This window comes from Mobula hypostoma, chromosome 2, assembly GCF_963921235.1.
Source record: "Mobula hypostoma chromosome 2, sMobHyp1.1, whole genome shotgun sequence".
Lineage (NCBI taxonomy): Eukaryota > Metazoa > Chordata > Chondrichthyes > Myliobatiformes > Myliobatidae > Mobula > Mobula hypostoma.
Window position 1 is genome coordinate 122,189,834 of NC_086098.1, and position 139,471 is coordinate 122,329,304.

Sequence of the window (139,471 nt, forward strand, 5' to 3'; positions counted from 1 at the left end):
TCATTTTTAGGAATGATTGAAACAGTTTTTCCCACAAACTCTGGTCCATTGTCACTGACTAAGTATTCTGAAACACCAGTCCTTGCAAGGACATCCACAGTGTGTGAGGCTGTAGTGGAGGCTATTGGGAACACTTCTGGCCACTTTGTAGCTGCTCCACAATTACCAAAAAATTTGTGCCCATAAATGGTCCAGCAAAATCTATATAAATCGTCTGCCAGGACAAAGCAGGCTGTCCCCAGGGACGAAGAGGTGCTGCATCTTCTGGACATATCAACATCCCGTATAGTGCATGGCAAACAGTTCAATCTGTTGATCTTTCCCAGACCACCAGATAAAACTTTGAGCCAATGCTTTCATTTTAACTACACTTAGATGACTGGTGTAAAGCTCCTCTAATGTTTTAGCTCTCAGCTTAGATGGTACAAGAAGTCTCAATTCCCACATAAGGCAACCTTTCTCAAGGGCAGGTTCATCTCAGCGCTGGAAAAAATGGGGAAACTGGAGCTTCTGTTGCACATTACAGCCATTTTGGATGGTCACGTGGACCTGAGACAGTGTGGAGTCTTTTCTAGTTTCCCTTTGGATCCCCTCTCATGTAACAGGGAGACTTTTGATTTGCGTTAGGGAGAATACATCAAGAAGAATATCTTTTTTGGTAAATTTTCCCAGTATTTCCTTTTCCAAAGGTAAACTGGACAATCCATCAGCATTGCTATGATTAGTCACCCTCTTGAATTCAATCTTGTAATTGTGTCCTCCAAGATACAGAGCCCATCTCCGCATTCATACTGCTGCTGTTGGTGGAACACCCTTCTGTAGATTGAAAATAGGCACCAGTGGATGATGAACAGTGCAAAGGTAAACTCTCTCCCATGCAAGTACTGGTTAAAACGTTTTACACCCCAAACCAAACTCAAAGCTTCTCTATCAATCTATGCATAATTTTTCACTGCAGCAGTAAGGGAACATGATACAAAGGCGATGAGGTGTTCATTTCCATGTGACGTGACTGCACCTATTCCATAAATCGAGGCACTACAGGCAAGCTTCACTGGACCACGTGGATCAGTACAGTCTCTGACGTCACCATTTCCTTTACCTTTTGGAAAGCCACCTCACACTGCTTTGTCCATTGCCATTTCTTCCCGATCTGTAGCAATGAGTTCAAGGGGTGGAGCTCAGTAGCCAGGTTATAACTACTGTTATAGTAGTTGACAATCCTAAAAAGACCACAACTGTGACACGTCCTTTGGCCTTGGGGCATCCACTCAGCATACTTATGTAATTATCGTGCGTCAATTATGTGACCACAGTAAATGATGCTTGTTTTAAAGCATTCACACTAATTGCATCATGCTCTGAGCCCATAATCTGCTAATCTTTTGGACACAATCTTGAGATGTTTGAGATGTTCCTAGTCATCCTCATTGGTAGCAATGATGTTATCCAGGTAACATTGAGTGCCTGGGCAGCCTTGCAACACCTGGTCTATAGCTTTCTGCCAAAGTGCAGGTGCAGATGACACCTAAGGCTATTATAGTGATAAAGCCCTTTGTGAGTGTTTATGTTGAGAAACACATCACACTCTTCTTCCATCTCCATCTGTAAGTAGGCCTCAGCTAAGTCCACTTTGCTGATGTTTTCCTCCGGAAAGGTTTGCAAAGATATCCTCTATCCTGCGCAGAGGGTATTGATCTACATTAAGTACTGGGTTGATGGTGACCTCAAATTCACCACAAATCCTGACAGACCCATCCTTCTTGGCTACTAGGACCACTTGCATTCCCCATCAGCTCCACTCAACCTTGGAAAGAATTCCTTCAGTTTCCATGCGATCTAGCTCACTAGCTACTTTATCGGAAATGGTATAAGGAACTGCACAGGCTTTGCAAAACTTGGGTGCAGCATTTTCATTTAACTCTATTTTGCTCTTGGTATGTTTGAATTTTCCAATGCTGAATTCTTCAACACTGATGTGGCATCTTTTTGCTTTCAAATGGCTTCATTGCAGGGATGTGGTGTGCAAATTGTGGATGGATCTCCAATCAAGTTGTAGTTGTAGCCAGTCACGCCCCACAATACTAGTCCTTATGTTATGATTGTATACATATCCATTGTGGCTTGTTGATCGTTGTATTTCACAGTTATGAATGTCAAGAGTTATCTTTGCTCCAGTATAATTCTTAGTTGGATATCTGCAGGCTTCAGTCCAGTATCTTTAAAATACCTCTAAAACTTTTTTTTAGGAAATGACTGAATCAGGTAACCAGTGTCCAATTCCATTTTAATAAATTTGCCATTCACTTCTGGTGTTAGCCATAGTGCTTGTGAATTGTTAATTTTCACAGTTTAAATCTTAAGGCTACACAGTCCTGTGTCACTTGCATCATTATCAGATTTTTCATTAACAGCTTGCAGACGAGTGCTCATTTTGAAATTGCAACTTTTAAATTTTTTCTGCTCTGTTCAGTCCATCTATTTCTGACTGCCTGATATGATTTTTGTATGTGACCTCACTTGCCCATTCATCAAAATGTTCCCACAACCAATGATCTCACTTTAAGGATTACTTGTTATTTCATGTTCTCATTATTTATTGCTATTTATTTACATTTGTATTTACACAGTTTGTTGTCTTCTGCACTCTGATCGATCTTTCTTTGATCCTCTTATGGTTACTATTCTACAGATCTGCTGAGTATGCCCGCAGGAAATTGAATCTCAGGCTTGTGTGTGGTGACATATATGTACTCTGAAACAAAATTTACATTGAACTTTGTTGCGTTTTCTGCAAGTTTTGCCTTTTTAGAGCAGCTCATGGTTAAGCCCACTAGGGGATCAGCTATTCTGGACTCGGTGTTGTGCAATGAACCTGAATTTAGAGAGCTTAAAATAAAGTGGTCAAAAACAGCCTGAAATTTGAGGAGAAGCTAAAGTCAGATGTATCAGTGTTACAGTGAAGTAAAGTACAGAGGCCAGAGTTGATTGGAAAAGAACACTGGCAGGGATGATGGCAGAGCAGCAATGGCTGCAATTTCTGGAAGCAATTTGGAAGGCGTAGGATATATAAATCCCAAAGAGGAAGAAGTATTCTAAAGGCAAGATGACAGAACTGTGGCTACAAGGGTAGTCAAAGCCAACATGAAAGCCAAAGAGAGGGCATATAATAGAGCAAAAATTCGTCGGAAGTTAGAGTATTGGGAAGCTTTCAAATATCAACAAAAGGCAACAAAAAAAGTCATTAGGAAGGTAAAGATGGAATACAAAAGTAAACTAGTCAATAGTATTAAAGAGGATACTAAAGTTTCTTCAGATACATTAATGTAAAAGAGAGGCAAGAGTGGTGTAGGACTGCTGGAAAACAATGCTGAAAAGGTGGTAATGGGGGACAAGGAAATGGCAGATGAACTGAATAAGTATTTTGCATCATGGAAGACACTACCGGTATGATGGAAGTTCCCAGTGTCAGGGGTCATGAAGTGTGTGATGCTACCATAACTAGAGAGAAAGTTCTTGGGAAACTGAAAGACCTGAAGGTAGATAAGTCACCTGGACCAGATGGTATACACCCCAGAGTTCTGAAAGAGGTGACTGAAGAGATTGTGGAGATATTAGTAATGATCTTTCAAGAATTGCTAGATTCTGAAATGGTTCTGGAAGACTGTCACTCCACTCTTCAAGAAGGGAGAGAGGCAGAAAAAAGGAAATGATAGTCTAACCTCAGTGATTGGGAAGATGTTGGAGTCAATTGTTAAGGATGTGTTTTCAGGGTACTTGGAGGCACTTAATAAAATAGGCTGTGGTCAGCATGGTTTCCTCAAGGGAAATTCTTGCCTGATAAATCTGCTGGAATTCTTTGAAGAAATAACAAACAGGATAGACAAAGGAGAATCGGTTGTGTACTTGGCTTTTCAAACGGCCTGTGACAAGGTGCCACACATGAGGCCTCTTAACAAGCTACAAGCCCATGGTATTACAGGAAGGATTCTACCATGGATATAACAGGGGCTGATTGGTGGGAGGCAAAGAGTGGGAATAAAGGGAACCTTTTCCGGTTGGCTGCCAGTGACTAGTGGTGTTCCACAGGGGTCTGTATTGGGACCAATTCTTTTTACATTATGTGTCAATGATTTGGATGATGGAATTGATGGCTTTGATGCAAAGTTTGCAGATAGTATAAATACAGGTGGCAGGGCATGGAGTTTTCAGGAAGTAGAGAGGCTATGGAAGAGCTTAGACAGATTAGGAGAATGGGCAAAGAAATATCAGATGGAATACAGTCTCGGGAAGTGTATGGTCATGCACTTTGGTAGAAGAAATGAAAGGGTGGGCTATTTTCTAACTGGAGAGAAAATACAAAAATATGAGGCACAAAGGGACTTGGGAATCCTTGTGCAGGATTCCCAGAAGGTTAATTTGCAGGTTGAGTCTATGGTAAGCAAGGTAAATGCGCTGTTGCATTCATTTCAAGAGGACTAGAATATAAAAGCAAGGATGTAATGTTGAGACTTTATAAAGCACTGGTGAGGCCTCACTTGGAGTATTGTGAGCAGTTTTGGGTCCCTTATCTTAGAAAGGATGTGCTGAAACCGGAGAGTGTTCAAAGGAGATTCATGAAAAAGATTCCAGGATTGAATGGCTTGTCATGTGAAGAGTGGTTGATGGCTCTGGGCCTGAATTCACCGGAATTCACAAGATTGAGGGATGACCTCATTAAAACCTATCAAATGGGGAAAGGCCTTGATAGAATGGATGTGGAGAAGATGTTTCTTGTGGTGAGAGAGCCTAAGACCTGAGGACACAGCTTCAGAATAGAGGGACATCCTTTTAGAATGGAGATGAGGAAAAAATTCTTTAACCAGAGAGTGGCGAATCTGTGGAATTCTTTGGCACAGGCAGCTGTGGAGGCCAAGTCTTTATGTACATTTAAGGTAGAGATTGATAGATTCTTGATCAGTCAGAGCATGAAGGGATATGGGGAGAAAGCAGGAGACTTGGGCTGAGAGGACAGTAGGATCAGTCATGATTGCAAACACGAGGAATTCTGCAGATGCTGGAATTTCAAGCAACACACATCAAAGTTGCTGGTGAACGCAGCAGGCCAGGCAGCATCCCTAGGAAGAGGTACAGTCAATGTTTCGGGCCGAGACCCTTCGTCAGGACTAACTGAAAGAAGAGCTAGTAAAAGATTTGAAAGTGGGAGGGGGAGGGGGAGATCCAAAATGATAGGAGACAGGAGGGGGAGGGATGGAGCCAAGAGCTGGACAGTTGATTGGCAAAAGGGATATGAGAGGATCATGGGACAGGAGGCCCAGGGAGAAAGAAAAGGGGGAAGGGGGAAGCCCAGAGGATGGGCAAGGGGTATAGTGAGAGGGACAGAGGGAGAAAAAGGAGAGAGAGAAAAAGAATGTGTGTATAAAAATAAATAACCGATGGGGTATGAGAGGGAGGAGGGGGATTACCGGAAGTTTGAGAAGTCAATGTTCATGCCATCAGATTGGAGGCTACCTAGACGGAATATAAGGTGTTGTTCCCCCAACCTGAGTGTGGCTTCATCTTTACAGTAGAGGAGGCAGTGGATAGACATGTCAGAATGGGAATGGGACGTGGAATTAAAATGTGTGACCACTGGGATGATTCAATCAGTCATGATTGAATGGCGGAGCAGACTCAATGGGCCAAATGGCGTGATTCTGCTCCTATATCTTATGGTCTTCTCTATACACACGAGTACTCAAAAATTTTTAAAATATTAAATACACAACAGTTACCACCTTTGATGGTAAACTTCATCAGCAAACTTGAATATGACATTGGAGCAGTGCTTACCCACACAGTCATAAGTGTAAGGTGAGTGGAGTAGGTGGCTAGGCAGACAGCCGTGTGGTGCACTTGTACTGATGGATATTGTGGAGGAGATGTTTGTTGCCAATCCAAACTGACTGGGGTCTGCAAGTGAAGAAATCAAGGATCTAATTGCACAGGAAGGATTTGAACCCAAGGTCTTGCAGCTTATTGATTAGCTTTGAGGGGCTGATAGTATTGAATGCCAGGCAGTAGTCTATCAAGAGCATCCTGATTTATGCACCTTTGCTGTCTAGATGTTCCAGGATTGAGCGAAGAGCCAATCAGATGGCATCCGCTGTGGACTTGTTTCTCCAGTGGGTAAACTGGAGTGGATCCAAGTGGCTTCTCAGGCAGGAGTTGATGTGTTCCATCACCAACCTCTCTAAAGACTTCATCACTGTGGGTGTAAGTACTACTGGATGATAATCATTGAGACAAGTTACCATGTTCTCCTTAGGAACCAGTGTAATTGAATCAGCTGGGTACCTCAGACTGCCAAACTGGGAGGTTGAAGATCTCAGTGAATGTTCCAGCCAGTTGATCAGCACAGGTCTTTAGATAGCTACCTCATCTGGACCAGATGCTTTTCGTGGTTCACCCTCCTGAAGGCTGTTCATACGTTGGCCTCAAAGCCTGAAATCACAGGATCATCGGGGGCTGTGGGGATTTGTGATAGTTCCTCCATGTTTTGACGGTCAAAATGAGCATAGAAGCCATTGAGCTCATCTGGAAGTGAAGTCCTGTTGTCACTGATGTCTCCTGATTTTACTTGATTTTAATCCGGAATTGCCACCACCCGTGAGAACATTCAGCCTGATTTTCAGTCTTTCTTCTACACACTGATTCATCTCCACCTCTGATTCAGCCAACAACAGCGGTGTCATCAGCAAACTTAAATGTGGTATTGGCGCTGTACTTCATCTCACAGTCATGAGAATGAAGCATTTGGCCCATTTCCCTGTAATTGTACCTACATCTACCACTTCCTCTAACAGCTTGTTCCATATACTGACCACGCTCTGGATGAAGAAATTGCCCCTCAGGTTCACTTCAAATCTTTCCCCTCTGACCTTAAACCCTATGCTCTCTAGTCCTTGATATCCCATCCCGATGAAAAAGACTGTGCATTCACCCCATCTCTGCCCTTCATAATTTTAAGCACCTTTATAAGGAATAAAATCCCAATCTGTCTGATCTCACCCTACAACACAGGCTCTCCAGTCCGGGTAGCGTTCTGTCATTACATGGTATGATTTTGGGTAGCCATACGTGGCGTACTGTAGAGTTCTGCTCACCACACTACAGGAAGGATGGGACCACACTAGAGAGTATCTGCAGGATGTTCACTAGAGCAATTGCTGCAGTCGAACAGTGGTCCCAGGTAAAGGCAGGGGGTGGCACTTCCAGGTTTGGTGCTTCAAGAAGAGTGTGATGCCACATCTCCTCGAGCTAGCTGAGAGCTTCAGTCTGCCAACAGCACCAGGAGCTGCTCCACCACTGAGGCATCGTATGCAACAGTGGGGCAATATTCAAGGTACCGAGGATATGACCTGTTAAAGAAATCTCCTTCCCCTGCCCCCTCCCAACCCTTGTACAAGCCGAGTCCAATTAGGGCTTGTGGTGTTGGGAAGGCCCTTTGGTCTCTACAGTCCTCTGATTCCATAGATTTACTACGCTCCGGCTGATGGAACCCCCCCTCCCCCAGCTCAGTATTAGAGGCTGTGAGGCTCTGCTGTGCCCTCTGGGAGGCATGGTGAGTAGAGAGGGGAAGCTGGTTAAGGAAGGGCACATATGCAGCTTGAGTCAATGAATTGTGAAGGGTGAGGAGAGAGTTCAGGGCCTTCTCCAGGACATTGATGCTGCTGGTGATTGTAATTGACCTTCCTCATTTGTCACCCTACACATTCACTCCCTTCACCACCGGCCCACAGCGACTGCAGGGTGAACCATCTACAAGATGCACAGCAGCCACTCTGGGGGCAGATCCCAAACCACCACCCCACCACCAAACACACATGCAGGAAATGCAGGGGAAGACCACCACCCACAGGTTCCCCTCCAAGTCACACACCATTCTGACTTGGAAATAAATCACCATTCCTTCATTATCACTGGGTCCAAATCCAGAAACTCCCTTCCCAAAAGTACCGTGGAAACACCTTCACCGGGAATGCAGTGGTTTGAGAGGGAAGTTTACCCCCAGTAAACGCTGGACTTACCAGTGAGGCCCTGACTCTTAAGTATAGATAAATACAGTAAAACTTGAGGGTTTGGTTCATCATAGATAAATGTCAGGGTGCACCTTTTGGTGTTGATTTTGGGGTTCCCCCTGTTAGCTTGTAATGGAGCATGAAGCAGTTATAACTCATGTTAGAGATTACCAGTAGCAGGAGAAAAGCGGCTGATCAGCCAAGTTTATTTCTGGATACTGTGAGCTGTTATCCTATGGTGTGTCTATTCTGAAGCAGTAAAGCTACCAATATTCACAGCAATCATGTGTGACACTTGGTCTGTTGTGTGTAGTTCTGCTCTCCAAAGATGTGATTAAGCTAGAGAGGGTGCAGAAAGGATGTGTTTGGGACTGGAGAGTTTTGAAAGGCTGGGATTAGAGAGGCTGAGAAACCCGAAAGCAGATAAAATATCAAGGAAATAGTTAGGGAAGATAGAGTTAGTTTCCCACGATAGAATGCTTAAAACTATCCTGCATAACTTTAAGGTGAGAGGGAAGAGACTTAAGAAGACATGGCTTCACCTATTACTTCCCGCTTGTGTTCCTTCCCCTAGCCCACTTTCTTATTCTGGCCTCTTCCAGTCGGGATGAAGAGTCACGGCCTGAAACGTCGACTTTTTATTCCTTTCCATAGAAGCTGCCTGATCTGCAGAGTTCCTCCAGCATGTTGTGTGTGTTACTCTGGACTTCCAGCATCTGCAAAATCTCCCGGCTGTGAGGTGTAAATCTTTCACACAGAGTTGTTGATCTCTGGAAGGGCTTCCAGAGGAGGTAGTGGAGGTAGGAACAGTAAAAATATTTAAGAGATACCTGATTGAAGAGAGCACAGAGGAATATGGAAGTAATGCAGGTCAGTGAGATTAGTATAGATAGGCGCAAACAGTGAGCCAAAGGGCCCGTTGTTATGCTGTGAACACAGCTCGGTTTTCCTTTGAAAAGTTTATTTAAAAACAAGTAACAAAACAAGGAGCATAAAGCACTGCAAACAGCAATACAGTACAAGAAACCACAGGGGAATGATGCCATAGTATAATTTAAATTTCTGATAAATCACTGGTCAGGTTTTGGTCTCTGCATCTTTCTCTCCTCTACCTTCTAACTTTACTTTCTCTGTGGTTTCATACTTTTACCTGAAGCTTTACATCCTAATCCTAATCCAAAAGGTTTATTTTACATTTATCCAGCAGCTGTCTACGTTGTCCCTATTTTGCCTTTAAAGTGTCTGCTGCTCCCTGCCCCTTTGTATCCCTCTGATCTTAAACGCTGAGCTTTCTGCAGGTCGACACACTCAATCCCTGCTGTTATCCCACACTGGTTGTTCCCTCTGCTCTTTCTGCCTTTTTGACAGAATCAGATGTAGCCATCCACAACAGGAATTCATTCCTCCTTCTAGCAAAAGCAAACTATTTCCATTCCAACTATTGTAGGCAGGAATTAAACTGCTGGAGAAACTCAGCAGGTCAAGCAGCATCTGTGGGGGATAAGGAACTGACATCAATTCCTCTCCCCTCCATAACTACCCTCTGACCCTCCAGCAATCTCAGGTAAACAATGACTTGTATCTGTCTGCAGAAGATAAAACAGGACAAAGAATAAGTGAGGAAATATTAATAAGCAAATAAAGCCCACTAGCTGAAATCCCTAAGGACCTGATGTTCTACATCCCAGTAGCAGGTGGCTGTTGATACTGAGGACACAGGCGACATCCGAAAGTTCTACACATTCTGGAAATATTCCTGTAGATTAGAGGGTGGAAATGTAACCCCAACATTCCTGTAGGGAGGGAGAAAACAGGGAATTCATGTCTGTTCGCCGGACATCAGTAGTTGGGAAAATGTTGGAATCAGATATAAATATTAAAATGTCTTGAAAACAATAATTGAGCAAAGTCAGTGTGAACTTCTAAAGGGGATATCGAGTGTGACTGCGCTGTTGAGGGTTTGAGGATCTGACTAGTAACATGGTGTTTTGGGGCTGTTAAAAAGGTCTGCACTGGGTTGGTGATCAGGGAGTTGTGGAGGATGAACTGGTATTTACTGGGAATTGGTTCACAGAAAGTAAATGTGGATGGGAATAAATGGATCCTTGGGTGGCAGGTGGTGTCTGCTGGGAAACCCCAGAGATCAGTGTTGGGGTCCAACTGCTCACTAAGTGTGTCAGTGATTTGTCAGTGTGTTGATGTAATGAGTCTGGGTGGGACAGTGAATGGGCTGACCATCTGTCTCCATTTCCTGCTCTTTCCCTCTGTAACCCACCTTCCATTTACTCTTCATCTCCAATGTTATCTCCCTCTTCCTCCTTCCCCTCCCCATTTCTATCACACAATCTGACTCAGTGACTTTTGTCTCTCTGCTCCCCAGGATCCAGCAAGGACACGAGTTAGCATACCAGTCAGCCAGAGATGGTGACCACCCTCTGCAACCTGATCCCTCCCGTTTCCTTCCTCCAGGGGAGGAGACCCAGAAATGTTTTCCTCCTGGCTCTGACCGTTCTCTGCTTGGGGTCCTGACGGATCTTGTCAGCCAGCCTCTGCAGGAGCCAGTATTGGTCGCAGGGCTTGGCTGGCCAGCGCAGGTACCCTCTGCTCTGCAGATAGGACCGTAGGGGCTTGTACTTCCGGAGCTGGTAGTCCCTCAGGGAACCCACCACTAACAGGACCACAACGTCCTTCAACTCGTGGTAGAGGCGGCTCTGGGCAATGTTGAATGCCTCCAGGCACCAGCCATCCTTCAAGAAGCGCCTGGTGACCACACACACTGTCTTCCTGCTGCCCCATATGGCCTCCTGTATGTTGGTAATATGGTCTTCCCCGGGAGTGAAGTCCCGCTCCTCGACGCACAGTTGTAACTGGTTCTCCTCTAGATTTACGAGCAGACTGTCTTTCACCCATTCCAGGTCCTGGCTGCTGAAGCAAAGGTAGGCATCAAACCTGTAGCCCAACCTGCCCGTCTCTGCCTTGCCTCCTTCCAGGACAGTCCTGGCCAGTGCCCTGTAGCGCAGGAGGATCGAGGACCAACAGTGAGTGTAGAGGAGAACAGAGGTGACGAAAGTCACCAGCAATGTGGTCATGGTGACCAACAGGGCAAACTGCATCTCCTCCATCCCACAGCCTGGCGAGAGAGAGTGAAGGGGAACGTCCTTGAGCCCTCTTGGGAAGGCGCAAACCATTTGGGTCAGGGGTTCCACCAAGTCCACCTCAGTCCGTTTCAGCCAGAGGATGAAGCGGTTGAGGCTGCAATCACAAATGTACTGGTTGTTCCTCAGGTCCAGATGCCTGACAAAGCTAAAGGTGGCTGGGTCGGGTGAAATGAGGCGATTACTGGACAGGTCCAAGATCTCGAGGTTGCTGGGGAAGAGGTCATGGCTGAGCTGGGTCAGTGAGTTCAGGGACAGGTTAAGCCTCTTCAAGGAGACTAAGCCACTGAACACACCCTGGGGAAGCTTGGCAAGATAGTTCCCCTGGAGAAGTAACTCAGTCAGGTTGGAGAGGTTGTGGAACACATTCCAGCACTCGCCAGCTGCCCACATTAGTTGGAGGAAGTTACCAGAAAGGTCCAGGTGATGGAGGTGGTTGCTTTTGGGGATGGTGTTGGTAGGTGCGATGGTGCACCTGGATATGCGGTTGTTCCTCAGCAGAAGGTGAGTCACTGTGGTGCGCTCCATAATCTCGTAAAACACCTGCAAGTTCACAAACGCATTGTTGGAAAGATCGAGGAAGGTGCTGCTGTCCACGTTCCCCAGCCCATACACTGTTTCTAGTCGGTTATATCCTAAGAGGAGGTATTGCAAGCCAGGCAATGGGTGGGAGGCAGGGAGAGAGGAAAGAGAGTTCTCCCGAAGGTCTAAAGTGACCAGCTGAGTGAGCCCATTGAAGGAACCAAACTGGATGGCCCCAATGTGGTTGTGCCGTAGGTCAATGTAGGAAACATTCCGCAGACCCTCGAATGTCCATGAGTAGATCTCACTCAACAAGTTGTAGGAAAGGTTCAGCCTCAGTAGTTCTTCCAGGCCGAAGAAGGCATTTTTCTGTATGGGGCTGATGCGGTTGTGAGTTAAGGAGAGGATCTTTAGGATAGGGAAGTGTGAGAAGACATGGGGCTGCAAGGAGAAGAGGAATGTGTGGTGGAGATCCAAGACCATGACAGAACTCTCGGCGAGCCCTGCAAATGTTTGGTTGTTGGGATCGGGGAAGTTGTTGTAACCGAATGATGCCCCGATGGGCAAATTTCCCATCCTCAGCTCGATGATGAGGGTTCCCCTCATTGCCAGAAACATCTTCTCCAGCTGTTGAATGCTCAGAGTAATGCCAGATATGTCCAGAGTGTATAGGAAGATGTTGGAGAAGGGGTTACCACACCTCTCCCAGCTGAAGGATTTACTTGCGTACAAAGGGCGATTCCAGGAGATGTTAAACGTCCTGAATAACCTGTGTTGAACATTAGCCAGGTCTCCCTTGCAAATCTGCTGGATCTGATTGAAACTGAAGTCAACATTCTGCAGTGCCGGGAGGTTGGAGAAGGTTGGATCTGGTCTGATGTGTTGTAACTGGTTGCCTTCCAGAACCAAAGTGTGCAATGAAGTTAAGTGTCTGAAGTAGCCGTTTTGTAAGACCGAGTCCGTCAGGCCATTATAGTCCAGCTGCAAAGTCTGCAGTTGTCCCAAGCCAACAAACGCCTCCAGGTCCAAATGCAGTTGAATGTTGCCCCCTAAATCCAGGGATGTCAGATTAGGCAGATTCCCAAAGGCACTGGGCCCCACGTACATCCACCTACTGTCCTGTATCCCGATTGCCAGGATGCGAAGCTCGTCCGTCCAGGAGAAGGAGCTCCTCTCGATGTGGCTGATGTTGTTCCAGTTGAGGTTGAGGTACTCCACACCTGCTGGCACCACTGGTGGCCGGCTCAGGTTCTGTTTCTCGCAGGACAGGTAAATTCCATACCGGGAACAGAGGGACTGGGCACACCTGAAGGCTGTCACCAGCAGACAGAAAGTGGAGAGTAGCATGGTCCTAGCCTGGCAGGGGGACAGAAGGCAAGAGGACTGTATTATTAGTGGATTCTCTCTCCGCCAGCCAGGATTCACCCAGCATCCACCCAACCCGCAGAGAAACAGAGCAACTAGGACACAACCTCCCCACCCTCACCACCTACTGCCCCAGGGGCTGCCTCACCTGACCCTCAGGGCAGGTGATTTCCTGCCAGCCCTGTATTACCAAGGTCCCCGAGACCCTGCACCCTTTCCCTTGGCCATTGCCCCCTTTAGATTAGATCAGCCTAGTTTGTTAGTCATAGGTCCATACAGCACAGAAACAGACCCTTTGGCCCTTCTTGTCCATGCTGCCCAAGGTGCCCAACCAAGCTAGTTCTATTTGCATGCATTTGGCCCAAACCTCTCTAAATTATTCCTCACCATATACTATCCAAACAACTTTTAAATGTTGTTATTGAACCTGCTTCAACTACTTCTTCTGGCTGTCGGTTCCAAATACTGACCACAGTCTGGGTGAATCTGTCCCTCAGGTTATTATTAAATCTTTTTCCTCTCACCTTAAACCTATTCTCTTTAATCCTTGATTTCTCAACCTTGAAAAATGGCTCTGGGCATTTCCCTGTCTATGACCCTCATGATGTTATAACGGGGGCGCTGATGGTGGACCCAAATGCAAGACACAGACACTGAAGTACTAGGAACAGGACTTGACTAGAGAGCTGGGACAAGAACACAAACTTGGGCTAGGACAATAGACAATAGACGCAGGAGTAGGCCATTCAGCCCTTCGAGCCAGCACCGCCATTCACTGTGATCATGGCTGATCATCCACTATCAGTATACAGTTCCTGCCTTATCCCCATAATCTTCGATTCCGCTATCTTTAAGAGCTCTATCCATCTCTTTTTTGAAAGCATCCAGAGACTTGGCCTCCACAGCCTTCTGGGGCAGAGCATTCCACATATCCACCACTCTCTGGGTGAAAAAGTTTTTCCTCAACTCCATTCTAAATGGCCTACCCCTAATTCTTAAACTGTGGCTTCTGGTTCTGGACTCACCCATCAGCGGGAACATGCTTCCTGCCTGCAGTGTGTCCAATCCCTTAATAATCTTATATGTTTCAATAAGATCCCCTCTCAGCCTTCTAAATTCCAGAGTATATAAGCCCAGTCGCTCCAATCTTTCGACATATGACAGTCCCGCCTTCCCTGGAATTAACCTTGTGAACCTACGCTGCACTCCCTCAATAGCAAGAATGTCCTTCCTCAAATTTGGAGACCAAAACTGCACACAGTACTCCAGGTGTGGTCTCACCAGGGCCCTGTACAGCTGCAGAAGGACCTCTTTGCTCTTATACTCAATTCCCCTTGTTATGAAGACCAGCATGCCATTAGCTTTCTTCACTGCCTGCTGTACTTGCATGCTTGCTTTCAATGACTGATGTACAAGAACACCCAGATCTCATTGTGCTTCCCCTTTTCCTAACTTGACTCCATTTAGATAATAATCTGCCTTCCCGTTCTTACCACCAAAATGGATAACCTCACATTTATCCACATTGAACTGCATCTGCCATGCATCTGCCCACACACCCAGCCTGTCCAAGTCACCCTGCATTTTCATAACATCCTCCTCACATTTCACACTGCCACCCAGCTTTGTGTCATCGGCAAATTTGCTAATGTTACTTTTAATTCCCTCACCTAAATCATTAATATATATTGTAAACAGCTGCGGTCCTAGCACTGGTCACCGCTGCTATTCCGAAAAGGACCCGTTAATCGCTACGCTTTGTTTTCTGTCAGCCAGCCAATTTTCAATCCATGTCAGTACTCTGCCCCCAATACCATGTGCCCTAATTTTGCCCACTAATCTCCCATGTGGGACTTTATCAAAGGCTTTCTGAAAGTCCAGGTACACTACATCCACTGGTTCTCCCTTGTCCATTTTCATAGTTACATCCTCAAAAAATTCCAGAAGATTAGTCAAGCATGATTTCCCCTTCGTAAATCCATGCTGACTCGGACCAATCCTGTTACTACTTTATTTCTTTTTCAATCTTTTTATTAGTTTCATAAAATATAAACATAACATAGCAATAATACAAAATTGTTGGAAATACATTGTTATACTTAAAATGAGTAATTATAAAACCAAATAGTATAAATTGACAGAACTCCCAAACAATGAATAATACAGGACAAAAAAAAACTGGAGAAAAATCATGAAAAAGAAAAAAAAATAGAAAAAAAAAACAAACCCCACCCCAAAAAAAAAACTAAACTAAACAGAATTAGTCAACTAAACTAAAAGACTTGGGCAATTCTAACAACGTAAAAATGGAAAAGAAGAAAACCTTAGTGTCGACAACTCCATTCCTCTCAACCAACAGTAGAGAGAAATAAAATAAGTTTGGAAATGGTCAAATTACATCATATGAAAATGCTGAATAAATGGCCTCCAAGTTTTTTCAAATTTAATGGAAGGATCATAAACCACACTTCTAATTTTTTCCAAATTCAAACACAACATAGTTTGTGAAAACCAGTGAAGTACAGTAGGAGGGTTAATCTCTTTCCAATTCAGCAAAATGGATCTTCTAGCCATTAAAGTAAGAAATGCAATCATCCGGCGTGCTGAAGGGGTTAAATGATTTGGGTCAATCATTGGTAATCCAAAAATAGCAGTAATTGGGTGAGGTTGTAAGTCTGTATTCAAAACCATTGAAATAATATCAAAAATATCTTTCCAATATTTTTCCAACAAAGGACATGACCAAAACATGTGAGTTAAAGAGGCTATCTCGAAATGACATCTATCACATATAGGATTGATATAAGAATAATAACGAGATAGTTTATCTTTGAACATATGAGTCCTGTGCACTACTTTAAACTGTATCAACACATGTTTAGCACACACAGAGGATGAATTAACTAATTGAAGGATTTTTTTTCCCATTTTTCAATCGGTATAATAATCTTAAGTTCTCTTTCCCAATCAGCTTTAATTTTATGGGAAACATTAGGACATAAATTCATAATTATGTTATAAATAATTGCTACAATATTTTTCTGAGAGACATTTAGATCTAAATTTTTTCCAAAGTATCCATTGGATATGAGTGTGGAAAATTAGGAGAAACAGTAATTAAAAAGTTTCTAATCTGTAGGTATCTAAAAAAGTGAGATCTGGGTAAATTATATTTATTAGATCAAAAGACATGAAACAATTATCCAAAAATAAATCACGAAAACGTACTATACCTTTGGTTTTCCAATCAAAGTAAACTTGATCCATAATGGAAGGTTGAAAAAGGAAATTAGATATAATAGAACTTGCTAAAATAAATTGATTGAACCCAAAAAATCTTCGGAATTGAAACCATATACATAAAGTATGCTTAACTATTGGATTATTCATTTGTTTATACAATATAGAAGAAGTAAAAGGAAGCGAAGTTCCTAAAACCGAACCCAAAGAAGACCTTTGTAATGAATTACATTCAAGATTTACCCAATGTGGATTTAAAAATACATCCAAATCTCGTGACCAAAATTTTAAGTATGGAATATTAATTGCCCAATAATAAAATCTAAAATTCGGGAGGGCAGTTACTACTATCCAGATGTGTCGTAATTTCATCTTTTATAATTGATTCCAGCATCTTTTCCACCACCGACGTTAGGCTAACTGGTCTATAATTCCCTGTTTTCTCTCTTCCTCCCTTCTTGGAGAGGGACAACATTAGCCACCCTCCAATCCACAGGAACTGATCCTGAATCTATAGAACATTGGAAAATTATTACCAATGCGTCCACGATTTCTAAAGCCATCTCCTTAAGTACCCTGGGATGCAGACCATCAGGTCCCGGGGACTTATCAGCCTTCAGACCCAACAGCCTATCCAACACCATTTCCTGCCTAATATAAATTTCCTTCAATTCATCCATTACCCTAGGCCCTTTGGCCACTATTACATCTGGGAGATTGTTTGTGTCTTCCCTGGTGAAGACAGATCCAAAGTACCTGTTCAACTCGTCTGCCATTTCCTTGTCCCCCATAATAAATTCACCCACTTCTGTCTTCAAGGGCCCAATTTTGGTCTTAACTATTTTTTTCCTTTTCACATACCTAAAGAAGCTTTCACTATCCTCCTTTATATTCTTGGCTAGTTTACCTTCGTACCTCATTTCATTGGCTAGGCAAGTGGGACCAGGACAAGGAACTGGGAACTAGGATCCTGGGCTTGGACTCCAAGCCGGAGACTGGACAAGGACCCAGAACCTGGGTCTTGACTCGGGCTCGGACCCCGGAACGTGGACATGACGTGGCTACAGGACTGGACATGGCTTGGGTTCTTCGAGGTGAGGACATGATGAGGCTTGGGTTCTTCGAGGCAAGGACATGATGAGGCTTGGGTTCTTCGAGGCGAGGACATGACGAGGCTTGGGTTCTTCGAGGCGAGGACATGACGAGGCTTGGGTTCTTTGAGGCGAGGACATGACGAGGCTTGAGTTCTTCGAGGCGAGGACATGATGAGGCTTGGGTTTGGACTCCAAGCCAGAGACTGGACAAGGACCCAAAACCTGGGTCTTGACTTGGGCTCGGACTCCAGAACTAGGCGAAGGCATGATGTGGTCTTGGGAGACAGGAATCTCGGAGACTTGGACTTGAGAGACAGGAAGATGGAACACAGAGCTGGGTCCCCTCCTTGGGAACAGGACGTAGGGCCGGGACTCATACACAGATTGCTGAACACGACGAGATGGTTCCCAGCACTAGGTAGCGGCAAATGGCCAGACCTACCTAGCAAAGGCATGGACACAGAGACAGTTCCAACTCAACGATAGACAGTTCCTTATCTTGACGCAGCAAGGCTCCAGTCTCACTCTGGTCATTGAACTTGACAAGGTTGCGGGCAAGGCTCCAGACACGGGTTGCAGGCAGGGCTTCAGAAGGAAGGGGAAGGGAAGGGAACAGTCCAGCCTCAGGGTAACGGCAAAGACAGCCTGGCTTACCCAACGGAGGCAAGGGCAGGAGGGGACAGATCCAACCACAGGGTAACAGCAAAGAAGGCCTGATTTAGCCCACGGAGGCAAGGACAGGATACTGACAAGACAAACCAGCCACCACACTCGAACCCAGGGCCACTTATATTCCCAGCCCCAAGACAAGCATCAGGTGCCTATGATTAAGCCCAAATGAAACAAGGGACAGCCGGAAGACCCGGAGTTCGGAGTCCACGGACTTTATGGACCGGACCATGACACATGATTCTGAACATATATCAGATCACCCTTCATTCTCCTATGCTGCACAATCTCTGTCCGTAATTCAGTTCCTCAAATCTCCACAACATTGTTGTAAGTCTCCTTTGCACTCTTTCTGTAGCTGGATGACCAAAGCCAAACACAATATTCCCAAAGTGGCCTCACCAATGTCCTGTACAAATGCAATATAATTTTTGTCATATTTTCTTTTTTGTCATGTACACCAGAGTGCAATGTAATTTCTTACTTGCAGAGATTAGCAGCTTAATGAGATTTGGCATGCCACCAACTACTGGAGCTTCCACAAATGCTCCACAGAAAGTATCCTGGCCAGTCATGTTGTGACCTAGTACAGCAATGGAAATGCACAGGAATGCATAAGGCTGCAGAGTCCATCATGGGCACTGTCCTCCCCAACATTGACAACATCTGCAAAAGGCTCTGCCCCAGAAAGATGACATCTATTATCAAGGATCCATGCCCTTTTCTCACTGTTATTGCAGGCAGGAGGTACAGAAGCCTGAAGTCCCAAACCACCAAGTTCAGGAACAGTTGTTTCCCTCCAACCATCAGGTTCCTGAGTCAACCTACATAACCTTAATCCTACCACTGCAATGGACACTACAGACTACCTCTTGCACTACCATGAACTTGTCTCTGACTGTGTTTTCTGCACGAATGTCTTGATTTGCAATCTTTGCTGTCTCTTCCAGTCCGTATAACATGTTCTGTGTGTTTCCAGTAGCTACGAGCTTGTGACGATGCTACAATCAAGTTCTTCATTGTTCCTGTATCTCATCATACTAGAGCACATGCCAATAAACTCAACCTGACTTGAATAACCAGTAACACGATGATAATAAATACAGCAGCAGGATACTGTAGTGATTGCTGTGCAAACTAAACTTGTGGAAAAGGAAATGCTGAAGTAACAATAGTGGGAAGCTAGAATTAAGGATTCAAGGATGTGACTGCACCAGCAGGAAATGGGTGCGAAAAACGTAGTTCAGGAGTTGAAGTTTTGTGTTCAGTTTTGGTCACCCTCCTACAGGAAAGATGTTATTAAACTCTCCAGCGTACAGAAGAGATTTGCAAAGATGTTGCGGGACTGAGTTATAGGGAGAAGTCAGGCATGTTAGAACTTTATTTCTTGGAGTTTAGGAGACTGAGAGGTGATCTTTTATAAAATCATGAGCTGCATAGATGTATGAGTGCACACAGTGTCTTTCCCTGAGTTGGGGAATCAAGAACTAAAAGGTATAAGTTTAAGGTGAGGAGAAAGATTTAATAGGAACAAAGGGCAGCTTTTTTTTACACAAAGGATTATCTATGTGGAATCAACTGCCAGAGAAAGTGGTTGAGACAGATATAATAACAACTTTTAAAAGACAGTTAGACAAGTACAGCACATGGATTGGGAAGATTTAGAACATATGGGAAATGGAACTAAATTGGATAGGGCATCATGGTGTACACGGATCAGTAGGGCTGAAGGGGCTGATTCTGTGCTGCCAGACTCTATGACTGATAGCAATGGTGAAGAAGCTGTTAATGTGTCTGGTGCTCCCGGCTTTCAGGCTCCTCTGTCTTCTGCCAGAAGGCAGAGGAGAGGTAAGGAAATGGCCAGGGTGACAGGCATTCTCACTGACAATGCTGTGCTGATCACAGACCAGCCATTCACCCCCAAAGGAATAAAGGGAGAAATATGTTCCTGAAGTCAGAGGAGGTAGGAAGGTCTTTAATGAATACCTTGCTTTGGTGTTCAGCTCTAAGAGGGACCTTGATGAATGTGAGGTCAGCATAAGTGGCAGATGAAGTTCAATCTGGAAAAGTGTAAACGGATACAGTTTGGAAGGTCAAATTCTTAGCAGTGTGGAAAAACAAAGGGATCTTGAGGTCCAAGTACATACATTCCTGAAAGTTGTCACCAGGTTGAATCCAAATCAGAATTAAGTTTAATATCACTGGCATATATTGTGGAATTTAGTAACTTTGCAGCAGCAGTACAATGCATTACATAATAATGGAGAAAAAACTGGGAATTACAGTAAGTGGTTAAATTAAGTAGTACACAAAAAATAAGAAAGTAGTGAGGTAGTGTTCAAGGGTTCAATGTCCATTCAGAAATCGGATGGCAGAGGGGAAGAAGCTGTTCCTGAAACACTGAGAGTGTGCCTTCAGGCTCCTGTACCTCCTGCCTGATGGTAGCAATGAGAAGAGGGCATGTCCTGGGGGATGGGGGTCCTTACCGATGAATGCCACCTTTTTTGAGGCATCGCTCCTTGAATATATCCTGGATATTATGGAGGCTAGTGCCCCAGAAGGAGCTGACTAAGTTTACAACTCTCGGCAGCTTACTTTGGTCCTGTGCAGTAGCACCCCACCCCACCCCGTACCAGTGGGTGATACAACCAGTTGGAATGCTCTCCACAAAACAGATAAGGAGGCATCTGGTGTGATGGTGTGTCAGCCTTCAGCAGTCACGAGCTACAAGGAAATTTTGCAGTACTATAAAACTGTGGTTAGACTATTCCTGAAACACTACGTTCATTTCTGGTCGCCTCGTGATTAGAGAATGAGCGAGGACTTTTTTCTTTGGAGTGAAGGAGGATGAGAAGCATCTTGATAACTTAGCTTATAAGAGGCATAGAGTGGAGGGCCAGGGCCAGGGCCTTTTCCCCAGGGTGGCCATGCCTCATACCAGAGGCAGCATCCTTTTATGGGGAATGGAGGAAAGTGTAAAGGAGATATTTCAGGTAGGTTTTACACAGAGAGTGACTGGAATGTACTGTTGGGGGTGTTACACCAGGGATATCAAAGAGACTCTTAGATAGACACATGGATGAAAGAAAAATGGGTGGTTATGGGCTGTTTAAGACATGGGGGTTAGACTGATGGTGGAGAAGGTTTACATAGGACATGACAACTTCATAGGCTGAAGGGTCTATACTGCACTGTGCTGTTAAAGGGAGGCAGCTGTGCCTCCTCTTCTGTGCCTTCACAAAAAGAGCCAAAGTTCCAAACTAGTTCACAACCACAACATTGCTATCACTGTGACTTTGAGAGATTTAAATAGTGGTCACACTGACTGCAGAGCCCAAGATTGCCAAATATCAATCAAGCAACAAAGTCACCCTCCCCCCCACCATCCCCCAAATCCCCGTGGCCAACCATTCATGGGGAGAGGTTGAACAGTTTGGGACTTCATTCACTGGATTATGGAAAACTGAGAGTGATCTCATATCTCAAGAATAATCCACACTCAGTGCAATCCAGATCTGGGCTACACCACCGCTGGAACAAACCCCAACAGACGCAGGAAGGCGGGGTGATGAAGAAGGGTTTGGGCACATTGGTTTTATTAGTCAGGGTGTTCAGTATTGAAGGTTAGATTTTATGTTGCAGTTGTACAGGTCGTTAGTGAGGCCTCATTTGAAATATTGTGTTCAGTTTTGGTTACCCTGCTGCGGAATGGATGCCATTATAGTTGAAAGTGTGCAAGGAGATTTTACAGGTAAATCTCTGGAATGTGGAAGGAAAGCCATGCAGTAATTAGTAGAATGTACAAACTCCCTACAGAGTGGCAGGAATTGAAACCCCCTCCCCCACCCCCAATCGCTGATCATTGGTGTGTGGACCTCCCACATTCCAAAGATGTACAGGTTAGTAATTTAATTGGTCACATGTAACCGGGAGACGCAGGCTTGTTGGGCCAGAAGGACCTGAAATTGTGAAGCATCTCTAAATAAGTCAATAAGAACTATACTCCTGTGCTATCTATGCCATGGGGTACCTAGGCAGGTCACAAATGGGGATTTGGATTACAGTAGAATGGGACAGAGAGAAGGGGGCAATTTGCAAAGAGAAACAGAACAACTTGAGTCGTCGCTGTGATGAGTTTTGTGTAAGTTCACCTCATGATAAAAGATAAATAACATTCAGAGATACAAGTGCAGGGAAGGGTCACCACTTGTCCGTGTGGTTTTGTATGTGTGTTTTATACATACATCACAGAGGTTTCTGGGAGCTAGAATGTAGGTGGCTTGAGTAATTTTACTAATTTGAAACATGATATGTCACTGTATTATATTACCTTTTGAGGTGGTTCTTTAAAATATTGACCAACATTTAGAGTGTTCTTGGGGGAGCTGCTCTGAAAGTCCTGACTGCTTTCTCCACCAGATGGTTTCAGGCTGTTCTGAGACAGCAGCCCATATAAAATTAAAACTTCCTCCACAAAATAGGTCAACAACAGCCTGGCCCAGCTCCTGATACAGCCAGTGAGACCAGGCCCTAGAACAGCCTACCCCCACACCAGGGGAGAACAGGACCTGGAACAAAACCCAGCTGCACCAGGTTCTACAACAACCCAAAATATCCCCCAACAGCCTTTTTTAAAAAAAAACTGCAGTGAGATTCCTCTACAGAGGAGAATAAAGTTGCTTCTGCTAGATTTTGCTACAAATTTCACAGACCAGCCTCCTAAAAGGTACTGTGCATAGGTGTTTAATAAAGGTTGAGGTCTGGGAGCCCACACACATGTAGAAATAATCTGTCCCCATTTCAGCCCTCAGTAGCATGCAGTCAGACTGTCCGCACAGCCCAAGGCCATGGACAAACAGGCTCTGTCACCCACAGCTCTGTCCTGGGAAGAGATACAACCTGCTAGAGGAACTCAGGGGTGTCCAGCAGCACCTTTTGTGATAATGTGTGGTTATTGAAATATGTAACTGTGTGGACGATGGGTAACTAAACAGGCCTTTGTACTTGTAGTCACATAGAGATATAGCAAGGGAAACAGGCCCTTTAAGGCATCCAGTCTGTGCTGACATTGCTGCAAGGGACGGCTGGAGGAAGCGGACCCAAGTGCAGGACACAGGCACGGAGACGGACTTGGACTTGACCGGGACACAAAGAGACAGAATTCCCAACTCGGAGTAGCGGTAAACAGCCGGATCTACTCAGTTGGAAAGGAGACGACCTTTAAGGCTGATTTATACTTCTGCGTCAACACAACGCCGTAAAGTCTGCGTCGCCGCAAACCATATGCAAAGCCGACGCGGAACCCTACGCGAGAGCCTGCGTTGCTGCGACGCTCACTTCTCCCAACATATAACCGCACGTCGTGGCCACGCAGAACGAACAACTGTGATTGTTCCGCTCACGTCTTGTTTACCCCGAGAAAGACTACCGTGACCATGAAGCCTTGCGCGGGCAGGTGTGTGCGCATGCGTGACGTGCGCAAATTGCAGAGCGACACAGACATACCAACGCACAAGTATAAATGCTCACACAGCGCGTAGGCCACTTGCATAGATTACGGCATCTAGTTAACGCAGAAGTATAAACCAGGCTTAAGCCAAACAATAATAGACAATATGTATCTTGACACGGAGAAGCTCATAAAGCGGCAAACGGCCGGCAGTCACTTGACTGGACTGGAAGCCTTCAAAACAAAACAATGACAGACCACTCGTATCCCGGTTTGGAGCGGCGGTAAAACAGCCAGCAACACTCAGCTGGATATGAGACAACAAAAACAAGCAACAACAGACAATATGAATCTTGAGATGGAGAAGCTCAAGAAGACGGCTCTTTATTCTTGGCGGCTCGGAACATTCACCCCCGCCCTGGCTACGGTGACGGACCAGCCCCGAGTAGCTGTAAGCCGGGGTTTTTATCCTGCCGGTTCGGATGAAGATCAGGTGCCCGAATCAAGGAGCCCGGTGGAACACATGGAAAAGGAAATTAACTGAAATGAGTAGTTAAGGACCGGACCGTGACAGACACTGCACCCTGATGTACATGACAAGGATAAGGCTGAGATCATGGCCAAGTCATTTGTACAGATACACAGTTCAGAAAATTTGTCTGAAGAAGAAAGAAGGAGAAGGGAAAGAACAATGAGTCAACACCCAGGTGTGTTAAACAGGAGGGAAGGAACAGATGAGATAATTGATGATCCATTTACATTAGCAGAAATGGTGAGAGCAATAAAGGGATGGAGACCAACCTCCCCAGGGAAAGATCTGATGTGCTCTGTGATGCTAAAACAAATTCTAGGAGAAGGAGCACTCTTGAAGTTGCTGCATTTTTATAACAAGAGTGTGGGAGGAGGGAAGATTACCAAGTGCATGGAAAGAAGCAGTAGTAATTCCAATAAGGAAACCTGACAAGAATCCGTCAAAACCCACTAGCTACAGACCAATAGCATTAACGTCAAATATATGTAAGATAATGGAAAGGATGATAACAGAAAGGTTGTCCTATGAGCTTGAGAAGAGAGGAATGCTGGCAAGTTATCAGAGTGGTTTTAGAAAGGGAAGGAATTCCAGGGCTCATTGCTGAGGTTAGAGACTGAAATAAGGAAGGCCCAGGCAAATAAAGAATCGGTAGTTGCAGTGTTTTTTGACATTGAAAAAGCCTATGATATGATGTGGAAGGAAGGATTATTAATTAAGATGCACAAGATGGGGGTTGGTGGGAGAGTTTTTAATTGGATTAAAGATTTTTTGTTTGGTAGAAAAATTCAAGTTCGGATTGGATCAGAATTATCAAAACAGTACATAGTGGGAAATGGCACACCTCAAGGTAGTGAGATTAGCCAGTTATTTTCCATCATTATGATCAATAATGTCTTCACAAAGGTACCAGTGGATATAGGTAGGTCACTGTTTGCGGATGATAGGGCCTTGTGGAAAAGAGGCAGAACATGGACCATATAATCAGGAAACTACAAGAAGCAATTGATGAAGTGGTGGAGTAGGGTTAAGATTGGGGATGTATATTTTCAGTAGAAAAAACTCAACTGTATTTTTTACCAGGAAAGGAATTGAGGTAGGGAAGAAGTTAAGGATGTATGGGATTGAATTAGAAAGGGTTGGATCATTTAAATATCTGGGAGTTATATTTGATTCACGATTAACATGGGCAGAACAAATCAGGAAAGTTGAGGAGAAATGTAAAAAAGTAATAAATGTGATGAGATGTTTGACTGGTAGGGAATGGGGAGCAAGTTGTTCAGTGTTGAAGAGAATGTATGTGGCTTTAATGAGATCTGTGTTGGACTGTGGAAATATAGCATATGGATCAGCAGCTAGGTCTCTCATAAGGAAACTGGATGTGATTCAGGCTCAGGCTTTGAGAGTGCGCAGTGGGGCTTTTAAAACATCACCAGTGTCAGCACTACAGGTAGAAATGGGAGTAATGCCTTTGGAACTAAGAAGGATGCAACTGATGGCAAACTACTGGGCTAACTTGCAGGGGCACAATGATTCTCACCCTGCTAAAGGAGTGTTACAGGAGTGCTGGGAAAATGGGAGGTTTCAGAGGGGTAACTTTAGTCGGGTAGGGAGTGATATTGCTAAAGAATGTGGAGTGTTTGATCTGAGGATAAGTCCTTCAGTAGTTTATCCGGTTGTAGCTCCATGGAAGCTTGTATGGCCTGACATAGACTGGCATTTGTTAGAGGTGAAAAGGAAAGAAAGATATAAGACTGATTTGGTAAATGCATTTAACTGTCATATGATGGAAAAATATCGTGATTAGACTCAGTTTTATACAGATGGTGCTAAGGAACCTGAAACAGGAGTGACAGAGTTTGGGGTGGTTATACCAGCAAAAGAAATTGGAATCAGCAGAAGAACATCTAAGTTAGGGGTGTTTACAGTGGAGATGCTGGCAGTGTTGGTTGCGTTGCGATGGGTGGAGAAAGCTAGACAAATCAAAGTGTTGATATGCTCAAATTCATCCTCAGTTCTAGCAAGTTTACGGTCTTTTCACACAAACAGTCGGCAAGATGTACTTTATGAAGTCCTTCAGTTAGTTGCAAGAATTGCAAATCAGGGAGGTCAGGTAAAATTTCTATGGGTTCCAGCACATGTAGGGGTGAAGGGGAATGAGAGGGTGGATGAGTTGGCAAAGAGGGTGTTTAGGAAAGGAAACATAGAAATGCACATTAGTATCAGTAAAGCAGAGGTTGTCTGTGTAATCTGGGAAAAGATCAACCAAATGTGGTGAGAAAGATGGGACAGGGAGGGGAAAGGGAGGCATTTATATCAAATATAGAAGTGTTGCAGGTACTAGGGTAGGTAGTGGATACAGAAGAGAGGAGACTGTGTGGACCAGGTTAAGGCTGGGACACTGTGCATTAAACAAAACATTGAAAATGATAGGGAAACACCAGACAGGATTGTGTGAGGAATGTCAGGAAGAGGTGTCAGAAGAACATGTAGTTCTGAGTTGCAGGAAGTATGGGATACAGAGAGAGATGATGAGAATTAATCCAAGGGAGTTGGGGGTGCAGCAATTCACATTAAAAGGGTTGCTGGGCATGGGTGAGAGAGCACAGGTTAGGGTATTCTTGGCTTTCTTAAGGAGTACAGGGGTTTTATATAGGATATGACGGATAAACAGGAATAGGGTACTAGGATGGCCAAAGATGGGAGGATAAAGTATAGGTTAGGAGCAGAAGGTGGCGGTAATGCACCATAAAGCTGGGTGCCAACCGCCGCAAAACAGGACACAGACAGACAGATGTATATGACAATCTGTCTATCCGCCCCCACCCTCACCCATTTTATTCAACACATTCCCATCAACACTCTCCTGTTGCAATTGGCCTCTTATTCAATCCTTGCAGTTTAACTGTCTTGAAATCCAAGCAGTTTATCTGTTTGAACCTAAGCCATCTTTTTCCTGAACCAATTTAAATACATTGAAAGTTTTAAAGTATTATATAAGGTTTTTGAGTTCCACCAGAGAGAGGGAGTGACATGGAAAGAGGAAAAAAAACAGAATGAGAGGGAGACTGAGAAAATGAAAAGAAATCGGAGGTGTTTGTTAAATCTGTTAGGAGGAAATTAATATTTGTCAATTGTTCTGTAGGACTATACATGATCCTCATGCACATTAATCTTGTATCTCAGAATATGTCGAATAATTTCCCTGGATATTACTATTCCTCTGAAAGGGGCAGATTCACCCCAAGCTCTTAAATTAAACCACAATGGATTCTGTCCCTTTCTAAACAGCTGGAGGTAAATGTTGGAAGATGAGGTCCAGCGGTTCCCAATTACTTTAATCATTGTTCACTTGCCCGCAGACAGTTCTGTGGCGACTTAGCCAGCCAGAAGTTCGAATTTAGTAGCGTCTGAATACTATTTTCTGTGACAAAATGTACGTTCAGTCCGGCTTCTAAGAGGACTGTAACAGAAGGAACCCGGCGGGACTAACAATGCGCTGATAGATTTAGAATGAGATGCTGAAGAAAGGAACCACAAAGGTCGATTTTATGGTAAGATCTTACTTGTTCTAGTTATTCCATGGACATTCCAGTGATAACGAGACACACAAATACTATTAATTCCGCTGCCAATAACTATTCTCGGGCGTGAAAACTCGTAGGTAGGTGACAGCTCATGAAAAAGGAACCCCGTCCTCAAACCCGATCCTCACTCCACACTCCAGACCCCAATACTGTACTGTCCATACCCTGAATTCCGGTCCTGCCCCGGACCCCGGTTCCGCCAACATTCCCGACACTGATCTACACACTGGACCCCGTTCTGTCCTTACCACTGACCCCGGACTACGGTTCTGTCCGCACTCCGGATACCGACCCACATCTTGTATCCCGGTTCTGTCCGGATATTGCTCCACGCTAAGGCAGGCTACCCGGACTCTTGGAGAGGGTCTGGGATTTGTGATCGATTTCAGTTGGTGCGACGCTCGTGGACATAGACGGCGAGACGATGTGTCAGAGTGCAGTTATTTGACAACTGCAGGTTATGAAAGAGGTCACATTACTGGGCTGGGGGCGGGGGAGGGAGAGAGAGATTCTGTGGAGAGGAACTGTCAGCTTTTCATGCTGGAGACGGTCTTGACGAAGGGTCTTACACCTTAAATATTAATTGTTTCTCTCACCGTAGATAGAAGCGGTCTAACACACTGGGTGTTCCTAATGGTCTTTTTAATACATATTTCTGATCTCCACCATCGACATATTTTCATATATTTGAAAAGAAATGGGGGTTTAGAATTGGGATGACCGACGGAGGAGAGTTTCCACCTGCTACAGATCAGCTTGGGGTTGGAAATTTTTCTAAATTTCAAAATATACTTTATTCAAAAATAAATTATATACAATAAATCAATCAATAACTTTCCAGCTCCCAGTTGCGAAAGAGGTCCCCGTGACCTCTTCCGCGCTTGAAATCTTCAGGAAATAACAGTTTGATTCTGCATTGACCAAATCCCCGTCGGGAAACTGTAAATAATTACCACTGGTTCTAATGAAGAAGTATGTGACAATGGGGATCGGATGAGCTTTGCACAGTCAAGCACAAAGACCCAAAATAGGGAAAAGGAAATTGCAGGGACTAAAGCTACAGAATACTAGCGCAGAGATAAAGTTTGGATTTTATCCCTGGATTGGAATAATTACGTCCGGATTGGTTGCAGCACTGAGTCACAACCAAAGAGAATGACAGTGCAAAGTTTAAGGGTAAACATAGTTGGTGGATAGAGAGAGGTTGACGTAAAAGTTCACCGCCCTCGCGCGAGAGATTGACGAGAGTTTAACCAAATAATTAAACGAGAGGGGTGGAAGACGAGAAGGAGAAAGGAAAGGGAAGAGAGTACGAAGGAGGAAGAGTAGGGATGGGGAGAGTGGGAAGAGAGGTGAGGGAGAGAGCAGAAGTCAGAGACATAGTGGGGGGATAGACTAGTGGAGAGAGAAGAGCGTGAGGAGGGGTAGACAAAGGAAGGTCTTATCACGTTAATATGTCACAGGCAATCACAGTTCTCCCAACCACACGTGATTGTTAAGATATAAACATTTTGCATAATCATGCAAATACACTGATTGGTAGGTTTGCAGATGACTCAAAGATTAGTGACGTAGGTTGTTAAAGGATACAATAGGATATAAATCTGCTGCAGTTGTGGGTAGAGAAATGGAAGAGCAGTTTAATCTGGGCAAGTATAACGTGTCGCACTTGGGGAGGTCAAATATAAGGGAAAGTAACCAGTTAATGGCAGAATCTTCAAAAGCACCAAGGTACAGGGAGATCTTGGCATACAAGTCCATAGTTCACTAAAGTGACCACGGGGGTGAAAAGTAGGTTTACAGCTCACTTGCCTTAACAGGTTAGGGCACTGGGTATATAAATTTCTTTGGATTTTTCCTTACTCTTACTTGCTCGTGATATTTTGTATCCCTGGTAATTTTTTAAGTACTCCCATAATATAGATAGGGATGGGCCTGGTCTGTTTTGCCCATGTGTATAATATACTGTTCCTCCCTTCATCAGATCTACAATATCCCTTGAGATTCAGCATCTTTGGAATTGCTATCCATAGCCTTCATCCTCATGGGAAGATATTGGCCTTGAACTCCGCTATGTCACATTTAAAAGACTTCCATTCCCTTAGGAGAGGCCCAGCAGTGCCCCATCTCCATTCTGACACAAAAAGTTCTCTTGGACGCATTTTCATTTGACCCCAAGTAATGCTCTCACAGTAAAGTAATCCCAGTCTATACTGGGGAAATTAGAATTCCTTTCTATCACAACCCTATTTTTCTTGTACCTTTTTCTTTGCTGCAGTGATGGTCTCCTTGTTCAATATTCCAAAGCCCCCTCCTCGATCACATCACGCCCAAAACTTTTATGCCTTGTCTTGCTGAGTTGCCGGTCCTGTTCTTTCTCAATCAGCTCTAAATTAATTGCAAGAATATAATAGTCTCCATGTATTGATCAGATTCCCACAGCTACCTGGACTGTACCTCTTCCCACCCAGTCACTTGTAAAAGTACCATCACTTTCTCTCAGTTCCTCTGTCTCAGCCACATCTGCTCTTAGGATGAGGTTTTTCATTCCAGAACTAATGAGATGTCCTCTTCCTTCAAAGAAAGCTTTCCTTCCTCCACCATCAGCCTTCACCTGCATCTTTTTCACTTCACGCACGTCTACCCTCACCCCATCCTCCCACCAGGTATGGGGTTCCTCTTGTCCTCACCTACCACCCCACTAGCCTCTACATCCAGCACATAATTCACTGTAACTTCTGCCATCTCCAACGGGATCCCACCAAGTACATCTTTCCCTCCCCCACCCCCCCCCAACTTTCCACTTCCCTCAGGGAGCATTCTCTTGTCCATTCGTCCCTCCCCACTGATCTCCCTCCTGGTACTTATCTTTGCAAGCGGAATAAGTACCACATCTGCCCCTACACCTCTTCCCTTACTACTACTCAGGGCCCCGAACAGTCCTTCTAGGTGAGGCGACACTTCACCTGTGAGTCTGTTGGGGTCATCTACTGTTCCTGGTGCTCCCAGTCTAGCCTTCTGCATATCAGTGAGACCTGATGTAGATTAGGAGACTGCTTTGCCAAGCAGCTACGCTCCATCTGCCGGAAAAAGCGAGATCTCCTGGCAGCCACCCATTCATTCTGACATGTCAGTCCACGGCCTCCTCTACTGTAAAGATGAGCCCACACTCAGGTTGGAGGAGCAACACTTTATATTCCGTCTGGGTAGCCTCCAGCCTGATGGCATGAACATCGATTCCTCGAACTTCCGGTATTTGCCCCCCTTCACCATTCCCATTTCCCTCTCTCGCCATATCTGCCCATCATGACATAGAAACATAGAAAATAGGTGCAGGAGTAGGCCATTCGGCCCTTCCAGCCTGCACCGCCATTTATTATGATCATGGCTGATCCTCCAACTCAGAACCCCGCCCCAGCCTTCCCTCCATACCCCCTGACCCCCGTAGCCACAAGGGCCATATCTAACTCCCTCTTAAATATAGCCAATGAACTGGCCTCAACTGTTTCCTGTGGCAGAGAATTCCATAGATTCACCACTCTCTGTGTGAAGAAGGTTTTCCTAATCTCGGTCCTAAAAGGCTTCCCCTCTATCCTCAAACTGTGACCCCTCGTTCTGGACTTCCCCAACATCGGGAACAATCTTCCTGCATCTAGCCTGTCCAATCTCTTTAGGATCTTATACGTTTCAATCAGATCCCCCCTCAGTCTTCTAAATTCCAACGAGTACAAGCCTAGTTCATCCAGTCTTTCTTCATATGAAAGTCCTGCCATCCCAGGAATCAATCTGGTGAACTTTCTTTGTACTCCCTCTGTGGCAAAGATGTCTTTCCTCAGATTAGGGGACCAAAACTGCACACAATACTCCAGGTGTGGTCTCACCAAGGCCTTGTACAACTGCAGTAGTACCTCCCTGCTCCTGTACTCGAATCCTCTCGCTATAAATGCCAGCATACCATTCGCCTTTTTCACCGCCTGCTGTACCTGCATGCCCACTTTCAATGACTGGTGTATAATGACACCCAGGTCTCGTTGCACCTCCCCTTTTCCTAATCGGCCACCATTCAGATAATAATCTGTCTTCCTATTTTTGCCACCAAAGTGGATAACTTCACATTTATCCACATTAAATTGCATCTGCCATGAATTTGCCCACTCACCCAACCTATCCAAGTCACCCTGCATCCTCTTAGCATCCTCCTCACAGCTAACACTGCCACCCAGCTTCGTGTCATCCGCAGACTTGGAGATGCTGCATTTAATTCCCTCATCCAAGTCATTAATATATATTGTAAACAACTGGGGTCCCAGCACTGAGCCTTGCGGTACCCCACTAGTCACTGCCTGCCATTCTGAAAAGGTCCCGTTTATTCCCACTCTTTGCTTCCTGTCTGCTAACCAATTCTCTATCCATATCAATACCATACCCCCAATACCGTGTGCTTTAAGTTTGCACACTAATCTCCTGTGTGGGACCTTGTCAAAAGCCTTTTGAAAATCCAAATATACCACAGCCACTGGTTCTCCCCTATCCACTCTACTAGTTACATCCTCAAAAAATTCTATGAGATTCGTCAGACATGATTTTCCTTTCACAAATCCATGCTGACTTTGTCCGATCATTTTACCTGCCCATCGACTCCCTCTGGTGCTCCTCCCCTTTCCCTTTCCTCTGTGATCTTCAGTCCTCTACTATCAAATTCTCCCTTCTCCAGCCCTTTATCTCTTTCACCTTAACTTCCCAGCTCTTTACTACACCCCTCCCCCCTTGAACTCTTCCTTTTCTTTCCCGCACCTTCTTGCTCTGACTTCTTATTTTTCTCAGTCCTGATGAAGGGTCTCAGCCCAAAATGTCGACTGTACTCTTTTCCATAGATGCTGCCCAGCCTGCTGAGTTCCTGCAGTATTTTGCAGTCTGTGTGTTGCTTTGGATTTCCAGCATCTGCAGATTTTCTTGTGTTAACGTTCCAGATACTTGTGTCACCTCAGTCAGGCTGTTTGCGTTAAACCATTTCAGTCCTGCTATGGGCCCATCCATCAGCTTCATTTTATTTCTATACCTCACCCCCACACGTACACCTGCTCATTAGTTTCAGAAACAGCTTCTCCTCTTCCTCCATCAAATTTCTGAATGAACGATACATCTATTGTACACTCCCTCTCTTTTTTTGCTTCCTTTTTGCACTAATTTAATTTTATATATTGTTACGTACCCCATAACTGGGTTGCCAAACCAGCAGAAATGGATCACTCAGTTGGAGTCTGGAGTACTAGAACTAAGAAAGTTTTATTAAAGAAATAAGCAACACAGTAATCGAAAGGATAATAAATGCAACAGTTCAGCAATGATAACCACTCATGTGCACAGAATTAAGATAACAGCATCAATCAAGCTCTATCGTTGTCTAGGGGTAAATGACCAAATTTCAAAGTGACTGAAAGTTCAGTTCGCAGTAATCATTGCCATGGCGATGGACAACGTGGGGGAAGAGAGAGATAGAACAGGAACAACTGATCATTCAGACACGGCTTCACTCACTGTCCGGCGAGATGGCTCACAAGCAGCTTTTGGGCGGGTCCTTGGTGATGTCACCTGAGGTCACCGACTGTGACCCCTCCTCCAGATGCGGTCGATCCTCTGCAGTGAACCCGGCACCCAGGCAAGGGCGGACACACACCGGGTTCCCGCTGATCGTACCTTTCCACCCTGGTCGTTGTCTGATACTTCTCACCGACTCGTGAGAGGCGTACCGCTTCTAGGGTCTCGTTACCTCGGGTGGCGTGTGTGTCCTGCCCTAGCGAACCCGTCCCTTCCCATCCCCCCGCTGGGGCATCGCCCGTCCACACCCCAAACAGTCCAAGGTTCAAAGGGGGGAGCCGCTCCAGACAGCTCCCTCTCCCACGCCCCCCCACCACACATCTCCAGACGCTGCTCCACTGCCCCCCACCTCCCCTTCCCCCGAGGGCAGGCGGCAGACCACCCGCCGACGCCACCGACGCCAACCCAGGCCAGCAAACATCCCAACTCCATGTGCACTCTCGTCACAATATCTATATATTTTCTCACCCCTTATGGGTATGAGTATGCGTATGTGTATTTTTCCCTCATTCTTGGGTCCTCTACCAGAGGCCTGGGAGCCTCAGAGTTTGGCGCAGTATCCTTGCTGATCCTCGTAGTGTGCTCTTCTGGGCTGAGATCTCAGACGTTGTTCCCGGGGTTTGTTGGAGGCACTCTCCCAGTCCAGGTGTCACAGCCCCAAGTGCTCCTATCACCACCAGGATTACTCTGGCTTTAACCTTGCTGCTTTCTTCTGTTCCTTGTGCAGTATTACTATGGCTGGTTGATCTGTGTTTGGAAGGCCCACAGGATCTTAGCTCTGTTATTCTCCACTACCTTCTAGGGTGATTACTGTTTGGACTTGGGAGTGTCCAATCCATACTCAGCGCAGATCTACCTGGACACAATTCCTGCAACTTGGTTGTGCCATTCAGTGTGTGCTGTCCCTCCCTGCATCTTCCATCCTGCTAATACGTGCTGGATGCTTTCAGCAGATACCTTGTGCAGTCTGCAGCTTGGGTCTTGTCTGGTGTGATACATCCCTACTTCTATTGTTCTTTGTAATTTGTAGTTTTTAAATTGTGTATTGCAATGTACAGCTGCCGCAAAACAACAGATTTAATGACATATGCTAGCAATATTAAACCTGATTCTAATTCCCTCCCTTTCCAGTGAGGACATTGGAGCAGTTTCAGTTCATCCTGCTCGTACAGATTCCACCTACCCTGGAAACTATTGAATGGACCTCTCTCACACATTCAAAACTGAACTCTTAACATGACATTCTACTTCCTCATAGCCCTCGCACATTTCTGTCTGCTTGCACCGTGCTTTCTCTGTAACTATAACATGATCTTCTGTATTCTGTCTTCTCTTAACTACAGTACCTTGAAATGTATCAAATTATCTGAATGAATGGTATGCAGACTACAGCTTTTCACTCTATCTTGGGACATTTGACAATTATACACTAATGCAGATACAGCAGCTACTTGTCTACTTATAGGTCAGTTATCTCCATCCTTGGATAGGGAATCCTGACACTATTCCAGGCACAGTCTCATCAGAACCCTGTACAATCCTTGATCGCGAGGAACCGCTTACAAAGAAGTACGTATCTGGAGCCAACAGGCTTTTGTGCTGCACTCAATTCCTCTTGCAACAAAGACAAGTAAAATACCCAACTACAGCTGTAGCTGGAGATGAATTTCCATGTTCCCCTCTGGACACTAACACCTTCCCATCTCTCAATAGCCACCCCCCCTTCCTCTCTCCTCTATCTCCACCTGCTTTCTCATTGTGTGGGAGGCCAGCATTCAGGATTCAGCACTGGCTGTATCTCCTCTCCTAGTGCCGCTGGAACAATGGATGTCGTCAATAACCCCTCAATTGTCAAGTCTCTTCCACCAGCACCAAACTGTAGTCAGTACAAGCAGGTGACTGTCTCTCTGGGTGACCACACCATGAAGGGATGATCTACTAGTCACTTAGCCAACAGAACAGTGACATAGCAGAGTAGTTGCTAGTGTAACACTTTACAGAACCAGCAACCGGAATTTGATTCCTGACATGTCTGTAAGGAGTTTGTGCTGTGCATTCTCCCCGTGATTGTAGGGATTTCTTCCGGGGGTTCTGGTTTCCTCCCACATTCCAAAGACATGGTTAATAAGTTGTGAGCTGCTGTGTTGGTACTGGAAGTGTAGCGACACTTGTCGACTGTCCCCAGCAAACTCTTTCAGTGTTGGTCGCTGATACAGCACAAATGACACATGTCACTGTTCTTTGATATTTCGATGTATATGTGACAAATAAAGCTAATGTTTATCTTTAGATAGAGGAACCTCAAGATAGGAGTGTTGAGTAATTCAGAGGAACAGATTGTCTCGTTGCTGGTGTTGGACAACAGTTCCTTCTGCAAGCACAGGTTGACACATTTCGTCTTCCTGTCACTTTCAGATAGAGTAATCCCTGTAGAGTATAGGGGCTGCAGAGAGTGAGACACTCAGACGCAGGGGACCGTGTCAGGAACCCTTCCATCTCTCCTGGCTTTGGAGTCACTGCACCAGGAGCTGGGGTATGAGGTGATCACATCCCCCTAACCATCCTCCCTCACACTGTTCTGTGTAGAGTCACACAGTACAGGCGCAAGTCCTTTCTCCCACTGTATCCACTTTGACTCAATGTGCTGAACAGCCTAACTCTGCTCCTATATCTGATGACCATAATACCCATTTATACTCATCCCATTTACCAGCACTTGTTCTGTGTCAATGAGTGTATTGTACAGACTATGGTGGAAAATGTTTTAAGTGGTCATATCATGACCTAATACAGGAACTGCAATGCACAGAAACGCATGAGACTGCAGAGAGCGGTGGGTCCAGCCACTACCATCCTGGGTCCAGCTCTTCACATTATCACGGACATCTAAAGGAAGCAATGCCCATGATCAGGGTCTCTCACCATACAGTCTACACCCTCCTCTCAATGATGCCATTAAGCAGAAGATCTAGGAACAAAATTCAGCAAGTTTCTTCCCCACAGCCATCAAGTTGATACAAGAACCTGAACCCCCCCCCCACCGTCCACCCAACACTACCTCAGACAACATTACTTCTCTCTCTCAATCTCACACCGGTCTTGTTATTCTTATTTCAGCATTTATGTAAATTATGCATAAGTTTGTTAATTTTAGTATATATGTTAACCTGCTTGTCTTTGTCTTGTAATATATCGTGCTGCTGCTAAAAGCAAATTTTCATGGCTGGTGGGGAAGGGGTGAAAGAGGGATGTGTCCCCCCTCAGAGGAACTGGCCCAAATTATCCAGGAGATAGTGAAGAGAAAGAAACGAACAGCAGAGGGAGAATGACTGTGATCTTTTTGCTCAGGTTGACAACCACACGCAAGCTGTTCACAGTGGGTCCCTTCTCTGAACTCCAGGCGTTCTTCTCTTCCCCAAGGTCTTCTCTGCTGCCTTGTGAGGTGTCTGGTGTTTGGAAGAGGCTGCTGAGCAGGAACAGTGGGAAATTTGGAGTGGGTGAATGGTAGTGTTGTAGATTGTCTAGGCTATCTCAACCTACTCTCCAACTCAACAGCTGGAAACCTCAACATTCGGAAGAGAAAGAAGGTTAGCTTATGGAAGAGAGAAAATAATGACAAAATGGAAAATTAAGGAAATATTGAAGTGATTTATGATCTAACCTGCGAATGACAAATAATCTGCTGGAGAATCTCAATGAGTTGAGCAGCATGTGGGGTGGGGTGGAGAGGGGAGGGGAGAAGGAATTATCAATGTGTCAGATCAAAATCTGGCATTAGAGGGACTTCTTTTCACAGACGCTGCTCAACCCCTCAAGTTCCTCCCACCAGATTGTTTGCTGCTTGAAATGTTTGTTCCCTGGGCTGGAGAGAGAAAATAAGGGAACAGTTGTCACTCTACTCTCAGTTCTTACACTGTTAACTACCAGTCTTCACTGTTTGTGGTGAGATTAATTATTGACCAACTATTGGCCAATTGGTAATTAATTTATGATTAATCATTAACTAATCGGTGATTTACACAGGGATGTGAGATCTCAGCAGGATCAGGGAGGGGTGTGAAGGTGGCATGTCCTATTGAGGTGGACAGCTTGTTTCACCTCTCATTATTACACAGGTAGTAAGTTCTGGGCCGCACCATTACCTGTACACACCTTCCCTTGGAACTCACTTCAGATACAGCAGGGAAAGTGAAATAATGGAAGATGCTAATGGAGGAGAGACTCAGTCGGTCAGCCGCTGCTGTGGAGATAGGATTAATGACACTCGATCAGGAGGAAGGGGGCAGTTCCGTCACCGTTGTACCAGTGAGCACGGACCACCAGGAACAGTTCTGATGGGTGATTTAAATTGTTCCCTTCCCTGACTGAGGTTTATATAAATCATAAGGGGAACAGGTTGCATAGATAGTCTGAATCTTTTTCTAAGCAGGGGAGTCGAACCTGATGTTGAAACTTAAAGAAGATCTGAAAGGCACATTTTTCACACATAGGATGATGGATATCTGAAACAAGCTGAGTGGGGAAGTGGAGGAGATGGATACAACTATGCTTAAAAGGTTTTGAACAGGTACTTGGATAGGAAAAGTGAAGAGCGATAGGGGTACTTTGTAGGCAAATAGGACTAATGTAGAAGGACAAGATGGGTTGAAGTAGCCTGTTTCTGTGCTGTAGATTTTCCCAGATGTTGTGTCTGAGCACCCTCTCCTGCTCTCTGGCACCTTGCCACTTTGGGGAGGCATGGTGGCTCAGCTGGTAGAACTACTGCTTCACATTGAGTTCAATTCTGAACTGTTGTTTCACCTTCACCACCAAATGCCCCTACCCTGCCGTGGAACCAAGGTGGGTCATTGAGCTTAGCACACGGGGGGGGGGGAGCGCCACGGCTCACTCCTCCAGCTAAGGCAGTGAGATGAAGGATCTTCACTAAACATCTGGAAGGCAAAGGTCATTCATCAACCTGCCCTCCCCCTGCACAACACTACCCATCACTGAGACCCATGACAACAGACATGAGACTGCAGACAGTGAATTGGGAGCCACACACAAACTACTGGAGGACCTCAGCAGGTCAGGCAGCATCTATGGGAATGGAAGAAAACAGATGACATTTCAGGCCAAGATTTTTTATCAGGACAACAAGAATCACTTCTATGCCAGGAGACTCCTCTCACTGAAGGCAGACATCATCCATCCACAGGACAACCTTCCAGTGACTGGCGGGAAGAGTGTCTGAAGATCAGGGTCTCAGCAGATGATCCTCAGGGCGCAGTGTTCCTTACCCCGTCTGCATTGAGAAATTTACAGAGGGGACTGCTAAACATCAACTATTACCAACACTGCTTCTGTCAGATTCTTCAAACTAGTGACAGGATTAGACTGGAACTAGATTATTATTGTTATATCTACTGTACATTCTGCTCTCCAATGGACATTAAATTGGACTACATCCGACTCCAACGAAATACTCGGCGGGAGTACAGCTGTTTATTTATGTAACAGTTTTTCCCTCAAGCCATCGGACTACCACCCTACTGCCCTGCACTGTGCCTATTGTCTTGTTTATCATTTATTGTAATGCCTGCACTATTCTGTGTACTTTATGCAGTCCTGCGTAGGTCTGTAGTCTAATGTAGTTTTGTGTTGTTTTACATAGTTCAGTGTAGTTTTTGTATTGTTCATGTAGCACCATGGCCCTGAAAAACATCTCATTTTTACTGTGTACTGTACCAGCAGTTATGGTCGAAATGACAATAAAAAGTGATGACTTGATATAATGGAAAAACTTGTTTACATACCATCATTCCATACATAAGTACACCAAGGTGATACAAGTGAAAAGCAATAACAGAACGCAGAATAAAGTGTTGCAGAAAAAGTGCAGTGCAGGTAGATGATAAGGGTGCTAGGGCCACCATGAGGTAGACAGATATCAAAAATTCAACAGTTCAAGAGTCATGATAGCAGTGAGATGGAAACTATCCTTGAACGTGGTGGTATGTACACTCAAACATGCCAAATTTCCTTAGCCTTCTGTGGATGTGGAGACATTGGTGGTCACATGAATGGATCAGGACACTTTGAAACTTGAAGCTGAAGCTGGGACATTTCCTCCTTCTCGAGTAGATCAACTCAATTACAAGGCAGGCACGAGAGTGCTGAGGTGAGTATTGCTACTAGTTCCCTCGGATGATGTGTTACAGAAGGACAAAGGAAGTAATTCTAAAGCTTCCTTGAGCAGTGTCATATCCTCAACGACCTGTGACAATTCCTGGCCTGGGACTGCTCAACACAAAGCAGCAGTATTGAGGACCTCAGCCTCTGGGACAGAAGAACACAGTGGCCAAAATTAAATAGCAGAGAGAATGGGCAATAACTCAACATTACACTGGTCTCTGTTTCCTCCTCCACTTTCAGGCTCCATCTGCCAATCAACCCACTCCTCATCTGATTCCACATGTCAGCTACCAGCCCCTGCCCCACCCCTCGCTGTCAATGGTTTATACCGTTTATCTCTTTCTCCACCCCTCCACTCTGTCCTGACAGTCTCTGCCGGAAATATCCTTCCACAGATATTGCATGAACCACTGACTTCCCCCAGCAGTTTGTTTCTTGCTCCAGATTGCAACAGCTGTCCTCTGTTGTGTCTCAAACTACCTGTCAGCCACTTGCCTTCTCACCTGTAGTCCACACTTACCACATCAGTCATTTCAGGACCCACGCGGGTGGAGCAGAAGGCAGCTACTCTCAGTAAGAGTCACAAGCGATCAGTTCAGGATTAAACCAACTCTGGGGTTTCACTTCTCTGCCAACATTGCTGGAGGCGTAATCCAGCAAACTGGAGAGTGCAGTTGTCGAAAAAAAATGAATGTCTGTGAGCTGTGAGTCAGTGGGAGGAGCAGAGCTTCCAGGGGAGGATTCAGACAGAGAGAAACAGGACAGAGACTCCAGTCTGGTTTATTGCCAACTGCAAAGGTTCAGTGAGGTACAGGTACAATAAAAAACTTGCTTGCAGCAGCATCACAGCACACAGATAATGCACAGAATATAAATTATATAAGACAATAAAGAAAAAAAGACTATAAACAACAACATTGCAAAAGAAAGAAATACGGAGACCAGTCCTTGCTAGTGCAAGAAGAGGTCTGTAGTTTTCCATTACTGAGGTAGGGTTAGTGTTGTTCAGGGCAGTTCAAATATCTGATGGTTATAGGAAAGTCACTGCCCCAGAACCTGATGGGTGGTGTGGGACTTCAGGTTTCTGTATTTCCTGCCTGACGGTAGCAGTGAGAAGAGGGCAGGACCCAGATGGTAAGGATCCTTATTGATAAATGTTGCCTTACGGAGGCAGTGCCTCTTGAAGATGCTGTAAGGGCTGCACCTGTGATGAACTCGGACTTTTTCTGGACTTGGGTTTGCCATACAGTGGTTGGAGGGATGGGGTTGGACCAGTATGGTACAAGAGTTGGCAAGACTGGGGATCCCAGTGGGGTTCCAGTGATGTTCTAAATTCCAACATAACCCATCTCACTTCAGGAGTGAGGATGTAGATCTAGGGTGAGGCGTGAGAGATTTCAAGCAGATCTGATGTGGACCTCTCTACCTATGGGTGGGGTGCCTCGAGCACCCTGCTGGAATGAAAGGTGTCTGGATGAGCATTTGAATCACCTGGACATGGACAGCTGTGGGTCAAGTGCGAGACCATAGGATTAATACAGATGGGTGCCCACTGGTCAGCATGTATATATGGGGCTGAATGGCCTGTTTCCCTTTTGTATGCCTCTGTAGCTGGGTATTTTTCCAGGAGAGCTGAGGATCGGCACAGGTAGCTCTTGACCAACACAAGGGCAGGAAATGTACTTGCATCAACTTCCTGCAGATAACTGGTGGCCGTTGTCCTTACACCACCCAAGTAAGGCTTTCAACATCCCTCCCTCAGTCAGTGGCTGAGGTTACATGTCTGGGCTGGGCCTCTGCTGGTGTGTTCAAGGGAGGGGACCATCTTTGTCTGTCCTCCACCCCAGGGACAACAGGGATGGCTGGTGTACAGGTGTGACCCCACTTCGGCCACAACTGGGGGTAGGGAGTCAGCTGGCTGTTCATCTCAAAGAGGCTTCACCTCCAAGCCAGCCACTCCATACCTAGCTGGAAGAGATAGAGATGACAGGGAGCCCAGTGATTCCATGACCAGCGCCTGGGTCACTGGGAGAGGAATGGGCCCTCCAGACTTTACAGTGCATTAAATGGTTGCTGATTTGCACCTTGTCTGTCAATGTTGAACAATCATTTCACCCAGAGGATGGTTGGAAACTAAAAAGTCTAAGAGAGTGGTGGAGGCAGGTACTCTCACAGCATGCAAGTAGTGTCTGGATGGAAAATTCTACCCTGCTGTTACCAGCCACGTGAACTCATAAAACTAAAAGATGAACTCCCGATCTCCATTCTAATCTACCTTGCTATGGCTCTTGCATCTTGTCCGTCTGCCCGCACTGCACTTTCCTCACATATACAACACCGTATTGTGCACTATAGTGTCAATGTACTTATTTATAGAACACAAGTTAAAAGCTTTTCACCCTACAATAATATATGCTACAATAATAAACCTACTTACCAAAACGTGGGGTCATGTTCCCCCCACCACCCTAAGTAACAGAGAGGGAGGGGCCTCTCCAAGTATTTCTTCTGTTACGTACCCCGTAACTGGGTTGCCAAACCAGCAGAAATGGATCACTCAGTTGGAGTCTGGATTACTGGAACTAAGAAGGTTTTATTAAAGAAATAAGCAACACAGTACTCTAATCAAAAGGATAATGAATACAACAGTTCAGCAATGATAAACACACATATACACTAGGATAATAGGATCAATCGAGCTCTATCGTCATCTAGGGGTAAATGACCAGTGTCAAAGTGACGCAAAGTTCAGTTCAATTGAGTTCAATTCAGTTCACAGTAATCACTGCCATGGGAGAGAGAGAGAGAGAAAGCGAATGAATATTCAAAAAACGGCTTCCACACAGACCTTCGATATTCCTCGCAGTCAGCTTTCGGGTGAGCCCTTTGTAATGTCTTCTGAGGTCACCGACTGTGACCCCTCCGTTTCCAGATACGATCGTTTCTCTGCGGTGAACCTGGCACCCAGGCAAGGGCAGACACACACCAGGTTCCTGCCGATCGTACCTTTCCACCCTGTGCGCCTATGGCTTGGTCCCGCGATCAGCCCTCCAAAATTCCCACCGACTTGTGGGAGGCGCACCGCTTCCAGGGTCTCGTTACCTCGTGGTGTCGTGTGTGTCTTGCCTTAGTGAACCTGTCCCTTTTTATCCCCCTGCTGGGGTATCACCTGTCCATCACTTCAAACAGTTCAGGGTTCAAAGAGGAGCCGGTCTTGACAGCTCTCAAACCGTTGTCTCCTTCCGTTAAGCTCTCCCGTCTCTTCATTAACATCTCCAAATGCTGCTCCATTGTTTTCCTTATCTCTCTTTCTCCTGAAGACAGGTGGTAGACCAACTGCTGATCCCACTGGTGCCAGCACAGGACAGTTAACACCTTAGTCTATGTGTACTTTCGTCACACTTCCCATTGACCCTTAGACAGACCCAATGGTGGTGTCGGTCTCCTCGCCTCACCCACTTTGTGGGCTGACCACTACCATCACTGATCCTTGACCCTTAACCCTCAATGACTGTGACTTCCACTGACTGAAAACCTTCACTGACTACTGATTCTCCAGGAGAGGGCTTCCTGTGTGCCAGTCCAGAGCTAATATGAAATGGCTGGGATGGTGTCCCCACTGTCTGCACCATGCTGACTGCCCACCCCTTGTGTGAGGGCAGCTCGCATTAGTTACACATTAACACCAATCCCATTTTAGTCTCCCAACATTCCCAAGTACTCCCCCCAAATACTACTCCTCACCCATACACTAGGGCCAATTTAGAGTGGCCAATTAACTTACTGACTGGCACATCTTCCGGATGTGAGAGGGAACCAGAGCACCTGGGGAAATCCTCAGTGTTACAGGAGAACATACAAACTCCATATGGGCAGATAGGAGTGAACCTATTATTGTGTAGCTGTCAACTTGCTAGCTGTGCCACAAAGACAATCGATGTAATGCAATAGTTGTGTCAAGCAATGGTGAAGTAGCTGAGGGCTGAATGAGAGGGGAGAAAAGAGATTTTCCTTGACTCATTGTCACTGTCTACTACTTACTTTTATTGAGGGACTTGGAAACATTGGTTAATGATTGTGGAGAGAGACTTTGACAGTGAATGGTAGGGCCTGGGGGAGTGTTGTAGAGCAGTACAGGTGCTGTGTTCCATGAAGGTGGCATTTCAGGGTGAAGGAGAGGCTCTTAGCACTGGCCTTCATCAGTCAGGGTATTGAATATAGAAGCCATGGGGGGGGGGGGGCGTGTTATGTTGGATTTGTACTAATTGTTGGTGAGGACACATTTGGAACATGTGTTCCGGTTTGGTCACTCTGGTCATTCTGTAATAGGAAAGATGCCATTAAGCTGGAGAGTGCATTACTCACCAACTGCACCTCAGTGTGGTATGGCAATTGTCCCGTATCAGACCGCAAAGCACTCCAGTGTGTGGTGAAAACTGCCCAGCAGATTATCAGCACCCAATTGCCCACCATTGAGAACATCTACCATAAACGCTGCCTGGGCAGGGCGAAAAGCATTATCAAGGATGCATCTCACCCTAACAATGGACTTTTTAACTCTTCTCCCATCTGGTAGGCACTACAGGAGCCTCCGCTCCCACACCAGCAGGCACAGGAAGAGTTTCTTCCCTGAGGCTCTGACCCTGCTGAACCTCACATCACAGTGCTAAGCAGCATTGCATCCGTATTGTACTGTCTCAGTACTTTTATATTTGTGTGCTGTAGCACTTTTTATATGCAGTTATTTTGTAAATAACACTATTCTTTGCATTTCTGGTCAGATGCTAACTGCATTTCATTGGCTTTGTATCTGTACTCGGCACAATGACAATAAAGTTGAATCTAATCTAATCTAATGTAAAAGTTTAATGAGGATTTTGCTGGTACTGGAGAGACATTAAGCAGACTGGGATTTAATTCCATGCAGGATAGAAGAATGAGCAGTGGCCTTATTGAGGTGTGTAAAATCACAAGCAAGAGACATAGATGGGGTGAATGCACAGTTTGTTTTCCCCCCAGGGCTGGGGATTCAAGTACTCGAGGGCATATATTTAAGGTGAGAGAGGAGATTTAATAGGAACCTTAGGGACATTTTCCACCTATATGGTAACCAATGTATGGAATGAGCTGTCAGAGGAAGTAGTTGAGATAGGTACAATAGCAACATTTAAAAGAAAACTTGGCCAGCTACGCAGGTAGGAAAGGTTTAGAAGAATATAGGCCAAATGCAAGCAAATAGGACTAGTTGAGATGGGCATCTTCGTTAGTAAAGATAAGTTAGCCTGAAGGACCCATTTCCATGCTCTGACTTTGTGACATCCTATGGTGTCTCCTCCAGGATCGGCCCCATTATGCAGTATGTTCTAGAAATAACCTTGCCATATCCAGGGAAGACATTCACCCACACGAGTGGTGACCAAGGAAGCCCATCTGTGCCACCAGGAAATCAGAGGGGCAAGGTGGGTGAACACCATTCACACTGAGAACTACCCTGGTGCTGTGGTACGAAAATGGAAAGAAAATCCCTCAGATACAGCTCAGGCTGCATGAAGAAACCAGAGGTAGGAAGACTACAGAGGGCACAGGGGTTGCAGGAGCCTGAGATCAGGGAAACTGAGCAATGACACTGGTTCAGTCTCCCTCAGCAGTAATTCTCACACTGGTGATAGGAATGTGAGCTGTAAAGAGAGACCATAAGACAAAAGAGCAGAAATAGGCCATTTGGTCCATTGAGAATGCTCTGCCATTCAATCATGACTGATTTATTATCCCTGACATCCACATTCTCCTGCCTTTTCCCTATAACATTTGACAGCCTTCCTAATCAAGAATCTGTCCAACCTTGCCTTAAATATATCCAACGACTTGGCCACCACAACCATCCGTGGCAATGAATTTCATGGACTACCACCCTCTGGCTAAAGAATTCCCTCTTTATCTGTTCTAAAGGACATCCTTCTATTCTGAAGTTATACACACTGGTCCCAGATTCCCTCCCTATGTCTACTCTATCCAGGCCTATCAACATTTGATAGGTTTCAATGAGATTCCCCCACTGCATTCTTCTAATTTTGAGTGAGTACAGGTCCAGATCCATCAAACATTCCTCATACATACACCCTTCCATTTGAGGGATAATTCTTGTGAACCTCATCTGGACCCTGTCCAAAGCCAGAAAATCCTTTCATAGATAAGGGGCCCAAAATTGTTCACAATACTCCAAGTGTGGTCTGACCAATGCCTTATAAAGACTCAGCATCACATCCTTGCTTTTATATTCTAGGCCTCTCAAAATGAATGCTAACATTGCATTTGCCTTCCTTACCAACAACTGAACCTTTAGGTAATCCTGTACTAGGACTCCCAAGTCCTTTGCACCTCTGATTTCTGAATTTTCACCCCATGTAGAAAATAAGCAACTACCAAAGTGCATGACCATACATTTCCCTGCCATCTCCCACTTCTTTACCCTTTCTCCTAATCTGTCTAAGACCTTCTGCAGATTCCCTGTTTCCTCAAAACTACCTGCCCTCCACATATCTTTGTATTGTCAGCAAACTTGTCCACAAAGCCATCAATTCCATCAACATTTAACATGTGAAGAAGCAGCCCCAACACCCACCCGAGTGGAACACCACTAGTCACTGCCAGCCAACCAGAACAGGCCCCCTTTATTCCCACTCATCACCTACCAGTCAGCCAATCTTCTATCCATGATAGTATCTTTACTATAACACCATTGCCTGTTATCTAGTTTAGCAGCTTCACATGTGGCACCTTGTCAAAGGCCTTCTGAAAATCCAAGTAGATAATATCCACTGACTCTCATTTGTCTATTCAGTCTGTTATTTCCACAAAGAATTCCAACAGGCAAGATTTCCCCTATTTTATTATGTACCACCAAGTACATTGAAACCTCATCCTTAATAATGGACTCCAGCATCTTCTCAACCACTGAAGACAGGCTAACTGGCGTGTATTTTCCTGTCTTCTGCCTCCCTGCCTTCTTAAAGAATAGAGTGACATTTGCAGTTTCCCAGTCCTACAGAAACATTCCAGAATCTAGTGATTCTTGGGAGATCATTACTAATGCCTCCACAATCTCTTCAGCCACCTCTTTCAGAACCCTGGGGTGCAATCCATCTGGTCCAGGAGACTTATCTACTTTCAGACCTTAAAGCTTCCCAAACAACTTCTCCTTTGTAATAGTAACTGCACGTACTTCTGACGTTCTTGAAATTCTAGCATATTGCTGGTGTCTTCTATAATAAAGACTGATGCAAAATATTGATTTCACTTGCCATTTCTTTGTCCCTAATTACTTGCTCTCCAGTGTCATTTTCCAACGATCCAAAATCCAGTCTTGCTTCCTTCTTACTCTTTATATATCCGAAAAACTTTTGCTATCCTCTTTTATATTATTGGCAAGTTTACCTTCATATTTCATCTTTTCTCTCCTTATTGCTGTTTTGGTTGCCTCTCTTATTTTTTTTAAAACTTTATTTTTTTGTTTTGCCAATAACAGAACAAACAGGATAAAAACAAACAGACAGACAGGGTCATCATAGGTGAAGTAAAATCTGTATCTTATAATAGAAAAAATGAATAGCGAAATAGGTTACATTGCTGTATCAAGGTTAACCAAATGCTTATGTCCATAATTGTCCTTCAAAGTCTCAGGGGATCTTAAGATCCATAACTCTAAAGTCCATTCTGCAGGTTCCCTCATAAGAAGAAATAAAACAAAGTTCTTCAAATGAAATAAATGTACAGTGAAGAAGCCATTTCAGGCTCAAATAAAATGCCCAAATTTTCCCAGTATCTTTCAAGTTTTTTAGTGGCATGTCTCGGAGAGAAAGTCAATCATTCCATAACGTAAATTTCTTGAACTATTTCTATCCATTCTAGGTCTGTAGGAGACTCTTTGCTTAGCCATTTCCTGGTAATCGCTTTCTTACTGGCTGCTAGTAGTATTTGTAACAACTATCTTTCATGTTTTTTTGAGCCCATGTGGTACATTACCCAAATAAATAACGTTAAAGTCAAAATTAATCTCTGGTTTGATTATTGGCCTTATCTCTGTTACCACATCTAACCAATAAGACAAAATCTTTGGACACTCCCAGAAAATATAAAAATGATCAGCTAACATTGACCTTGTTCAGGTCTGTTACTTTGTAACTTTATTTTTGGCGTTATGAAAAATCTTAAGGTATTCTTCCAGGTGAATTCCCTCCACGGACCTGAGCTTGAAGTAGTTGAATGTGTTCTGCATATGTTTAACGAATCATCTTCTGTCAATTGTATGTTGGCTTCTTTCTCCCATTTTGATTTAACATACATTGTGGAGAGACCCCTGTTAGATTGTAAAATCAAGTGAATCCTGGTTATCAGTTTCTTTTTAATATTACCTCTTATACACATCAATGAATATATTAATCAGACTTAACCCTTTCTCTCCAATAGTTTTAATATTATTATTAAAATATTGTCTTAGTTGAAGATATCTAAAGAGGTCTTGTTTCTCTAAGTGATACGTTTCTGTGAGTTGTTGAAAGGACTCTAAACCCTTAATGGAGGATATTGTACAGTATGAGGTGATTCCCTTACTTGTCCAATGTGTAAATCTACCATCCAATTGTGCTGGAAGGAATTCTGTGTCATGTGCCACCCAACGTAATATTCTTATATTTCTTTCAAATTTTGGGTCTTCAAATTCTTTACACCTGATGTGTAGAGGGATTATTGTCCACTTAGTCAGTTTACGTAAATGTTTCTTTTGGAGTGTTTTATCCCCCAGTAAAGATTGGAGAGGGATATTTATTAGACTTTGTCCTAAATCCTTCCCCTTTGCCTCACAATTAGGGTCACACCAACAGACCAGACTGCGCAGATCTGCTGCTCTATAATAGTCTTCAAAACAAGACACAGCAAACCCTCCTTTATCCTTTAGCAGCTGTAATGTCTGAAATCTAATTGGCTTCTGTTTTCCCCAAATACCTGGGGATACGAATTGACAATAAACTGGACTGGTCAAAGAACACTGAGGCTGTCTACAAGAAGGATCAGAGCCGTCTCTATTTCCTGAGGAGACTGAGGTCCTTTAACATCTGTCGGACGATGCTGAGGATGTTCTACGAGTCTGTGGTGGCCAGTGCTATCATGTTTGCAGTTGTGTGCTGGGGCAGCAGGCTGAGGGTAGCAGACACCAACAGAATCAACAAACTCATTCATAAGGCCAGTGATGTTGTGGGGATGGAACTGGACTCTCTGACAGTGGTGTCTGAAAAGAGGATGCTGTCCAAGTTGCAAGCCATCTTGGTCAATGTCTCCCATCCACTACATAATGTACTGGGTGGGCGCAGGAGTACATTCAGCCAGAGACTCATTCCACCGAGATGCAACACAGAGCATCATAGGAAGTCATTCCTGCCTGTGGCCATCAAACTTTACAACTCCTCCCTTGGAGGGTCAGACACCCTGAGCCAATAGGCTGGTCCTGGACTTATTTCATAATTTACTGGCATAATTTACATATTACTATTTAACTATTTATGGTTCTATTACTATTTATTATTTATGGAGCAACTGTAACGAAAACCAATTTCCCCCGGGATTAATAAAGTATGACTATGACTATGACTAAATCATTCTTTTCCATACATTAAATTGCTTAAAAGGTACTTCAACAGGCAATGATTGAAAAAGAAAGAGCAATCTAAGTAATACATTCATCTTTATGGCTTCTATTCGGTTATACATATTCATTGGCAGCAATGAGCATCTATTTAAATTTACGTTAATATCAGCTGTTATGGGAATATAATCATGTTCGTAGATAGTAGACGAGTCTTCAGGTATTTGCACTCCAAGGTATTTAATAATATTACCTTTCCGTTTGAATTTACTCATTCTGTAAATGTTTTCTTGTGGTTCGTAATTAAAATTTAAAGTTTGGATTTTATGTAAATTTCATTTATAGCCAGAGTAAGAACCAAATTCTTTCAGCAGGGATAATAATTTAGGCAAACTTGCATTGGGTTTGGTAAGAGTCACGAGAATGTCATCCGCATATAAACAAATCTTATATTCTATATCTCTGATCAGTACACCTGTTATAATCTTGTCTTCTTTAATTGCCTGGGCCAATGGCTCGATAAAAAGTGGGGCTTAGGGGGCACCCTTGTCGACATCCCCTTTCAAGAAATATTGTTTTAGATAAATTCCCATTTATTTATATTCTGGCTGTAGGGGAAGAATATAAAGATTTCAGACATCCAACTACCTGATTATTAAAGCCAAACTGCTTAAGTACCAAGAAGAGATATTCCCATCGTGCTGAGTCAAAGGCCTTTTCAGCATCAAGCAGATTCCAGGTTATTGGATCATTGTGATCTCTTCTGGGGGAAGTATGACCTGTTCAAAATGGATGGGTTACACCTGAACCCAAAGGGGACCAATAGCCTGGTGGGAAGGTTTAATAGAGCTGTTAGGGACGGTTTAAACTAATTTGGCAGGGGGATGGGAACCAGAATGATAGAGCGGAGGAAGGGGAAAACAGAAATAAATCTAAGATAGTGAGCAGTAAAGATGTCAGGAAAGACAGGCAGGTGATGGGGCCAGAACATCCAAGGATACACGGATTGAATTCACTGTGAAATTTGAAAAAGAGAAGCTGAAATCTGATGTGTCGGTATTCCAGTGGAGTAAAGGAAATTACAGTGGCATGAGAGAGGAACTGGCCAAAGTTGACTGGAAAGGGACACTGGCGGGAAAGATGGCAGAGCAGCAGTGGCTGGAGTTTATGCGAGAAGTGAGGAAGGTGCAAGACAGGTATATTCCAAAAAAGAAGAAATTTTCGAATTGGAAAAGGATGCAACCGTGGCTGACAAGAGAAGTCAAAGTTAAAGCAAAGGAGAGGGCATACAAGGAAGCAAAAATTAGTGGGAAGACAGAGGATTGGGAAGTTTTTAAAAGCATACAAAAGGAAACTAAGAAGGTCATTAAGAGGGAAAAGATGAACTATGAAAGGAAACTAGCAAATAATATCAAAGAGGATACTAAAAGCTTTTTCAAGTATATAAAGAGTAAAAGACAGGCGAGAGTAGATATAGCACCGATAGAAAATGATGCTGAAGAAATTGTAATGGGAGATAAGGAGATGGCAGAGGAACTGAACGAGTATTTTGCATCAGTCTTCACTGAGGAAGACATCAACAGTATACCGGACACTTAAGGGTGGCAGGGAAGAGAAGTGCGCGCAGTCACAATTACGACAGAGAAAGTACTCAGGAAGCTGAATAGTCTAAAGGTAGATAAATCTCCCGAACCAGATGGAATGCACCCTCGTGTTCTGAAGGAAGTAGCTGTGGAGATTGCGGAGGCATTAGCAATGATCTTTCAAAAGTCGATAGATTCTGGCATGGTTCCGGAGGACTGGAAGATTGCAAATATCACTCCATTATTTAAGAAGGGGGCAAGGAAGCAAAAAAGAAATTATAGACCTGTTAGCTTGATATGGGTGGTTGGGAAGTTGTTGGAGTTGATTGTCAAGGATGAGGTTACAGAGTACCTGGAGGCATATGACAAGATAGGCAGAACTCAGCATGGTTTCCTTAAAGGAAAATCCTGCCTGACAAACCTATTGCAATTTTTTGAGGAAATTACAAGTAGGCTAGACAAGGGAGGTACAGTGGATGTTGTACATTTGGATTTTCAGAAGACCTTTGACAAGGTGCCACACATGAGGCTGCTTAACAAGAGCCCATGGAATTACGGGAAAGTTACATACATGGATAGGGTGTTGGCTGATCGGCAGGAACCAGAGAGTGGGAATAAAGGGATCCTATTCTGGTTGGCTGCTGGTTACCAGTGGTGTTCCACAGGGGTCCGTGTTGGGGCCGCTTCTTTTTACGTTGTACATCAACCATTTGGATTATGGAATACATGGCTTTGTGGCTAAGTTTGCTGACGATACGAAGATAGGTGGAGGGGCCGGTGGTGCTGAGGAAACAGAGAGTCTGCAGAGGGACTTGGATAGATTGGAAGAAGGGCAAAGAAGTGGCAAATGAAATACAATGTTGGAAAGTGTATGGTTATGCACTTTGGCAGAAGAAATAAATGGGCAGACTATTATTTAAATGGAGAGAGAATTCAAAGTTCTCAGCTGCAATGGGACTTGGGAGTCCTTGTGCAGGATACCCTTAAGGTTAACCTCCAGGTTGAGTCGGTGGTGAAGAAGGCGAATGCAATGTTGGCATTCATCTCTAGGGGAATAGAGTAAGGCGCTGGTAAGACCTCACTTGGGAGTATTGTGGGCAGTTTTGGTCACCTTATTTAAGAAAGGATGTGTTGATGTTGGAGAGGGTACAGAGAAGATTCACTGGAATGATTCCGGGAATGAGAGGGTTAACATATGAGGAACGTTTGTCCACTCTTGGACTGTATTCCTTGGAGTTTAGAAGAATAACGGGGGGGGCCTCATGGAAACATTTCGAATGTTGAAAGGCATGGACAGAGTAGATGTGGCAAAGTTGCTTCCCATGATGGGGGAGTCTAGTACGAGAGAGCATGACTTAAGGATTGAAGGGTGCCCATTCAGAACAGAGATGCGAAGAAATTTTTTTTAGTCAGAGGGTGGTGAATCTATGGAATTTGTTGCCACGGGCAGCAGTGGAGGCCTAGTCATTGGGTGTATTTAAGTCAGAGATTGATAGGTATCTGAGTAGCCAGGGCATCAAAGGTTATGGTGAGAAGGTGGGGGAGTGGGACTAAATGGGAGAATGGATCAGCTCATGATAAAATGGCGGAGCAGACTCCATGGGCCGAATGGCCTACTTCTGCTCCTTTGTCTTATTGTCTACTATTGCTCATATGGTCAATGAGATGAAGGGCCCATCTCACATTGTCCTGGATTTGCCTACTTTTTACCAAACCTGTTTGATCTGTGTCAGTTAGATCTGGAATTATATTTTCCAATCCTTTCACTAATATTGATGCAAATAATCTATAATCGATGTTTAGTACAGATATGGGCCTATAGGAACTGCACTCAGTCCGATCCTTACCGCTTTTAGGAATTGCTGAAATATTGCTTGATTCCAGGACAATGGAGTTCTGTTATTTTTTTTTAAAGTTTCCCAATCCTCTACTTTCCCACTTATTTTTGCTATATTGTAAGCCCTCTCTTTTGCTTTTATGCTGTCTTTGACTTCCATTTTCAGCCATGGTTACATCATCATCCTTTTAGAATACTAATACTTTTTTGGAAAGTATCTGGCCTGCACTTTCGAATTGCTCCCTGAAACTCCAGCCACTGCTGTTCTGCCATCGTCCCTGCTGGTGTCCCCTTCCGATCATCTTCAGGCAGCTCCTCCCTCATGCCTCTGTACTTCCCCTTATTACCGAGGTTGGACAGAACTGGGCTGTTTTCTCTGGAACAACAGAAGCTGAGGGCAGAGCTGACAGAAATTTATAAAATTATGACTAAAGTAGATATGGGAGACATTCAGAATACTTTTTTTGCAGGGTAGAAATGTCAAGTGTTGAAGGGGATGCATTGGATGTAGTGCTGAAAGAGTATCTGGCAGTTCTGTCATGTCTAAACCAAGGGCACATCCCATGCCTGGTCCTCATGGGCACACACACACACACACACACTCTGAGGATTTGGAGCACATAGTCCTAGACTGGCAATGACTTGATACTCATAATCAGCTCACTACATTTAAGGTGAGAAGGGAAAAGTTTAAAGGAGATGTGTGGGTTTTTTTTGTCTTTAAAACTGTGAGTAGTAGGTATCTGGAAAGGAGTAGTGGCGGAAGGAGTTATGATAGCAGCATTCAAAAGGCTGAAGAAGGGTCTTGGCCCGAAACATCGACAGTTTATTCATTACAATAAATGCTGCCTGACCTGCTGAGTTCCTCCATCATGTTGTGGGTTGTGTCTGTTGCTCTGGATTTCCAGCATCTCTTGTGTTTATTCAAAAGGCTGCTGGATAGGCACATGAATATGCATGGAATGAAGGAATATGGATCATGTACAAGTAAAAAAAATTAGTTTAATTTGGTGTAGTGTTGGGTGCAGACATCTTGGGTCAAAGGCCCTGTTCCTGTGCTGTACTCTTCCGTGTTAATTTAGATGTGTGAGGTGTTGTAGTTTGTGAAGTCATACCAGGGTAGGACATACAATGAATTGTGGTTTCCTTGAACCATATGCAGTAGTCACACTCCAAGTACGTAGTTCTTAGAAAGAGGAGACACAGACAGAATAGGTAGTGAAGAAGGCATTATAAGTATGAGAGTTCAGATGTTATGCTGCAGTTATACAAGACTTTGGTGAGGCCATATATGGAATATTGCGTTCAGTTTTGGATACCCTGCTATCGGAAAAATGTCATTAAACTGGAAAGATTGCAAAGAAGATCTATGAGAATGTTGCCAGGACACGAGGAACTAAGTTACATGGAGAGATTGGGTAGGTTATGACTTTATTCCTTAGAGTGTAGGAGAATGAAGTATGATCTTATAGACGTGTATAAAATCATGAAGGGTATAAACAGGTTGAATATGCAGTCTTTTAAAAATAAAGATTAGCTTTATTTGTCACATATACATTAAAACATACAGTGAAAATTTTCCCCAGAATTAGGGAATTGAAACTGGAAGGCATAATTTTAAGGTGTGATGGGGGGGGGGGAATTTAATAGGAGACTGAGGAACAACTGTTTTACCCAAAGAGTGGTCAGTATATGGAACGAGCTGCCAAATTTGAAAGACACTTGGACAGTTGCAGAGAGAGGAAAGGTTTAGATGGACTTGGGCCAAATGCTGGCAAGGGGTCTAGCTTAGATGTGTACCTCAGCTTACATGGACGAGCTGGGGTGTAAGACACATTTCTGTGCAGTACGACACGCGCTGGGATTGTAATGGAGTCTGGCACACAGGGAGGTATGATTGTCACTGGACCTGTCTGTGGGACATCACTCCCAATTTAGCCACATCCCAAATTAGCTGAGGTGCTAACAGAGACACTGGCAGTTCCATCAGGTTTGAACCAATAGGCATGTCCCATAACCTGGTCGAAGGGTGTGAAGCACATGGTCCCAGGGTGGGAATGCCTGGAAATCCATCATCACATCAGCACCCACCTCTTGTGATGTGACCATAGCTCCTTACCCTATTCATCGCAGACTTTTTATTCATTTTCAGATCTGTTTACTGTGGCAAGACCAGCATTACTACTCATCCCTCCTTGTCCATGATGCCCCAGAGAAGGTGCGGGTGAGCTGAACCACTGCAGTCTTCCTGGTGAAGGTGCTCCCACAGTGCTGTTGGAAAGGGAGTTCTAGCATTCAGATCCAGTGATGTCGAAGGAACAGTGATAGATTTTGAAGTTGGGCAACTTGGAATGGAACCTGCAGGTGGTGGTGTTCTCCTAAACCTGCTGTCTTTGCTCTCCTTGGTGGGACTTGCACCATATCGCCTGACTCCAGGTACAACCTCCTCCTGACCAATGATCTCGCTCTTGAAACAAACCCAAACACAAGACCCACCCATTCTCCTGTCTTAAACCAAGGCACAACCTGTAACCCTTCCCCCTCTTATGACCCTGGAACAGTTCTTGCCCCTAACTCAACAGTTCTTCCCAACTAACCCTAGGTCCAGATCTCGAGTCCTCCCCACCCAGAGGTGTACCTGATCTGTGATTAGAGTGTGGTTTGCAGTAACTGTGAGGGTACTGGAGCCATTAGATTTAACCAGATCCCTATGGTCTGGTGTTACGTACCACCCAGAAGAATGAGGACAACAGGTCTCCACCCTAAGGGACAATGGTGATCCATGTGGGTGTTACAACTGTCTGGTGGTCTCACAGGTGGAGTTGTGTTTATTGTCTATACAACTATTATTCTACCCATTACTAGTACATTATATTGTAGATTTACTTACTCAACTGGATTTAAATGGAAAAAAAATAATGGTTCAGACGGAGGCCAGCTGGTCCATCATGTCCCGTGGATCTTGAGCTGCTCGCTTCTCCCAATTCCTGGACCTTTGAAAGTGTTGGAAGGGGTTCTGTCCCCACCAACCCTTCTATACTTAAGATAAAGAACCTTTAGCTCTCCTCTGGACCTGCTCCTAGGGACCTTAAACATTCCTCCACCCCCTACCCCCCACAAAAGTTATCCTCTATCAGTAAAACAGGTCATTTCTCTTCACTGTTTCCAGAGATATGGTGCTTTTACAAATCTCAGTTAAATATATTGCACCATCTCCATTGCTCCAGGGTATATCAGCTCATCCACAGCCACAAAGCTGTAGCCTTATGTACATCCTCTTGGACCTGCTCTGCATCCTCTCTGGTCCTGTGTAACAGTGTCCACCACTGCACAGCCATGCTCTAACCAACAGTTTGTTCCAGCTTCCCTGTTCCTGCCTCTAGTGGCCAGGGCACAGAATGGAGGGATCCCAGATGTTTTCTTCACCACTTTGTCTGAGATAAAAGTAGTGGGAACAGTTGGCATGTCATGCAGCACCTGTAGAGAGACAGAGAAGGAGCAAAGATAAAGTTTCAGGTTGATGACACAGAAGCAGAATGAATGATGAGTGGATGGGAGGTCTTTGAACTGAAAGGGTAACTCTGTTCCTCCCTCCACAAATGTTACCTGAACCACTGATTTCCAGTTTTTGCCATTTCTTCAACTGCTTGTCCACCCTCTGCTGCACTTGTAGACTCAACTTGTATGGTGGGAGGGAACCACTCTCCCCCACCCTGATCAACAAATTGGGTCACTGGGTTATTGATTGATGTTGCACAATCCTGAAATCTGTCTGTAGACTGTCTCTGCACACTCCCATAAAGTGTCTCTGAACAATCAAACACCATGGATCTATCTGACCCCATGGACCCCAACCACACCCCAGAAATAACTGCCTTTCCCCATGAACCCCAATTATCCACCGGCAGGAACTGTGCTCCCATCCCCAAGGACTCTATCCCAGAGACTCCAGTCATTCCCAGCCTCATACGCTTTAACCAGCCCTCTGGAGATCCCATGTCCCCAAAATCTATCCACACTCATGGATTTCCACCTGCCCATGGATTTCAAACTGGATCCCGACAAAGACCTCAACTGTCCCCCTTCCTTTGACTCCTACTGCCCCCACAGACCCCAATCCTTCCAGCCTTCACCTGTTCTGGAACTCGGAACCCCTCACTGGCCAGCCGGACTCCACCCAGAACCAATAAAACCCTCATACACCTTAGCAAGTTCCTAAATCCCTGTCTCTTTGAACCTTAGACATTCTTGAGACCTCTACTATCAATAGCTCCAGCCCCACCCTAACTACCCAACCCTGCAACTCTACGAATAAGTTCACATCACAAACATGCCCAGTCATTAGTTATGTGGTTTCCAATATTGATCCCTCCAGTGGGTCGCATGGTGAACCCATTCTCACTTTCCTGTCCAATGGACTCCCTATCTCTGAAATATTCAATGTCTATTTCTTAGAGTTAACTCCTTCGAAATTTGAATGCAATCTAGTCCATTACACAAACCAACCTCTCCTCTTCTGACTCTGTCAGCACTTTGCTCTGCCTTGGCAAAGCTGTCAACATAATTAAGTATCCCTCCCAACTCACTCTTCTCTGCTCTCCACTCCCATTAAGCAGAAGATAGAAAAGCTTGAGAACAGATACACCAAACTCAAGGATGGCTTCTATCTTGCTGTTATCGGACCCTGGAACAGACTGCTAAAGTTGAACCCTTGATCTACAATCTGCCTTGTTACAGTCCTTGCACTTCACCTACTAACATAACACTTTCTCTGTAACTGTAACTCTATATTCCCATTGTTTATTTTTGTACTACCCGATGTACTTATTTTTGCAATGATCTGTCTGGATGGAATGAAAACAAAAATTTTTAACTGCATTTCAGTACATGTAATAATGATAACCAAACATAACATCCATCCAGCCCTTTGTGCGCCCCACTCAGGGATCTGAGCCCAGTGGCCTGAGCTCACAGAGACCCCAGCCCCACCAGAGAAACTAACTTGACACACACCCACTTCCATCCCTGGGGAATTCCACCCCCATCCCATAAACTTTGGACCCCAAGTACCAGACACTTTCATTGAAAGTGGCATCACAAGTAGATGTGGTGAAGGTGTTTGACAGGCTCGCCTTCATCAGTCAGGGAATGAATATAAGAATTGGGAAACTATAATGCAGTTATACAAGATGTTGATGAGTCCACATTTGGAGTATTATGTACCGTTTTGATCACTGTGTTATAGGAAAGATGTTATTACAGTACATAGAAAGGGTGCAGAAAGATTTAGCAGGATGTGGCCTGGACTTGGGGTCTGAGTTACAAGGAGAGGTTGCATAGACTAGGACTCCATTCCCTGAAAAGTAGGAAATTGAGGGGTGACCTGTTGGGGATATACAAGATCGTGAGGGTTATAAGTCTTTTTCCCAGGGAGGGGATGCTAAAAAGAAGGCAACACAGGTTTAAGACCAGCACGAAGAAATTTATAAAACACATCAGAGGCAGCTTCTTCACACAAAAAGTGGTGAATATTTGGAATGAGCTGCCAGAAATTGTGGTAAAGGCAGGCATATTAGCAACATTTAAACATGCTCTGAATAAGAACATGGATGGGAAAGGTTTAGAGCTGATGGGCAGATGAGGCTAGTTTGGTTGTTAGCATTGATCAGTTGGGCTGAAGGGCCTGTCACCCCACATGATCCCCTAAATCTGTTCACACCCACATATCCTAGCTGCCCCTCCCATACACTCAAACTGGATCCCTCCATGGAACCCCAGCCATGCCCCTTTTCACATCCCTCTACTGACCCCACATACCCCAACCTCCTTCCAGCCATCACCTGCCTTCCAACCCTCTGAATCCCTCACTGTGCCACAGCACCCCACATTGGGCTGCACCCACCCAAATGGACTGATTCCCACTGGAGAAGCTGGGTGTCCCGATCTCCAGTGAGCCTGGCCCCGGTGTGCCCCAGAAACACAATTGGCTGACCACTTACCATCCAGGATATTGATGCTGGGGCACATTGAGGCTGTTTCTTCTGTTGATGGGCTGTTGACCATCTCCTCTGTCATCGGGTGGGTTGCAGCTGTGTCGAAGGACATGGACGGTGAGGACCCCTCCCACTCCTCTGTCCCCGTGCACTCCAGGTGGCCAGGCCTGGAGGGGGCTACTGGATTGGCGGCGAGAAGTGGGTCAGAGACGCTCCCTGGGTAAGCGGGGGGATTCTGGTCGGATGCCTGGGGCACCTGCTCCCCCTGGGCCACAAGGGCTGCGACCTGGGTGTCCGGTTGCTCAATGGTGCAGTGGCACACTGCCTCCTCGTAGGTGGGTAACACGACGGGCACTCCCTCCACCACCACAAAACTCGGGCTCCCCGACCTCTCCACCTCACCACTGAAACACAAACTGGGCTCCTTAGAACCAGACTGCTTATACACCCCTCTCCACATCCCCTCCTCTTCCCCGCCCCCCACACCCCACTGCATTCAACTGGGACAATTCTGGCTCCGTTTCAGGTCGTCTATTTGAGTGTTCAGTTATTATGACTGAAAGTGACACAGCTTCTGCCTCAGAGTGCCAGAGACCCAGGTTCAGTCCCAACCTCTGATAGTGTCAGTGTGGAATTTACACGTTCTCCCTGTGGGTTACCCCTGGTGCTCCAGTTTCCTCCCACATCTGTAGTCCATAGAGTGAGTGGCAGAATTGTCACACAGTGGAGCAATTCAGAAACAATCCCTTCAGCTTTCCATGTCCATGCCAACTTTACACCATCTACACTAACCCCATTCACCTGCATTAGGACCTATTCAAGTACTGAACCAATGCCTATTAGATGTCGTAACTGCACAATTCTACCACCTCCTCTGGCAGAGTGTTCCAGATATTAACCACTCAGGAGTCAGGGAATTGAGTATAGAAGTTGGGAAGGTTATGCTGCAGTGGTATAAAATGTCGGTGAGGCCGCATTTGAAGAATAGTCCTCAGATTTGGTCACCCTACTATAGAAAACATGACATTAAGCTGTAAAGTGTGCAGAAGAGATGTATGAGGATGTTGCCAAGTCTAGAGGACTGAGCTATGGAGGGAGGTTGAGCAGGCTAGGATTTTATACATTGGAATGTAGGAAAATGAGGTGAGATGTTATCGAGGTGTTTAAAGTTACTAGGGGCATAGAGATAGTGTCTCCATCTTTTCTATCAGGTTTAGGGAATCAAGAACCAGAGGGCATAGGTTTAAGGTCAGAGGAAAGAGGAATCTGAGGTGCAACTTTTTTTCCTAGAGGACAACCCTGGGATGTATATGGTCAGTATATGGAACGAGGTGCCAGAAACAGTGATTGAGGCAGGTACATTAACATTTACTGGATTCTTATACAAGCATATGAATAGGGAAGGTTTAGAGGAATATGGGCCTGGCACGGGCAAATGTGACTAGCTTAGGTGGCAATCCTGGTTGGCATAGACCAGTGGGGCAATGTGTCTGCTTCCATGCTGTGAGACTCACGATGCTTTTCCAACTGTGCCAAAGGGCCTGAGACCTGAACCACCAATTGTTTCTTGGTCGGCAAGGACCAGTTGGGCCTATTTTCATAGTGTATGACTGTATGACACTGAAAAATCTTATCCTTTGGATTCCTTTGAAAGTCCCCCTGGGTAAAATAGGCCCCCTGGCTTTGATTTAGCGTTTAATGGACAGCATAGTTCCTTTTTTTTGGCGTGTGCCTGTGTGCATGCGAGTCTATGCATGTGCATCTGCGTGTGCGTGCGTGCACAATGACATCTTTTTCATGGCTTTTACAAGGTGCGGAGCAAGAGAGGAGACTGTGTGGTGCATCACTCCTCACACAGGCGTTTTTGCAGTACTTTCCCTTTATTTTACGAGGTCAAGTTGCGATCTCGACACTCAACCCGGCACGGATGGAAAGCGTATTTGGGAGTGGACCCAACTAGTTTCGAACCCGGGAACCTCTGCTCCCGGGTCTGGCGCCGATGTTGTTGTGTTACCAGCCGGCCTCGGACAGCATAGTTCCAATAGCCAAAGGGCCCACTTCCATGTGGTGTGACTGTGCAGCAAAGTTCACTCAAAACTTATCAACTTTCAGATTCTGAAAATCAAACAAAAAAATCTTCAAACTGAAAATCTGCAAGAATAGAAATTGCTGGGGGAAAAAATCAGCAGATCATCCGTTTAAAAAAAAAGAAACTGTTAACGTATCAGGTGAAAGACCTGAGAAGGAAAGAAAACAAGATGACCCAAGAGACTGCAGATGCTGGAATCTGGAGGAACACAAATTCTAAACACAGGAGATTCTGCAGATGCTGGAAATCCAGAGCAACACACACAAAATGCTGGAGGAACTCAGCAGATCAGGCAGCATCTATGGAAATGAATAAACAGTCGACATTTTGGGCCGAGACCCTTCTTCAGGACAGGAGGGGGGAAGACGCCAGAATAAAAAGGTAGGGAGAGGGGAAGGAGGACTAGCTAGAAGTTGACAGGTGGAGCCAGGTGGGTGGGAAATGTAAAGGACTGGAGAAGAAGGAATCTGCTAGGGGAGCAGCGTAGACCATGGGAGAAAGGGAAGAACGGGAGACAACTGGAGGAGGCGATAGGCAGGTGAGAAGAAGAGGTAAGAGGCCAGAGTGGGAAATGGAAGAAGAGGGAAGGGGGAGGGGAAAAACAGAAGAAGAAATCAATGTTAATGCCATCAGGTTGGAGCCTACATAGATGGAATATGAGTGTTGCTCCTCCACACTGTCAGCGGCCTCATTGTGGCAAAAAAGGAGGCAATGGACTGATATGTCAGAATGGGAATGAGGATAGGAATTGAAATATTTGGGCACCAAGAAATTCCACTTTTTGTGGATGGATCTGAAGAAGAGTCTTAGTCTGAAATGTTGACTGCTTACTTAATTCCAAAGATGTTGCCTGATCTGCTGAGTTCCTCCAACATTTTGTGTGTATAACACACAGTCTGTTGGAAGAACTCAGTGGGCCAGACAGCATCTGTGGAGGGAAAGGGACAGTAGACATCTGGGATTGATGTCGTTCATTTGGGTGAAGGGTGTTGGTTCAAGATATCCATTTCCCTTCACAGCTTCTGCTTGACTCACTAAGCACAGAAATGGGCCATTTGGCCCATCTAGTCTGCGCCAAACCATTAATCTGCCTAGTACCGTCAACCTATACCTTGACCATAGACCTCCACACCCCTACCATCCATGTACCTATTCAAATTTCTCTTAAATGTTGAAATCAACTCCACATACACCACTTGCACTGCCAGCTCATTCCACACTCTCACCATCCTCTGAGTAAAGAGGTTCCCCTTATGCTCCTCTTAAACATTTCACCTTTCACTCTTAACCCATGACCTTTAGTTGTAGTCTCACCAACCTCAGTGGAAAAAGCCTTCTTGTATTTACCCCATCTATACCCCTCATAATTTTGTATACCTCTATCAAATCTCCCCTCAATCTTCTACATTCTAGGGAATAAAGTCCGAACCTATTCAATCTTTCCCCATAACTCAGGTCCTCAATCTTTGACAACATCCTGGTAAGTGTGACCAAAACTGCACGATACTCCAAATTAGGCCTCACCAACATTTTATACATCTTCAACATAACATCCCATTTCCTGTAGTCAATATTTTGATTTATGAAACTGGGAGGGGAAGATGGCGGTGCGACGCGGCTCACAGCGGCCACTCCAGTGGTGATGTCTGTTATTTGTCAAGTAGGGTGCCGTGCACAATCCTGATTTGATGGAGACAGATGTGACAGCACGGAGGAACATCTGGTGAAACTTCTGAAATGCCTGCTTCGCTGCTGCTGTTACTGTGTGGTCCAGAATCTCCAGAGAAGGCCCCGAGTCCTCGGCTTTGCTTGTTGCTCGGCAGCCGGGGTGGGGTTGAAGCGTTTGACAGAGGATGGTGCTCGGAGAGGCTGTGTCGGAGGGGCTGGTCGGAGGCTCGAAGTTTTCGGACGGACTCAGAGTCCGCTGCGGGCGGATGCTTCTAGTGGTGCTGCATTAGCAAGTTTGCGGCGCTTGGAGGTTCATGGCAGGGTGAGTTTCTCCCTTCTGCCACCCGTGTGAGATGATGAGTCTACTGGGACTTCGAGAATTTTTTTTTTTACTGTGCCCATGGTCTGCTCTTTGTCAAATTATGGTATTGCTTTGCACTGTTGTAACTATATGTTATAATTATGTGGTTTTGTCAGTTTTAGTCTTGGTTTAAACTGTGTTTTCTTGTGATATCATTCTGGAGGAATGTTGTATCATTTTTTAATACATGCATTTCTAAATGACAATAAATGAGGACTGAGTGTCCTCATAATCTAAAAAAAAAAGCAACACCTCACACTTGTCTGCATTAAATTCCATCTGCAATTTTTCAGCCCATTTTTCCAGCTGGTTCATATCCTGCTGTAAACTTTGATGGTCTTCCTCGCTGTCCACCACAGCCCAAATCTTGGTGTTTATCCCCACAAATTTGCTGATCTAGTTTACCACATTATCGTCCAGGTTGTTTGATAGACAACAAACAACAATGGACCCGGTACCGATCCCTTTGGCATACCAGTAGTCACAGGCCTCTAGCCAGAGAGGCAATCATTTACAACCACTCTCTGGCTCTTCCACAAAGCCAATGTCTAATCCAATGTACTACCTCATCTTGAATGCCAAGCAACTGAACCTTACTGGCCAACCTCCCATGCGGGACCATGTGGTAGGCCTTGCTAAAGTCCATGCAGACAACATTACTGCCTTGCCTTCATCAACTTTCCTGATAATTTATTTGTAAAACTCTGCAAGATTGTTTAGATACGACTTACCACATACAAAGCCATGTTGACTATCCCTAATCAGTCCATGTCTATCCAAATACTTATATGTCTGGTCCCTCAAAGTACCTTCCGATTACTTTCCCACGACTGATGTCAGGCTCATCAGCCTATAACTTGAGTTCTATCAGCAATTTATTTCAATAGAAAAAAAACAAGTTAGTTTAGATAGCAGAAAAGGTGGAACAATGGAACTGTCTGTCATGGGGTGTGATGATGTGGTCATTCACTGGACTATCAAGCTACTTTGTCTGTGCAATGTGTTTCTAATGTTGTGAAGTTTGGTTGATGCCCAGTAAAACCAGAGTATGAAAATGAAGTAAAAAGAGAAAGAAGGACTGGAAAGTAAAAACACCCAGTCCTGATACAAATAGGAAATGGGGAGTTACTGTACCTGAAATTGGAGAATTCAGCATTGAGCATCGCAGACTGTACTGTGCCAAAACAGTTTATGAGGTGTTGTTCAAGCTGCACTGGCCTCTATGTATCAGTGCTGAGGTCACGGACTGATTGGTCACAGCAGGAGTGGGATGGGAAGTTAAAGTGCCAGACAAGAGGGAGATCGGGGTCACCCTGCAGATTGGGTACAGGTGTTCCACAAAGTGATCACTCAGTCTGTGAATACAGTTCACTCGATGAGAAAAAGTATGAATGCTGCTTCGTCTGGAAGAACTGTCTAGATCTGAATAGTGGGAAGAACATAAAGGATAGAGAGAACATCTCCTGAGGCTGCAGTGGAAGTGCATGGGACCAGCAATGATGGGTGGGGATGATAGATAGATAGATAGATATACTTTATTAATCCCGAGGGAAATTGGGTTTCGTTACAGCCGCACCAACCAAGAATAGAGCGTAAATATAGCAATACAAAAACCAGAAACAATCAAACAACAAAATGCAAACTATACCAGATGGAAAATAAGTCCAGGACCAGTCTATTGGCTCTGGGTGTCTGACCCTCCACGGGAGGAGCTGCAAGTTCGATGGCCACAGGCAGCAACGAACTCCCGTACCGCCCAGTGTTGTATCTCGGTGGAATGTGGCCGAAGTCCAACAATAAAAAGTTCAATATCTGGTCTACAAACTGGATGCAAGAGTGGAGTAGGGAAGAGTGGATTGCAAATAGAGCAATCCAAAATGCTGGAAGGGGAGGGAAGTGCTCTATTCTGTGGCAGAGGGGAAACCTTAGTTCAGAAAGAAGAAAGGCATTTCAAAGGCACCTTGGTGGAAAGTCTCACTATCCAGAGGAACAATGCAAGAGGAACGATGAAATCAGCAGAATGGGATGGAGGCCTTACAGGATGCAAGGTTCTGCCAGTGAAAAGCATGAATAAAGGATTTGGCCAGCAGATTTCAGATGTTGTTTTGCATTGTTTACAATGAGTGAAATCCTGAGAATTGAAATCTGGAGGCCAAGAAACTACAGATGCTGGAATTAGGAGAAACACACAAACTGCTGGAGGAAGTCAGCATGTCTGAGGAAAGAGATGCACAGTTGAGATCCTTCATCTGGATCCAGGGTCTGGGCTTGACTGTCCTATAGCTCCCTCAGTCAGACTCTCACATTCAAACTTCCCACATAAAGTGCTGCTGGCACCACCCAACTTAAACCACCCAGGTGATGCCACCCAGTGCTCCATTCTCAGCGAAAGGCCTGTTTCCTGAACTAACCACTGTCAACATCTGTCTAAAGACAACAGAACTGCATTTAAATTGCTTCCTGCTTTCTCACTGAGCAGGCAGAAAGTTACTTCTACAATATAAAGCGGATTAACTCTTAGAATGAGTGGAGGGGCAGTTAACCTTCTCCTTAAACCAGGTGTAGTTACTCAATAAACATGGCCCACTTTCCTAGTGTAGCCCTAGTTTCTACTTTAAGACACTCAGTTCCAAATTTCAAATCTATTACAACACTGATCACTCTGGAAACATCAACCAGAGGAGACAAGATGCACCAGTAAAAATCATAATGATTGCATTATGAAATCTGAAATAAAAAGTCAGTGCTAGAAAGACTCAACAGGTCAGTCAGCATCTGTAGTGAGAGTAAGAGTCAGGGGAGGGGAGAAAGGATCGGCAATGATTGTATGGTGGAACGGACTCGATGGGCCCAATGGCCTAATTCTGTTGCTATGTCTTATGGTCTTGTTCAAACTGGGAAAGAGGGAAAAGCAAGTATCAGAAATGCTGGAAGCTCTCCAAGGTTCAGCAATATTTGTGGAGAGAGAAGCAGTCAATAGGTCCAAGGCCCTTTGTTAGAACTGGGAAAGCAAGGGTCATAGAGTCATACAGCATGGAAACAGGTGCTCAGCCATGATGACCAATGCTCAGCCACTCTCACTTGTCTGCACTTGACCCATTTTTATCTGAACTTTTCCTGTCCACGTACTTGTCCAAGTCAGCAAATGTTATTGTACCAGCCTCAGCCACTTCATGGCAGCTTGTTCCAAATACTGACCACCCCTTCATGAAGAAGTTACCCCTCAGGCTCTTTTAAATCTTTCCTCTCTCAGTCTAAATCTATGCCCTCTAGTTTATGGTTTGCTTTCTATGGAGAAAAAGACTGGCCATTCTAGTCAGAGGCAAATTAGTTTTCAGCAGGACAGATGATAGGATGTGCCACCCTGACTTGGAAATGTACTGGTCATCCTTTACAGTCACTGGATCTAAATGTTGGAATCGCTCTCCAACAACTGAAGGACTGCAGTGTGTCAATGTTGCTTTCCACCACCAAAAGGATAAGTACATAAGACAGGAGAAAAATGCCAGGCAGTAGATGCACCCAGCTTCCCCTTACATGGATGAAGGCCATCTTCTGCTCAGATCCACAGTCAGTTCGCAGATTGATTAGCATCTGTGACCTGTTCAAGTTGACATCTTGGGCCAAAGTCAATTATGGTGAGAGTGAAGCCATGCTCCTTGCTGACTGGCTGGACTAATCCGATGTCCCCTTCACCATCAGGTCTGATTACCTGAAGGTACTGAGGCTGGAGTGGATTATGAAGGCTAAACAGAAGTGGGTCTGTGGCAATGTCAATAACTGGGAAGAACTTGGTTGTCAGGAGTGAAGTACTCTCAGGGCTGCTATACTTGGTACAGGTATAGCCTTTTCCCAGCTCCTCTGCTTAGGAATTGCTTGGGACATCTTCCAGTTCTTTCAAAGGTTCAAGATGGAGAAAGTCTAACAGGCCATGATGCACACCCTCACAGAATGGGGACAAAGGTTGACCTCATCCTAATGACCACTTTCAAATGTGGCTGCATCAGATTGTGTGTAGAATCAAAATATTTAGGCACCACACATCACAATGTGCTGAGGTTTTGCCTGTCCCTGGTGTTGTGGGAGATAGGACTGGCCCTGTCGCCACACCACCTGTCCTTCATGGACGAGCTGTTCAGAACAAGCATCTTGTGATCATAAATCCAATATAAAATGGTCAACATAGAACATCCTGCAAATACTGTGGGGCAGGTACTCGATGGAGACTGTGGGGTGGTTGCCCAAGGAAACTGTCCAAATCATCTGGCAGAATGCCTTATCAACAGAATTTACCACCAGCCAAGTGAGGTCTTGGTACATGTTGATAAGGAGGGGCCTTTACAGTCAGATCCTTCCACAAAGGTAACATAACCTTGGACAGCTGTGGTGGGTAAGAGATGGTCACCCACCTCTTTGTTGATTTAATATGGGGCTGTGAGGAAAGATGCAAGGATTTTTGTTTCGGTCCATCCCAAGCAGCTGTGTAACAGAGGACTGTCCTATCTATGGGCTGTTCCTAGGGGCACACAGTGAAGCAGATATCAGATGCTGCTGGAAAGTCATCAACTCAATGAAAGATGTCCTTTGATCTGGCCGAAACTTTTTGGTGCAGAGTACCCCTGTGGCCATCCCCCTCAACAACAGGTACATCACTTTGGATACTGTCGTGGGGGATGACCTAACAGAGGAAAGTTGCAGTGGTTGGGTCTCTGGCACTGAGTCTGCCTCTGTGACTCAAAGGGAAGGGAGGGAAAGAGGAGAGGCGCGCTGTGGTGATAGGGGTTTCATTTGTGAAGGGAAACAGACAGGAGGTTCTGTGGGCGTGCTTGAGATTCCCAGATGGTATGTTGCCTCCCGGGTGCCAGGGTCCAGGATATCTCGGATCGAGTCCTCAGCATTCTTAAGTGGGAGGGCGAACAGCCAGAAGTTGTGGACCATATAGATACCAATGACATGGGTAGGACGAGTGACAAGGTTCTGCATAGGGAGTTCAGGGAGTTAGGTGCTAAGTTAAAGGGCAGGACCTCCAGGGTTGTGATCTCAGGATTGCTATCCATGCCATGTGCTAGTGAGTCCAGAACTAGGAAGATTATACAGTTTAATACATGGCCAAGGAGTTGGTGTAGGAGGGAGGGCATAAGATATCTGGATCATCGGGCTCTCTTGCAGGGAAGGTAGGAGCAGTACAGAAGGGTCAGTTTTCACCTGAACTGGAGGGGACTGAAAGGTTTGTTAATGCTGCAGGGTGAGGTTTAAACTAGAGTTGCAAGGGGATGGAAACCAGAATGCCAGAACAGTTAGAGGAGAGTTGGTGGAGGCAGATACTGGTAAGACTTCAGACAAAGTTAGGAATCAAAAGGTTGAGTGTGGTGGGACTAGTGTCCTGAGCTGTGTATATTTCAGTGCAAGAAGTATGGTAGGAAAGGCGGATAATAGTGCTGAAGATGAGGTAGCTGGTTTACAAACAGAGCCCATGTGCAGTGATGATAGGGCATAATTGCAGTCAACAGGATGAGTTGCAACATAAAAGGCGGACAAAATCAAAAAGGGTGAATGCAGGGCTGAAGGTGTTGTATTTGAATGTGCACAGTATATGGAATAAAGTAGATAACTTGCAGCACAGTTGTGGATTGGCAGGAATGATGTTGTAGGCATCACTGAATCATGGTTGAAAAATCATCTTCGGGAGTTTAATGTCCAAGGATATACATTGTATTGAAAGAAGAGGCAAGAAGGTAGAGAAGGCAGCGTTGCTCTGCTGGTAAAAAATGAAATCAAATCATTAGAAAGAGGTGACAGTGTCGGAAGGTGTTGAAACATTGTGGATAGAGCTAAGGAACTACAAGGGAAAAAAAGACCCTAATGGGAGTTACATACAGACCCCAAACAGTAATAAGGATGCGGTCTACAAGTTACAATGGGAGATATAAAATGCAAGCCAAAAGGGCAATGTTACAATAGTCATGGGGGATTTCAACATACAGGTAGATTGGGAAAATCAGGTTGATGCAGGATTCCAAGAGGGGGACTTTCTAGAATGCCTATGAGATGGTCTTTGAGAGCAGTTTGTGGTTAAGCCCACTAGAGGATAAACTATTCTGGATTGGGTGTTGTGCTATGAACCAGAGTTGATTAGAGAACTTAAGGTAAAAGAACCCTTGGGGAAAAGTGATCATAACCCTTGGTGAAAATTCACCCTGAAATTTGCGAAGGAGAAGCTAAAGTCAGCTGTATCAGTATTACAGTGAAGTAATACAGAGACATGAGAGAAGAGTTGGCCAGAAATGACTGGAAAAGAACACAGCAGGGATAATGGCAGAGCGGCAATGGCTTCAATTTCCGGAAGCAATTCGAAAGGCACAGGATATACACACCCCAAAGAGGAAGAAGTATTCTAATGGAAAGATGACACAACCATGGCTAATAAAAGAAGTCAAAGCCAACATGAAAGACAATGAGAGGACATATAACAGAGCAAAAGTTAGTGGAAAGTTGGAGGATTGGGAAGCTTTTAAAAACCAACAGAAGGCAACTAAAAGGACATTAAGAAGGTAAAGATGGAATATGAAAGTAAGCTAGCCAATAATATTAAAGAGGATACCAAATGTTTCTTCAGATACATAAAGTGTAAAAGAGAAGTGAGAGTGGAAATCAGACCGTCAAAAAACAATGCTGGAGAGGTAGTAATGGGGGACAATGAAATGAACTGAATAAGTATTTCACATCAGTCTTCACTGTGGAAGATACTAGCAGTATGGTGGAAGTTCCATGTGTCAGGATCCATGAAATGTATTAAGTTGCCATAACTAGAGAGAAGGTTCTTGTGAAACTCGAAGGTCTAAAGGCAGTTAAGTCACCTGGACCAGATGGTGTACAGCCCAAAATTCTGAAGGAGGTGACTGAAGAGATCGTGGAGGCATTAGTAATGATCTTTCAAGAATCACTAGTTTCTAAAATGTTCCCAGAAGACTGGAAAATAGTACAGCACAGTACAGACCCTTCGGCCCACAATGTTGTGCCGACCCTCAAACCCTGCCTCCCATATAAGCCCCCACCTTAAATTCCTCCATATACCTGTCTAGTAGTCTTTTAAACTTCACTAGAGTATCTGACTCCACCACTGACTCAGGCGGTGCATTCCACGCACCAACCACTCTCTGAGTAAAAAGCCTTCCTCTAATATCCCCCTTGAACTTCCCACCCCTTACCTTAAAGCCATGTCCTCTTGTATTGAGCAGTGGTTCCCTGGGGAAGAGGCGCTGGCTATCCACTCTATTTATTCCTCTTATTATCTTGTACACCTCTATCATGTCTCCTCTCATCCTCCTTCTCTCCAAAGAGTAAAGCCCTAGCTCCCTTAATCTCTGATCATAATGCATACTCTCTAAACCAGGCAGTATCCTGGTAAATCTCCTCTGTACCCTTTCCAATGCTTCCACATCCTTCCTATTGTGAGGCGACCGGAACTGGACACAGTACTCCAAGTGTGGCCAAACCGGGGTTTTATAGAGCTGCATCATTACATCGTGACTCTTAAACTCTATCCCTTGACTTATGAAAGGTAACCCCTCATAAGCTTTCTTAACTACCCTACCCACTTGTGAGGCAACTTTCAGGGATCTGTGGACATGTACTCCCAGATCCCTCTGCTCCTCCACACTACCAAGTATCCTGCCATTTACTTTGTACTCTGCCTTGGAGTTTGTCCTTCCAAAGTGTACCACCTCACACTTCTCCGGGTTGAATTCCATCTGCCACTTCTGCATTCTATCAAGGTCTCTCTGCAATCTTTGACAATCCTCTACACTATCTACAACACCACCAATCTTTGTGTCGTCTGCAAACTTGCCAACCCACCCTTCTACCCCCACATCCAGGTCGTTAATAAAAATTACAAAAAGTAGAGGTTCCAGAACAGATCCTTGTGGGACACCACTAGTCACAATCCTCCAATCTGAATGTACTCCCTCCACCACAACCCTCTGCCTTCTGCAGGCAAGCATTTGCAAATGTCACTCCACTCTTCAAGAAAGGAGAAAGGCAGACGAAAGGAAACTATAAGCCAGATAGTCTGACTTCAGTGGTTCAGTCGTCACATGGTGTGAGCAGAATTATCTGCAGCTTAATGTGAAAAAAACTAAGGAGCTGGTGGTGGACCTGAGGAGGGCTAAGGCACCGGTGACCCTGTTTCCAACCAGGGGGTCAGTGTGGACATGGTGGAGGATTACAAATACCTGGGGATACAAATTGACAATAAACTGGACTGGTCTAAGAACACTGAGGCTGTCTACAAGAAGGGTCAGAGCCGTCTCTATTTCCTGAGGAGACTGAGGTCCTTTAACATCTGTCGGACGATGCTGAGGATGTTCTACGAGTCTGTGGTGGCCAGTGCTATCATGTTTGCAGTTGTGTGCTGGGGCAGCAGGCTGAGGGTAGCAGACACCAACAGAATCAACAAACTCATTCATAAGGCCAGTGATGTTGTGGGGATGGAACTGGACTCTCTGACAGTGGTGTCTGAAAAGAGGATGCTGCCCAAGTTGCATGCCATCTTGGACAATGTCTCCCATCCACCACATAATGTACTGGTTGGGCACAGGAGTACATTCAGCCAGAGACTCATTTCACCGAGATGCAACACTGAGCGTCATAGGAAGTCATTCCTGCTTGTGGCCATCAAACTTTACAACCCCTCCCTTGGAGGGTCAGACACCCTGAGCCAATAGGCTGGTCCTGGACTTATTTCCATCTGGCATAATTTACATATTATTATTTAATTATTTATGGTTTTATATTGCTATATTTATACTCTATTCTTGGCTGGTGCAACTGTAACGAATCCCAATTTCCCTCAGGATCAATAAAGTATGACTATGACTATGGTTGGGAAGATGTTGGAGTCGATTATTAAGGATGAGGTTTTGGAGTTCTTGGAGGCACATGATAAAATAGACCATAGTCAGTATGGTTTCCTCAAGGAAAAATCTTGCCTGACAAATCTGTTGGAATTCTTTGAAGAAATAGACAAAGGAGATTCCGTTGATGTTGTGTACTTGGATTTTCAGAAGGCCTTTGACAAGGTGCCACACATGAGGCTGCTTAACAAGCTGCGAGCCCGTGGTATTGAAGGAAGGATTCTAAGATGGATAAAGGCAGGAGGCTAGCTGGCTGGCTGCTGGAGACTAGTGGTGTTCCACAGGGGTCAGTGTTGGGACTGATTCTTTAAGGTAGAGGTTGACAGATTCTTGATTGGTCAGTGCACGAAAAGATATAGGGAGAAGGCAGGAGATTGGGGCTGAGAGAAAATTTGATCAGCCATGATGAAATAGCGGAGAAGACTCGATGGGCCAAACGGCCTAATTCTGTTCCTGTATCTACTGGTCACAGAGAAATGTGCAAGAGGGAGTACAGGTGTCCCCCGCTTTTTGAACGTTCACTTTACGAAACCTCACTGTTACAAAAGACCTACATTAGTTACCTGTTTTCGCTAACAGAAGGTGTTTTCACTGTTACGAAAAAAGCAGCACGAGAAAAAAAACAGCGCGCTCTCGCCGGGAACGGCATTCTAGCCGGCATTGCTTAAACACGTGCCTGTGAGCATCCGTTAGCAAGGTGAGTTCTAAGGTATCAGAAAAGCCTGAAAGAGCTCATAAGGGTGTTACACTGAGCATAAAACTAGACATACTTAAGTGTTTCGATCGTGGTGAACGAAGGAAGGACAAAGTGAGTTTGACTTGTGGAAGTTGACAAAGATGATGTTGAAGAGGTTTTGGCATCTCATGACCAAGAACTGATAGATGAAGAGCTGATGCAATTGGAAGGGGAAAGGATAACAATCGAAACCAAATGTAGTAGCGAATGGACTAAAAGTGAAATCGTCCAGGAACTGAACGTGAAGCAACTGCATGTGATTTTCGCTGGAATGATAAGGTACGATTTTAATTTTGAAAGGGTACGTCTGTTTAGGGCATATTTGCAGGATGGTTTGATTGCTTACAAAGAACTGTATGATCTAAAAATGCGCAAGGCGAAGCAGTCGTTTTTCAAGCCTTCCACATCAGCCACAGCAGACGACGCACCTCGACCTTCGACATCGAGGCAAGCAGACATAGAAGAAGATGGACCTGCCTGCCCTGATGGAAACAGACAACACCCTAGTGTCCCACCACCCCAACCCCCGGGCCTTGGACAGATACCGATCCGCGGAGAATGCAGCGGTAGCCGGGACGCACCAAGCACATCTTTAAGAAAAAAACCCAAAATAAACAAGCTAATTATTTAGGTGCCGCCCAGCACGTAAATGTCAGCCTAGATCAGAGGTGATTGCCAATTGCACCGCCTCTGATCTGGGCCGACATTTATGTGCCGGGCGGCACCTAATTAATTAGCTTGTTTATTTCAGCTTTTTTCTTAAAGATGTGCTGAGTGCATTCTGGCTACCGCTGCACCCCTGCATTCTCCACGAATCGGTATCAGTCAGTGGTCTGGAGGGTGGGGACCACTGCACCACCCCAACCTCTGACGACTAAGCCTAACACACCATCATCAGTGTGCTCAGTGTCTTCACGATTCCCGTAAGTGATACTACACTGTACATATATTATTTCTACTTTATATCAGCTGTGTATTTTTACGTGTTATTTGGCAGCTTCATAGCTTAAAGGTTACTGGAGAGTGTTTCTGCTGAGAGCGCTTGCGTGAGATTTTCGCTACGGAGAACAGTGCGGCAATGATTGTGGAAAAGTATTTCTACTTTATACGGCTGTGTATTCATCATATCATTCCTGCTTTTACTATATGTTACTGTTATTTTAGGTTTTAAGTGTTATTTGGCATGATTTGGTAGGTTATTTTTGAGTCTGCAAACGCTCACAAAATTTTCCCATATAAATAAATGGTAATTGCTTCTTCACTTTACGACATTCCGGCTTATGAACCATTTCATAGGAATGCTCTACCTTCGGATGGTGGGGGAAACCTGTACTGCCAAATGGCACATTCTAAGCTGCAGGAGTACGTGCTGAGGAATACACCAAATCTCAGTGCAGTCAATGCAAAGGCTCTGTGACCACAATCTAGGGTCCTTCCACTACAGGACATTAAGGGGTGATTTGTGTGGGTAGCCCCTGAAACACTGGAGTGGTGTATCACTCCAAGGGCCACATGAGTGGTAATCGTGTCATAGTTTTTAAAAATAAGTTAACACTACTGAATATACTGATCATTAATGTAATAGTTTTGCACTGTTTATTCCACTGTGGACTTTTTAAAAGTTTAGAATAAAGTTTATTTTTGAAATAAAAAAAGGAAGGCAGTTAAAGCCCATCTCTTCACCAGCCTTTGATGGTAGGAAGCAGAGGGTGATTGTGGAAGATTGTTTCTTGGATTGTAGGTTTGTAACTGATGGTGTGCCTCAGGGGTCAGTGCTGGGCCTGTTGTTATTTGTCTGTTATATCAATGATTTGCAGATGGCATTAAAATAGGTAATAACATTCTTCACTCAGAGGGTCGTGAGAGAATGGAATGAGCTGCCAGCACAAGTGCTGTTTGAGAGCTCAATTTCAAAATCTAAGAGAAATTTAGATAGGTACATGGATGGGAGAGATATGGAGGGCTATAATCTGGATGCAGGTCGATGGAACTAGGCAGTTTAAATGGTTTGGCATGGACTACTTGGGCTGAAGAGCCTAGCTCTGTGCTGTACTTTTCTATGACTTTTGACTCTAAAGATGGTTATCAAAAATTACAGGAGGATCTTGATCAGGTAGGTGTGTGGGCAGAAGAATGGCAAATGGACTTTAATTTGGATAAGGGTGAAGTGTTACATTTTGGGAAATCAGAGCAAGACAGGACTTCCCCAATGAACGGCAGAGTTCGAAGGAGTGATTTCAAACAGTGAGCAGGGGAGAACAGCTACACAGTTCATCTGAAAGTGAAGTCACAGGTAGACAGGGTGGTGAAGAGGGCATTTGGCACCCTGGCCTTCATCAGTAAGGGTACTCAGTACAGGAGTAGGGAAGTTACATCGCAGTTGTACAAGACATTGGTCAGACTGCACTTGGAGCATTGTGTTAAGTTTTGGTCACTCTGCTATGGTTAAAGTGGAAAGAGAGCAGAAGGATTTACAAAGATGTTGCATAGACATGGGACAGAGTTATAAGAGGTTGCACAGGCTAGGACTATATTACTTAAAGCATCCAAGACCTGGAGTGATCTTGTAGAGGTGTATAAAGTCAAGAATGGCATCGATAGGGACTCATACTTTTCTCAGGGTTGGGGAATCAAGAATTAGAGGGCATAGGTATATGGTAAGAGCGGAGAAATTAAAGTGGAACTTCATGGGCAACTTTTTATTTACAGAAGGTGGTCAGTATATGGAATGAGCTACCAGAGGAATTGGTTGAGGCAAGTGCATTAACAACATTTCAAAGACACCTGGACAGATGTATGGATAGGAAATGTTTAGAGGAATATGGGCCAAGTGCAGGCTAAATGGACTAGCTTAGATCAGAGTCTTGGTTGGTATGGACCATACGGGCTAAAGCACCTGATTCTATTCCATATGGCTCTTTGTATATGTGACTCATTGCTGATTTTATTTGATAATTGGAGCTGGCCAAAATAAAATAAAACTGTATTAATTTTCTTAACAATATGAGATATTTCTCTTTGATATCTACTTCACTTCTATCTCATACTGTGTGCACGCCTGGACTGGCCATAGAACGTGTGATGGCACTCACTGTCCAACCTATAGCTAACTTTACACATATGCCCCCAACAATCATAAATACCCCACACCAACCCCACAACCACCCAACTCCCCCTTCTTACTTGGACTGGCAGGGAGACTTCAGCTGGATCTGGAAGGCCTTGAGGAAGACGAGAAGAAGCAGGGCCAGGAGGACACTGATGGCGGTGAAGGCCACAACCTTCCAAGTGGACAGAATGGTGTCCTCTCTGTCTGCCCAGGCCTGACCTGTTCCAATGTGAGAGAGAGTGAGCAGTAACTGGTGAAGGGGGTGGGGGGAGTAGTTGCACCAGAAAGAGTTGCAGCGAGCCACTAGGAGACCAAGTCCACAGTCCCTACAATATCATTGTCAACCAACGTCACAGGGAGAACTGCACACCTCACCGATAGGAAGGTTCAGTCAAAGTATCACCCTCTGATACTGGATCCAACTCATCACTTTTCCCCTCACACCCCAACATCCACCACTCCCTAACCCGTCATTCTTTCCCTCACCCTCCAACACTCATCAACCCTCCACTCACACCCCAACCCTATCAACTCTCCCTCCATGGCCCAACTTGTCCACACCGACCAAGATGCCCACTTAACTAACCCCATTTTTCTGAATTTGGCTCATATCAGAGGCCTTCCTAAAGTCCACATTACACCATATTTATCACTCTGCCTTATCAATTTTCTTAGCCACCTCCTTGGAAACTCAATCAGATTTGTGAAACAGGGTATCTGTTGCACACAACCACATTGATTTATGATAATCAGTCTGTCCATTTTCAAGTGGATGCTCTCCTCAAAACCTTCCCTCTCCTTCAAACCCCATTCTCCTTCACCTGTTCACAAACTTCACCCCTCACTCTCTCCAACCTCCATCACTCCTTCCTCTCACTCCACAGCATCCATCGCTCTATAGCCCTTATTCTCCCTAATTCCCATTCTCCCTCTCTCTCATCCCTGACTCTCAGTTCTTTGCTCCATAACCACCAACAACCAACATGTTGGAAGCTCTGCCCAAGTCCTGCAATCTTGAGAATTTTGTAGGTCAGAATTCCAGTTGTGCTTCCTTAGGTTACTCTTGATCATCTTGTCTCTAACAGACAATTTTCCTGTTCTGGAGACCCTCATGAGGGGCAAACAGCAAAGAGATGTAACAGTAATATAAAAGGCAGATGAGCTTTGGGCATGGATCAACATGTGGAGTTATGATATTGTAACCATCAGTGAGATTTGGTTGCAGGAGGGGCAGGACTGGCAGCTCAGTGTTCCAGGGTTCCATTGTCTTAGATGTGATAGAGTGGGAGGGATTAAATGGGGAGGGCTGGCATTACTATTCAGGGAAATGTCATGGCATTAGACAAAGCTCATCTAGTGCAGCTTTATGGGTAGAACTGAGGAATAAGAAAGGTATGACCGCATTTATGGGATTATATAATAGACCATTCAACAGTCCACGTGATTTAGAGAGGCAAATTTGTAGAGGGATTGCAGACTGTTGCAAGAAACTTAAGATTGTGATAGTAGATGATTTTAACTTCCCACATATTGACTTGGGCTACCATAATGTAAAAGGGCTCGATGGGAAAAAGTTTGCCAAATGTGTTCAGGGAAGTTCCCTTAATTAGTACATAGAAGTCCCAACTAGATAGTGTTTGATACTAGAACTACTATTAGGGAATGAGATAGGACAGGTGACTGAAGTTTGAGTAGGGGAGCACTTTGCATCTAGTGATCATAATCCCATTAGTTTCAAGGTACTTGGAAGAGGATAGGTCATCCTTGAATTGAGATTCGAAATTGAAGAAAGGCTAATTTTGATGCTATCAGAAAGGATCTGGCATGTGTGGTTTGGGACAAGTTGTTTTCTGGTAAAGGTGTACTTGGTAAATGGGAGCCCTTCAAAAGAGAAATTTTGAGAGTACAAAGTTTATATGTTACTGTCAGAATTAAAGTCAAGGATAACAAGTTTAGGGAACCTTGTGTTTTGAGAGATCTTGTGACCTGGTTAAGAAAAGGAAGGAGGTGCATAACAGGCAGGAACAAATGAGATACTTGAGTATCAGAAATACAAGAGAACACTTAAGAAGGAAATCAGGAGGGCTAAAAGGTGGCATGAAGTTGCTCTAGCAGACAAGGTGAGGGAAAATCCCAAGGGCTTCTACAGATATATTAAGAGCAAAAGGATAAAAAGGGACAAAAATTGGTCCTCTGGCAGGTCAGAGTGGTAATCTATGCGTGCAGCCAAAAGAGATGGAGATCTTAAGTGGATTTTTTTGCATCTGTATTGACTCAGGTGCCAGAGTCTATAAATGTGAGGCAATGCAGCAGCAAAGTCATGGACCCTAAACAGATTACAGAGGAGGAGATGTTTGCTCTCTTGAGGCAAATTAGATTAGATAAATCCCCAGGGCCTGACAAGATGTGTTCTTGGACGCTGTGTGAGGCTAGTGCAGAAATTGCAGTGCCCTAGCAGTGATATTTCGCCAAGTATAAGATGCTGAAGGATTGGAGGATAGATAACATTGTTCATTGTTTGAGAAAGGCTCTAAGAAGAAGCCAGGAAATTATAGGTCAGTGAACATGACAGTAGTAGTGGGAAAGTTTTTGCAAGGTATTTTAATAGACCAGATATACGTATAGACAGGAACTGATTAGCGATAGTCAACATGGCTTTGTGCGTGGTAAGTCATATCTAACCAATCTTACAGAGTTTTGCAAGGAAGTTACCAGGAAAATTGATGAAAGCAAGTCAGTGGATGTTGTGTACATGGAACATTAGTCAAGAAGGTTCAGTTGCTTGATATTCAAGATGAGATAGTAAATTGGATTAGACAATGCCTTCGCAGGAGAAGTCAAACTGGTAGTAGATGGTTGCCTCCCTGACTGGAGACCTTTGACTAGTGGTTTGCTGCAGGGATTGGTACTGTTATTGTTTGTCATCTAAATCAGTGATCTGGATGATAATGTAGTAAAGTGGATCAGTAAATTTGCATATGGCACCAAGACTGGGGGCATAATGGACAGCGAGGAAGAGTATCAAAACTTGCAATGGGATCTAGACCAGCTGGGAAATTGAGCTGAAAAATACAGGTGGAATTTAATGCAGACAAGTGTGAGGTGTTGCACTTTGTGAGGACCAATCAGAGCAGGTGAGAGGTAGGGCACTGAGTAGTCCTGGAGAACAGGAGGATCTGGGAATACAGATCCATAATTCCTCAAAAGTTGCATGACAGGTAGATAGGGTTGTAAATAAAACTTTTGGCATTTTGGCCTTCATAAATCAACGTATTGAATACATGAGTTGGGATGGTATTGTGAAATTATATAGGACGTTGCTCAGGCCTAATTTGGAGATTGTGTCCAATTTTGATCACCTACCTACAGGAAAGATGTAAGTAAGAATGAAAGAGAAAATTTACAAGGATGTTGCCGACACTTGAGGACCTGAGTTATATGGAAAGGTTGAATAGGATAGGACCTTATTCCATAGAACATAGAAGATTGAAGAGGGATTTGATAGAGGTATACAAAATTATGAGGGGTATAGATAGAGTAAATGCAAGCAGGCTTTTTCCCCTGAGGATGGGTGGGACTACCAAAGGTCATGGCTTAAGCGTGAAAGGTGAAAGGTTTAAGGGGAACATGAGGAGGAACTTCTTGAGTCAGAAGGTAATGAGAGTGTGGAACAAGCTGCCATAATAGTGGTAGATACACGGTTGATTTCAACGTTTCAGAAAAATTTGGACTGGCACATGGATGGGAAGGGTATGGAGGGCTTTGGTCTGTGTGCAGGTCAATGGGACTAGACAGATTTATAGTTCCACATGGACTAGATGGACTGATGGGCCTAATTCTGTGCTGTAGTGTTCTATTAGGGTTCCATTATTAGGGAACTTCAACTCCTCCAACATTAACTGAGATTACCTTAGTGGACCTGGAATTTTTAAGGCCCATCATGAGTGTTTGTTAAGCCAGTACATGGATAGACCCACAAGGCATTAAGAAAGGTGGTATTGCAAACAATAAAAATTATCAAAATTACCAGGGGGTTCGTGATCATCTGGGTAAGTGGGCCAAGGAATGGCAAATGATGTCAATTGAGATAAGTGCGAAGTGTTGCACTTTGGGGAGTTAAACCAAGGTAGGACTTATACAATGAATGTTAGAACAGTTGTAGAACAGAGGGATTTAAGAATATAAGTACATAGTTTCCTAAAAGTGGGGAGTCACAGATAGACAGTGCTTGGCACATTGGACTTTATTCGTCAGGGCTTTAAGCACAGGTTTGCAAGATTATGTTGTACTCACAACACGCTGGAGGAACTCAGCAGGTCGGGCAGCATCCGTAGAAAAGATTGGTCGACGTTTCGGGCCGGAACCCTTCGTCAGGACTGTAGAGGGAAGGGGCAGAGGCCCTATAAAGAAGATGGGGGGAGGGTGGGAAGGAGAAGGCTGGTAGGTTCCAGGTGAAAAACCAGTAAGGGGAAAGATAAAGGGGTGGGGGAAGGGAGGCAGGGAGGTGATAGGCAGGAAAGGTGAAGAAAGAATAGGGGAAAACACAATGGGTAGTAGAAGGAGGCGGAACCAAGAGGGAGGTGGTAGGCAGCTGGGGGAGGGGGCAGAGTGACATAGGGATAGGGGAAGAGAGGGGGAGGGAATTACCGGAAGTTGGAGAATTCTATGTTCATACCAAGGGGCTGGAGACTACCTAGACGGTATATGAGGTGTTGCTCCTCCAACCTGAGTTTCCCCTTACTGGTTTTTCACCTGGAACCTACCAGCCTTCTCCTTCTCACCCTCCCCCCACCTTCTTTAAAGGGCCTCTGTCCCTTCCCCCTACAGTCCTGATGAAGGGTTCCGGCCCGAAACGTCAACCGAACTTTTCCACGGATGCTGCCCGACCTGCTGAGTTCCTCCAGTGTATTGTGAGTGTTGCTTTGACCCCAACATTTGCAGATTATTTTGTGTTTAAGATTATGTTGTAATTATACAAAACATTGGAGAGATTGCACTTGGAATAATGCATTCAGTTTTGGTCATCCTGTTAGAGGAAATGCATCCTTAAATTGGAGAGAGTACAAGAAGATTTATGGGAATGTTGTCAGGACTTGAGGGCTGAGGTTACAGGGAGAGCTTGGGTAGGCTAGGACTTCATTCATTGGAGTGTATGAGACCGAGGGGTGACCTTATAGAGGAGTATAAAATCATGAAGGCATAAATAGGATGAATGCATAGAGTCTTTTTCCTAGGGAAATGGAATCAAAAACTAGAGGTAAGGTGAGAAGAGAAGGATTTAATAGGGATCAGAGAGGCAACTTGTTCATGCAGAAAATGTTAGGTAACTGGAATGAGCTACTTGAGGAAGTGGTTGAGGCAGGTGTAATAACAACATTGAAAAGACACTAGGGCACATACAGAGTAGGAAAGGTTTAGAGCATTAATGCAGGGAAATCAGACTGGCTTAGATTGGAATTTTGGTCAGCAAAACCAAAGGCTGAAGGAGCAATGCCTCTAGAAGAGTCTTCAGGAATTTTAGAAACGCAAACATGAGGAAATCTGCAGATGCTGGAATTTCAAGCCCCCATCCCTCCCCACCGATCTCCCTCCCGGTACTTATCCTTGTAAGCGGAACAAGTGCTACACATGCCCTTACACTTCCTCCCTCACTACCATTCAGGGCCTCAGACAGTCCTTCCAGGTGAGGCGACACTTCACCTGTGAGTCGGCTGGGGTGATATACTGCATCCGGTGATCCCAATGCGGCCTTCTATTTACTGGCGAGACCTGACGCAGATTGGGAGGTCATTTCACTGGATACCTACGCTCTGTCCGCCAGAGAAAGCAGGATCTCCCTGTGGCCACATATTTTAATTCCACATCCCATTCCCATTCTGATATGTCTATCCACGGCCTCCTCTACTGCCAAGATGAAGCCACACTCAGGTTGGAGGAACAACACCTTATATTCCGTCTGGGTAGCCTCCAAACAGATGGCATGAACATTGACTTCTATAGCTTCTGTTAATGCCCCACCTCCCCCTCGTACCCTATCTGTTATTTATTTATATACACACATTCTTTTTCTCTCTCTCCTTTTTCTCCCTCTGTCCCTCTCACTATACTCCTTGCCCATCCTCTGGACTTCACCCCTCCCCCTTTCTTTCTCCCTGGGCCTCCTGTCCCATGATCCTCTCATATCCCTTTTGCCAATCACCTGTCCAGCTCTTGGCTCCATCCCTCCCCCTCCTGTCTTCTCCTATCATTTCGGATCTTCCCCTCCCCCTCTCAAATCTCTTACTAGCTCTTCTTTCAGTTAGTCCTGACGAATGGTCTCGGTCCGAAATGTTGACTGTACCTCTTCTAAGAGATGCTGCCTGGCCTGCTGCATTCACCAGCAACTTTGATGTGTGTTTCAGGAATTTTCTCAGGTAAGAGATTGGAATGTCAGTGGAATAACACACCATAACTCTATTAGCTGCAAAGGCAGAAAGAATTGAGGGTGGGCACTGAGTTGCGCATCGCCGATGTCAGTATAGATGGAAGTAAACTGGAAGTACCCATTTGCAGGGAAGTGGATGACATTCAAAAGTGATAAATGTTAGAGTAATTTGGGGGTTTAGTATACTTACATTTAGCAAACGACTTCTCAGCCAACAATCTTCAAATCTGAATGTAAATTGTGGATTGAGGGAGGTGCGAGTGACTGAGAAGTGATAATGGCAGTAATTCAAAGAGTCGATGCGACAGCCATGGATTATGCAGAATTTAAATACAGAGCGTACGAGGAGTATTCAGGGTTGGATAATCCAGGGAGGGACGACCCAGGAAATGAGTGAGCAGCCATCAGTGTGAAGAACACAGCAGAGGAACAAGAGGCAATTGAAATTGCAAGTGTGCAAGAAGAAACAACTGAAGCCAGTTTAGTAAAATTATGTGAAGAGCTGGAGATAGAAGAGAAGGAGAGAGGACTGCCCCTGTCTGCAAATGGAGTAGCAGTATTTTTGTGCTGTTCTTAGTTTTCTTTCTTTCCCCCTAGTTTAAACTTTGAATTTAAAATTTTTACTTGCTGATTCCTGAGGGGGAACAATATATCTATGTCTACAAGAAGTGGGAAGAATTTACCTGAACCTAGTGATAAAGGTAATGGGAAAGGAAAGGTGCAAAAGGAAAGATCTGATGAAATGCCATCATGGGCTGAAGATATTGTTTGGACACTGAATTCAATTAAGGATCAGAATGGGTCAATTAAAGACCAACTGGAAAAGAATAGTAATGAAATGAAGTCATTTCTGGGAAAACTTAAAGACCTGGAAACTCAAGTTATTTCACATGAAGAAGAATTGGAGATAACTAAGCAAAAGTTGTCTGAAGCTACAACTTGTTTGGAAAGATATCAAAATAAGATTATAGACCTGGAAACTAGGTCTCGACGAAAGAATATACGAATTGTTGGGCTGCAGGAAGGAGCTGAAGATGGAGATTTAACTGCTTTGGTAAGCTTTTCCACACTTTATTTCCTACCATTCTATCAAAGCCGCCTGCTATAGAAAGGGCACACAGGGCGTTTATCTCGAAATTGAAGGATTCTAGTAAACCAAGATCTGTTCTGGTTTGCTTTCCTCACTTTAAAATTAAAGATCAAATAATGCGACACACAAGAAAACAGAGAGTTTTTAGATTTATGGAATCTGAGCTCCACTTTTACGAAGATAATCCAAGAGAGATAATGGAACAAAGATCAAAATTTGCCCTGGTAATGAAACAAGCATATGATAAAAAAACTTTTTCTGTCTTTGAGGTACCTGACAAGAATTGAAGTTTTTCCGGCTAATTCTCCTCCTCGTACTTTTTTTGATCCAAAAGCTGCACTGGACTTTGTTCAGGCTATACCCGCCGCTGTTGAATGATCTATCTGAAAGGCTGTTTGGTTATCTGTATATTATTTGCATTTTGGAAAGAAGATTTATGAAGGTTATCTGTATATTTCATTGAGAGACTATTTAAGGAAGACAAGGAGAGTTGTTCATTATTGCATATTGTTGGTTTTCCTTTGGAAAGATTTATGACTTAAATATCTGTCTAAATGATCTCTGAACATTCTACGACTGAAAGAAGATAAGGGGATTTGTTCCTTTAATTTAATACTTGGTTTGTTTCTTTCTTTTTAATCAGCTAATTGGTAGTTTTTTCCTACTAATAGGGCTTTTTATATATTTTTCTGTTTTATTATAACAATTTATAATTGAATTTAAAGCTTTTTTAGGGAATTAATATTAAACTTAAAGATGGCGCTGGTTTTTCTCTCTAACAGATAACATTATTTTGGTTCTTTCTTGTTTATTAGTCAATGGAATGTATATACCTTTTTTTTGCTGAGACTTTATTGTTTTTTTCACAAGGTCCCTCTACTTTTTTACTAACTGGGGGGGGGGGGAGGGAAAGAAAACACAGACAGAGCAGTCAGTAGCTTTGAATTCTGTTGTAGATCGCTTGCCTTTTTTGGGCTTCCGGGTGTGGGTGGGTGGGTTTAGAGTTAGGAGTTTTTTCCCCATTGGGTGGTTCCGGAGCATACATGTTTTTTATCTGGTCGTATTCTTCATCACCGCTATTTTTGATCATACCGTATTGGTATGTGCTCTGTGCATGTATAAAGTAGAATAAAACTATAGTATGGTATTTAAATGGATTAATATAATAAGTTGGAATGTACATGGTTGGAATCATCCTATTAAATGAAAAACGACTTAAAATTATTAACCGATTCCAACCTGATATAATTTTTGCTCAAGAGACACATATCAGGGCGGGAGATCAAAATAGATTTTTTTAGATGGTGGAATGGTTTGCAATTCCACTCTACTTCTCAGAGTAAAACAAAAGGTGTGTCTATTTTTATTAAACCTAATATATTTATTCAAGAGGATATTGAATCAGATTCTAATGGTAAATTTTTAATTGTTAAAGGAACAATCTGTAACAGAAAAGTTGTTTTGGTTCATTTGTATGGTCCTAACTTAGATGATCCTTTTTTTAAAAAGTTATTTGCTTTACTGCCTGATTTAAATGAATATATGCTGATAATGGGTGGGGATTTTAATTGCTGCTTAAATCCTATGATTGATAAGAGCTTAACCAATCAGCGACTTCCAAATCGATCCGTATCATTTATTAATTCCTTTGCTAGGAGGGCCATTTTGTTGAAGTGGAAGGATACATCAGCTCCCACTTTGTCACAATGGTTCTCTCAAGTGATGCTGTGTCTTGGTTTGGAGAAAATTAGAAGTCGAATCTTTGAACCTTTATTTGATTTTGAGAAAAGATGGGGCTCATTTGCTCGTTATTATCATTTGAGTTAATTGATATAATTTTTCCACGATCTAATTGTAAATTTTTTAGTATATTTTCTTTTCTTGCTGGCGGTTTGATGTTTTTAGAAGCTTTGTGTATGATGCATGGCTCTGGGGTTGTACACCTAATGGGTTTTTTTTTCTCACTTTTCTGTTTAGTAGGTTTTTTTGTTATCACAAAATTTTTTTTCAATCTTTAAGATAATGTCTTTTTTGAGACATTGTAAGTGTTGTTACTTCAACGTACTCACGTTATTTTTCCTGTATAATAACAATAAAAAGATGTGAAAAGAAAGAAAGAGAGGGAGAAATGGAGGAGAAAGGGAGCAAAGGAGGGACCAGATGGGAGCTGGACACACAGAGAGGAAGGAGTCGTGGTGGCACCACCATACTTTAGGCAGATACTACTGCAGTTATACCATGGGATGATGCATCACAGAAGACACAGCATGACCACAATCCTTCGGCAGGACTGGTGGTGGCCAGGGTTAGATGGGGATTCTGCCACTGTGTATCATTTGTGTCCAGCATAACCCTGATAAGGGCATAAGGCTACAGCTGGCAAACCAGCCATGGCCAAGGGGACCCAAGGAAAACATCCAGATGGATTTCACCTGTCAAAAAGCAGGGGAAAAGCTACTGTCTAGCAATCATAGAGCCTTCACCAGCGGGTAGAGGCTTTCTCAACAAGGGACTGCACTGTCAACACCACTGCATAGATTCGAGTTCAGGAAATCCTCCCAAGGTGGGTGTCCCCAGTCCAGGTGGACTTGGATCAGGAGCACATTTCACAGGGAAAATGATGAAGGAAATGTGCTGACTGCTAGGGATTCAACAATGCTTCCACAAACCCTACCACGCTCAGAGTTCAGGAATGGTAGAAGGGATGAACCCAACAATCAAGAATGCCTAAGCCAAAGCTATAGCTGAGCCGGGAAAGATGAGGGTTGATGCATTACCGGGAATCCTGATGAGATTGCAAGCAATATGACTCCTTTATGGGGTGTTTAAAGGTTGCAGTGAACCCCTGGGGCCTACAGGGATAGAATGACACAGTATGTGAAAGACCTTTGAGGCCATCTTAGAGTTGAAGGACCGAGAAAAGCAGCAGCACATTGCTGATTGGAGAGAGTTGGATGGAAAGGAGGCAGTCAGGTGACCAAGACATGGCGAGGGTGCTGCCTGAAAGGGCACGGTTTACTCCCAGATGGATAGGGCCACAAATGGTACCATTAACAAGTGACACTTGTGTCTGTGTGCAGACTCGGCAGTGGAAATGCTTGATTCAGGTTAAACCGTAATTCTCACCAACTTGTTGCTCACACAGACACAGCAGGGGGATCAGTGTACCCAGTAGCCATGTAATTACAGAGAACTTAAGAGATGAACACAGCTGGCCACACCAGACCTGACCACAGTTGATGGAAACACACCCACAGCAACACAAAGGCAGAAGACATCAAGAGCATGACAGAAACCCATGAATAGCATGCTAAAGTTTGATGGTAATGGTACTCCCTAATGAAGGCTGGTTGATGAAGGTAGATGATTAGTTGAATAGCATAGAATAGAAAATATATTGGGGAAAATAGATGGGGAGGGATTTGAGTTAAAGCAGGAATAGCAGGTTCCACAACTTCGATAGCATGGCTGAAATAGATTACACATGGCATCTGAAGCCAGTCACCCTCAGTCTGGATAGTGATGAACGCAAATGAGCTAGCCCTCAGCAGCTAGGCCAGCGATCGATTGGACAGTTCAGAAGAGGTGCTACCAGGGAGAGGTCCTTGCAGTCATTCAAATAGAGACCACACCAACCCCTTCCTGTACATCGATGAGGAGGCCTGTGAGCCTGATGCACTTACCTTGCTGGTGCCCCTGGAAAGACAGAGCTTTAGCTACCGGAGAAAGAACAGATGAAGATGAGATAGGTGATTAAGCGGCAATCGGCCAGCAGGAGAAAAGCCGCATTTCTAAAGCAACACACACACAAAATGCTGGAGGAACTCAACAGGCCAGGCAGCATCTAGGCAAAAAGCACAGTCTATGTTTCGAGCCAAACCCCTTTAGAGGGACTGGAAAAAAACAAGTGTGGAGTAGTTTTGAAAGGTGGGGGGAGGGGAGAGAGAAACACCAGGTGATATGTGAAACTTGAGGGTGAGGAACGAAGCAAAGAGATAGGAAGCTGATTGGTGAAAGAGTCAGAAGGCCATGGAAGAATGAATAAAAGGGAAGAGGAAGAGCACCAGAGGGAGGCAATGGGCAGGCAAGGAGATAACATGAGAGGGGGGAAAGGGGATGGGAAATGGTGAAGAGGGGCATTACTGGAAGTTTGAGAAATCGATGTTCATGCCATCAGGTAAGAAGCTACTCAAACGGAATATAAGGCAATGTTCCTCCAACCTAATTGTGGCCTTATCACAACAGTGGAGGAGGCCATAGATGGACATATCGGAATGGGAAGTGGAATTAAAATGGGTGGCTTACTTGTTCTAGCAGGAGGAGTGTAGATGCTTGGTAAAGCGGTCTTACCGATATACAGGAGGCCACACTGGGAGCACCGAACACAATACATGACCCCAACAGACTCACAGGTGAAGTGTCGCCTCACCTGGAAAGACTGTTTGGGGCTCTGAATGCTAGAGTGGGAGGTGGTGTCGAGGCAGGTGTCGCTCTTGTTCTGCTTGCAAGGATAAGTGCCAGGAGGGAGATTGGTGAAGAAGGATGAATGGACAAGGGAGTTGTGTAGGGAGCGATCCCTGCAGAAAGCAGAAAGTGGGGGGAGGGAAAGATGTGTTTGGTGGTGGGATCCAGTTGAAGGTGGTGAGGTACACACCATCCACCAGAAAAAGAAGAATCTCCCAGTGGCCACCCATTTTAATTCCACTTCCCATTCCCATATGTCCATCCATGGCCTCCTCCACTGTCAGGATAAGGCCACAATTAGGTTACAGGAACAACATCTTATATTCCGTTTCAATAGACAATAGGTGCAGGAGTAGGCCATTCGGCCCTTCGAGCCAGCACCTCCATTCATTGTGATCATGGCTAATCATCCACAATCAATACCCTGTTCCTGCCTTCTCCCCATATCCCTTCACTCCGCTATCATTAAGAGCTGTATCTAACTCTTTCTTGAAAGCATCCAGAGAACTGGCCTCCACTGCCTTCTGAGGCAGAGCATTCCACAGATCCACAACTCTCTGGGTGAAAAAGTTTTTCCTCAACTCCGTTCTAAATGGCGTACCCCTTATTCTCAATTTGTCGCGTCTGGTTCTGGACTCCACCAACATCGGGAACATGTTTCCTGCCTCTAGTCTGTCCAATCCTTTAATAATGTTATATGTTTCAATCAGATCCCCTCTCATCCTTCTAAATTCCAGTGTATACAAGCCCAGTCACTCCAATCTTTCAACATATGACAGTCCTGCCATCCCGGGAATTAGCCTTGTGAACCTCTGCTGCACTCCCTCAATAGCAAGAATGTCCTTCCTCAAATATGGAGACAAAAACTGTACACAATACTCCAGGTGTGGTCTCACCAGGGCCCTGTACGACTGTAGAAGGACCTCTTTGCTCCTATACTCCAGGGGTCCCCAACCTTTTTTGCACCGCGGTCCGACCGACCGGCGGGGGGGGGGTGTTCAAGTAGGTTAAACTCACCTCAACATGTCTTTTACAGTTAGGGTTGCCAACTTTCTCACTCCCTAATAAGGGACAAAAGTAGCAGTCAAATCCCGGGACACTTGTGTTTACCCCAGGAAAGACTACCATGACCATGAAGCCTTGCGCAGGCACCTGTGTGCGCATGTGTGACGTGTGCATGCGCGTACATGCCGAATTTTCTCCCCACAAATCGGTTTTGCCTTCATCTTCCCGACTATACTGTACATACATTATTTCTACTTTATATAGGCTGTGTATTTATCATATCATCCCTGCTTTTACTATATGTCAGTGTTATTTTCTTCCTTCAGTTAGTCCTGACAAAGGGTCTCGGCCTGAAACATCGACTGTACCTCTTCCTAGAGATGCTGCCTGGTCTGCTGCATTCACCAGCAACTTTGATGTGTGTTGCTTATTTTTGGTTTTATGTGTTATTTGGTATGATTTGTCAGGTTATTTTTTGGGTCTGGGAACACTCAAAAATTTTTTCCATATAAATTAATGGTAATTGCTACTTCACTTCACGCCATTTCGGCACGAAAGGTTTCATAGGAACGCTCCACCTTAGCGGGGGAAATACGGGACAAACCAATTTAGCCCGGTATACGGGATGCCCTGGCAAATACGGGACAGTTGGCAACTCTATGTTCAAGTTCAACAGTGAGTGACAGGGAATGAGGAAAGGTGCAGCTGACTCATATCATTTCCTCATGGCCCGGTAGCACATGCTTTGCGGCCTGGTACCGGTCCGTAGCCCGGTGGTTGGGGACCGCTGCTATACTCAACTCCCCTTGTTATGAAGGCCAACATGCCATTAGCTTTCTTCACTGCCTGCTGTACCTGCATGCTTACTTTCAGTGACTGATGAACAAGGACACCTAGATCTCGTTGTACTTCCCCTTTTCCTAATTTGACACCATTCCGATAGTAATCTGCCTTCCTGTTCTTGCCACCAAAGTGGATAACCTCTCATTTATCCACATTGAACTGCATCTGTCATGCATCTGCCCACTCACCCAACCTGTCCAAGTCATCCTGCATTATCTCAACATCCTCCACACATTTCACACTGCCACCCAGCTTTGTGTCATCTGCAAATTTGCTAATGTTACTTTTAATCCCTTCATCTAAAATCATTAATGTATATTGTAAATAGCTGCGGTCCCAGCACCGAGCCTTGCAGTACCCCACTAGTCACTGCCTGCCATTCTGAAAGGGACCCGTTAATCCCTACTCTTTGTTTCCTGTCTGCCAACCAATTTTCTATCCATATCAGTACCCTACCCCCAATAGCATGTGCTCTAATTTTGCCCACTAATCTCCTATGTGGGACCTTATCAAAGGCTTTCTGAAAGTCCAGGTACACTACTGGCTTTCCCTTGTCCATTTTCATAGTTACATCCTCAAAAAATTCCAGAAGATTAGTCAAGCATAATTTCCCCTTCGTAAATCCATGCTGACTTGGACCGATCCTGTTACTGCTATCCAAATGTGCCGCGATTTCATCCTTTATAATTGACTCCAGCATCTTCCCCACCACTGATGTCAGGCTAACTGGTCTATAATTCCCTGTTTCCTCTCTCCCTCCTTTCTTAAAAAGTGGGATAACATTAGCTACCCTCCAGTCCTCAGGAACCGATCCTGAATCTACAGAACATTGGAAAGTAATTACCAATGCATCCATGATTTCTAGAGCCACCTCCTTAAGTACCCTGTGCAGACCATCAGGCCCTGGGGATTTATCAGCCTTCATAGAAACAGAGAGACATAGAAAATAGGTGCAGGTGTAGGCCATTCAGCCCTTTGAGGCTGCACCGCCATTCAGTATGATCATGGCTGATCATCCAACTCAGAACTCTGTACCAGCCTTCCCCCCATACCCCCGATCCCTTTAGCCACAAGGGCCATATCTAACTCCCTCAATCAGTCCCATCAGTCTATCCAACACCATTTTCTGCCTAATGTGAATCTCCTTCAGTTCCTCCGTTACCCTAGGTCCTCCGGCCACTATTATATCTGGGAGATTATTTGTGTCTTCCCTAGTGAAGACAGATCCAAAGTACCTGTTTGACTCGTCTGTCATTTCCTTGTACCCTATAATAAATTCACCCGTTTCTGACTTCAAGGGCCCAACTTTGGTCTTAACTAATTTTTTCCTCTTCACATACCTAAAGAAGCTTTTACTATCCTCCTTTATATTCTTGGCTAGCTTGCCTTCGTATCTCATCTTTTCTCCCTGTATTGCCTTTTTAGTTATCCTCTGTTGCTCTTTAAAAGTATCCCAATCCTCTGGCTTCCCGCTCATCTTTGCTATGTTATACTTCTTCTCTTTTATTTTTATACTGTCCTTGACTTCCCTTGTCAGCCACGGTCACCCCTTACTCTCCTTAGAATCTTTCTTCCTCTTTGGAATGAACTGATCCTGCACCTTCTGTATTATTCCCAGAAATACCTGCCATTGTTGTTCCACTGTCATCCCTGCTAGGGTATCTTTCCAGACAACTTTGGCCAGCTCCTCTCTCATGGCTCCACAGTCCCCTTTGTTCAACTGCAATACTAACACTTTTGATTTTCCCTTCTCCCTCTCAAATTGTAGACTAAAACATATTATGGTCACTACCTCCTAATGGCTCCTTTACCTCGAGGCATGAGGTTTCGATGGCATGAACATTAATTTCTCAAACTTCTAGTAATGCCACCCTTTCACCATTTCCCATCCCCTTCTCCTCCTCTCATGTTATCTCCTTGCCCACCCATCGCTTCCCTCGAGTGCTCCTCTTCCCCACACCCCCTACTTTTTTATTTCTTCCATGGCCTTCTGCAATGAAGCTCTTTGCTTCAGCCCTCCCCCTCCAAGTTTCATCTTGCCTGGTGTTTCTCTCTCCCCTCCCACCACTTTTCAAACCTACTCCTCAGCTTTTTCTCTCCAGTCCTGCCAAAGAGTCTCGGCCTGAAACGTTAACTCTGCTTTTTTCCATAGATGATGCCTGGCCTGCAGAGTTCCTTCAGCATTTTGTGTTTGTTGCTCAGATTTCCAGCATCTGCAGATTTTCTCTTGTTCCCATTTCTAAAGACTGTTGTTCAACTTTCTGGAACAATCTATCTGCTTAGCATTTTGCAGGTAGCAATTAGGGATGATAAGGTAGATGTAGATGCACATAAAATAATTGGGAGGGGGAATTCCAAGGCAGGACATTTTTGTTGCCCTATTTGAGTAGATCCTCCTTAAGGCTGGCCTTTCCTGGTAGAAATTAATTTTTGTCCAGGAGGGCCAAGAGGAGGGACTGTTAGAGCGATTTTTGGATTTGGCTCATTTACATTTAGCAAATTACTTCTCAGCCACCGATCTTCAAATCTGAATGTAAGTTGCAGATTTAACTTAAAATGAACAATAGGTTCCTAAAAGCCATGAATTACAGGGCAGACAATGCTGATTAAAATTTATTTCAGTGTCTGCGGCATGAGTGTGTGAAGTTTGCGTGTAGTTTCAAAGAAAGCATTGTAATATGGAATTGTCCTTTGATGTTTAGCACATAAAATGTGTGTAGTCCTGGACACAGGCAGATCTTTCAACCGAAAGTATCTCCATATGATGCCTATTGTATCTTGTCAAATAAGGAAGCTGCTTCATAGCTGCCAGTAGTTTTCTGTGGTGACTTCATTCATGCAACAACAATGAAGGCAGGGGATTAGGGCCAACTCATTTTCATAAGAGTGAAGGGTAGGGATAGCAATCCAAAGAACCCTGAATGTTCTGGGAGAACAAGTACTGAAGAAAGAAAAATGCAAACATTCAGGGAGCTCTAAACAGGAAAGGCTATTCAGGATTTATAAAGAGTAGGGAGATACACTGAACAGAACAGAGTAAAGGAGGCATGAAATGTTACTGATTAAGGAAAACTGCAGTGCACCTTATGTTTATTAAGGGCAAGAGGGTAACCAAAGAAAGTGAGTAGCACACCTTAGGGATCAAAAGGGATCCAAAGGACCGATATGAGGTCTTAAATGAATACTTCTTGTCTGTGGTCACTGAGTCTCTCATTGTAATTGGAGAGGTAGGATGGGGGCAAGTGAACTCTATAAAATATTATCATTAAAACTGGGGAGATACAAGGTGTTGCAGTAGACTTTGAAGTGAATAAATTCTCAGGGCCTGATGAGGTGTATCCTAGGCTACTATAGCAGGCAAGACTGGAGATTGATGTAGGCCTGAGAGCTTTTTGACTCTTCCCTAGCCACAGGTGAGGTGCCGGCGGATTGCAATTATGGTACCTCTTGAATAAAGAGAAGCAGCATGGATAAGCTAGATAATTGCAATCCAGTAAGTCAAATGTCAGTGGTAGAAATCCTTGGAAAAATTCAGAGGGATAGAATTAATGTGCACCTGGAGAGCAACTGGTGGAACATCCTAAATGCCCAATCTGGTTACAATTTTCAAATGTGGGTAGTGGCATCTACAGGCAAAACCAACACCAAAGGTTTGAAATCACTGGATCCAAGGTAAAGTGAAATCAAAGTTGGTTCAGAAACAGGAGGCAGAGGGTGCAGGGTTGTTATGATTGGAAGTGGGTGATCAATGATGTACTACAGGATATCTGTCATAGACATTAATGGCTTGGATAATGTAGGAGCACCTAGATGGGTGACTGAATTGCCAAGGTATAGAAGGCTACAGGCAAGTGCTGGTAAATGGGATTGGTATAGTGGTACTTGAGGGGCATCAAAAACATGGTGGGCTGAAGGGCCTATTTTGATGCTCTCCAGACAGTTCTCTCTCAACTCTGCCCACTGCCTCAGGAAAGCAGGCAACATAATCAAGGGCACCACCCACCCCACTTATTTTCACTTCTCCCTCTCCCATTGGGAAGGAGAACCAGAAGCTCGAGAATATGTATCACAAGACTCAAGGGCAACGTTATCCTGCTGTTAATCAAGTTCTTGAACAGATCTCTCATATGCTCAGTGATAAACTCCTGATCTCCCAATCTACCTTGATTTGGCCTCTACTCCTTACAGTCTAACTGCACTCCACTTTCTCTGTAACTGTAATACTTTATTCTGCAATCTGTCTATGTTTCCCCTTGTACCACCTGGATGTACTGGTATGATGAAATGATCTGTATGGACAAAGTTGTCACTGTACCTCAGTACACATCAGAATAATGAACCAATTATTGAGAGCTGAAGCACAAAACACTACCTCCCTGGCCCAGGGCAAGTGCTGTCTTGTACTCAACCCCTTCCCTCAGCTCCCCCTGTGCAAACAGTTCTTAACACCACCTCCCCCGCCTCCCCACACCTCTACTGCCCCTCCACCTGAATCTCACCCTCACCGATTGTCTGGCAGAAGACCTGGCTGGCAGGGAACCAGTCTCCATGCTGACAGGTGACGTACTTGTAGTCGGTAGTGAGCGAGTATCCAGGGTCACAGTAGAACTCCAGCACGGTGCCATGGATGTACCGGTCACAGGGATAAGGGTGGCACAGGTAGTCTCCATGGGCTGGGATTGGGGGCAGAGGGCAAGCTGCAGACAAACACATAGGGCAAGTGAGACTGGCCCCTCAACTGGGATGAGACAGGATAGGATGGGCCCAGATTAATGGGATGGGCTACGGTTTTGCAGTATGGGACAAGACAGAACTAAATGCCCCTTGTTCCATTGTAAACACATTGTCCCAAACCTCCCGTCATAAGTCAATCACAGTGCCCCAGTGATCTCCCACCCATCTCCTCCACAGCACCATTTACCTCCCCCTCCCCCACCACCCCAACACAATCACAGCTAATACTCACACAACCCTACCAACTCCACCACTCATAGACCCTACCTCTCCCACAATCACAGCCAACACTCACCCACTTCCCCCTCCCCAGTCATACCCACCTCCCCCTTTCCCACAGACCTACCCACCACCTCCTCCCTTAGTCATACCCCGACTCAGCTCTACCATAGCCCTCCTCCCAGTCACACCCCGACTCTCCTCAACAGTCACACCCACCTGATCCACAGCTTCTCCCACTACCCCTCCCCCAGAGTCGCACTTACTGTGCCAAAAGATTCAAGCACTACCCTATCTGCCATAGTCTCACCCACAGATTCACTCACTGCCCTCCACAGTCACACCCACTTCTGCCAAAGACTCACCCACTATCATATCCCCCTATAGTCATATACACTGGCCCCAAAGATTCATCCACTGCTCTCCTCCCCCATAATCATACCGTCAAAACCTTCCCCCACAGTCATACCCACCTTCCCCACGGACTCACCACCTCGCCATAACCCACAATCCCACCCACAGTCCAATCCACATACTCCTTCCCTATGGTCCCAATTACCTTCCCCTCCCATCTCCTTCTTCCCCACAGTCCCACCCATCTCTGGGTGCTGGAGTGCTCAGTACAGGCAGGAAGACTCTACAGATCACTCCACAGAATGGACCCACCCCACAACCAGAAGCTTGGAGCACCCTACCTTCAACATCCAGGCAGCTGGGGGGGCCATCCGACCACAGCAGGTTGTAGGTACACTCTAGGAACTCTGAGCCCGATAGTTTGTATCCTGGGAAACACTGATACCGCAAGACAGAGCCCACTGGGAAGGTAGTCAGGGAGTCCGAGACATTAATGTAACTGTGGGGGAACACTCGGGGACGCAGGCACCCTGTGCAGGGTCAGGGAGAGGAACAGAGAGGGATGAGACAGAAATGGTGGGGGAGAGACTCCCATCCCATTCCCACTCCCACATATACACCTGGAATATTGAATCTCTGCCTCCACCAAACCCTCAGGCAGCAAGTTCCAAACCCACCCACCCTCTACCTGAAACAATTCCCCCAAAGATCCACTCTATACGACCTGCAGCTCCACCTCGTCTTGTCTCTGACACCTCCAGCTTGGGAAAAAGATTCTTACTCTCTCTCCTTCATTATTTTGTTTACCTCTGTCAGGTTCCCCCTCAGCCTCTTCTGTTCCAAAGACAATAAACCTGGTCTCTTCTCATAAATGAAACAATCCATCCTGTTCACAGAGTCATACATCATGGAAACAGACCTTTCCACCCCTCAGCCAAGCCAACAAAAAATCCCATCTGAGCTAGTCCATTTGTCTACATTTAGCCAATATCCCTCTAAACTTCTCCCATCCACGTACCTGCCCAAATGTTGTTAATGTACCTACCTCAATCTGTGCCTCTGGCAGCCCATCACACTGATCATCCACTGGGTAAAAAGTTGCCCCTCAGGTTTCCTATTAAACCCTTCCCTCTTATCCCAAACCAAGGCCCTCTAGTTCTTAATTCCCCATCCCTGAGAAAAAGACTGTGCATTTGCAAAGGTAAATCTCCTCTGCACCATCCTTCCAACATTACCCCATCTGTGGCCTGACTAGTGTTTTATAAAGTTGTAGCATGATATCCCATCCCTTACAGACCATGTAAGATACGTGCTGGTAACCATCAATGCAGAAACCAGAAACTGTGTTTCATTACCTGAAGGCATACAGACCTTGGCAGCTGGGCAGATTATCCCACATCCCATCTTCCAGGCACACTGCTACCATGATGTCCATGTCAGGATAGCGAATCTGGAAGCCCTGGTGGCAGCTAATGATCAGACGGTCACCAGGACGGTAGGTGATGTTGTACATATCAGCATCCTCAATATATGGCAGGGGGCACGTGGTCCCTTGGAGTGAAGAGGCAGAAGATAAGGAGAGACATCCATTATATGACGAGCCTTACCCAGTCTTCCCTCTGCTCTCCCACTGGGCTAGAACTGGGACCTAATCACACCCTCAGCTAGTCACATAGGCATGGCCAGGGAAGGACACTATGTCGGGGACTGTGGTTGATCAGAGTTATGGAGTCATCAGTGGCCGTGAGGATCAGGAAAGGAGAGGCCCAGTGGCACAGTATATAATACAGATGCCTCAGAGATTCTGCAATTCAGGTTCAATTCTGATGTCCATGCTGTCTATGTGAAGTTCACACTTCCTCTCTATAACCATGTGGGCTTACTTCCATAATTTTTCTCCTCTCACCTTTTCTTTTTCCACTCCCCATTCTGGTACCTTCTCACCTGCTCATTACTTCTCTCTGGTTTCCCTCCTCCTTCTCTTTCTTCTATGATTCGCCATCCTCTCCTACTAAATTCTTCTTCAGCCCTTTATCTGTTTCACCTATTCCCCCCTCAAGCTTCTTACTTCATCCCCATTCCTCCACCCAAGTTCCCACTCGTCTGGTCTCACATATCACATTGCAGCTGGTACTCTTTCCCCTCCCCTGCCTTCCAATTCTGGATTCTGTTCCTTCCTTTCCAGTCCTGATAAAAGGTCTCAGCCAAAATTGTATGGGTATTTTCTTCATTTTCACCGCTTTTCTTAGCAAAAAATGATGTTTGTTTTCTGAAACTAGCCTTCATTCACTCAACTTCATCTTTCCTTGCTTGCCCAGTAAACTTGTTAATCTAGTGTCCAAGTGTCTTGGAAATTTCGGCACTCAGTGTCTACCTTCCTGCGTTTTGCATTCATTGCCATTAGAATTTTTTCTTCGATTTTATTTCAAAACAAAAGTTATTCAACAAGTATCATAGCACATGTAAATATCTGGATATTTAGCGTGATTTCTTGTTAAAACACAGTGACGCTGTTTCTGTTTACAAATTTAAATGATCACATCTGAAAACCTGTGCGTGCACATAGAGTATCTAATACATATTAATAAGGTAGTCTGCCTTCCTGTCATTCGTATATGCCAGTGTCTGGTTTGGAACAAAACGGAACCTGGGGCCAGTGTAACAAGACACCATGCATGTCCATCAGTGTGGTCAGGTGAAACACTCAGAATAAAGAAAAAAATCACTCGCGGGCTGGATAAGCATAGTATCCCAATATTTGCTCGCGGGCCGTAGGTTGCCTACCCCCGATCTAGAACAAGCCCACACAGCTTTCCGTCAGTATTGTTGTCAGGTAATTGTAAATCAGGGTTGTGGGATTACTGGCGTGGAGTGGCTCAAAAGGCTGGAAGGGCCTCTGTATTGCTAAGTAAAAAATAAATAAATGCACAGTGTACCCCTGATGAGACAGGCTCTCTTCACCATGCAATATAGTAGGAGGTCCTGTAAGCCCTTAACTTCACAGAGAATACCAGCTGTGGTAGTCCGAGCTTGTCTGAAAGGATAGGCAAGGAAGTCAATCATCAATCATCATTTGATAACTGCTAAGGAATTTTTAAATAGTTCCAGAATGGAGCAACTTCACTCAAAGATCCAAAATTGCTCTTGTTGGCCTACTTCTAACTTTCTTCTGTTCTACCTCTTCACATTTGCCTACAGAGAATGCAGGTGGATTGTCAGATTTGTATGCAGTTGCAACTGCATGCACTCTGATGCTTTTGACTGTGGCTATTCTAAAAGAGAAAAAAAGTTGGTTCCAAATATTTTTCATGCTTTACCATGATATCTAAGCATCAAATTGGAGATGCAAGGAATATCTTTATATTTATCTTTATGTGCTTTCCGTATGTCCTCCCCATGGAAGGCATGCTCTGATTACCTCCCACAGCCCAAAGGCATGCCAGGGAGATTAATTGGACATTGTAAATCAGGGTTGTGGGATTACTGGGTTGGAGTGGCTCAAAAGGCTGGAAGGGCCTACTTTGCTCTGTATTGCTAAGTTAAAAATAAATAAATGCACAGTGTACCCCTGATGAGACAGGCTCTCCTCACCATGCAATATAGCAGGAGGTCCTGTAAGCCCTTAACTTCGCAGAGAATACCAGCTGTGGTAGTCTGAGTTTGTCAATTCCACCATTAAGGATGCAGCACATCAAAAGCCAAAATTGCTGGTCTTGCCAAGACAAAATTTACAAGCTGGAACTTACTAGCTGTAAAACTTTATTAAGTAAATGTTCACTAACATGCAGAATCCTATACAATTCTCTCATTTTTAATTTAATGCTTTCTTACTCACATTGGAAGATGTTACTCAGCCTGTTGTATACACCGGCCCTCATTGCAATCCCATGCATCCCACTCCCCTCTTATCACCCTCATTCCCATCAGCCCACCATTCTCCTGCAATCACCTTCAACTTGAGGTGGTTTGTACCAATCCACGCGTCTACAGGAGTACACCAGAGCACCCGGGGAAACCACATGATCACATGGAGAACATGCCAACTCCACACAGCACCACAAGTTGGGCTTGAACTGGGTCTCTGGAGTTATGAGGCAATGCTCTGTTCATGAGAACAACTGGAGCAGCTGGTTTTTGATTGTGTCTGTACCTCACCGTGCTTGTTTACATGACAACAATAAACTGGACATTGACTTGCCCATTGTGAAGTTGTTGCAATTGAAATATTCCTTCCTTGCCTAATCACTTCTGTAAAAAAACAGATATACACACATGCACAACTTATGATAGATCCACAGGCACACACGGATATGTACAAAGTCAGATGTTCACACGAAGACACATTTACAGAAACAATTACACACTCACAGTTGGCTGCACGAGTGGCTGAGTTGATACCTCAGGACTTACATTCGGGGAGACACTGTGGTACGGAGCTGGGCTCCCACATCAGGGTTCCATCGCCCTGCTGTTCACACTCTGCCTTTGATGGACCTCTCAGCTTATACCCATGCTGGCAGTGGAAGCTAACCAGATCACCCTCGTGGAAGATGGTGTGGGAGGAAGGGACTCTCTCCCCATGGTCTGGAGGACTGGGGTCAGGGCAGGTCTCCACAACACCGACCTCTGCAATGACAGGCACACATCTCAGAATTGTACACATCACCTGTAGGTGCACGCACGCGACATCCCACAGGCAAATCAGTTCCACACTTGGAGCAGCTCATTCACCCTGGGGTGACATCTCGTGAAACATTCTTGTATGGGCACACTGACCCTAACCAGCTTAAACCAATGGATAGCCAATTGCTCTCAGGAAATGGACCTGGAAACGTGAGTGAACAAGCACTGCTTTACATTCTTCTCATTAATCTGATGAAATGTAACCCTCCCAATCTCCCCTCTCCCATCCTCACAGCCCCTCCTTCATCTTTCTTCCTCCATTTCCCACTCCCCATCCTTTAACTCCCATCACTCATCCTCTTCTTCTCCCTATCCTCTCCCCTCAACCTCCCCCCATCTTCCCCATCCCCCTTCCTTCAGCTCCTATCCCTCACTCTTTCCCCCTCTCCCCATTCACCTCCCCCTCTCCCCTTTCACCTCCTCCCTCCCCCCATTCACCTCCCCCCTCTCCCCATCCACTGATCACTGTAAATTGCTGATAGTGAGTTAGAAAGCAGTAAAATCTGGGTGTGTATGGGTATATGAGGAGAATAAAATAGGATTAACATAAGATTGGTGTAAACAGGCAGTTTACACAGACTTGGTGGGCCAAAATGCCTGTTTCTGTGCTGTTGCAATGCATGACATTAATTACTAGGTCACAAGTTTCAGCCAAGCATTTCATTACTAAGTGTATTCAAGATCCTTGAGGACATTCTAAGCAGTAGATAAAGCAGAGCATAGTGCACACAGGCCAATATATTATGAGTACATCTCCCCACCATTCATAGTGTCTACATGATGTGCTACCTCAAGAAGGTAGCATCTTCCATCAAAGAAGCCCACAATTCCCAACTGTTCCTTCCTGAAGTCCCACCGCACCAGGTTTAGGGACACCCACTTCCCTTCAACCATTTGGTTCTTCAACCAACCAGCACAACTCTAATCATTACCTCAGCACAACAACACTTTACACTACAATGGGCTTTGTTTTATTGTTCTAATTCTGTTCTTTCTTGGATACTGTGATTAATTTTTGTTTAATTTATGTTTTTTCCCTTGTGGAGCCTGATTGAGATACATATCGAAAATGATGAGAGGCAAAGGGAAGATAGGAAGTGTCTGTGATCACATCCTCTTTTTTTTTTGCATTTTATTTTATCTTTGCTCTGTACTGCTACCACAAAACAACACATTCCATGGCATATACATCAGTGATATTAAGTCTGATTCTAATATGGACCGCTTTTCTAGGCACAGGCTATCCAAAGATGTACTAAGAGGTGGCTTTCACTTTACGAAGGGCCAGATATAGACCTGGAATGTGGGAACTTCAGAAATATATTCACTGGGGAAAAGAGACTTTTCTTTAAGGAACAGGCTAAGGGATATTTAGAGCAGTTATGTCACAGCTCTACCAGATAACAAATATGACAAATCATTCAATGTTTCCTCAGTTCCTTCCCAAATATGTTCAGTGCTCCACTGAGCAGCGAAAATCAGGGTTTATACGCAGAACTACCAATAACTGGAAGAACTGCAGATTGGAATATTGCTGCCAAGTTAATGTGTACATAGTAATACTCTTGGGGAAATTAAGTTGCATTAACCCTAGCTCTGTGTCCTGCTTGCAGAGATTTCTCATGTCACCAAGTATTCTAAAATACTTCCAAAGATGCACTGTAGAAACTATCCTAACTGTTTGCATCATGGCCTGGCACAGCAATTTCAATGCACAGGAATGAAAGCAGCACAGCCCTCCCCACCACTGGAAGTACCTACAGGAGGCACTAACTCAAAAAAGTGGCATCTGTCATCAAGGACTCCTACCACCTGGGTAATTCCTTTTTCTTGCTGCTACTGTCAGGCAGGAGATACCTGATGTCCTGCACCACAAGGTTTGGGAACAGCTACTATCTTACAACTATCAGTTTCTTGAACCATCCTGAAAAAGTCCTGTCTGTACCTCAGCAACAGGACACTATAGACCACCTCTTGCACTACCATAACTTATCTATGATCGTGATTTTTTGCATTAATGTATGTAGTCTTTTTTCTTTACCATATTATATAATATGTGTAATTTATATTGTGTGGTGTCTGTACCTACGTGCCCACAATGCTGCTGCAAGTTTTCCATTGTTTCTGTAGCTTACTGCAATTGTGCTGGACTTCTGCCAAAGCTCACTGTTCTAATCTTTCTAGCACAGTGGTGGTGGGCTGGTCCATACCCTGGGACTATCCTGGTTCAATCCGTGACTGTGATCCTCTTGCTCTTCTCCATCCTCTGTCTGACCTTCAGCACCACTGGTCATAAATACCAAATGCGTGCCTTTCCATCAGCCGGCTTCCCAAAATGCTGTCATGTAGCTTTCCCTTTTGTTTCATTAGTTTCAGTGTTTTAGGATCTGGGGTCTTAGGTCAAGGCCCATTTCAAAGGGGATTTGACAGGCAACCCTACTGAAGGGGCCTGGAATCTTGTATAGGCCACAACAATAAGGATAGAAACACACATCAAAGTTGCTGGTGAACGCAGCAGGCCAGGCAGCATCTATAGGAAGAGGCGCAGTCGACGTTTCAGGCCGAGAAACGTCGACTGCACCTCTTCCTATAGATGCTGCCTGGCCTGCTGTGTTCACCAGCAACTTTGATGTGTGTTGCTTGAATTTCCAGCATCTGCAGAATTCCTGTTGTTTGCCTTTAAATAAGGATAGAAGATTTCTTTCCAGGGAGAACCTGAGTAAACCCAGTACTGACGTAAACCCAGTACTGACGTGACACAGTAGTTTTAGGTTCATCAAGACTGGTTTGTGTATATTCCCTTTTTAAATAGCTCAATTCCAATCCCAACTCAGCACTTGAACTCAGACTCCAGACAGTTATTGACATCATTGCCTCAGGAGATCTCCCATCCCCAGCTTCAAGTGTTATACTGTCTCAGTCCCAAATATCTCACTTGTATCTGCAGCCCAAAATCCACAAGCAGGACCACCATAGCATTCCCATTGCTTCAGCTGGTTCATACCGCACTGAATTTATTCCTTTCTCCTACTGTCCAGCTCCTTCCCACTTCCAATACCCTCTGCCATTTTGACTGTTAACAATTCACTGATCACAACAGAATCATTTTTACCATGAATGTATAATCTCTTTACACCTCTGTCCCACATCAGGAGTATCTGAGGGCACTCCACTTCATTCTGGAACAGAAGCCCAACCAGTTCCTCTAAACCAACACCATCATTCACCTTTCTGAATTTGTTCTCACACTTAAAAACTTCTCCTTCTGTCCACTCATTTTCTCCAGATGAAAGGTATAAATATGGGCACTGGTGTGAGCCCAAGCTTTGCTGTCTTTTTGTGGGATTTGTGGAACAGTGTTTGTTCCAGTCCTGCCCAGACCCACTCAACACAACTCTTCTTCCAGCACATCAATGACTTCATTGATGCTGCCACTTGTACTCATGCAGAACTCAGCGGTTCATTACTTTGGCTGTTAATTTTCACCCTGACTTGACCCTCATGGTCAATCTCTGACTCTCCCCTTCCTTTTCTGCATCTTTCTGTATCCATCACCGGAAAACAGGCCAGCTGTTAACACCATTATAAGACTAGTAACTTTGACAATCATCTCCACTACTCTTCATTCACCTTGCCTCCCGTAACAACACTATTCCATTCTCCCAGCTCCTCAATCTCCATTATATTTGCTCTGATAATGAGACTTTCTATACATTGTCTCTGAAGTGTCTTCTTACTTCCTGAACCATGACTTCCCTTGCACTATTGTTTACAAAGTCCTTGATTACATCTCCCACTCCCTCTCCTCTAGGGCAGAACAAATATAGGATACCCCCAGTCCTTACTTTGCACCCCACCAGCTTCCATATTCAATTAGCCATTCTCTGCAAAGTCGTTCAGCAACGGGATCCCACCACCAGACACGTTTCCTTCTCCTCCCCTTTCAGCATTTTACAGGGACCATTCCCTTCATAACTCCTGGTCCACTTTTCCATCCCTATCAACCATCCTACTTCCTATGGCACTTTCACATGCGACTGCAGGTGATATAACACTTATAGTACAGCACGGAGAAAAGCACTTTGGCCCAGTTAATCCATGCTGAAACCATTTAAGTTGCCTACTCCCATCGACCTACACCCGAACCATAGCCCTCCGTATCCCTACTATCCATGTAACCTAACTAAACTCCCCTTATTCAGCTTGCATGCACCATTTGTGCTGGCAGCTTATTCCACACTCTTACAACCCTCTGAAGAAGTTTCCCCTTATGTTCCCCTTAAACTTCTCACCTTTCACCCTTAACCTATGGCCTCTGGTCACAGTCCCACCCAACCTCAGTGGAAAAAGCTTGATTGCATTTACACTATCTACAATCAATCAATGACTCCGTCTGTCTAAGTAGACAATGGATGCACCCGGTATCTGGGGCACAAACCTGGGCGATGAAAATGGACATCCTGGGCTGCCCAGACATCAAGATCCCTGTCTCGGCCTCACGGATGTGGTCCAAAGGAATGTGAAGCAGTACATTTGGCATCAGCTTGGCTGCAGGAGCTGCCGGGAGATGACATGATACGTCATCCAACCGCCTTAGGGGCTTCACTCCAGATTTGTGTAGGGTTTACTCTTTAGCCTTCTCTTCTCCCGAAGATAGCCACAAGGCAGTGGGATCTGTAACCCTGGATAGGGGCCTATACCGGAGCCAGCTGAGCCCGACCTATACCCTCACAATTTTGTATACCTCTATCAAATCTCCTCTCAGTCTTCTGTGTTCCAAAGAATACAGTCCTAGCCTATTCAATCTTTCCTTATAGAAACATAGAAACATAGAAAATAGGTGCAGGAGTAGGCCATTCAGTCCTTCGAGCCTGCACTGCCATTTATTATGATCATGGCTGATCATCCAACTCAGAACCCCGCCCCAGCCTTCCCTCCATACCCCCTGACCCCCGTAGCCACAAGGGCCATATCTAACACCCTCTTAAATATAGCCAATGAACTGGCCTCAACTGTTTCCTGTGGCAGAGAATTCCACAGATTCACCACTCTCTGTGTGAAGAAGTTTTTCCTAATCTCGGTCCTAAAAGGCTTCCCCTCTATCCTCAAACTGTGGCCCCTCGTTCTGGACTTCCCCAACATCGGGAACAATCTTCCTGCATCTAGCCTGTCCAATCCCTTTAGGATTTTATACGTTTCAATCAGATCCCCCCTCAATCTTCTAAATTCCAACGAGTACAAGCCCAGTTCTTCCAGTCTTTCTTCATATGAAAGTCCTGCCATCCCAGGAATCAATCTGGTGAACCTTCTTTGTACTCCCTCTATGGCAAGGATGTCTTTCCTCAGATTAAGGGACCAAAACTGCACACAATACTCCAGGTGTGGTCTCACCAAGGCCTTGTACAACTGCAGTAGTACCTCCCTGCTCCTGTACTCAAATCCTCTCGCTATAAATGCCAGCATACCATTCGCCTTTTTCACCGCCTGCTGTACCTGCATGCCCACTTTCAATGACTGGTGTATAATGACACCCAGGTCTCGTTGCACCTCCCCTTTTCCTAATCGGCCACCATTCAGATAATAATCTGTTTTCCTATTTTTGCCACCAAAGTGGATAACTTCACATTTATCCACATTAAATTGCATCTGCCATGAATTTGCCCACTCACCCAACCTATCCAAGTCACCCTGCATCCTCTTAGCATCCTCCTCACAGCTAACACTGCCACCCAGCTTCGTGTCATCCGCAAACTTGGAGATGCTGCATTTAATTCCCTCATCCAAGTCATTAATATATATTGTAAACAACTGGGGTCCCAGCACTGAGCCTTGCAGTACCCCACTAGTCACCGCCTGCCGTTCTGAAAAGGTCCCGTTTATTCCCACTCTTTGCTTCCTGTCTGCTAACCAATTCTCCACCCACACCAATACCTTACCCCCAATACCGTGTGCTTTAAGTTTGCACACTAATCTCCTGTGTGGGACCTTGTCAAAAGCCTTTTGAAAATCCAAATATACCACATCCACTGGTTCCCCCCTATCCACTCCACTAGTTACATCCTCAAAAAATTCTATGAGATTCGTCAGACATGATTTTCCTTTCACAAATCCATGCTGACTTTGTCCGATCATTTCACCGCTTTCCAAATGTGCTGTTATCACATCCTTGATAACTGACTCCAGCAGTTTCCCCACCACCGACGTTAGGCTAACCGGTCTATAATTCCCCGGTTTCTCTCTCCCTCCTTTTTTAAAAAGTGGGGTTACATTAGCCACCCTCCAATCCTCAGGAACTAGTCCAGAATCTAACGAGTTTTGAAAAATTATCACTAATGCATCCACTATTTCTTGGGCTACTTCCTTAAGCACTCTAGGATGCAGACCATCTGGCCCTGGGGATTTATCTGCCTTCAATCCCTTCAATTTACCTAACACCACTTCCCTACTAACATGTATTTCGCTCAGTTCCTCCATCTCACTGGACCCTCCGTTCCCTACTATTTCTGGAAGATTATTTATGTCCTCCTTAGTGAAGACAGAACCAAAGTAATTATTCAATTGGTCTGCCATGTCCTTGCTCCCCATAATCAATTCACCTGTTTCTGTCTGCAGGGGACCTACATTTGTCTTTACCAGTCTTTTCCTTTTTACATACCTATAAAAGCTTTTACAGTCCGTTTTTATGTTCCCTGCCAGTTTTCTCTCATAATCTTTTTTCCCCTTCCTAATTCAGCCCTTTGTCCTCCTCTGCTGAACTCTGAATTTCTCCCAGTCCTCAGGTGAGCCACTTTCTCTGGCTAATTTGTATGCTTCTTCTTTGGAATTGATACTATCCCTAATTTCTCTTGTCAGCCACGGGTGCACTACCTTCCTTGATTTATTCTTTTGCCAAACTGGGATGAACAATTGTTGTAGTTCATCCATGCAACCTTTAAATGCTTGCCATTGCATATCCACCGTCAATCCTTTAAGTGTCATTTGCCAGTCTATCTTAGCTAATTCACGTCTCATACTTTCAAAGTTACCCCTCTTTAAGTTCAGAACCTTTGTTTCTGAATTAACTATGTCACTCTCCATCTTAATGAAGAATTCCACCATATTATGGTCACTCTTACCCAAGGGGCCTCTCACGACAAGATCGCTAATTAACCCTTCCTCATTGCTCAAAACCCAGTCCAGAATAGCCTGCTCTCTAGTTGGTTCCTCGACATGTTGGTTCAAAAAACCATCCCGCATACATTCCAAGAAATCCTCTTCCTCAGCACCTTTACCAATTTGGTTCACCCAATCTACATGTTGATTGAAGTCACCCATTATAACTGCTGTTCCTTTATTGCACACATTTCTAATTTCCTGTTTAATACCATCTCCGACCTCACTACTACTGTTAGGTGGCCTGTACACAACTCCCACCAGCGTCTTCTGCCCCTTAGTGTTACGCAGCTCTACCCATATCGATTCCACATCTTCCCGGCTTATGTCCTTCCTTTCTATTGCGTTAATCTCTTCTTTAACCAGCAACGCCACCCCACCTCCCCTTCCTTCATGTCTATCCCTCCTGAATATTGAATATCCCTGAACGTTATAACTCAGATCTTCCAGAACCGGCAACATTCTTGTAAATTTTCTCTGTATGAGGTTCTGAGGAAAAGGCCTCAGGGCAGCAAACACCTCCTCCTCTGTAATCTGTACAGGAAACATGAAGTTGATGCCGCTTTGCCTCACTTCTATAGACTCTGTGTCCATCTCCCAAGAAAATACAGATGCAAAGAATTAATTTAAGATCTCCCCCATCTGTTTTGGCTCCAAACATGGATTACCATTCTGGTCTTCCAGAGGATCAATTTTGTCCCTTGCAATCCTTGTGCTCTGCTCTTAACATATCCCTTAGGATTCTCTTTTACCTTGTCTGCTAGAGCAACTTCATGCCTTATTTTAGCCTTCCTGATTTCTTTCTTAAGTGTTCTCTTGCATTTCTTATACTCCATAGCACCTCATTTGTTCCTATCTGCCTATACCTGCTATGCAACTCCTTCTTTCTCTTAGCCTGGGCATCAATATCTCCTGAAAACCAAGGCTCCCTTCACATTGTCTTCACCTTTTATTCTGACAGGCACATACAAGCTTTGTACTCTCAAAATTTCATTTTTGAAGGCCTCCCACTTACCAAGTGCACCTTTGCGAGAAAACAGCCTGTCCCAATCCACACTTGCCAGATAATTTATGATACCATCAAAATTGACCTTTTCCAATTTAGAATCTCAACCCGTGGACCAGACCTATATTTTTGCTTATTTACTTTGAAACTAATGGCATTGGCATTGTGGTCACTGGATGCAAAGTGTTCCCTTACACAAACTTCTGTTCCCTGCCTCATTCCCATCGCACGCTCTCTTGTTGGGACTTCTACAGACTGACGAAGGAAATTTTCCTGAACACATTTGACAAACTCCATTCCATCTAGTCCTTTTACAGTATGGGATACCCAAAATGACCTACAACAACAACCTTATGTTTCTTGCAACAATCTACAACCTCTTTACAAATTTGTTCTTCTAATTCCCTTGGACTGTTGTGTGGTTCATAATATAGTCCCATTACCGTGGTCATACCTTTATTATTTCTCAGTTCCACACATAATGCCTCACTAATTGAGTTCTCCAGTCTATCCTGATAGAACACTGATGTGATATTTTCCCTGACTGGTAACACCACCCATCCTCCTTTAAACCATCCCAATCTGTCACATCAAAAAAACATCAGAACTCCAGAATATTGAGCTGCCAGTCCTGCCCCTTCTGCAACCAAGTCTCACTGATGGCTACAACATAATTCCAGGTGTTGGTCCATGCCCTGAGTTCATCCACCTTTCCTACAATACTTGTTGCATTAAAACATATGCAGCTCAATATATTAGTTGCACCATGCTCAAAGCTTTTGATTCCTAACTTTGTCTGAGGTCTTACCAACATCTGCCTCTACAACCTCTCCGCTAACTGTTCTATCACTCTGGTTCCCATTCCCCTGCAACTCTAGTTTAATTCTTGTCCTTTCATCTGCCTCTCCTCACCATTGAAGGAACTAAAAACTACCTGCAGGTGAAGCAGTAATCCTCTTGCACTTCTTCCAATCTAGTGAATTATACACAATGTTGTCTCCTCTACAGTGGAGAAAACAAACACAGGTTGGATGGCCACATTCATTCTGCAGGGTAGTCCTGAACTTTCTGCTACCTGCCACTTTAATTCCCCATCCTACTCCCACTTCGAGCTATTGGACAGTGACCTGATGTACTGTCACAGTGAGGCCCAATGCAAGCGTGAAGTTCTTCTGTCAGGGCATGTAGCAGTCTTCTGCTCCACTGAGTTTTACAACTTCAGGTAATGATTTCTCAGACGGAATTGCTTCTTTTCCCTCTCACTCATTCTCTCTGGAGGACATGCCAAACCTGACCTGGATATGTCTTCCAGCTCTGCATTTTGCAACTCCTACATTCTTTTGTCTATGTTCACTCTCTCTAGCTGCTCCTATTAACTCACTGATCAGACAACCGTGTTTACAGATATTTCTGTGATCACCCCAATTTTACCCTATCATGGACACCCCCTTCCCTACAGCTTTATCAGCTTCTTCTGCCTCCTTTTCAGCTCTGAGGCAGGGTACCTGACCCCACAATGCTGACTGTTTCTTTTCCTACAGATGCAGCCTGACATGCTGAGTGTTTCCAGCATTTTCTGCCTGTATGGTGTATTCTGAGCTCTATCACAGGAAGAAATCGCTGGGTGGATATACTCAAGGCTTACTTGGAGAAATGCAACATCATCACCCTGGCCTATGACCACTCAAAGTGGAGAAGGAACAGCTGTCAAGAACCTTGAATACAGATGCCTTGGGTAAGTGGTAGAAGGAACACACCACTTCACAAAGCTTCAGGGCCCACTACCCAGTTACACACCTCCTACCCCATCTGTGGGGGAGTCTGCAGTTCCCACAGCAGCCTTGTGAGTTTCCTCAGCACCTACACAGCGGCTGTGGAAATCACCTTTTGGCCCTCAGAAGATGGCATCAGTCAAGTTAGGGCAAGACTCACTCTCATTAAAATAATCAATTATCCATAAATATTTATATCATTTAAATATACACATCTGTATTACAATATATTGTAGGACATTGGAAGATTTTAAAACAATACTTTAACCAGAAAAAAATTATATTCATGCGTTCTGCATAACTTCTTGAACCATATTTGCGCTAAAGCATTACAAATATTTTCGGACTCGGTCCATTCCTGGATGGGAACTTACCGGACATCTGATCCGCAGTGCACACACAAAGCAAGACACCAGCGCAGAGCATTAAAGCTGCTACTGGAAGATGCTGGTAAGTCCCAATTGAAAGTCGGCTGCTATAAATCGCCCCATAATACATCTCTCGGCAGCAGCAATTGTAACAACCTGCAAACGAATCATTAAATATATAACAGCACGGTAGACAACCTCGCCCGGACAAAAATCGGAAGCTCAAGTGCTGAAAGCACTGATATTTTTCTCTTTGCAAACCCGTGCTGCTCTTAATAGATTCCTGTATACCGAATAGGCGTTTTTGCATGACAGGATTATCAGGTACATAATTATAATTAACATGCACCTGCAAACAAAACACAATGCAGCAAAATCATTATTTGGGGGGGGGTTGTGTGTGTATGTTGGAGGGATGGGGAAGTCATTACAGTTTCTTCATTGCATGTACTTTGCTGGAACAATATTTCTTTCATCCTCATACCTGCTTGGCCCTGGGTTGTAGGCGAAGGAGTGGGCGGTGCAAACTGGCTCTCGCGTTTTGATTGACAGTTCTGTTGACCCAGGCGTGCTCATGGGCAGCTCTTGTCATTGATCTGTTGACGCAGATTCCCTCCCCACAGACGCTGCCTGACCTACTATCCCTAGCATTTGCTGTTGTCACTACAGGATTTATCAGTCGTTGCTCCTCCCCCGCAGTTTGACTGACGGCTCGTCCAGAAGCTCCGCCTCCATCTTTCACCGACATCTTTTTCAGAGACCCTGCACCAACTCTTTGACTGGCAGTTCACACACAGACTCCGCCTACACAATTTCGCAGATCGCTCAGCACAGGCTCTGCCTACATAGTTCAATGGATAGCTCAACACAAACACTAACTTCACCGATTGATCCGCAACACTCCATGGATTCCGTATTCAGCTTTTGACTGACAACACCCAAGTAACTCCGCCCTCAAATTACACTACACTACATTGAGAGCGTTCTCCTATTTATTGACCACAGCTCTGCCTTCAACAATATCGCCAATCTCTTGGACATGGTACTCAGATCCTCTCTTTGAAGCTGACTCCTTGATTTTCTGACCAACAGACCACCATCAGTGGTAAGGATAAGCAACAACACCTCCATCACAATTATCCTCAACACACCAGGTTGTGTCCTCACCTCCCTATTCACTCACAAATGTGTGGCCAAATTCTGCTCTAACTTCATCTCCAAATTTGAAAATGACACCAACAAAGTGAGATGAATCTCAAATAACAACTAGCTGGAGAACAGAAAAGAGATAAAAAGCCTAGTGGCATGGTGTCATGACAATAATCTTTCTCTCAATGTTAGCAAAACAAAATAGTTGGTCATTAGGAAGCAGGGTGGAGCACATACCCCAGTATGTATCAATGGTACTGAGGAGGAGATGGTTAAGAACTTCAGGTTCATGGTGTAAATCACCAACAATTTGCCCTGGTCCATCCAGGTTGATGCTATGCCCAAGAAAGCACACCAGCACCTCTACTTCCTTGGAGGCTAAGGAAATTCAACACATCCCTGATGTCTCTTACCAATTTTTACACATACACTATAGAAAGCATCCCATCGAGATGCACCACAGTTCAATATGTTAACTTCTCTGCCAAGACCACAAGAAATACCAGAGCTCAGAACACAGCCCAGTTCATCACGAAAATCAGCCTTCCCCTTCAGTGACATAATCTACACTTACCCATGCTTCAGGAAAGCGGCCAACACAACTGAGGAATCCTCCCACTCCAAGCATTCTTTTTTTCTCTCCTCTCCCATCAGAAACCACAGAATTAGATTCAGAGTACAGAATCAGGTTTATTATCACTGGCATATGTCATGAAATTTATCAGGACAGACAGCATTTATGGAAATGAATAAACAGTCAGTGCTTCGGGCTGAGACCATTCATCAGGATTTCCAGCATCTACAGAATCTCTTGTCGTGAAATTTGATGTTTTGTGGCAGCAGTACAAACCAAGACATAAAAATTACTATGATATGAAAGACAAATAATGAGGCCATATTCATGGGTTCATGACTATTCAGAAATCTGATTGTCCAGAAATCTAATACAAAAGCTTCACTATAAGCACCACCAGAATCAATAACAGCTTCTATCCTATTGTTACCAGACTCTTGAAAGGACTGTTTTACTTTAAAAATGAACTCATTATCTTCCAATCTACCTCATGGTGTGACCCTTGCAGTTTAATGTTTACCTAAAATGAACTTCCTTTGTTTCTGCATTCTGTTTTCTTTTCACTACTTAGATGCACTATGTATGGAACATTCTGAATGAATGGCATGCAGACAAAAGCTTTTCAAGGTATCTCTGTATATGTGACAATAAGAAAACCAGTACCAATACCAGGTTCTGCTCTCAGTTTTAGACTGTCAAATCTCCATTTACATTTTAAAGACACATTAAGGTAATCATCTGGAATTTTTAAAAATGCCGCCTTTACCAGATTTACAAAAACCTATGTGGTCTACTGGTGTTTTTCACTGGAGCAAACCAGTGATGCAATGTCAAGCAATCTGCCTGATGCTAAAATAACTTAGGGATTGCAAATACATGGCTCTTCCGTAAAAAGAATTAAGTGTACAAAATCCCTGGGAGTTCACATCACAGATGAGCTCATCTGGTCCCTTAATATCACTTCCCTGAACAAGAAGGCACAGCAGTGACTCCATTTCTCCACTTCCTAAGGAAATTGAGGAAAGCAAGGCTCTCTTCCCCCCACCATCTTATCTTAATTGCATTTTATAGGAACATCACTGGGAGTGTCCTGACAAGTAGCATCTCCATCTGGTATGGGAACAGCCGAGTATCGGACCAGAATTCTCTACAAAGGATTGTGAGAATGGCTGAGAGGATCATAGAGGTCTCCCTACCATCCATTGGGGACATTTATCAGGAATGCTGCATATGCAGTGCCTTTAATATTATTAAGGATCCCAACTATCCATCTAGCATCCTTTTTAATTTTCTGCCATCAAGTTGGGAAATGATTTCTTCCCTCAGGCTATTAGACTTCTGAACTGCTGAAGGTCTCCGCCCAAAACATCGACTGTACTCTTTTCCAGTGATGTTGCCTGGCCTGCTGAGTTCCTCCAGCATTTTGTGTGTGTTGCTCGGATTTCCAGCATCTGCAGATTTTCTCTTGTATGTGATAGGCTTCTGAACTCCCTGCTACATCACATTGAAAGTGTCATTGGTTAATATGTTCTGTTCCTTACAATATTTAATTGATGCACTATAGATTATTTATGTGTAATCCATCTGTAGATTTAATCATTACTTTCATAAGTTATGATCTGTTATGATTACTACAGTGCTTTACACCCTGGTTCGGAGAAACATTGTCTCATTTGATGGTAAACATCTTTAGTTAAATGGCAATAAACTTGACTAGACTTGATTTGGGATAGCAGCAAATTTTGACCTTGTAAACAATATGTCCATCCTGAGGAATTAAATAGCTTGTGTTTGTCTTCATGGAAGGTAATCTAAGAAGCACTCAGAGAAATCTTGCATAGCCAAAGGTCCAGAGCAAACATGCAAGCAAGTTGAAGAAGTAAAGCTTGAAAACTTACAGCCTAGTGGCTCCTGAGATCCAAGTTCAATCTGACCACTGGTGCTGTCTGCGTGAAGTTTGCACATTCTCCTAAGAGTGTGGGTACTCCAGCTTTTTCAACATTTCAAAGACAGTGGTTGGTAGTTTAATTGGCTGTGGTAAAATACTGTAAATGTAGGTTAATAGCATAAATAATCCAAGGAAAGTTCGTGGGAATGTGTGAGAAAGAACATTGCAGGGATGAAGGGAAGTAAGGAAGAGGATGGTTTTCCTGGGAGCTGATATAGACCCAAGGGGCTGAAGAATGCTGTTATATTTAGAATTATTCTAAAATCTATGGAATCTTGGAAGAACATCCACTATCTCTGTAGCCATCTCTTTCAAATCCCTATTATGTAAATCATTTTTACTCTAGTACTCAGATACAACAAAGACCAAATACCGTTTGTTTTTTTAATTCCCTGCTGTACTTGCGTCCTTGAGGTCATCCTATCCACTGGCAGAGAAACAGAAATACTGAATTGGGAAATGTTGATGTTTAAAAGGTCCTGAATGTTACTTGCACTAAAATCATTGTCATCAAACATGCAAATATAGCATGGAACTGAGAAGTAAAATGGTATTCGGTATTCAGTGGATCTGAGTATGAGAATAAATATTTCTTAGGGTTTGGATGAGACCTCTTCACCTGGAAAATCTTATAAGTTTTTGGTTTCCTTTGCTAAAAAGAGATGTACTTGCCATGAGGGAAAGTAGTGAAGATTCACCAGCTGGTTCTGAGGACACCCAGGTCTGTTTTATTCAGATTTATATCATATCTGTGTAATGTCACATACACCGGCTTGCAATGAAATTATTTGCTTGCATGAAGCTCAGAGTAAACACTATACATAGTAATAATAAATATAACAATAAGATTAATAAATATTATCTATACTCCTTCACTGAGAACTCCAGAATGTGTTATCTCATTAGATGCTGAGAAAGCTCTTGACAGAGTTGAATGGCCATATTTATTTACTACGCTTGAGAAGTTTAATTTTAGCCCGGTATTTGTATCCTGGATTAAATTGATATATCATACTCCCTTAGCTTCGGTTTTGACTAACAATCAAAGATCTCCCTTTTTTCGATTATTTCATGGCACTAGACAGGGTTGTCCTTTAAGTCCTTTATTATTTGATATTGCTTTCGAACCTTTAGCAATTGCAATTCGAGATTCACCAAACATTTTTGGTATTACTCATGGGAAGGAGATCCATAAGTTATCATTATATGCAGATGATTTACTATTATATATGTCTGACCCAGAAAAATCCATTCCTGCAACTTTATCCTTGCTGGACAAGTTCAGTAAATTTTCTGGTTACAAACTGAATCTTAATAAGAGTGAACTTTTTCCATTAAATATGATGGTTCCAATTTATAAATATTTACCATTTAGATTAGTTACTGATCAATTTACTTACTTAGGAGTTAAAATTACTAAGAAGCTCAAGGATTTATTTAAGGTTAATTTTTTACCCTTACTTGATCAGATTAAAGGTTTGATAACTAAATGGTCACCAATGTTTTTGTCATTAATTGGTCGGATCAACGCTGTCAAGATGATTATTTTACCTAAGTGGAAAGCGGCCAGAGCGTGAGTGGGCCAGTGAAGAAGTGGAGCTTTGAGGCTTTGACTCGAGAGATTCTGGCAGTTTTGGCAGTTGGTCTGTGCAATCAAGTCAATCAAGATTTGAATAGATCAGCAGTAAGCCGTTAATTAGACAATCAAGATTTGAATAGCTCAGACTCAGCAGAAAGCAGCTGATTGGGCAGTCGAGGTCAGGTGACCAAACATTTTGAAAAGCTCAAACAGATAAATAGAGGGATAGCTCAAGCGAAGCGGCCAGAGCGTGAGTGGGCTAGTGAAGGAGTAGAGCTTTGAGGCTTTGACTCGAGAGGCTTCAACGAGAAGAGCTGGAGGGCAAGCTACCTCGCAGTTAGTTTTTACAATGTCTCCTGAGATGGTGATGTGCCTCATGTGCCTCTCATGTGAGATGTGGCAGAGTTGGGGGAACGCCCCTCTCCCGCAGAGTCACATCTGCCAGAAGTGCATACGGCTGGGCGATCTGGAAGACCGTGTAAGGAATCTGGAGCAGCAGCTGAATGACCTTTGACTCATAAGGGAGAATGAGGCAGTCATAAATGAGAGCTACAGGGAGGTAGTCACACCTAGGCTGTCGGAAGCAGGTCGTTGGGTGACAGTCAGAGGGGGGAAAGCGAAGGTGAGCAGACAGGTAGTGCAGAGCACCCCTGTAGCCATTCCCCTGAATAATAAGTTTACCGTCCTGGATACTGTCGGCGGGGACGACCGACCAGGTGTGAGCCACAGTGGCAGGGCCTCCGGCACTGAGTCTGACCCTGTGGTGCAGAAGGGTGGGACGGAGAAGAGGAGAGCTGTCGTCATTGGAGACTCTATAGTCAGGGGAGCAGACAGGAGATTTTGTGGATGTGAGAAGGACACCCGCATGGTTTGTTGCCTCCCGGATGCCAGGGTCCGGGATGTCTCTGACCGGGTGCACGACATCCTGGTACGAGAGGGAAAGCAACCAGAAGTCGTGATACATGTTGGGACCAACGACATAGGCAGGAAGAGGGATGAGGTCCTGAAGTGTGAGTTTCAGAAGTTAGGCAGAAGGCTAAAGAACAGGACCTCAAGGGTGATGTTCTCAGGATTGCTGCCAGTGCTACGTGACAGAGATGGTAAGAATTGGAGGAGATGGCAGTTAAATGCGTGGCTGAGGAGTTGGTGCAGGGAGCAGGGTTTTAGATTTTTAGTTCATTGGGGTCTCTTCTGGGGAAGGTGGGACCTGTACAGATTGGATGGGTTGCACCTGAACTCGAGGGGGAGCAATATCCTTGCAGGTAGGTTTGCTAGCATTGTTCGGGAGGGTTTAAACTAATTTGCGAGGGGGATGGGACCCACAGCGATAGAGCAGTGAAAGAAGTGCATGGAGTAAAGCCAGATCTAACATACAGAGAGGCTTTGAGGAAAGAGAAGCAGAATAAATGGTGTAAAGACAGTAAGGTAGAAGGGCTGAAATGTGTGTACCTCAATGCAAGAAGCATCAGGAACAAAGGTGATGAACTGAGAGCTTGGATACATACATGGAATTATGATGTAGTGGCCATTACAGAGACTTGGCTGGCACCAGGGCAGGAATGGATTCTCAATATTCCTGGATTTCAGTGCTTTAAAAGGGATAGAGAGGGCGGAAAAAGGGGAGGAGGAGTGGCATTACTGGTCAGGGATACTAATACAGCTACAGAAAGGGTGGGTAATGTAGCAGGATCCTCTTTTGAGTCAATATGGGTGGTAGTCAGGAACAGGAAGGGAGCAGTTACTCTACTGGGGGTATTCTATAAGCCCCCTGGTAGCAGCAGAGATACAGAGGAGCAGATTGGGAGGCAGATTTTGGAAAGGTGCAAAAATAACAGTGTTGTTATCATGGGTGACTTTAACTTCCCTAATATTGATTGGCACCTGATTAGTTCCAAGGGTTTAGATGGGGCAGAATTTGTTAAGTGTGTCCAGAATAGATTCCTATCACAGTATGTGGACAGGCCGACCAGGGGGAATGCCATACTAGATGTAGTACTAGGTAATGAACCGGGTCAGGTCACAGATCTCTCAGTGGGTGAGCATCTGGGGGACAGTGACCACCACTCCCTGGCCTTTATAATTATCATGGAAAAGGATAGAATCAAAGAGGACAGGAAAATTTTCAATTGCGGAAAGGCAAATTATGAGGCTATAAGGCTAGAACTTGCGGGTGTGAATTGGGATAATGTTTTTGCAGGGAAATGTACTATGGACATGTGGTCGATGTTTAGAGATCTCTTGTGGGATGTAAGGGATAAATTTGTCCCAGTGAGGAAGATAAAGAATGGTAGGGTGAAGGAACCATGGGTGACAAGTGAGGTGGAAAATCTAGTCAGGAGGAAGAAGGCAGCATACTTGAGGTTTAGGAAGCAAGGATCAGATGGGTCTATTGAGGAATATAGAGAAGCAAGAAAGGAGCTTAAGAAGGGGCTGAGAAGAGCAAGTAGGAGGCATGAGAAGGCCTTGGCCAGTAGGGTAAAGGAAAACCAGAAGGCATTCTTCAATTATGTGAAGAAAAAAAGGATGATAGGAGTGAAGGTAGGACCAGTTAGAGATAAAGGTGGGAAGATGTGCCTGGAGGCTGTGGAAGTGAGTGAGGTCCTCAATGAATACTTCTCTTCAGTATTCACCAATGAGAGGGAACTTGATGATGGTGAGGACGATATGAGTGAGGTTGATGTTCTGAAGCATGCTGATATTAAGGGAGAGGAGGTGTCGGAGTTGTTAAAATACATTAGGACAGATAAGTCCCCGGGGCCTGATGGAATATTCCCCAGGCTGCTCCACGAGGCGAGAGAAGAGATTGCTGACTCTCTGGCTAGGATCTTTATGTCCTCGTTGTCCATGGGAATGGTACCGGAGGATTGGAGGGAGGCGAATGTTGTTCCCTTGTTCAAAAAAGGTAGTAGGGATAGTCCGGGTAATTATAGACCAGTGAGCCTTACGCCTGTGGTGGGAAAGCTGTTGGAAAAGATTCTTAGAGATAGGATCTATAGGCATTTAGAGAATCATGGTCTGATCAGGGACAGTCAGCATGGATTTGTGAAGGGCAGATCGTGTCTAACAAGCCTGATAGAGTTCTTTGAGGAGGTGACCAGGCATATAGATGAGGGTAGTGCAGTGGATGTGATCTATATGGATTTTAGTAAGGCATTTGACAAGGTTCCACACAGTAGGCTTATTCAGAAAGTTAGAAGGCATGGGATCCAGGGAAGTTTGGCCAGGTGGATTCAGAATTGGCTTGCCTGCAGAAGGCAGAGGGTGGTGGTGGAGGGAGTACATTCAGATTGGAGGATTGTGACTAGTGGTGTCCCACAAGGATCTGTTCTGGGACCTCTACTTTTCATGATTTTTATTAACGACCTGGATGTTGGGGTAGAAGGGTGGGTTGGCAAGTTTGCAGACGACACAAAGGTTGGTGGTGTTGTAGATAGTGCAGATGATTGTCAAAGATTGCAGAGAGACATTGATAGGATGCAGAAGTGGGCTGAGAAGTGGCAGATGGAGTTCAACCCGGAGAAGTGTGAGGTGGTACACTTTGGAAGGACAAACTCCAAGGCAGAGTACAAAGTAAATGGCAGGATACTTGGTAGTGTGGAGGAGCAGCGGGATCTCGGGGTACATGTCCACAGATCCCTGAAAGTTGCCTCACAGGTGGATAGGGTAGTTAAGAAAGCTTATGGGGTGTTAGCTTTCATAAGTCGCGGGATAGAGTTTAAGAGTCGCGATGTAATGATGTAGCTCTATAAAACTCTGGTTAGGCCACACTTGGAGTACTGTGTCCAGTTCTGGTCACCTCACTATAGGAAGGATGTGGAAGCATTGGAAAGGGTACAGAGGAGATTTACCAGGATGCTGCCTGGTTTAGAAAGTATGCATTATGATCAGAGATTAAGGGAGCTAGGGCTTTACACTTTGGAGAGAAGGAGGATGAGAGGAGACATGATAGCGGTGTACAAGATAATAAGAGGAATAGATAGAGTGGATAGCCAGCGCCTCTTCCCCAGGGCACCACTGCTCAATACAAGAGGACATGGCTTTAAGGTAAGGGGTAGGAAGTTCAAGGGGGATATTAGAGGAAGGTTTTTTACTCAGAGAGTGGTTGGTGCGTGGAATGCACTGCCTGAGTCAGTGGTGGAGGCAGATACACTAGTGAAGTTTAAAAGACTACTAGACAGGTAAATGGAGGTGGGGGCTTATATGGGAGGCAGGGTTTGAGGGTCGGCACAACATTGTGGGCCGAAGGGCCTGTACTGTGCTGTACTATTCTATGTTCTATATTTATTTCAAGCATTGCCATTTTTTATTCCAAAATCCTTTTTTGATAATGTTGATTCAAAAATTTCCTCATACATATGGCAGAATAAAAATCCTAGATTAGGTAAAAGACACTTACAGAAGCCCAGAAAGGAGGGTGGCTTGGCATTGCCAAACTTTAGATTCTACTATTGGGCAATTAATATTTGTTATTTAAAATTTTGGACATGGAATTCGGATACAGTTCCAAGTCCACAATGGGTCAATCTTGAATGCAATTCTGTTTCAGGATTTTCGTTGGGTTCTATTTTAGGGACCCCACTTCCTTTTAACTTTTCTAAACTGGTCAAACAAATGGATAACCCAATAGTTAAATATACTCTTCGAATATGGTTTCGGACTGAATCAATTTATTTTAACTAGCCCTATTATATCTAACTTTCTTTTTCAACCTTTTTTGGATCAAACATATTTGGTTTGTAAAACAAAGGGTATAATATGTTTTTCTGATGTATTTGCAGATAATTGTTTTATGTCTTTTGAACAATTATCTAATAAATATAATTTACCTAGATCACATTTTTTTTAGATATTTACAGATCAGAAACTTTTTAAATACTGTTCTGATTTCATATTCCACTGATATATTGGAAAAAATTTTGGAGTTAAACCTTTTTCAGAAAGGTTCAATAGCAATTATTTATAATATGATAAGGAAAATAAATCCAGATGTTTCCAATACAATTAAGAATGACTGGGAAAGGGAACTTAAGCTTACCTTACCTACTGAGAAATGGCAAAAAAATTTTCAGTTAGTTATCTCTTCCTCTATTTGTGCTAAACATGCGTTGATACAGTTTAAAGTTGTACATAGGGCTTATATGGACAAGCCAGCGAGCACTGTGAGGGTCATGTTTTTTGACTTCTCCAGTGCGTTCAACACCATCCGCCCTGCTCTGCTGGGGGAGAAGCGATGCAGGTGGATGCTTCCCTGGTGTCATGGATTCTTGATTACCTGACTGGCAGACCACAGTACATGTGCTTGCAACACTGTGTGTCCAACAGAGTGATCAGCAGCACTGGGGCTCCACAGGGGACTGTCTTGTCTCCCTTTCTCTTCACCATTTACACCTCGGACTTCAACTACTGCACAGAGTCTAGTCATCTTCAGAAGTTTTCGGATGACTCTGCCATAGTTGGATGCATCAGCAAGGGAGATGAGGTTGAGTACAGGGCTACAGTAGGAAACTTTGTCACATGGTGAGAGCAGAATTATCTGCGGCTTAATGTGAAAAAGACTAAGGAGCTGGTGGTAGACCTGAGGAGAGCTAAGGTACCGGTGACCCCTGTTTCCATCCAGGGGGTCAGTGTGGACATGGTGGAGGATTACAAATACCTGGGGATACGAATTGACAATAAACTGGACTGGTCTAAGAACACTGAGGCTGTCTACAAGAAGGGTCAGAGCCGTCTCTATTTCCTGAGGAGACTGAGGTCCTTTAACATCTGCCGGACAATGCTGAGGATGTTCTACGAGTCTGTGGTGGCCAGTGCTATCATGTTTGCTGTTGTGTGCTGGGGCAGCAGGCTGAGGGTAGCAGACACCAACAGAATCAACAAACTCATTCGTAAGGCCAGTGATGTTGTGGGGATAGAACTGGACTCTCGCACGGTGGTGTCTGAAAAGAGGATGCTGTCTAAGTTGCATGCCATCTTGGTCAATGTCTCCCATCCACCACATAATGTACTGGGTGGGCACAGGAGTACATTCAGCCAGAGACTCATTCCTCCAAGATGCAGCACAGAGTGCCATAGGAAGTCATTCCTGCCTGTGGCCATCAAACTTTACAACTCCTCCCTTGGAGGGTCAGACACCCTGAGCCGATAGGCTGGTCCTGGACTTATTTCATAATTTACTGGCATAATTTACATATTACTATTTAACTATTTATGGTTCTATTACTATTTATTATTTATGGTGTAACTGTAACAAAAAACAATTTCCCTTGGGATCAATAAAGTATGACTATATATCTAAGGATAAATTAGCTCATCATTACTCTCATATAAACCCTATATGTGATAGATGTCATTCTGAGATAGCTTCATTAACTCATATGTTTTGGTCTTGCCCTTTATTGAAGAAATATTGGGACGATATTTTTGCTATTATTTCCACTGTCTTGAACATTGATTTACAACCTCATCCTGTTACTGCCATTTTTGGTTTACCAATAATTGAAAAACATCATTTGACCCCTTCAGTTTGTCGGATGATCACTTTTGTTACTTTAATGGCTAGAAGATCTATACTATTGAATTGGAAAGAGATTAATCCTCCTACAACATTTCATTGGTTTTCTCAAACTATATCTTATTTAAATCTAGAAAAAATTAGAAGTGTTATTTTTGACCTATCTATTACATTTGATGAGACTTGGAGACCATTTATTCAATACTTCCACATGATGTAATTTGACCCCTGCCAATCTATTTTGTGATTTCAATATATGGGGAGAGGAGCGGAAGTAGCGACACTATTGGTTCTATCTGAGGTATCATAATAGCCCTTTCTTTTCTTTTTTTTCCTTAGTTTTCTTTAGTTTGGGTAGATTATTTTTTTTTAGGCGATTTTTCCTTTTTCTGTTTTTTTAAAATGATATTTTATGCATACTCCTTATATATTTTGTTGTTAATCTGTGTGATTTTGGGATGTTTCTAACTATGTGTTACCTGACTGTAAACTTCAATAATTATTATCAATTAATATAATCCCAATTACTATGTACTTACTTTTTGTGATGTGTTTGTTGTTGAAACTAATAAAAAGATTGAAAAAGAAAGAAAAGAAACAATAAGTACAAGGATGAATGCAAAATAGCAGAATGGTGCAAAGATTGTAGTACAAACTACAGTATTGCAAAAATAAATACTGATGTGATAATAATGGAATAACAAAGAATGTTTGGGAGTCTGAGGGGAGTGGGGAAGGAACTTGAGTCTTTCAAGCTCCAAGAAGGTAGAAGAGAAAAAAAATGGAATGGCCAGGATTGCAGATATCCATTGCAATAATATTAACCATCCTAAGGCAATGTACCACGGATGGAATCAAACGATGACCCTGTGATGGACTGAGCACAAGTTACCACTCACTTCACTTCTGTCAGTCCAGAACAGAGCAGTTGCCTTACTAGACTGAGATGTAACCAATTAGGATACCTATAGCACCTCTGTAGAAGTGCTTAAGACATAGGAGCAGAATTAGGCCACTCGGCCAATTGAGTCTACTCCACCACTCCTTCGTGATTGATTTATTATCCCTCAACCCTATTCTCCTGCCTTCTCCCTGTAACCTTTGACTCCCTGATTAATCAAGAACTCATCATCCTCTGCCTTAAATATACCCAATGAACTGGCCTCCACAGCACCTATGGCAATGAATTCCACAAATTCACCATGCTCTGGCTAAGCAAATGCCTCCTCATCTCTGTTCTAAATGGAAGTCTCTCCATTCTGAGGCTGTGTCCTCTGGTTTTAGACTCCCCTACCATAGGAAATATTCTCTCCACATCCACTCTTTCGAGGCCTTTCGACTTTCAATAGGTTTCAATAAGGTTCTTCCTCATTCTTCTGAATTTCAGTTAGTAGAAGCCTAAAGCCATCAAACGCTCCTCATATGACAAGCCTTTCAATCCCAAAATCATTTTCATGAATCTCCCCTGAGCCCTTTCCAATGGCAGCACATCCTTTCTTATATAAGGCACCCAAAACTGCTCACAATATTCAAAGCGAAGCCTCACCAGTGCTTTGAAAATCCTCAACATTACATCCTTGCTTTTATATTCAATTCCTCTCACAATGAAAACTAACCTTTAGGAAATCCTGCACAAGGACCCTCAAGTCCCTTTGCATCTCAGATTTTGAATTTTCTCTCCATTTACAAAAATAGTCTACACTCTTATTTCTTCTACCAAAGTGCATTACCATACACTTCCTAACACTGTATTCCATCTGCCATTTCTTTGCCCATTTTTCCTATTCTGTCTACTTTGGCCTCCTGTCACACTTTAACTTACATCAAATCTTCTCAGATGCCTAAGAAAGTACATACCTTGATGCACTTTCTTGATCACTAATTGACATAAGAAAACTAGGTTTTTACCCTGTAGGGTTTAGGAGCGGCAGTAGTGACCTCATTGAGATATAGTATAATACCTACAAGGCTCGACAGGCAGAATATACTGAGGATGATTCTCCCGACTGAGAAGTCTAGGACAGAGACCTACAGACACGAGGATTTTTTCTCATTCAGGGCATGGTGAACCTTTGGAATTCTCTACCCTAGGGACTGTGGAGCTACTGACCTTTCAAAACATAGGTCAATAGATACAGAGACAAAGGATACAGAGGAAATACAGATACTAAACATAGAACATAGAATAGTACAGCACATTACAGGCCCATCGGCCCACAATATTGTGCCGACCCTCAAACCCTGCCTCCCATATAACCCCCACCTTAAATTCCTCCATATACCTGTCTAGTAGTCTCCTAAACTTCACAAGTGTATCTGCCTCCACCACTGACTCAGGCAGTGCATTCCACGCACCAACCACTCTCCGAGTAAAAAACCTTCCTCTAATATCCCCCTTGAACTTCCCACCCCTTACATTAAAGCCATGTCCTCTTGTATTGAGCAGTGGTGCCCTGGGGAAGAGGCGCTGGCTATCCACTCTATCTATTCCTCTTATTATCTTGTACACCGCTATCATGTCTCCTCTCATCCTCCTTCTCTCCAAAGAGTAAAGCCCTAGCTCCCTTAATCTCTGATCCTAATCCATATTCTCTAAACCAGGCAGCATCCTGGTAAATCTCCTCTGTACCCTTTCCAATGCTTCCACATCCTTCCTATAGTGAGGTGATCAGAACTGGACACAGTACTCCAAGTGTGGCCTAACCAGAGTTTTATAGAGCTGCATCATTACATCACGACTCTTAAACTCTATCCCTCGACTAATGAAAACCAACACCCCATACGCTTTCTTAACTACCCTATCTACCTGTGAGGCAACTTTCAAGGATCTGTGGACATGTACCCACAGATCCCTCTGCTCCTCCACACTACCAAGTATCCTGCCATTTACTTTGTACTCTGCCTTGGAGTTTGTCCTTCCAAAGTGTACCACCTCACACTTCTCCGGGTTGAACTCCATCTGCCACTTCTCAGCCCACTTCTGCATCCTATCAATGTCTCTCTGCAATCTTCGACAATCCTCTACACTATCTACAACACCACCAACCTTTGTGTCGTCTGTAAACTTGCCAACCCACCCTTCTACCCCCACATCCAGTTCGTTAATAAAAATCACGAAAAAAAGAGGTCCCAGAACAGATCCTTGTGGGACACCACTAGTCACAACCCTCCAATCTGAATGTACTCCCTCCACCACAACCCTCTGCCTTCTGCAGGCAAGCCAATTTTGAATCCACCTGGCCAAACTTCCCTGGATCCCATGCCTTCTGACTTTCTGAATAAGCCTACCGTGTGGAACCTTGTCAAATACCTTACTAAAATCCATGTAGATCACATCCACTGCAGTACCCTGGTCACCTCCTCAAAGAATTCTATCATGCTTGTGAGACACGATCTGCCCTTCACAAAGCCATGCTGACTGTCCCTGATCAGACCATGATTCTCTAAATGCCCATAGATTCTATCTCTAAGAATCTTTTCCAACAGCTTTCCCACCACAGACGTAAGGCTCACTAGTCTATAATTACCCGGACTATCCCTACTACCTTTTTTGAACCAGGGGACAACATTCGCCTCCCTCCAATCCTCCGGTACCATTCCCATGGACAATGAGGACATAAAGATCCCAGCCAGAGTCTCAGCAATCTCTTCCCTCGCCTCGTGGAGCAGTCTGGGGAATATTCCATCAGGCCCTGGGGACTTATCCGTCCTAATGTATTTTAACAACTCCAACACCTCCTCTCCCTTAATATCAACATGCTCCGGAATATCAACCTCACTCATATTGTCCTCACTGTCATCAAGTTCCCTCTCATTGGTGAATACCGAAGAGAAGTATTCATTGAGGACCTCACTCACTTCCACAGCCTCCAGGCACATCTTCCCACCTTTATCTCTAATTGGTCCTACCTTCACTCCTATCATCCTTTTGTTCTTCACATATTTGAAGAATGCCTTGGGGTTTTCCTTTACCCTACTCGCCAAGGCCTTCTCATGCCCCCTTCTTGCTCTTCTCAGCCCCTTCTTAAGCTCCTTTCTTGCTTCCCTATATTCCTCAATAGACCCATCTGATCCTTGCTTCCTAAACCTCATGTATGCTGCCTTCTTCCACCTGACTAGATTTTCCACCTCACATGTCACCCATGGTTACCTTCACCCTACCATTCTTTATCTTCCTCACCGGGACAAATTTATCCCTAACATACTACAAGAGATCTCTAAACATTGACCACATGTCCATAGTACATTTCCCTGCAGAACCATCATCCCAATTCACACCCACAAGTTCTAGCCTTATAGCCTCATAACTTGCCCTTCCCCAATTAAAAATCTTCCTGTCCTCTCTGATTCTATCCTTTTCCAATGATAATGCTAAAGGCCAGGGAGCGGTGGCCACTGTCCCCCAGATGCTCACCCACTGAGAGATCTGTGACCTGACCCGGTTCGTTACCTAGTACTACATCTAGTATGGCATTCCCCCTAGTCAGCCTGTCAACATACTGTGACAGGACACACTTAACAAACTCTGTCCCATCTAAACCCTTGGAACTAATCAGGTGCCAGTCAATGTTAGGGAGGTTAAAGTCACCCATGATAACAACACTGTTATTTTTGCACCTTTCCAAAATCTGCCTCCCAATCTGCTCCTCTGTATCTCTGCTGCTACCAGGGGCCCTATAGAATATCCCCAATAGAGTGACTGCTCCCTTCCTGTTCCTGACTCCCACCCATACTGACTCAAAAGAGGATCCTGCTACATTACCCACCCTTTCTGTAGCTGTAATAGTATCCCTGACCAGTAATGCCACCCCTGCTCCCCTCCCCCCCATCCCTTTTAAAGCACTGAAATCCAGGAATATTGAGAATCCATTCCTGCCCTGGTGCCAGCCAAGTCTCTGTAATGGCCACTATATCGTAATTCCATGTATGTATCCAAGCTCTCAGTTCATCACCTTTGTTCCTGATGCTTCTTGCATTGAGGTACACACACTTTAGCCCTTCTACCTTACTACCTTTACACCCTTTATTCTGCTTCTCTTTCCTCAAAGCCTCTCTATATGTTAGATCTGGCTTTACTGCATGCACTTCTTTCACTGCTCTATCACTCCGGATCCCATCCCCCTTGCAAATGAGTTTAAACCCTCCCGAATCATTCTAGCAAACTTACCTGCAAGGATATTGCTCCCCCTCGAGTTCAGGTGCAACCCATCCAATCCGTACAGGTCCCACCTTCCCCAGAAGAGATCTCAATGATCCAAAAATCTAAAACCCTGCTCCCTGCACTAACTCCTCAGCCACGCATTCAACTGCCATCTCCTCCAATTCTTACCATTACTGTCACGTAGCACTGGCAGCAATCCTGAGAACGCCACCCTTGAGGTCCTGTTCTTCAGCCTTCTGCCTAGTTCCCGAAACTCACACTTCAGGACCTCATCCCTCTTCCTGCCTATGTCGTTGGTACCAACACGTATCACGACTTCCGGTTGCTTTCCCTCTCGTTCCAGGATGTCGTGCACCCAGTCAGACACATCCCAGACCCTGGCACCCGGGAGGCAACAAACCATGTGGGTGTCCTTCTGACGTCCACAAAATCTCCTGTCTGCTCCCCTGACTATAGAGTCTCTAATGACGACAGCTCTCCTCTTCTCTGTCCCACCCTTCTTCACCATAGGATCTGACTCAGTGTCAGAGCCCCTGCCACCGTGGCTCACCTGGTCGGTCGTCCCCGCCAATGGTATCCAGGACAGTAAACTTACTATTCAGGGGAATGGCTACAGGGGTGCTCTGCACTACCTGTCTGCTCACCTTAAATTAGATTAGATAAGATTAGATCAATAGATTTCTGGACACAGATTTTGGAGATGCTAGAATCTGGAGCAACAAATAATCGGCTGGAAAAACTCAATGGTCTAGCAGACTGCAGGGTTTCAAACTGAAACATCAACAGCATTTTTTCAACCCAGGGATGCTGCTCATCCTGTCAAATACTTCTAGCAGCATTTTTTTTTGCAATAGATTTCTGGATATTAGGGGAATGAAGAGATAAGAGGATCAGACAGCAAAATGGAGCTGAAATAGAAAATCAGCTGTGATCTTGTGGAATGGCATAACAGCAGGCAAAAAGGGCTGAATGGTTTTCTCCTGCTCCTATGTCTCATGTTCTAATGAATGTCCTTATTCATTGGCAGTTTCTGGCTATCTCTGAGACCTGCCAGATGCTGAATCTGGATATTGGAAATGTTTAACAGGTCAGGCAACATCTGTGGGGAGAGGAGCAAAGTTCAAAGTACATTTATTACCAAAGTATGTAGACATTTTAGGACCTTGAGATTCATCTCCCTACAGATAGCCACAAAACAAAGAAACCCAGAAAACGACTGTCAAACACCCAATGTGCAGAGAAAGAAAAAAATCGTTCAAATAGTTTAATTTCAATTTAATATCAGAGAATGTATGCAGTATGCAACCTGAAATTCTTACTCTTCACAGCCATCCATGAAACAAGAAACCCTAAAGAATGAATGATAGAAACATCAGAACCCCAAATCACCCCTCCCCCATGCACAAGCAGGCCCCAGCAGAAGCATCCACCTTCCTCACCCCCTCCCCACTTGCACCAGCAAAAGCACCAAACCACACCTCCCCCATCATGCAAGCAATAGCAAACGTCCCTCACAAAGACCTTGATCTAGAGTCCAACAAAAACTACAGTCCATAATCTAGCACTTCAGTATATCAGATTGGCTCTCTCTCTCCATCAAGAGAAGGAGAGGGGGAAGGGGGAGAGAGAGGGATATCACTCGAGTACAGAGGTCTTCTATTGACTGCAGCACACACTGCCTGCTGGCTCAACATTTCAGTCTCCCGTGACACTTCAGTCAGTGAAATCGGCAAGGACACTGGTCATCTATGGGGCCACTCCCTGAAGACGCACGTCTTCCAGGCTGCAGAGTCAGTCTGAAAACCTACCAATTGCAAAGAACTGCAGTGTGAACTGTAGATCACAGACTCAGAACAAACCCCAACCACCTTGAAAAGTAAATAAAGACATAAGAGAAAAAGAATAAGCTGTTTCGTGGATAAAGTTGCCTGGGTCTATAAAATCCACTGATGACATCTTTCCTAGCTCCTACAAATAAAATAAGCAAATAGCATTCAGAAAAAAAGTGAGTCCATAAACACAAAGCCTGGAGCAGCCCATTGCCTCAGACTTAATTTAGAGTAGACCTGAGTAAATATCACAGAGCAGTGAGCAGAACTGGCTTGACCCTCGCCTCTGGGCCTGACACCCTGCCTTTTCAATCCATCTGGCCCAGCGTTTAAATCATCCAAACATCAGGTCATTCCTCACACTTGAACAGGCCTTGATGCATTGATATGCTCTGGGTCTGAATCCCGCCATCATATTTTGGCCCATACCCAACCTTTTCAAATCAGCCTGGCACTTAGATCCATCAAACCTTGCTCTTGGTTTAGGTGGACGGACCTTGAATCTGCCTCTCCTCCACTCCGCTTGCCTTGACCTCACTCTGACTGTGCCTCGAATATACATCAACTTCACCTTGTACCCACACACTTCGACCCTTGATTCAGTCTCGCCTCTCCACTGTTTGTGTTAATCATTTACCATAAATTTTATGAGAAAAAGTGTTTTTAATGAAGTATTTAGTTGTATTCTTGCTTTGTTTGCCACCAGTAAGTAGTCGCGGGGCTTCACCAGTGTCATCTTAAACCACCCAACTTTGTTTTCTGTAGGTTTTCCCTTCCACTCACCTGATGTTTGACAACCTTGAGGACCACCACTTCCCAACATATGTTGAAATTGCCTCCAAATATGATGTTAAATTGTACCCCATATTTAGTCAAATTGTTTGCCTCCTATTAAAGGGCTTGGCCATGTGAAAATATATCAGCCCTTTTCCTCACTAAGGTAAAAACGATCAGATGGGCAAACAGACAAGTCACGAAGTCCTACTCCTGTTTCTATCCCTTGCCTTTTTCCAACCCTGACATTTTTATTTCAGGGTAGTAAAACATAGAATACAACAGAAGAACATACCCTTTGGCTTACAATGATTGCCAAAGACAAAGCCAAATCAAACTAAACCTCTCCTGTCTGCACATGATCCATATCCCTCCCACCATGCATATCACATTGATCGTGTAGATAGCCAGAGGCTTTTTTCCAGGGCTGAAACGGATAACACGAGAAGGCATATGGTTTAAGGTGCTTGGAAGTAGGTACAAGGGGGATGTCAGAGGTAAATTTTTCCACACAGCGTGGTGGGTGCATGGAATGCACTGCCAGCGACGGTGGGAGAAGTGAATACAACAGGGTCTTTTAAGAGGCTCTTATATAGGTACATGGAGCTTAGAAAAATAGAGGGCTATGCGACAGGGAAATTCCAGGCAGCTTCTAGAGTAGGTTATGTGGCCAGCACAACATTGTGGGCTGAACAGCCTGTAATGTGCTGTAGATTTCTATGTTTTATCTAAATGCCTCTTAAATGCATTAGACATTTCAACCCTTGGGAAGAAAAACTGTCTACCCTATCTATTTCTCTCATAATTTTATACATTTCTATTAGAATTCCCCTCAGAAATTCAAATTATTTTTCTAATCAGCCCCTAAGCTGTTCATACCTCTGTTCACTCTTCTTTCTAAGGTGATTTTCATTTAAAGTAACAGAGATATAAAGCATGGAAACAGGCCTTTCAGCTAAATGCTCATCTAAGCCAGTTGCAGTTTCCTTCATTTGGCCCATGTCTCTCCAAAGCTTTCCCAAGCATGTATTATCCAAAGGTCTGTTAAATGTTGTTATTGTACCTGCCTCAACTATTTCCTCTGGCAGCTCATTCTATATACGCACCACCCTCTCAATGAAGCAGTTTCCCTTTCATGGGGTAACCTGGAAGTAAAACTTCTTCCCACCATTTTATTCCTGTCAGAAGCTGTGTAGGTTCTGGAACCTAGTGCAACGTTTACATGCACATGACTGCACCGTGCACTAGGCAATACAACTGCTAATGAACAGAGGATTGAAAGTATTGCAGCTAGTGATGTGGTGGGTGAGGTGATCAAGGACAGGGCTATATGGACTGTGTTCCTTTTCCCACTATTACTCTCTTTCTCTTTCTTGTTGGCAATGAATTTTTCATTCTCTCCCTAGTTTGCTCTTGTTGGGGAAAAATGACCATGGTCAGAAAGTATAAAGTGTAAGATTTAGTAGTCATCAATACAAAGAAATACTAGCCTGCAAACTGTTTCATAATGCAAGGTTTATACAGTTTTGAAATTATAAGGTCAGCTAGATGAATAAGCACTGTCTATGAAGAGAGAAGGCTACCAGCTCAAGGCAGGAGGCCACTTATGAGATTTGGTTTGGAAACTAACACAACTATAAGATATTCAAATTTGCATTGGCCAAAGGTACAGGTAAAATTGGCCATGTTAATTGGCTTACATCAAAACAGGCATCAAACATCTTGAGCTAAGGTACTTTGCACCATTGTGACAGAGATCAGGAAAGGTTCCAAAATTATTATTTCCAAGTCAGTGCATAAACACGGTCATAACTTTAATACTTAAGTCTATCAATATTACGGTTGTGTACCCAGAAGTTAGCCTTCACAATACAGTGGTAAGGGTATTATTAGGATACCTGGTTTATTTTTTCAAAAGCTTTTAGACTATTCATGTGAATTTGTACCAACAGAGGTGTTTGAATATTCAAAGTAAGTAAACTTATTATCAAAGAACATATATGTCACCATATACAACCCTACCTATATTCATTTTAATGCGAGCATATGTAGTAAATCCAGGAAACACAATAGAATCAATGAAAGGACGGGCAAACAACCAATCCGCAAAAGACAAAAAGCTGTGCAAATACAAAAGAGAAAAAAATAATAGATAAATAAGCAATAAATATTGAGAACACGAGATGATTTGAAAAACGACAGGAGTGGCTGTTTCTTGTTTGCTGATGTCAGCATTCAATACTTTGAGTGCCTGTTTAAAATCTGCTTTTGGCAGTCAGGATCACAGTGGAGAACTCTCTTAGTAAGTAGAATGGTCAGCACTTAATTGTTAGATGTTCCAGGTCATGGGAACAAGAGTTCAACAAAACCACTGTGCCAGAGCACAACTAAAAGTTTATCATGAAACACAGTTCCCCACCTTTTGTCTTCTTTGAATCAGCAGTCCAGTCCATCCCATGTATCGAGAAGCCCTCGGGTCTTACCAGTTATTGAACATGTTGGCCAATGCTGTCACTTTGAAACTGCAGAAGTTTGGGAACAAACTGCCATCTCCTGGTTTATACAAGCAGAGGCTCAATTCACGCTTCGGGGAATCTCCACCGATGACACCAAATTTTACTACGTGGTAGCGACATTCATCAATTCCATGGCTCTGAGAGTGGTGAGGCTGCTTCAAAACCCACCTGAACATGATAAATATCAATCGTTGAAAACTCATCTTTTACAGACTTTTGGAGTTTAAGAGCAGCAAACAGTTGCTCTCCTTACCCAGTCTCAGGGATGATAAGCCCTCAGAGCTAATGGACCACATGCTGTCTTTCCAGGAAAATCACCATCCTTGTTTTATTTTGAAATAATTTTTCATGCAGCAACCTGATCGTTCATATAGCTCTTGCTATGCACCCAGGAAGCTTGCTAAAATGGCTGATAGTCTACACTCACCCAGGCAGAGGTGCATCATTCCTCCTCCTTCCTCTGCCTCAATAAGCCCAGTCAGCAAGGGCTCCAACATAAGTGTGCCCACAGCTGTGAAACAGATGCCTCTGCGTGGGTGCTTTTCCCATGCTTGCTTTGGTAGGAACACTATGAAGTGCTGACTACATTACAGTTTCCAGTGCATTGGGACATCAGAGGTCTGTGAACACCATGGGTTCTAGCTGCCAGGGTCGCCTATTGTTCGTTATGGACACCCTTTCAGAGTGACACTTCCTGCATGACATGGGCGCTGCCAGCATAGCCTGTTGATAAGAAGGCAAAGAGTGGTGAAACCTCCATATGGTCCCTAAGTCTGATGGTGGCAATTACTGACCCTTTAATGAGGTCACCACGCCTGATCATTACCCAGTAGCACACATCCAAGACTTTTCGGCACATTTATCTGGAAAGTTAATTTTTTCCAAAGTTGATTTAGTTAAGGGCTACCATTAGGTGCCTATATGCTCAGAGGACATTCTCAAAACAACTGTGACAACCCCATTTGGCTTCTTTAGGTTCCTGCACATGCCATTTGGGCTGCAAAATACAGCACAGACTTGCCATCGGCAAATGGACTCTGTATTAAAAGACTTTGATTTTTTTTTTTGTTTACCTGGATGACATACTTGTCACCAATGCATCCAAACCCGAACATGTATCTCATCTCCACACTTTATGAGCATTTAAGCCAACATAGGTTGATTATTAACCCTGCTAAATGCCAGTTGGGGTTGTCAACCATTGACTTTCTCAGCCATCCCATCTCCGCAAAAGGTGCAAAACCCCTCCCTTCAAAATTAGCCGCTATTATGGATTTCCCACTGCCCCACACTACTAAAAAACTACAGGAGTTTTTAGGCATGGTGAACTTCTATCACCACTTCATTCTGTGAGCTGCTGAATTTATGCTCCCTCTGCTTAAAGGCAATAACCCTAATTAAGTGCTTGACTGGTCAGTGGACATGACCAGGGCATTTAATACCAAACAAGCTCTTTTTAACATGACCCTACTAGCGCACCCACTCCCCAATGCACCCATATCCATCACTACTGACAGCTCAGACTATGCTGTGGGTGCTATGCACGAACAGTTGGTCAGAGGTGTGCCACAGCTGCCAGCCTTCTTCAGCTGCCAGATCCATATCCCGAAAGGAAGTACAGCATGTTTGACCATGAGCTTCTGAGCTGTCTGCCATTTTCATTTTCTTCCAGAGGGTTGCAGTTTCACAGCGTTCATTGACCACAAACCCCTCATGCACACGATGGCCAAAATATCAGGCCCTTGGTCTATACGGCAGCAATGCCATCTGGCCTACATATCTGAATGCACAACTGATATACACATAACAGGGGGAAAGATAATGCCGTGGCTAATTGCCTCTCATGGTCAGCTGTTGAAGCCGTACACATAGGGATTGACTATGCCGATATGACAGCCGATCAAGGCTGAGGCCCAGGCTAACTAAACAGCAGTCACTGGCATGCGGTTGTCTGACATTAAGTTTGTAGAAGTTGGGGTTTCTCCCTGTGTAATGTCTCAATTGGTCGCCCTCATCCTATTGTGCCCACAAACAGGGGACGGACTGTTTCTGATTCCATACATGGTCTCTCACAATCGGGTCGTAAGGCCTCACGGAAAGTGGTTGCTCTAAAGCTTGTGTGGCACGACCTATGAAAGGACGTGCATAATTGGACTGTAGCCGGTGTGGAGTGTCAGTGAACAAAATTTAACTGACATATTCAGGCACCATTGGCACCTTTTGAGGTCACTAAGCGATGGCTTGACCAAGTCAATGTGGACTCTGTTCGTCCTCTTCCCCCCATCCCCTACAGTTTCATATACCTCCTTACCACGGACCATAAGGTGGCCAGAGGTTGTTCCCCTAGCATGAACGATGACTGCAGATGTGGCATAGGCATTCATCAGCACCCAGGTTGCTTGGTTTGGCACCCCATCTGATATTTCCTCTGACTGCAACCCCCAACTCATTTCAGACCCCTGGGCTGCGATGTCCCAGAACCTCATCGTTAAGCTGTATCACATCACAACGTATCACCCACTGTCCAACAGCCTATGCGAACGGTTTAACCGCTCCTTAAAGGTTGCTCTGAGGGCTTCCCTCACCGATGAGCGTTGGCATGATAGTTTCCCGTGGGTCCTTCTGGGGCTTGGAAGAGCTCCAAAAGAGGACCCGCAGTTGTCCGTGGCTGAGTTAGTATATGGATAGCTGTTACGAGTACCAGGTGATTTCATTCCTGATGCCATGACTGCCTAATTGGCCACTCAACAATGTTCCACCTCCTCAATAAATTCAATTCCTTTTCACCTATTCCTATATTTCATCATGGCCCATTGACTTACATTCCGCTTCATTTGTTTTTGACCACCATGACATACGACATCTCCTTAGGCCCCTTTATGATGGCCCGTTCTGCATTTTGGAACTGGGAGAAAAGACTTTTATCATAGATAAGAAGGGTAAACCTGAACGTATTTCGGTAGATTGCTTTAAACTAGTCCGTCAAGATTTGGTGGATTCCGCTATCATGCATGCCCCTGACATCACCACATGACCATGAGTGTGTCAATGCGTCGCTGGACAAGCCAGAGGCACCTGCTGTTCCTCCACCCAGGGGACATAGGACCTGAGCTGGGTGGCTCATCTGATTTTCGGACAAGGTCACAGTGCTGGTTTTGCTGATTCTGGGGGTGGGCCTGTGCAGGGTAACCTAATTGGGAGAAATGTACAAAGTTCACAACCAACATTGAGTTGGGATTTCACTTTAAGAGGCTGGTCTGACATGATGATGTAATTACATCAAGGGTTTTTAGCACGCTTTGGGTTCAGTTTTCGGTGTTCAATAGATAAAGTTGCTACAGCTTTTCTGAAACATAAAACGTCTTTGCCATTTTGTTGGGGAAAATCCTACATTATCATTTAAGGTGTAGTCCAATTGTGAGTATGTAATTCCATGGAATCACTTGTTTATACCCAAAATATTAAAGTAAAATGTGCACTTGTAATGCTTAAAATTGTACTCAATCTTTCCTATAATATTTGTATGTAAAGAATATAAAAACTCAGTGCAAGCCTTTTTCCAAAGTTATAACCAGAGGCAAAGGTTTTAAGGTTAAAAGGGAAAGACTTAAAGGGGATATGATGGACAAGTTTTTCATACAGAAGGTAGTGGGCGTATAGACCACGCTGCCACAGAATGTGGTGGAGTGGGTTTAATTATAATGTTTAAAAGACATTAGGATAGGAAAAGTTTAGAAGGTTATGGACCAAACACCAACAAATTGGACTAGCTTAGAAATAGTGGTGATTATAAAATCAAAGTTGAGTTTATTTTCATATGTGAAAGCATATGTATGCATAGATGCAGTGGAAAACTTACTTGCAGGTATAAAGCATCATATAAGCATATAAAGTATAAAGCAGAATTCACAAGAAAAAAATTAAAGGTAAGTTATACATAATTCTTAAAAAGAAAGAACACAGAACATGTCTATTTTAGCACAAAGTGATCATAGTGCTGCTGAACAGTAGTGATGAGGGGTTTGCCCTTTGGTTCAATAACCAAATGATTAAAGTATCTGTTCTTGAATCTGATGATGTGTGAATTCATGCTTCTATACCTCCTCCCTGATAGAAAGATATGAAAGATGACATGGCCCAGATGGTAATAGTAGTTGTTGCCTTCTTAAAGTAGTGCTTCCTGCAGATACTACCAATAGTGGTACCTGCAAGAGGGATGTACCTATGATGTACTGAGCAGATTTCTCTACTCTTTCCAATTTCTTACATTTGTGCCCATTCAAATTGCCATACCAGACTATGCAGCAACCAGTCAGGATACTTTCAACAACACATCTGTAGAAGTTTGTTAGATTATTCAGTGACAAGCAAAACCAGAATCAGAATCAGATTTAATATCACCGGCATATGACGTGAAATTTGTTTCCTTAGCAGCAGCAGTTCAATGCAATATATAATCTAGCAGAGAAAAAAAAACTAAATAAAATAATAATGATCAATAAACAAGTTAATCAATTACATATATTGAATAGATTTTAAAAATGTGCAAAAACAGAAATACTGTATATTAAAAAAAAGTGAGGCAGCGTCCAAAGATTCAATGTCCATTTAGGAATCGGATGGCAGAGAAGAAGCTGATCCTAAGACAGCTGAGACACCGCTCCCCAAAGATATTCTGGGCATTTTGTAGGCTGGTGCCCAAGATGGAGCTGACTAAATTTACAACCTTCTGCAGCTTCTTTCGGTTCTATGCAGTAGGCCCTCCATATCAGACAGTGATGCAGCTTGTCAGAATGTTCTTCACGGTACAACTATAGAAGTTTTTGAGTGTATTTGTTGACATGCCAAATCTCTTCAAACTCCTAATAAAGTATAGCCGCTGTCTTACCTTCTTTATAACTACATTGATATGTTGGGACCAGGTTAGATCCTCAGAGATCTTGACACCCAGGAACTTGAAGCTGCTTACTCTCTCCACTTCTGATTCCTCTATGGGGATTGGTATGTGTTCCTTCGTCTTACCCCTCCTGAAATCCACAACCAGCTCTCTTGTCTTACTGACATTGAGTGCCTGGTTGTTGCTGCAGCACCACTCCACTAGTTGGCGTATCTCACGCCTGTACGCCCTCTCGTCACCAGGGGCCTAGGTTCTGAACTTCTTGTGGGAATGATGGAATTAAATGCTGAGCTATAGTCGATGAACAGCATCCTGACGTAGGTGTTTGTATTGTCCAGGGGGTCTAAAGATGTGTGGAGACCACTGAGATTGCATCTGCTATTGACCTATTGTGGTGATAGGCAAATTGCAATGAATCCTGGTCCTTGCTGAGGCAGCAGTTCAGTCTAGTTATAACCAACCTCTCAAAGCATTTCATCACTGTAGATGTGAGTACTACCTGGCGATAGTCATTAAGGGAGCCCACATTATTCTTCTTAGGCACTGGCATAACTGTTGCCTTTTTGAAGCAAGTGGGATCTTAGCCTCCTAAGACAGTAAAGACACTAGTGCATTTTCCTTATGACTGCATCTATGTGCAGGGCCTAGGACATGTCATCTAATATGATAACACCCAGAAATTTGAAGCTAATGACTCTCTCCACCACCAATTCCCCCAATGTAGACTGTCACATATTCTAAAGTCAAATCCTGACTGGATTGTGGTAAAACAAAACCAGCCTAGTACAATGTCATTGGGTGAAGGAAACACACCTCATCCATTAATAATTAGCAACTATGGCAGCAATACACTGTCCATGTGGAGTTTGCATATTCTCTGTATAATTATATAGGTTTTCTCTGGATTATCACTTTATCCAGACCTTTCAATATTCAATAGGTTTCAATGAGATTCACCCCCCGATTCTTCTAAATTCCAGTGAGTACAGACCCAGAGCAATCAAATGCTCCTCATGTTAACTTCTTCATTCCTAGAATCATTGTTGTGAACCTCCTCTAGACCTTCTTCAATGCCAGCACATCTTTTCTAAGAAAGAAGCCCAAAACTGCTCACAATACTCCAAGTGCGATCTGACAAATGCTTCATCACTACATTCTTGTTTCTGTATTCTAGTCTATTGCTTTTGCTTTCCTTACCACCAACTCAACCAGCAAGTTAACCTTTAGGGAATCCTTCCAAGTTCCTCTGCACCTCTGATTATTGAATTTTCTCTCCATTTAAAAATTGTTCACCCCTTTATCCCTTTTGCCAAAGTGCACGAACATGCACTTCCCTATATATATTCCATCTGCCACTTCTTTGCCCATTCCCCCAATATGTCCACAACCTTCTGCAGACACCTTGCTTCCTCAACACCACTTGCCCTTCCATCTATCTTCGTATTGTCCGCAAACTTGCCTACAAACCCGTAAATTACTTCATCCAAATCAACACCACTAGTCACCTACAGGAAACTAGAAAAGGTCCCCTTTTATTCCCACTCTCTGCTTCTTGCCAGTCAGCCAATCTTCTATTCATGCTAGTACCTTTCCTGTAATATTATGGGCTCCTACCTTGTTCATGTGCGGCACCTTGTCAAATACCTTCTGAAAAGTAACAACATCCACTGAAACCCCTTTGTCTATCCTGCCTGCCATTTCCTCAAAGAATTCCAACAGATTTGTCAGACAAGATTTACCCTTGCTGACTTAACACTGAAACCTCACCCTTGATAATAGACTCCAATATCTTTCCAAGCATTGAAGTCAGACTAACTGGCCTATCATTTCCTTTCTTCTATCTCTCTTTTTTCTTAAGAGTGGAATGGCATATGGAGTGTTGTGTAAGAGGGGAAGAATTGGATTGATCTTGGAGGAGGTTAAAAGGTTGGCACAACATTGTTGGCCAATGGGGCTGTACTGTTCAATGTCTAACACACAAATTGATTGGTTGTTCCACTGATTAACCATGCCTGTTAATGAATTTGCTTTAAATATACTGAAATACTATTGGATCCTACACTGCAACCTTGAATAAGAGCATGAAATATGCCCAGTGCCATTGTTTGTATATCAACCATGTGTTAATAAACAAAAGGCCTCGTCGTTGACCAAAGAGAGAAATATAATGGTGACCAACTTCCCAGCTGATTCATTGACAGTGAAGAGTACTGGGACACTCTGTGGTCATGAAAGGTATAAGACCATAAGGCATGAGAGAATTAGGCCATTCAGCTCGAGTCTGCTCCGCCATTCCATCATGACTGATCCCAGATCCCAGATCCCACTCAACCCTATACACCTGCCTTCTCTCCATATCCTTCGATGTCCTGACTGCTCAGGAAACTATCAACCTTAAATATACCCACGGACTTGACCTTCACCGCAGTCTGTGGCAGAACGTTCCACAGATTCACCAATCTCTGGCTAGAAAATTTCCTCCTTACCTCTGTTCTAACAGGTTACCCCTCAATTTTGAGTCTGTTCCCTCTAGTTCTGGATACCTCCACATCCTCTCCACATTTCTTTCCTATTTGGTAGGCTTCAATGAGATCTCCCTGCATTCTTCTAAATTCCAGTGAGTACAGGCCCAATGCTGCCAAGTGCTCCTCATATGTTAACCCCTTAATTTTGGAATCATCCTTCATATATATTTGTGAGTCTTTCCTTGTTCCGTACTTTTGACTTCCATCAGTTGTTCCATACGATAGAGAAGCACAACACTTTGTGGAGAATATCCAGAATAAACATTGACAAAGTCAGTGAGATAGATCTTGGTAAAGTATTTCAAAAATTGTTTTACAACAAAATTATCAGCAATGTTTATTTACTGCCATTCAGCAGGTTAAATGAATCATTATTCACCAGAAAGACACCCAAACTAATGTGTGCCAGTGGCAATTTAATTATCAATTAGATCCTAAAGAACTTCTTTGGGCTGGCTTTAATTTCTTTACCGAGATGCTATGTCATCCCAGAGTCAGGATAAACTATTACCACAGCATATGAT

The 139,471-nt window shown here is 44.2% G+C and overlaps 2 protein-coding genes across 5 annotated transcripts; both read right to left on the reverse strand.

Moving 5' to 3' along the window:
• Window positions 1-8,939: 8,939 nt before the first annotated feature.
• Window positions 8,940-40,098, reverse strand: LOC134342444 (toll-like receptor 5). 4 transcript variants are annotated; one of them, XM_063040577.1, is made up of 2 exons: window positions 39,963-40,098; window positions 8,940-13,093 (listed from the first exon to the last, which is right to left on the reverse strand). In XM_063040577.1, the coding sequence occupies exons 1-2, from the start codon at window positions 39,972-39,974 to the stop codon at window positions 10,472-10,474; spliced, it is 2,634 nt and encodes an 877-aa protein (XP_062896647.1). In that variant the 5' UTR covers window positions 39,975-40,098; the 3' UTR covers window positions 8,940-10,471. The 4 variants fall into 4 exon arrangements, with proteins under 4 accessions (XP_062896647.1, XP_062896648.1, XP_062896649.1 ...); XM_063040578.1 differs by lacking the exon at window positions 39,963-40,098 and adding an exon at window positions 27,963-28,103; XM_063040579.1 differs by lacking the exon at window positions 39,963-40,098 and adding an exon at window positions 27,919-28,103.
• Window positions 40,099-55,740: 15,642 nt separating this feature from the next.
• Window positions 55,741-110,076, reverse strand: susd4 (sushi domain containing 4). Its single transcript, XM_063040582.1, is given in 10 exon segments — window positions 55,741-55,976; window positions 58,499-58,908; window positions 75,445-75,589; window positions 93,702-93,893; window positions 94,845-95,033; window positions 95,875-96,054; window positions 98,914-99,129; window positions 109,491-109,640; window positions 109,969-110,035; window positions 110,038-110,076. Coding segments are annotated over 10 exon segments (1,599 nt in total). The 3' UTR covers window positions 55,741-55,965.
• Window positions 110,077-139,471: the final 29,395 nt, after the last annotated feature.